This window comes from Cherax quadricarinatus, chromosome 5 (genome assembly GCF_038502225.1).
Source record: "Cherax quadricarinatus isolate ZL_2023a chromosome 5, ASM3850222v1, whole genome shotgun sequence".
NCBI classification, from domain to species: domain Eukaryota; kingdom Metazoa; phylum Arthropoda; class Malacostraca; order Decapoda; family Parastacidae; genus Cherax; species Cherax quadricarinatus.
Genome location: NC_091296.1, coordinates 34,622,784 through 34,766,962, shown reverse-complemented (window position 1 = coordinate 34,766,962; position 144,179 = coordinate 34,622,784).

Sequence of the window (144,179 nt, the reverse complement as noted above, 5' to 3'; positions counted from 1 at the left end):
AAGAATTGAGACACTTATGCAACATGTGATCCCGCCTCCTCCTGCTTCAACTCATCTCACCGCACTATATAAGCCACCTCTCTGGCCCTATGCTGCACTTCCTACAAGAGTGATGGACTGAACACATCGATTCCAGGTTGAGGGACTGATTACCTCAAACTTCTACTCTCCTTACCCATTTCTACTTTGTATTGGACTGATGAAGCCACTGTGTGGCGAAACGTTTCTTCAATAAAGATTCCCACATGTTGCTTAAGTGTCTCAATTCTTCAACACGAAGATGGTAGGATGGTATTAATGTTGGTAAAATTACCGACAATATGTTAGGCAAAAAGACACAAGTGCTTAGTTGCACTTGTGACATTTTATTGTGGCAACGTTTCGCTGTTCAGGAGCTTTATCAAGCTTCTGGAGAGCGGATTTAGACAAACTTAATTCGTGGTCAGAAAAGTGGAAGTTGCAGTTCAATGTAGATAAATGCAAAGCTTTGATGCTCGGGAATGTTTATAACCCTAGAGTTTATAAACTAAATAATGTAGAACTTAGTCATAGAGAAAGTGAAAAGGACCTGCGGGTTATGGTAAGCAGCAACCTTAAACCAAGACAGCAGTGCCTAATCATACGTAATAGGGTAAACAGATTACTGGGATTTATATCAAGAAGTATAAGCAACAGAAGTCCAGCGGTTATACTCCAGCTTTATACATCATTAGTAAGGCCTCGCCTAGATTACGCAGCTCAGTTCTGGTCTCCATATTACAGAATGGATATAAATTCTTTAGAAAACATTCAGCGAAGAATGGCAAAATTAATACATAGCATTAGAAATCTTCCGTTTGAAGAAAGATTGAAGTCCCTTAAACTACATTCACTTGTAAGACGAAGAATGAGGGGAGACATGATCGAAGTGTATAAGTGGAAGATGGGTATTAACAAAGGCGATATAAATACGGTCTTGAGGATATCCCTCCATGAAAGAACCCGCAATAATGGATTCAAATTAGAAAAGTTTAGATTTAAAAATGATATAGGAAAGTACTGGTTTGGAGATAGGGTAGTTGATGAGTCGAACAGTCTGCCTAGTAGGGTTATAGAAGCTAAAACGTTGGGTAGTTTCAAAATTAGGTTAGATAAATACATGAGTGAGAGGGGTTGGATTAGAGTGGGACTTGCACATGAGCAAATAGATTAATCAAGCTTATTGCTTGGGTAGCGTTGTAAATGATTGGGCAAATATTCTGTTAGTGGGATGGATTGTGAAGGACCTGCCCAGTATGGGGCAAGAGGACCACTACAGTGTTCACCCTTTTTTATGTTCTTATGTTGTGTTCTTTTATGTTTCAGAGAGGTGTTATGTTCTATTATCATATCCCTCACATTTTTTGTCAGATATACCTTTGATCATTGTTTCTAGTTTATAAAATTCCTCGCTCCATAAAAGTTATCTCCCCGTCAGTTTAAATCAATAATTTGTGGTGACTGTACTGGTCACAGTATTAGTGCAGCATTTTCATGTAATACGAATGGGAAAGCTCGTTTCAGCTCTAAATCATGTATAAATATATTCTCAATGATAATGGAACAGTCGGGTACGTACAGTTATTATTGTTGGAGTAGCTGCTGGAGTTGAAGGTGCTGTATGTATGTATTAGAGAGAGAGAGAGAGAGAGAGAGAGAGAGAGAGAGAGAGAGAGAGAGAGAGAGAGAGAAAGAGAGAGAAAGAGAGAGAGAGAGATTAAATCAGAGAGGAAGGAGAGAGAGGTGGCGAGGTTAGAGACCCACATAATGAGAACAAGTGCAGACTGGCTGGCTGAGGACATACAACTTTGCCAGGAAAATGTCACACTGAAGGTTACCGAGGGTGGAACACCATCCACGTCGACACCCACTAAGTACCTGCCACAATTTACCTCCTCGAGAAACGAGAAGCTTACACACAAACTTTAGTCTGCAAACAAGCTTTCGTCTACATTCACATTTTAGTCTACACTAATAAGCTTTCGCTTACACACAAACTTTTGTCTATATACAAGCTTGCATCTACATAAATGTTTTATTCTACTTGCATGATTTAATCTTCGCACAAACTTTAGTATACAAACTATCTATTGTCTACACAAATCTTAGTCTACACACAAGTCTGCATACAAGAGTCTACACATAAACTTTTAGTCTATACACAAACTTTAATCTTCACAAAGTCTTAGGTTACACACAGATCAATACGCACATGTCTTTAGACCTCATACGTTTTAGTGTACACAAAGTTTTAGTCTACACCAATTTTAACCTCTACACAAGAATCTCAATCTGGACAAGTCTTAGCATACAAATCTTAGTCCACACACGTCTTTGCGTGCACATATTCCACATACATCTTAGCGTGCACATCTTAGTCCACACACATCGTGCACATCTTATTCCACATACGTCTTAGCGTACACATTTTGGTCTGCTCAGGTCTTAAGTCTACAAGCACACTTCTTGGAATACACAACATGCTGCAGTGTTCACACTACCGAAACTAAACGTGTCTACCTCATGTGAAGAAAATATGCTGCCTGACAAATACTTGCCGCAAACCTCTGTTTTTGAAGGCCATCATACCGAGAGACTGAATCTTTCTCCTTAACTAATGAATAATTATTGTACTGCATTTTTATTATTATAATGCGTTATAATATTGCTATTATTTATTGATTTTCATTATATTGTATTTACTTATTACAATGAATTTTTATTTTTATTTTGTATTTGAACAATTATATTGTACTATCCTTATTATCATTCTTCTAGGTGAGACGTCAAAGTCAAACGTTCAGAAGTTATTCACTTCAGTTCTGTGAATAACTTTTTAATTTCCTGGACCGAGCTGACCTTCTATTGACTTATCTTTATAAGCTAATTAAATCCATTTACGCGAGGCACAGCCGTTAGAATAACAATCCTCTTATATTGTTTTATGTAACACGGAAACAGCCTGCGAACGTTGATAAGCTAGTCTGACCAAACATTTTTCCCTGAAATCATGAACAGAATGACGTAACTACGTTGCTAGGAGAGTGCATGTAAAGGTCATTTTTTTCTGTCATACTTATCTAATTCAAAGACCTGGTAGATAGTTTGGCGAAACTGTTTAATATAGTTACTGTTAAACTATACATACTGTAGAAATTCTTGCTCACAAAAGATGGAAATAATTGCATAAACTGCTTAAATGCGACACTGTTAGGGTGTACAGTCAGAAGAAGAAGAAGTAATACTTAATTTCACAGGAAGAAACATCATTTGGCCGATTCTGCAGCGGCGTTTTCCGCCAAACAAGCAGAATGAAAATTTGTTTTTTACCATAAATCTCAGAAAATCAGTCTGAACAAAGGGAAAAACATATCCTTTATTTTAAGTAATATTTAATAAATTTAGCATGAACTATGATATATATAGCACAGTTTAGAAAAACTAAATTACAAGGTTCGAGTCTCCTTCAGCCAGAGATCAGTGTTTATATATATATATATATATATATATATATATATATATATATATATATATATATATATATATATATATATCAATGAAATCACGAAACAAGTCATTTTAAATCATTTACCAAACTGCGGCAGGCCAGGACTCGACCCTACGAACCTTGTACTGCCTCCAGAGACAGCACAATGCACGCATCACCTTACCACTACGCCACTGATCAGTGGCGTAGTGGTAAGGTGGCATTTGGTAAATGATTTTATATACATATATAAACACTGATCAGTGTTTGTGTATATTTCGCCTGCTCTCGCGAATTCCTTGCATATATATATATATATTAAATGTAAATTATAGGGAGGTACCACCTCTAGAACTTTATTGGGGACCCTCATCCTCAGAATAGACAACAAACGTACCTCAGGGAAAACTCAAGGTTCTCCCCAGAGCTGTTTGAATATTTTCTTCTCCTACCACCCCCTATAATTTATATTATATATGTAATTTATTAATAGATAGAATACGTTGATAGAAAACACAGACATGAATACATTGGTACAATATATCAAAAGGTTATTAATCACCTCCAGCTCCTCCGAAGCCAGACGCGAGCCCAGTATGCAGCATGCATTTCCCCTCTGGATGGCCACGCTAAGGCACTGGAACATGAAAGTGGCTGCCCTTGGGTCCCTGGTGGTGTCGAGACGTCTGGAACCCAGTTCTTTAAGGAAACATGTGGCATGTTTTCCCCATGATTCCTAGGTGTCTGATCGCACTGGTACAAACTGATACTGTTGACTTATGTCCCTGTACTTGCCGATCTTGTACTCCTCCCTGTGGTCAGCAGCTCCTCCCTGTCGCCCAACACTGTGATGGATATAGGTGCCGGCCAGTGTGGACACACAGGTATAGTCCCATGCTAAGAACTTGCCATTCTTCCAAGGATAGATGGTGATCCCGTTGGGGCAGTTTGCTGGGTTGTGGGTATTGTTGGCTGCTAGTGATCGGGGCTCCCTCTCGGCTGGACATACAGCTGTAGCAAGGGTTCTCTTTATGATGTTGACCTCATTGTGTCTTGCATGCCAGCCCTTAGTTTTGGAGCAGTTAAGATCATGCAGACCATTTTGGTCGGCTTGCACATCGCCGCAAATATGCGTATATTCCATGTGAATTGGGACAGCAAGGCGCAGAGCCACTGCAATACAGAGGGTCTTAGGATTGAAGCGCGTTCCCATTGCCGATGTGGGAACTGTTTGGAGGAAGTCCCCAGAGTGATGTGCATTCACAGCTTGGAGATGGGCAGTCATATATATATATATATATATATATATATATATATATATATATATATATATATATATATATATATATATATATATATATATATGTTTTACCAAAGTATTAACCTTACTTTAGAAGATGAGCAGTGGGACCAGCCTACACTTCCAGTCAAACTAGAAGGCATTGGTGTCCGCAAGTCATTACAGATTGGGCAAACTGTTTTCCTGTCCTTATGCGTTGCATCTAGTGGACTTGTAGCAGCAGTTCTCCCTGAACATCTTAGGGACAAGACTAGAGTCCATGACCGAAAGTTCGTTCACGGAGCCATGATCTGGGATAATCTAATGGGCTCTGAAACTGCACCTGCTTCCCTCAACAACTACAAACAGTCACACTGGGATGGCCCAATAGTGGAGAACATAGCCTCAATAATGCTTCAGAGTGTGTCGGAAAAGATAGAGCCCGCTTCCTGGCAGCGAGAGCTCCTCATGCAGGAGACTTTTTGTTGGCTGTTCCCAGCATTGGTGTTGCCCTTCGACTTGGCGCCCCTTGCAGCCAGGTGTATTTGTGGCAGTGAAGCAACAGACCGATTCGGGTACCATGGTCTTGTGTGCCGTAAATCCGAAGGAAAGAATGCAAGACATGAAGAGGTTAATAACATTATCAAGAGGAGCCTCACAACAACTGGATGCCCAGCAATAAGAGAACCACCCCAACTATGCAGATCTGATGGCAGCCAACAGCGTCCAGAGGGTATCAATCTTCAAGCCTGGACAGACGGCAAGCAGGTGGTGTGGTACTACACATGTGCATCTAACTTGGCTGATACCTACCTGCAATACACCCGGGAGGAAGAAGGAGCAGCTGCCAGCTTCATGGAGTCCTAAAAGTCTAGAAAATACGGAGAACTTGCTCATCATTATATGTTTGTGCCCATAGGCTCGAAGACCCTTGGCTCATGGAGAAAGAGTGCATCAAAGTTCCTTAAGGAGCTAGGCAGCTAGTTTTCTGTTCCAGCGACTCAGCGCTGCTGTTCAGAGGGGTAATGCATGTTGCATCTTGGGCACATGCTCCAGCTCTGAGGAGCTGGATAAGATTTTCGCATTATAATCAGTGACAAACACGTAACAATAAGTACTAGACATGTATCTCTCACACTTCATGTGCTGTATATGCCATCTTTATATCAACGTATCTCTTATACCTTTTGCACCATAATTTATATATATAATATATATATATGTGTATATATATATATATATATGTATATATATATGTATATATATATATGTATATATATATATATATGTATATATAGGTTGGTAGACAGCAACCACCCAGGGAAGTACTACCGTCCTGCCAGATGACTGTGAAACAAAAACCTGTAACTGTTTTGCATGATGGTAGGATTGCTGGTTTCTTTTTCTGTCTCATAAACACGCTAAGATAACAGGGATATCTTGCTACTCCTACTTACACTTTGGTCACACTTCACAGACACGCACATGCATATATATATATATATACATACATCTAGGTTTTTCTCCTTTTTCTAAATAGCTCTTGTTCTTTTTTATTTCTTCTATTGTCCATGGGGAAGTGGAAAAGAATCTTTCCTCCGTAAGCCATGCGTGTCGTATGAGGCGACTAAAATGCCGGGAGCAATGGGCTAGTAACCCCTTCTCCTGTATACAATTACTAAAAAAGAGAAGAAGAAAAACTTTATAAAACTGGGTTGCTTAAATGTGCGTGGATGTAGTGCGGATGACAAGAAACAGATGATTGCTGATGTTATGAATGAAAAGAAGTTGGATGTCCTGGCCCTAAGCGAAACAAAGCTGAAGGGGGTAGGAGAGATTCAGTGGGGGGAAACAAATGGGATTAAATCTGGAGTATCTGAGAGAGTTAGAGCAAAGGAAGGGGTAGCAGTAATGTTAAATGATCAGTTATGGAAGGAGAAAAGAGAATATGAATGTGTAAATTCAAGAATTATGTGGATTAAAGTAAAGGTTGGATGCGAGAAGTGGGTCATAATAAGCGTGTATGCACCTGGAGAAGAGAGGAATGCAGAGGAGAGAGATTTTGGGAGATGTTAAGTGAATGTATAGGAGCCTTTGAACCAAGTGAGAGAGTAATTGTGGTAGGGGACTTGAATGCTAAAGTAGGAGAAACTTTTAGAGAGGGTGTGGTAGGTAAGTTTGGGGTGCCAGGTGTAAATGATAATGGGAGCCCTTTGATTGAACTTTGTATAGAAAGGGGTTTAGTTATAGGTAATACATATTTTAAGAAAAAGAGGATAAATAAGTATACACGATATGATGTAGGGCGAAATGACAGTAGTTTGTTGGATTATGTATTGGTAGATAAAAGACTGTTGAGTAGACTTCAGGATGTACATGTTTATAGAGGGGCCACAGATATATCAGATCACTTTCTAGTTGTAGCGACACTGAGAGTAAAAGGTAGATGGGATACAAGGAGAATAGAAGCATCAGGGAAGAGAGAGGTGAAGGTTTATAAACTAAAAGAGGAGGCAGTTAGGGTAAGATATAAACAGCTATTGGAGGATAGATGGGCTAATGAGAGCATAGGCAATGGGGTCGAAGAGGTATGGGGTAGGTTTAAAAATGTAGTGTTAGAGTGTTCAGCAGAAGTTTGTGGTTACAGGAAAGTGGGTGCAGGAGGGAAGAGGAGCGATTGGTGGAATGATGATGTAAAGAGAGTAGTAAGGGAGAAAAAGTTAGCATATGAGAAGTTTTTACAAAGTAGAAGTGATGCAAGGAGGGAAGAGTATATGGAGAAAAAGAGAGAAGTTAAGAGAGTGGTGAAGCAATGTAAAAAGAGAGCAAATGAGAGAGTGGGTGAGATGTTATCAACAAATTTTGTTGAAAATAAGAAAAAGTTTTGGAGTGAGATTAACAAGTTAAGAAAGCCTAGAGAACAAATGGATTTGTCAGTTAAAAATAGGAGAGGAGAGTTATTAAATGGAGAGTTAGAGGTATTGGGAAGATGGAAGGAATATGTTGAGGAATTGTTAAATGTTGATGAAGATAGGGAAGCTGTGATTTCGTGTATAGGGCAAGGAGGAATAACATCTTGTAGGAGTGAGGAAGAGCCAGTTGTGAGTGTGGGGGAAGTTCGTGAGGCAGTAGGTAAAATGAAAGGGGGTAAGGCAGCCGGGATTGATGGGATAAAGATAGAAATGTTAAAAGCAGGTGGGGATATAGTTTTGGAGTGGTTGGTGCAATTATTTAATAAATGTATGGAAGAGGGTAAGGTACCTAGGGATTGGCAGAGAGCATGCATAGTTCCTTTGTATAAAGGCAAAGGGGATAAAAGAGAGTGCAAAAATTATAGGGGGATAAGTCTGTTGAGTGTACCTGGTAAAGTGTATGGTAGAGTTATAATTGAAAGAATTAAGAGTAAGACGGAGAATAGGATAGCAGATGAACAAGGAGGCTTTAGGAAAGGTAGGGGGTGTGTGGACCAGGTGTTTACAGTGAAACATATAAGTGAACAGTATTTAGATAAGGCTAAAGAGGTCTTTGTGGCATTTATGGATTTGGAAAAGGCGTATGACAGGGTGGATAGGGGAGCAATGTGGCAGATGTTGCAAGTGTATGGTGTAGGAGGTAGGTTACTGAAAGCAGTGAAGAGTTTTTACGAGGATAGTGAGGCTCAAGTTAGAGTATGTAGGAAAGAGGGAAATTTTTTCCCAGTAAAAGTAGGCCTTAGACAAGGATGTGTGATGTCACCGTGGTTGTTTAATATATTTATAGATGGGGTTGTAAGAGAAGTAAATGCGAGGGTCTTGGCAAGAGGCGTGGAGTTAAAAGATAAAGAATCACACACAAAGTGGGAGTTGTCACAGCTGCTCTTTGCTGATGACACTGTGCTCTTGGGAGATTCTGAAGAGAAGTTGCAGAGATTGGTGGATGAATTTGGTAGGGTGTGCAAAAGAAGAAAATTAAAGGTGAATACAGGAAAGAGTAAGGTTATGAGGATAACAAAAAGATTAGGTGATGAAAGATTGAATATCAGATTGGAGGGAGAGAGTATGGAGGAGGTGAACGTATTCAGATATTTGGGAGTGGACGTGTCAGCGGATGGGTCTATGAAAGATGAGGTGAATCATAGAATTGATGAGGGAAAAAGAGTGAGTGGTGCACTTAGGAGTCTGTGGAGACAAAGAACTTTGTCCTTGGAGGCAAAGAGGGGAATGTATGAGAGTATAGTTTTACCAACGCTCTTATATGGGTGTGAAGCGTGGGTGATGAATGTTGCAGCGAGGAGAAGGCTGGAGGCAGTGGAGATGTCATGTCTGAGGGCAATGTGTGGTGTGAATATAATGCAGAGAATTCGTAGTTTGGAAGTTAGGAGGAGGTGCGGGATTACCAAAACTGTTGTCCAGAGGGCTGAGGAAGGGTTGTTGAGGTGGTTCGGACATGTAGAGAGAATGGAGCGAAACAGAATGACTTCAAGAGTGTATCAGTCTGTAGTGGAAGGAAGGCGGGGTAGGGGTCGGCCTAGGAAGGGTTGGAGGGAGGGGGTAAAGGAGGTTTTGTGTGCGAGGGGCTTGGACTTCCAGCAGGCATGCGTGAGCGTGTTTGATAGGAGTGAATGGAGACAAATGGTTTTTAATACTTGACGTGCTGTTGGAGTGTGAGCAAAGTAACATTTATGAAGGGATTCAGGGAAACCGGCAGGCCGGACTTGAGTCCTGGAGATGGGAAGTACAGTGCCTGCACTCTGAAGGAGGGGTGTTAATGTTGCAGTTTAAAAACTGTAGTGTAAAGCACCCTTCTGGCAAGACAGTGATGGAGTGAATGATGGTGAAAGTTTTTCTTTTTCGGGCCACCCTGCCTTGGTGGGAATCGGCCGGTGTGATAATAAAATATATATATATATATATATATATATATATATATATATATATATATATATATATAAACATTTGGAAGATGGAGGGAATATTTTGAGGAATTGTTAAATGTTGATGAAGATAGGGAAGCTGTGATTTCGTGTATAGGGCAAGGAGAAATAACATCTTTTAGGATTGCCAGTTGTGAGTGTAGGGGAAGTTCGTGAGGCAGTGGGTAGAATGAAACCGGGTAAGGCAGCTGAAATTGATGGGATAAAAATAGAAATGTTAAAAGCAGGTGGAAATATAATTTTGGAGTGGTTGGTGCTTTTAAAAATTTAAATAAATGTATGTACCTAGGGAATGGCAAAGAGCATGCATACTTCCCTTGTATAAAGACAAAGGAGACAAAAGAGAGTGCAAAAATTTTAAGGGAATAAGTCTGTTGAGTATGCCTGGTACAGTGCATGGTCGAGTTATTATTGAAAGAATTAAGAGTAAGATGAAGAGTAGGATAGCAGATGAACAAGGAGTCTCTAGGAAAGGTAGGGTGTGTGTAGACCAAGTGTTTACAGTGAAACATATGAGTGAACAGTATTTAGATAAGGGTAAAGAGGTTTTTGTGGCAATTATGGATCTGGAAAAGGCATATGACAAGGTTGATAGGGGAGGCAATGTGGCCAATCTTGCCAGTGTATGGAATAGGAGGTAGGCTTCTGAAAGCAGTGAAGAGTTTTATCGAGGATAGTGTGGCTCAGGTTAGTGTACGTATGTAGGAGAGAGAGGGAGATTATATCAGAGTAAAGAGTAGGCCTTAGACAAGGCCTTGTGATGTCATCATGGTTGATCAATATATTTATAGATGGGGTTGTCAGAGAAGTGAATGCTCGGGTGCTGGCAAGAGGTTTGGAGTTAAAAGATAAGAATCTAACACAAAGTGGGAGTTATCACAGTTGCTCTTTGTCTATGACACTGTGCTTTTGGGAGATTCTGGAGAGAAGTAGCAGAACTTGGTTGATGAGTTTGGTAGGGTATGTAAAAGAAGAAAATTAAAAGTGAATATATGAAAGAGTAAGGTTGAGGATAACAAAAAAAATTAGGTGACGAAAAATTGAATATCAGATTCGAGGGAGAAAGTATCGAGGAGGTGAATGTATTCAGATATTTAGGAGTGGACGTGTCAGCAGATGGGTCTATTAAAGATGAGATGCATCATGGAATTTATGAGAGGGAAAAAGGTCAGTGGTGCACTTAGTAGTCTGTGGAGATAAAAAACTTTGTCCTTAGAAGCAAAGAGCGGAATGTATGAGATTATAGTTATAACAACGCTCTTATATGGGTATGAAGGATGGGTGGTGAATGTTGCAGCAAGGAGAAGGCTGGGGGCAGTGGACATATTGTGTCTGAGAACAATGTGTAGTGTGCAGAGAATTCGTAGTTTGGAAATTAGGAGGATGTGCGGGATAACCAAAAATATTATCCAGAGGGTTGACGAGGGATTGTTGGGGTGGTATGGACATGTAGAGAGGAGGAAACAAAATAGAATGACTTCGAGAGTGTAAATCTGTTGTGGAGGGAAGGTGGGGTAGGGTCGGCCTAGGATAGGTTGGAGGTAAGGTGTAAAGGAGGTTTTGTATGCAAGGGGGCTTTGGCCTCCAGCAGTCATGCATGTGTTAGATAAGAGCGAATGGAGACAAATGGCTTTTAGGACTTGACGTGCTGTTAGAGTGTGAACCGGAAGGCCGGACTTGAGTCCTGGAGATGGGTAGTATAATGTCTGTAGTAATGTTGCAGTTTTATAACTGTAGTGCAAGCGCGCCCCTGGCAAGACAGTGATGGAGTGAATGATGGTGAAAATTATTCTTTCTCGGACCACCCTGTTGTGGTGGGAGACGGATGTGTTAATAATATATATATATATATATATATATATATATATATATATATATATATATATATATATATATATATATGTCGTGCCGAATATGTAAAACTGGTCAATTAGCAAAAACTCATTTAAAATTAAGTCCTTTCTGAAATTTTCTTTTATACGTTTAAAGATATATTTTTTTCATTAATGTTAATGTAAAAAATTTTAATTTTGCACCAAAAGAATCTTAGAAAACTTACCTAACCTTATTATAACAAGATCAATTTATTTTAGCCTAACCCAACTAAATATATTTTAAATACGTTTACAATAATTTAATATTAAACAAACACAGTGAAATATGTTTTTTTCGTTAGGTTCAGAATGATTTTGGCGAAATTATTGCATACACAAATTTTCACTTGTCCTATATGGCAAGATGAGCGTTGCTATTTAAGCCAAGATAGCAAGTTCTGCCTATTCGGCACGACATATATATATATATATATATATATATATATATATATATATATATATATATATATATATATATATATATATATATATATATATATATATATATGTATATATGTCCTGCCGAATAGGCAGAACTTGCGATCTTGGCTTAAATAGCAACGCTCATCTTGCCATATATGACAAGTGAAAATTTGTGTATGCAATAATTTCGCCAAAATTATTCTGAGCCTAACGAAAAAAACATATTTCACTGTTTGTTTAGTATTAAATTACTGTAAACAAATCTAAAATATATTTAGTTGGGTTAGGCTAAAATAAATTGCGCTTGTTATAATAAGGTTAGGTAAGTTTTCTAAGTTCCTTTTGTTGCAAAATTATAAATTTTTACATCAGTATTAATGGAAAAAAATATATCCTTAAACGTATAAGAGAAAATTTTAGGAAGGACTTAATTTTAAATGAGTTCTTGCTAACTGACCAGTTTTACATATTCGGCACGACATATATATATATATATATATATATATATATATATATATATATATATATATATATATATATATATATATATATATATATATATATATATAATATATAATATAATATAATATAATATAAAATCGTGTGTGTGTGTGTGTGTTCATAGTCGAAAGATTTTCGTTTTCATTTCCATGCCGCGGTTTCTCTCCCCTGTACTCCGCTAATTTTTCAACAACTTGCTTTAATCCTTCCTTGTTCTCGTCCCTTCTCCCCTCCACTCCTATTTATTACTTACGTCATGACTCCTGAAAGTCCCCACCGTTAATCCGCTCAAAAATCACTTGCAAGCGCAGTCCGTGGTCGTCTTAGTTCTGCTGTGAATCACCAGTTTTCCTTAAGTAATTGCCATTCTCCTCTGGTCATATTGATTTTCCCCCCACCACTACTGTCTTCGTCCCTGCTGCACCTTCCTACACTCAAGTGTCTTTTTGTTCATGCATATTTTTTTAATCCCTCTAGTATTGTTATTATTATTATTTTCTCTTTCGGCAAGGGAGACACCTTATAATATTGCCACATTGATTTGAAAACTTATCTTTAGCAGTTCGACAAAGCTTTCACTTGAAATTTCACAGTATTTACTAAACTACATTTACTACATCTTATGTATATACGAGTCTCGTCTGATGCTGGACAGTTTTCTTTTTTATTTCTTTGAACACTACGGCATAATGTAATATTGTTAAGTTTGTGAATCAGTCCGTGGGATCGACTTTTATAATGCATAAGATATAAGCTTTTTAGTCACTCAAGTGCCATGTGTTGTATCCAGTGGATTTATAGTAGCGATTCTCCCTGAACATCTTAGGAACAAGATGGTAGTCCATGACCCAAAGTTCGTTGATGGAGCCATGATCTGGGATAATCTAACGGGCTCTGAAATTAGACCTGCAACCCCCCAACAACTACAAACAGTCACACTGGGATAGCCCAGTAGTGGAAAATAGAGCCTCAACAATGCTTCAGAGGGTGTTGGGGAAGGACAGAGCCTGGCTCCTGGCAGTGAGAGCTTTTCATGCAAGGGACTCTTTGTTGGCTGTTCCCAAGTCCAGCCTTCGCCCATGCCTCGACCCACAGACCATCTGAATCGGTGTTGCCCTTCGACTTGTCGCCCATATTCTCGCCGAACACAGTTGTATTTCTGGCAGTAAAGCAGCAGACCAATTCGGGTACCATGGTCTTGTTTGCCGTAAATTCGAGGGAAAGATTGCAAGACATGAAAAGATTAATAACATTATCAATAGGAGTCTCACAACAGCCGGATGCCCAGCAATATGGGAGCCACCCCAACTATGCAGATTTGATGGCAGCCAAAAGCGTCCAGATGGTATCACCCTTCAAGCCTGGACAGACGGCAAGCAGGTGGTGTAGGACTACACATGTGCATCTACCTTGGATGATGCCTATCTCCAATACACCAGGGAGGAAGGAGGAGCAGCTGCCAGCATCAGGGAGTCCCAAAAGTCTAGAAAGTACGGAGAACTTGCTCATCATTATACGTATGTTTCCATAGGCCCAGACACCCTTGGCCCGTAGGGAAAGAGTACATCTAAGTTCCTGAAGGAGCTAGGCAAAAGATTTATCAGGGAAACTAGGGCTCCCAGGGCGGCTAGTTTTCCGTTCCAGCGACTCAGCGCTGCTGTTCAGAGAGGTAATGCCTGTTGTATCTTGGGTACCCACCCCAGCTCTGAGGAGCTTTATGGGATTTTCGTATTATAATCAGTGACTAACACGTAGCAATATGTACTAGAAATGTATCTCGCGGACCTCATGTACTGTATATGCCATATTTATATCAACAATGTATCTCTTAAATCTTTTGTACCATATTATGTAATAAAATATACCTATTGGTAAAAAATGAACAGATGGGGTTGTAGGGGAAGTGGAATATTCACATGGCTTCAGGAAGAAATCCAAATATTCTTTCTGGAAGCCTTTTTATCCACTTCTCCGAGGCTATGTGTCCCACAGTTTGCACCAGAGCACCAGAGATGGACACACACACACACACACACACACACACACACACACACACACACACACACACACACACACACACACACACACACACACACACACACACACACACATGTTTATATATATATATATATATATATATATATATATATATATATATAAATTTAGGTATGTTGGTAAACAGCAACCACTCAGGAAGGTACTGCCGTCCTGCCAAGTGAGTGTAAAACGAAAGCTTGTAATTGTTTTGCATGAAATTATGATTGCTGGTGTCCTTTTTTCTGTCTCATAAACATGCAAGATTTCAGGTACGTCTTGCTACTTCTGCTTACACTTAGGTCACACTACACATACATGTACAAGCACATATATATATACACACCCCTCTGGGTTTTCTTATATTTTCTTTCTAGTTCTTATTCTTGTTTATTTCCACTTATTTCACTTATTTCCATGGGGAAGTGGAACAGAATTCTTCCTCCGTAAGCCATGCGTGTTGTAAGAGGCGACTAAAATGCCGGGAGTAAGGGGCTAGTAACCTCTTCTCCTGTATATATTACTAAATGTAAAAGGAGAAACTTTCGTTTTTCATCTTGGACCACCCCACCTCGGTGGGATACGGCCGGCGTGTTGAAAGATATACTGTATATATATATATATATATATATATATATATATATATATATATATATATATATATATATATATATATATATATATATATATATATATATATGTCGTGCCGAATTTGTAAAACTGGTCAATTAGCAAGAACTCATTTAAAATTAAGTCCTATCTAAAATTTTCTCTTATACGTTTAAAGATATATTTTTTTCATTAATGTTAATGTAAAAAATTATAATTTTGCACCAAAAGAATCTTAGAAAACTTACCTAACCTTATTATAACAGCAACAATTTATTTTAGCCTAATCCAACTAAATATATTTTAGATTTGTTTACAATAATTTAATACTAAACAAACACAGTGAAATATATTTTTTTCGTTAGGTTCAGAATGTTTTTGGCGAAATTATTGCATACACAAATTTTCGCTTGTCCTATATGGCAAGATGAGCGTTGCTATTTAAGCCAAGATCGCAAGTTCTGCCTATTCGGCACGACATATATATATATATATATATATATATATATATATATATATATATATATATATATATATATATATATATATATATATATATATATATACACATCATTGGTCAACTTAAATATATTAATATTTCATTAAATCTATGATATAAATGTTCTCGTTATGCTCAGATCGATTTCCGATGATTTATGGCAAAAACAAGTTTTCATTCGGCTTAATTGGCAATCCGAAACTTTGCCAAATAGACCAAACCGGACAATACGGCATATTAGGGACTATATATATATATATATATATATATATATATATATATATATATATATATATATATATATATATATATATATATATATATATATATGTCGTGCCGAATATGTAAAACTGGTCAGTTAGCAAGAACTCATTTAAAATTAAGTCCTTTCCAAAATTTTCTGTTATACGTTTAAAGATATATTTTTTTCATTAATGTTAATGTAAAAATTTATAATTTTGCACCAAAAGAAACTTAGAAAACTTACCTAACCTTCTTATAACAAGAGCAATTTATTTTAGCCTAACCCAACTAAATATATTTTATATTTGTTTACAGTAATTTAATACTAAGCAAACACAATGAAATATATTTTTTTTCGTTAGGTTCAGAATGATTTTGGCGAAATTATTGCATACACAAATTTTCGCTTGTCCTATATGGCAAGATAACCGTTGCTATTTAAGCCAAGATCGCAAGTTCTGCCTATTCGGCATGACATATATATATATATATATATATATATATATATATATATATATATATATATATATATATATATATATATATATATATATATATGCAAAACAACCACTCTGAAAGAATAGAGAAATTCCAAGCGCTTTCGTGACTACTCCTTGATAATGTGAGTAGTCACGAAAGCGCTTGGAATTTCTCTATTCTTTCAGAGTGGTTGTTTTGCATATTCTGAAATCACCTGTTTACTGTGATCTTATTGCATATATATATATATAAATATATATATATATATATAGATATATATATATATATATATATATATATATATATATATATATATATATATATATGTGTGTGTGTGTGTGTGTGTGTGTGTGCGTGCAAAACAACCACTGTGAAAGAATAGAGAAATTCCAAGCGCTTTCGTGACTACTCGCATTATATATTTATATGTTTATAAATACACACACACACACACACACATGGGGACATGACCCAGGTGGCAAATTTTCGGAGAATCGGGTGGTTCACAAAGAAAAGGAATCGGCCTCTCAAAGTAATTTTCAAGGCAGAATCAACCCGAACCATGATCCTGCAGGAGAAAGGACGGCTGAGAGGCAAGCAGGAGTTCCGGAGTGTGTACCTCGATCGAGACAGAACACAGGACGAAAGGAAGGCGATGAAAGAGAGAGTTCAAAAACGAAAGGAGAAATGGGAGGAAATGAAAAAGGAGAGCAGAATAACCCAGGATCAAATGGAAGGACAAGCACACCCCCCAGAAGCACCTGCAGAAGGACTCCAGCCACGACACCCCCAAGGCAACTGAACAATCCAAACCAACCATCACACACCGATCCCTCTTTTTCCACCCCCCGCACCACAGTTACAGTATTAGAACAGAAGTTGAAGGTTTGGTACACAAATGCAGATGGATTAACGAATAAACATGAGGAATGGCAAGAAAGAATCAATGAGAAGTCCCCAGACATCATAGCAGTTACAGTAACAAAACTCACGGAGACAATAACAGATGCAATCTTCTCACCAGGATACCAGATCATGAGGAAAGATAGAAGAGGCAGGGGGGAAAGTGGGGTTGCTCTGCTCGTAAAAAAACAGATGGAAATTCGAGAAAATGGAAGGCATAGATGAGACGGGAGAAAGAGACTACATAGCAGGTACACTTCAGTCTGGGGAACACAAAGTGGTCATTGCAGTGATGTATAATCCACCACAGAACTGCAGGAGGCCAAGGGAGGAATATGAAGAGAGCAACAGAGCAATGGTGGACATACTTGCTGAGGTGGCAAGAAGAGCTCATTCCAGCAGAGCAAAGTTGCTGGTTATGGGGGATTTCAACCACAGGGAGATCGACTGGGAAAACCTGGAGCCACATGGGGGTCCCGAAACATGGAGAGCCAGGATGTTGGACGTGGTGCTGGAAAACCTCATGCACCAACATGTTAAGGACACTATCAGAGTGAGAGGGGAGGATGAACCAGCAAGATTGGACCTTGTGTTCACCCTGGGCAGCTCAGACATTGAGGACATCAAGTATGAAAGTCCCCTAGGAGCTAGCGACCACGTGGTTCTGTGCTTTGAATACATAGTAGAGCTGCAAGTGGAGAGAATAACAGGAGTTGAATGGGAAAAGCCTGACTATAAAAGAGGGGACTACAAAGGGTTGAAGAACTTCCTGCGGGAGGTCCAGTGGGACAGAGAACTGGCAGGAAAGCCAGTAAATGAAATGATAGAATATGTAACAACAAAATGCAAGGAGGCAGTGGAAAAGTTTATTCCCAAGGGCAACAGTAACAACGGGAAGACCAGAAGGAGCCCCTGGTTTACCCGACGGTGTAAGGAGGCAAAAACAAAGTGCAATAGAGAATGGAAAAAGTACAGAAGGCAGAAAACACACGTAAATAGGGAGATCAGTCGCAGAGCCAGGAATGAGTATGCACAGGTAAGGAGGGAGGCCCAGCGACAGTATGAAAATGACATAGCATCGAGAATCAAGACTGACCCGAAACTGTTGTATAGCCACATCAGGAGGAAGACAACAGTCAAAGACCAGGTGATCAGATTAAGGACAGAAGGTGGAGAACTCACAAGAAATGATCAGGAGGTATGTGAGGAGCTGAACAGGAGATTTAAGGAGGTTTTTACAGTAGAGACAGGAAGGGCTGTGGGAAGACAGCACAGAAGGGAACATCAAGAGGGAATATACCAACAAGTGTTGGATGACATACGAACAACTGAGGAGGAGGTGAAGAACCTCTTAAGCGACCTTGACACCTCAAAGGCGATGGGACCGGACAACATCTCCCCATGGGTCCTTAGAGAAGGAGCAGAGATGCTGTGCGTGCCTCTAACCACAATCTTCAACACATCCCTTGAAACTGGGCAACTACCTGAGAAATGGAAGACAGCTAATGTAGTCCCCATATTTAAGAAAGGAAACAGAAACGAGGCACTAAACTACAGACCTGTGTCTCTGACATGTATTGTGTGCAAAGTCATGGAGAAGATTATCAGGAGGAGAGTGGTCGAACACCTGGAAAGGAACAAGATTATAAATGAAAACCAGCATGGGTTCATGGAAGGCAAATCCTGTATCACAAACCTCCTGGAGTTTTATGACAAGGTAACAGAAGTAAGACACGAGAGAGAGGGGTGGGTAGATTGCGTTTTCCTAGACTGCAGGAAGGCCTTTGACACAGTTCCCCACAAGAGATTAGTGCAGAAGCTGGAGGATCAGGCGCATGTAAAAGGGAGGGCACTGCAATGGATAAGGGAATACCTGACAGGGAGGCAGCAACGAGTCATGGTACGTGAAGAGGTATCACAGTGGGCGCCTGTTACGAGTGGGGTCCCACAGGGGTCAGTTCTAGGACCAGCGCTATTTTTGATATATGTGAACGACATGATGGAAGGAATAGACTCTGAAGTGTCCCTGTTCGCAGATGACGTGAAGTTGGTGAGAAGAATTAAATCGGACGAGGATGAGGCAGGACTGCAAAGAGACCTGGAGAGGCTGGACATGTGGTCCAGTAACTGGCTTCTCGAATTCAATCCAGCCAAATGCAAAGTCATGAAGATTGGGGAGGGGCAAAGAAGACCGCAGACAGAGTATAGGCTAGGTGGACAAAGACTACAGACCTCACTCAGGGAGAAAGACCTTGGGGTGACCATAACACCGAGCACATCACCGGAGGCACACATCAACCAAATAACTGCTGCAGCATACGGGCGCCTGGCAAACCTGAGAATAGCGTTCCGATACCTTAATAAGGAATCGTTCAAGACACTGTATACTGTGTATGTTAGATTACCCCTTGTTAAGTTTCATTTGCGTGCAAGAAAATTTGTTGCACTAAACACTTGCAATCGTTGGAATCCGTGCTATAACTTGAGAATGATTCATCTGATCGACTTCAAATCTTCTTCGCTGGTGTGTTTTCTTAAACACAAGACTCACGCTGCCATTGGGTGACCTTAGTCCCGATTTGCTAATTTGAGTGAATAATTAATTATATTAATTTTTATTCAAAACCTAAAGACTGCTTCTCTTGAATTACTTCAAAATATTATTAAATATTATTATTATTGGCCGAGCAAGCCAATGTTTAAAATAAATAGAAATAAAATTATTTTTCTTACAGAATTGTAGAAAATCTTAAATATAATGCAAATCAGAAAAATGAACTTGAAAAAAAGAGTATTTTAAGTTTAGCGAGGGAACTTTCCTTTTTCTCGGAAGCTTCTCAGGAACATTTTATTTGCTTTCTGAAATTTTTGTTTATTACTCGAGATTGCCTTATTCAGTAGGTTTCAAATTTTGAACGCTTGTGCAATTTATCTTGGGCAAGATTCATGGGACTATTTGCATGTGTCTGTGCCCTCTGCACCATGTTATATAGGCTTTACCCAGATGTTTTTTTGTGTGTGTGATAGGCGGAGACAGGCTCCTCTGAAAAGTTTTTAAATTTCAACATTCATGTATCCTACTCAGAAGATGATTGGTTTATTTAATGGTTAATGTAGATGCTACTTGTAAAACTTTTAATCTTATTTTTTGCCTTTCTATTTTATTACATTGAGATTGAAAAACTCTTGATCCAAGAAACTGGACTTATTTATCCTTGCTTGGATCAAATTGGGATGCCTCTCATTGTACATGCGCTGTTTGACACCCCTAGGGTGTCAAACAGCGATTAAAACGTAGCTGCATGGTATGAAATGGATGGAACGTTTCATGGGTTTAGGCTGTGTAGGCACAATTTTTTTTTGATTATGGGCAGTAACAGGAAATTGTATCTTCTCTTCATCTTTAAACTTTTAATGCTGATGTGTCTTCCTCAAAGTAAAGAATCTCTTGATGTTAGGCTATGTAAATTATAATGAGCCAGTTTTATTAATCATTTTGGTTTGTGAAAAAATTTTAAAATTTAACTCTTGATCAGAAATAAGTTAGTGTTTGACTTTTGGCTATCCTAGATTAAATCCACTTTTATGTGCCTTTAACACTTGTTGATCCTCAAGACCATTGTTAAGCATTTGTATGTTGTACACAAAGTTTACATAAAACTTACGTTCTTAAAAGTTGGTCAGCCTTGGAGAAAAGTTTAGATTGATTTTAGCATGTGTAGGTTCCAGTTTTTCTTCCGTTAAATTGGAAGCAATTAAAATATTGTTTTTCATGCAATAATTTCTGAGTGTCTCGTCTAAATAACTTGGTTATGCCGATTATATGACAGCGCAATATTTGAGCGGTTTAAATACAGGATATTGATCTCCTTGGTCGTTTTGAAAGATATGAATTATATTTGGACTGTGTCCTAAGTTACCATTTTTATTGAAGAAATTTTGATACTGGTTTTCCTATGATGACTTGTGAATGCCTCTTCTGAATCTCTTCAAATTCCAAAGATGATATTTAATGACATTATCAACTTATCAGTCTATTCCTGTCGCGTGTATTTGAGGCACAGGGAACTGAGGTTATGAAATACGGACCGCGCAATGACCGAAATATGTATATATAGCAGGAATTGCAGTTGTTGGTTGATGGATATACGAAAGACGAGAAGAATCATATTAATGACGAGAGAGGAAAAAAATATGCGTACTGAGCTGAGGTATCTGAGGAGACAAACACCTTTATCCATGGAGGCAAAAAGGGAATGTATCCGAGTTTAATGTTAGGGACACTGTTATACTAGTGTTAATCATGAGTTTTGAATTTTGCAGCGAGGAGGAGGTTGAAGACAGTGGAGATGTGTGGTGTGGCTATTATGCAGAGCTTGGAGACTAGGTTTTTAAAAACAGTATTCGGAGAATTAAGTAGAAATAAGACACTGATATATATGTGGAGACGAAGAAATATATCCAGGGAGTCAAAAATGTAAATGTACTACGAAACAGTAGTACTAACATTGTTATAAAGGTGTGAAGCATATTTCAACCTCCAGCTGAAGGCCTTTTATTAAAGAACTTAATGCTTGACAAGCGCTTGGAAGTCATACAACGTTTCGTATTCATTTACAGTTTAATATATATAATAATAATCCTTATATCTACAAGTACATGTACAAGCTATCCAGTCCTAGCTGACATCAGCGACATACTACTATATAGATAGTCCCTTGTTATGCACAGCATTTCTGGCAACTTAGTTCAGTTTTGTCCCCAGGATGCGACCAACACCAGTCGACTAACACCCAGGTACGTATTTTACTGACAGGTGAACAGGGACAGCAGTTGTGTTAAGGAAACACGTCCTAATGTTTCCACCCATACCAGGGATCGAACCAGGGACCTCAGTTTGTGTATTTAGTTCGCAAGCAGTCGAGCTACGGGACACCCAAGTGTGATGCGTGCACCATTTCTAATAGCTTGAAATGAATATTTTGTATAATATCTAGATATTAAAATTGCTAGCTCAGGCTTAATTAAAATTATCTGGAACTTATTCGTACTTTCATAGGATTAATTTAACTACATCCGCTTCTTGAAGCTCGATGAAGAACGTACAATTAGAACACGTGTAACACGTTGTGTAACAGTCCTGAACTCTCCAGCCTCAACTGTTATTAATCTCTTTTCATCCCGTTTGTCCACTTTTATCATGTCTGTCTTTCAGACAACTCTCTCATACATCTCTCTGTCTCTTGTCTCTCCATCACACCTCCCCCTCTTGCCTTCGCTGTCTTCTTTTTCCTTTACCCACCGCTTTCTCTACCAGCTTCACCATTCTTTACTTCCACCTCTATTCCTTCACCATCTCTCTCTCTTTTCCCACCTCCAAAACTCTTACTCTCCACCTACACCTCTCTTCTCTCCTCTATCTTCCCTTCCCTTCCTACCTTTCTTTTTCTTATCTACAAATCTTTTCTTCCATCTCTATTTTCATCAACCATTTTTATGCCAACCACTTCTCTTTTCCCCCACCAGTCTTTCCTTCCCATATCTTTATCTCCGCCACCATCATTCTCTCCACCATCATTCTTTCACGACTACGGTGCTCTTGACACCAACTCCAAGGCTGAGGAACTCATTACCTCATCTTTTGTATATAGTTATTCTGTCGTCCATTCATGCCCTTGATTGTGTATTGATAAAGCCACTGGATGGCGAAACGTCTACAATAAAATTACCCAGATGTTGCACATGTATCTAATTTTCATCTTGTCGGTATTTTATACCATTCATATACATCATTCTTTCTCTTCACCACCTCTCTTTCTTTCTACTATCTCTCATTCCCCTCTCACTGCTGTCTTCCGCTTCACTCCTATTCTTTACAGCCCCTCTTAATTCTACTATTCTTTCATTCTTTTGAAATATTCTGAAAGTTATTCATGTTCTTGAATGTTAAATTACTTATATGTCTCAGATATCCAGTTATCTGTTATTAGTTATAATAATATTAATGCATACAAGCAAATCTACGGAGCTCATTGTAAAGCAAGAAAATTGATACATATATAATGTAGTTGCCAGGTTTAGTCATGGATGCAAATACATTTTATTATTTAGCGTATATGTAGATGCTTATCATACTGAACGTTAGTTATGCAGTCAGATATGTAGTCACTTTCTTTGAGCACTGGACACACCTGTGACACACTGAAGACACATTGATATGTGACCTAATACACTATACAAATAATTCGCACTTATGAGACTTAAGACGACTTTTAGGAACGAGCTGGACCATTAGCCAGTCACATTGGTCCAGGTTGGACCGAAACGTCGTCATAAGTTTGTCTCTTAATTGCAGGTTATTCGTGAATTGTTCCAGCCACGGTATTGTGGCTATCTATTCTTTACCGCATATGACACATTGTGTATTTCCGTAATATCTTCCTCAGTATCAGTGTGTCATAATGATAAAAATATTCTTGAAAATCTGAGCAAGTATTCAGAGTCAACTTACAGCAGATAAAGAATGTGTGAACAGTTGACAGTTTTATTAATGTGGTCTCTCTTGTCCAGTTCTTAGGCCATAGTGTACTATAACTACATGTTCTCGTGTTTACTTCTACACAAAGGATTTGAAGTGCACAGTAAACTAGATGATTGAACAGAAAACAAAATAACATGAAAAAACCGACTTCTCCCAATCTGTCTGTCGTCACATGTATTTTTACCCCTCCCCCCTTTCTTCTTCTCTCTCTCTCTCTCTCTCTGTCTCTCTCCCTCCCTCCGTCCCTCCCTCCCTCCCTCGTCCTCCCTCCCTCCCTCCCCCCGTCTTTTCAAAGGAATTAATTATTTTTTCAATTTCAAATTCAAATGCACGTGCTCACTTATTGCCACAAGTATAACTAGCCGTGACTGTTAAGTAAATTCATTAATATTCACTTTAAATGATTGATTGTGTATTAATGGAATAATACACAAACTTGAGGCCTGGATCAGTGACTGGTTCACCCAGGCCTGGATCAGTGACTGGTTCACCAAGGCCTGGATCAGTGACTTGTTCACCCAGGCCTGGATCAGTGACTTGTTCACCCAGGCCTGGATCAGTGACTGGTTCACCAGGCCTGGATCAGTGACTGGTTCACCCAGGCCTGGATCAGTGACTGGTTCACCCAGGCCTGGATCAGTGACTGGTTCACCCAGGCCTGGATCAGTGACTGGTTCACCCAGGCCTGGATCAGTGACTGGTTCACCCAGGCCTGGATCAGTGACTTGTTCACCCAGGCCTGGATCAGTGACTTGTTCACCCAGGCCTGGATCAGTGACTTGTTCACCCAGGCCTGGATCAGTGACTGGTTCACCCAGGCCTGGATCAGTGACTGGTTCACCCAGGCCTGGATCAGTGACTGGTTCACCCAGGCCTGGATCTGTGACTTGTTCACCCAGGCCTGGATCAGTGATTGGTTCACCCAGGCCTAGATCAGTGATTGGTTCACCCAGGCCTGGATCAGTGACTGGTTCACCCAGGCCTGGATCAGTGACTGGTTCACCCACTTCTGGATCAGTGACTAGTTCACCCAGGCCTGGATCACTACCTGGTTCACCCAGTTCTGGATCAACGACTAGTTCACCCAGGCCTGGATCACTAACTGGATCACTACCTGGTTCACCCAGTTCTGGATCAACGACTAGTTCACCCAGGCCTGGATCACTAACTGGATCACTACCTGGTTCACCCAGTTCTGGATCAACGACTAGTTCACCCAGGCCTGGATCACTAACTGGTTCACCCAGTTCTGGATCAATGACTAGTTCACCCAGGCCTGGATCACTAACTGGTTCACCCAGTTCTGGATCAACGATTAGTTCACCCAGGCCTGGATCACTAACTGGTTCACCCAGTTCTGGATCAATGACTAGTTCACACAGGCCTGGATCACTAACTGGTTCACCCAGTTCTGGATCAATGACTAGTTCACACAGGCCTGGATCACTAACTGGTTCACCCAGTTCTGGATCAATGACTAGTTCACCCAGGCCTGGATCACTAACTGGTTCACCCAGTTCTAGATCAACGATTAGTTCACACAGGCCTGGATCACTAACTGGTTCACCCAGTTCTGGATCAATGACTAGTTCACCCAGGCCTGGATCACTAACTGGTTCACCCAGTTCTAGATCAACGATTAGTTCACACAGGCCTGGATCACTAACTGGTTCACCCAGTTCTAGATCAACGATTAGTTCACACAGGCCTGGATCAATGACTCGTTCACCTTAACGTGACAAGTGAAGTTCAAGTATGAGTGAACTTGACACGTGGAGTTAAGTATTTAAGTAAACGTAATGTCCGGCATTCGTCAAACGTCGCTCCTTGTGACTCTATCCTTTTCATTATTCACATGAAACGACCCTAGAAACTAGTTTTAACATAAAAGTATATCACACATATGACACAGGACGTGGTCCCTAATGCAACCTCTCTACCAGACTGTTGTAGTGCCTAAAGGGGGTCTCCACACTGTGGTATGGTAGAGACAGACGTGGAAGACGTTAAAAAAGGAGAAATGTAAAATTACGTATTTTGTATGAAGTCGTGCTAAACATGAATGTGAAATGGTTGAATAAACGGGTTTTCCTAGATAGAAGAATGCGCTAGAGGTGACCTGAGTTCACAAATCAATGCTTAGCCGCTATCAATATTATAATAACTAGCTGGAAGCTACAGAGCCATGCTTAGCAGCGAGTAACAAAGTAATGCCTAGCGACGAAGAACAGTTACGCCTAGCAACGAACAACAAAGTAATGCCTAGCGACGAAGAACAGTCACGCCTAGCAACGAGCAACAAAGTAATGCCTAGCGACGAAGAACAGTCATGCCTAGCAACGTGCAACAAAGTAATGCCCAACAACGAGCAACAGTATAAACCTAATCCAATGGTAGGTTTCATAGCGAAAAATTTCTATTACAAAATCCTAGGAATAATACTGACGCTGTACAAGATGAGGGTCTCCAGACCGCATCCTCGGTGTCCTGCTCAGTTTTGGTCAGTAATTGCATGAAAGACCAAGACACTGCAGAGTGCGTGCAGAGAAGGGCGAGAAAGCTTGTACTTTTATTACTAATGAACCCAATGGAGGAAGATTTAGAGCACTAGACTGGTTTTTTCTTGGGAAGTTGAGTCAACGTGATCTCATTCAGACTTCAAAGAAAATTGAGATAAAAAATAAGGGTCATTTAAAAGATGCAAGTTGATTCAGTGAAGCGAAATAACGGAGTAAAACTCAGGGAACACGTGCGTATTACAATCAGTAGTAAGAGATTATTTGATAACATTGTTTGGAACACTGGAACATATTCATGTTCAGTGTTGTAAGCAGATAAACACAGTGCTTTTTTAGATACGACTGAATAATCACTTTACAAATATCGTATTTAATTAAACACTCATAGACCTACCACCCTTCTTCCCAGCCGTGACTGTGTGCGGGGGAGAAAATGAAATTGCGTAGAAAATCTGACATTCGTCACTAGAGCCGTGAAGTCCGTCATTAGACATCTGAAAGCAGAGGGTTGAAAAGAAATCTTTTTTTACAAGCGTTTGAAAGTAACAGTAGCAGTAACAGTGTTTTGCCCATTGTTTACTTTCTCCTTTCCAATTACATCTCTTAAATTTTCGTCCATATGACATAGTAATCCTCTTAGCTTACTGCATGGTAATACTCTTAGCTCATTGAATGGTAATCCTCTTAGCTCACTGCATGGTAATACTCTTAGCTCATTGAATGGTAATCCTCTTAGCTCACTGCATGGTAATACTCTTAGCTCATTGAATGGTAATCCTCTTAGCTCACTGCATGGTAATCTTCTTAGCTCACTGCATGATATTCTTCTTAGCTCACTGCATGGTAATCCTCTTAGCTCATTGAATGGTAATCCTCTTAGCTCACTGCATGGTAATCTTCTTAGCTCACTGCATGGTAATCCTCTTAGCTCATTGAATGGTAATCCTCTTAGCTCACTGCATGGTAATCCTCTTAGCTCATTGAATGGTAATCCTCTTAGCTCACTGCATGGTAATCTTCTTAGCTCACTGCATGGTATTCTTCTTAGCTCACTGCATGGTAATCTTCTTAGCTCACTGCATGGTATTCTTCTTAGCTCACTGCATGGTAATCCTCTTAGCTTACTGCATGGTAATACTCTTACCTCATTGAATGGTAATCCTCTTAGCTCACTGCATGATAATCCTCTTAACTCACTGCATGGTAATCCTCTTAGCTTACTGCATGGTAATCCTCTTAGCCCACTGCATGGTAATACTCTTAGCTCACTGCATGGTAATCCTCTTAGCCCACTGCATGGTAATCCTCTTAGCTCACTGCATGATAATCCTCTTAACCCACTGCATGGTAATCCTCTTAGCTTACTGCATGGTAATACTCTTAGCTCACTGCATTGTAATCCTCTTAGCTCACTGCATGGTAATCCTCTTAGCTCACTGCATGGTAATCCTCTTAGCTTACTGCATGGTAATCCTCTTAGCTCACTGCATGGTAATCTTCTTAGCCCACTGCATAGTAATCCTCTTAGCTCATTGAATGGTAATCCTCTTAGCTTACTGCATGGTAATACTCTTAGCTCATTGAATGGTAATCCTCTTAGCTCACTGCATGGTAATCTTCTTAGCCCACTGCATGGTAATCCTCTTAGGCCACTGCATGGTAATCCTCTTAGCTCACTGCATGGTAATCCTCTTAGCTCACTGCATGATAATCCTCTTAACCCACTGCATGGTAATCCTCTTAGCTTACTGCATGGTAATACTCTTAGCTCACTGCATTGTAATCCTCTTAGCTCACTGCATGGTAATCCTCTTAGCTCACTGCATGGTAATCCTCTTAGCTTACTGCATGGTAATCCTCTTAGCTCACTGCATGGTAATCTTCTTAGCCCACTGCATAGTAATCCTCTTAGCTCATTGAATGGTAATCCTCTTAGCTTACTGCATGGTAATACTCTTAGCTCATTGAATGGTAATCCTCTTAGCTCACTGCATGGTAATCTTCTTAGCCCACTGCATGGTAATCCTCTTAGCCCATTGAATGGCAATCCTCTTAGCTCACTGCATGTTAATCTTCTTAGCTCACTGCATGGTAATCCTCTTAGGCCACTGCATGGTAATCCTCTTAGCTCACTGCATGGTAATCCTCTTAGCTCACTGCATGGTAATCCTCTTAGGCCACTGCATGGTAATCCTCTTAGGCCACTGCATGGTAATCCTCTTAGCTCACTGCATGGTAATCCTCTTAACTCACTGCATGGTAATCCTCTTAGGCCACTGCATGGTAATCCTCTTAGCTCATTGAATGGTAATCCTCTTAGCTCACTGCATGGTAATCCTCTTAGGCCACTGCATGGTAATCATCTTAGCTCATTGAATGGTAATCTTCTTAGCCCACTGCGTGGTAATCATCTTAGCTCACTGTATGGTAATCATCTTAGGTCACTGTATGGTAATCCTCTTAGGTCACTGCATGGTAATCTTCTTAGCTCACTGCATGGTAATCCTCTTAGGCCACTGCATGGTTATCCTCTTAGCCCACTGCATGGTAATCCTCTTAGGCCACTGCATGATAATCCTCTTAGCTCACTACATGATAATCCTCTTAGACCAATGCATGGTAATCCTCTTACGCCACTGCATGGTAATCCTCTTAGGCCACTGCATGGTAATCCTCTTAGGCCACTGCATGATAATCTTCTTAGCCCACTGCATGGTAATCCTCTTAGCTCACTGCATGATAATCCTCTTAGGCCACTGCATGGTAATCCTCTTAGCTCACTGCATGATAATCCTCTTAGACCAATGCATGGTAATCCTCTTAGGCCACTGCATGGTAATCCTCTTAACTCACTGCATGATAATCCTCTTAGCTCACTGCATGGGAATCCTCTTAGGCCAGTGCATGGTAATCTTCTTAGCCCAATGCATGGTAATCCTTTTAGATCACTGCATGGTAAACCTCTTAGCTCACTGCATGGTAATCCTCTTAGGACACTGCATGGTAATCCTCTTAGCTCACTGCATGGGAATCCTCTTAGGCCAGTGCATGGTAATCTTCTTAGCCCAATGCATGGTAATCCTTTTAGATCACTGCATGGTAATCCTCTTAGGTCACTGCATGGTAAACCTCTTAGCTCACTGCATGGTAATCCTCTTAGGTCACTGCATGGTAATCCTCTTAGGTCACTGCATGGTAAACCTCTTAGCTCACTGCATGGTAATCCTCTTAGGACACTGCATGGTAATTCTCTTAGGTCACTGCATGGTAATCCTCTTAGGTCACTGCATGGTAATCTTCTTAGCTCACTGCATGGTAATCCTCTTAGGCCACTGCATGGTAATCCTTTTAGGCCACTGCATGGTAATCCTCTTACGTCACTGCATGGTAATCCTCTTAGGCCACTGCATGGTAATCCTCTTCGCTCACTGCATGGTAATCCTCTTCGCTCACTGCATGGTAATCCTCTTCGCTCCCTGCATGGTAATCCTCTTCGCTCACTGCATGGTAATCCTCTTCGCTCACTGCATGGTAATCCTCTTAGGTCACAGCATGGTAATCCTCTTAGATCACTGCATGGTAATCCTCTTACGTCACTGCATGGTAATCCTCTTAGCTCACTGCATGGTAATCCTCTTACGTCACTGCATGGTAATCCTCTTAGCTCACTGCATGGTAATCCTCTTAGCTCACTTCATGGTAATCCTCTTAGGTCACAGCATGGTAATCCTCTTATCTCGCTGCATGGTAATCCTCTTAGGTCACAGCATGCTAATCCTCTTAGCTCACTGCATGGTGATCCTCTTAGGTCGCTGCATGGTAATCCTCTTAGCTCACGGCATGGTAATCCTCTTAGGTCACTGCATGGTAATCCTCTTAGGTCACTGCATGGTAATCCTCTTAGGTCACTGCATGGTAATCCTCTTAGGTCACTGCATGGTAATCCTCTTAGCTCACTGCATGGTAATCCTCTTAGGTCGCTGTATGGTAATCCTCTTAGCTCACTGCATGGTAATCCTCTTAGGTCACTGCATGGTAATCCTCTTAGCTCACTGCATGGTAATCCTCTTAGCTCACTGCATGGTAATCCTCTTAGGTCATAGCGTGGTAATCCTCTTAGGTCACAGCATGGTAATCTTATTAGCGCACTGAACAGTAATCCTCTTGTATTAATGTTGGTAGAATTACCAACAATATGTTAAGTCAGAGGACACAAGTACAGCTAATGCGACATATTATTGTGGCAACGTTTCGCTCTCCAGGAGCTTAGTCAAGTTGTAACGGCTTGACAAATCTCCTGGAGAGCGAAACGTTGCCACAATAAAATGTCCCATTAGTTGTACTCGTGTCCTTTTACTTAGGTAATCATTTTAACTCACTACTTGGTAATCCTCTTAGCTCACTGAATGGTAATTTTCTTAACTCTCTGTATGGTAATTCTCTTAACTCATGGCATGGTAATTCTCTTAACTCACGGCATTGTAATTCTTTTAACTCACGGCATGGTAACTCACGGCATGGTAATTCTCTTAACTCACGGCATTGTAATTCTTTTAACTCACGGCATGGTAACTCACGGCATGGTAATTCTCTTAACTCACGGCATGGTAATTCTCTTAATTTATAGCATGGTAATTATCGTAACTCAGTGCGAAGTATTTCTCTTAACTCAGTTTTACATGCAGGGAGTGCGACAGGAGGGAGTGCGACAGGTGGGAGTGCGACAGGTGGGAGTGCGACAGGTGGGAGTGCGAGAGGAGGGAGTGCGACAGGAGGGAGTGCGACAGGTGGGAGTGCGACAGGTGGGAGTGCGACAGGTGGGAGTGCGAGAGGAGGGAGTGCGACAGGAGGGAGTGCGACAGGTGGGAGTGCGACAGGAGGGAGTGCGACAGGAGGGAGTGCGACAGGAGAGAGTGCGAGAGGAGGGAGTGCGACAGGAGGGAGTGTGACAGGAGGGAGTGCGACAGGAGGGAGTGCGACAGGAGGGAGTGCGACAGGAGGGACTGCGACAGGAGGGAGTGCGACAGGAGGGACTGCGACAGGAGGGAGTGCGACAGGTGGGAGTGGAAAGCAGTTTTGCATCATTTTCTTTTTATACTTTCTCGAACTTCTCTGTTTGAGGAAGAAGTTACGTGAAGTAGAGCGTTGATTAGTTTTTCTCAGCAGATAGTCTGTTTTTCTCATTTATAAGTATGTTCTCTCTCTCTCTCTCTCTCTCTCTCTCTGTTCTTATACAGGTTCATCTACGTCTTTCATCAACACTTTATTTATCTTTCACTGTTTCTGTCGTTTTCGTTTCATCTTACAACTAAAAATACCTCATATTATTATTTCCTCGTAAGTGGATGACAAGAATCAAGGCCGAGTAGTATATACTGTATGTACCTTGATGCTTCACTCATTTACAATAACCTACGACAACACAAACATTACATCTTACACTCACGTCACTATTAAGGTACGGAATACAATACCGCCACACAGTGACATCCATACTCTCCTACTTTCGATATCTCGCCTTGAGAATCACTTTCCAGAAGGGCTTATGAATTTAATTTAATGCTTCGTCTGGATGTTAACGCAGCATCCTACGCTTAATAACGCATTCAGGATACGTTCTCCATAGTGTTTACTATAAAACAGAGACGAAGAAATCCTTAGGCAAACCTTGCGCCCATTGGCTTACATTTCTAGTCATTGTCACAGCGTACTTAGAATGACTGATTAATCAAAAACTACCTCAGTCCGATAGTTGTACGCACAATACCTACATAAGGTAACTGCTCGTCCTGCTATGTCTTGTCAGAAGGAAACAATGCTTGTGACAAATAACAGTTATTTGTACACTAAATTACTCATCCTGCAAGCAGACGCAGAATGTATACGTCAAGTTGCGGAGCTTGAAGCAAAAGTGCAAAAATTATGCGCTAAGTTACACGTCTTAAGATATACGACCTAGTAACTACCTTGTCTTCGTAGATTTGCCATCCACTATGAAAATAAGGAGGTAGATTAGTACGCTTGTGGAGAAACGTACAATGTGAACGGTGAGGTTGTAGTAGCCAGGCTTAGGCTTGGTTACAAAATTTTCTATTAGTTTGGAAGACACAGAGATGATGATTAAACTAAATGCAAAGTATGTGGCCAACACTATAGTCACTTTCTTGAACACTATTTGCTAATTATTGTCTAATTATTGTCTGATTACTGGGGAATATAAAGATAGACACTACAATAACCTATGAGATAAGACATCTTAATGAAAATAATATAGACGTATTAAGCAAATCTCCTGAAATTGCTTGCAACAGATAAGGAAGCCATAGATATAAATCTATATGTACTCTTGTTAACCCTTTTGGGTTTAGTTCCTAGGCCTCTTATGTATCCATATTATTTTGCGCTACCCTCCACTGGACGAATATGGGATTCACAATAAGCCAGCCGCTTCGGCGGCAAAAATCTATATCTAACTACCTGAAAAAAATATAAATAGGATAATACTGAATAATATATTTTTAACCTTGGTGTGTCTGAAATAACTTCAGACTTAGGAGGTAAGAAGACTTCTGGAGAGACGCACAAAATCCATGCGCCAGAAAATAAACTCTTAAGTATGCATTATCAGGAAGCACTCCAAACTGTCTGGAGAACATAAGCGGAAAATCACTACGCCAGAGAAGGTATCCTTTCCCCATGCGTGACCTGAAGTACTTACTAAATTACTAGGAGATAAATTACGAGATCTTAGCAGTCTTTCTGCTAGGTCGAGAAAGGCCAAGCTTTCGCTTTACAGCATTCGATTTTCTTTAAAAGGTTCATGTCGGTGCGCCGAATTAAGGGATAATTCTAATAATGGGAGGGAGAGGGGAAAAGAGAGAGAGGGAATTATATATATATATATATATATATATATATATATATATATATATATATATATGTCGTGCCGAATATGTAAAACTGGTCAATTAGCAAGAACTCATTTAAAATTAAGTCCTTTCTGAAATTTTCTCTTATAGGTTTAAAGATATATTTTTTTCATTAATGTTAATGTAAAAAATTTTAATTTTGCGCCAAAAGAATCTTAGAAAACTTACCTAACCTTATCATGACAAGACCAATATATTTTAGCCTAACCCCACTAAATATATTTTAAATACGTTTACAGTAATTTAGTACTAAACAGTCACAATCAAATATATTTTTTTCGTTAGGTTCAGAATGATTTTGGCGAAATTATTGCATACACAAATTTTCACTTGTCCTATATGGCAAGATGAACGTTGCTATTTAAGCCAAGATCGCAAGTTCTGCCTATTCGGCACGACATATATATATATATGTGTGTGTGTGTGTGTGTGTGTGTGTGTGTGTGTGTGTGTGTGTGTGTGTGTGTGTGTGTGTGTGTGTGTGTGTGTGTGTGTGTGTGTGTGTGTGTGTGTATACATGTATGTGTGTATGTGTGTGTGTGTAATGTTGTGCCAGATAGGTAAAACTTGCGATTTTGGCTTAAATAGCAACGCTCTTGCCGAATAAGGCAAGTGGAAATTTATTTATGCAATAATTTCGCAAAAAAATAATTTTGAACCTAACGAAAAAAGAATATATTTCATTGTGTTTGTTTATTATTAATTTATTGTAAACTGTCTAAAATATATTTAGTTGAAGAAGGCTAAATTAAATTGAGCTCTTTATAATAAGGTTAGGTAAGTTTTCTAAGGTTCTTTTGGTTCAAAATTATTGTTTTTTACATTAGCATCAATGAAAAAAAACATATTTAAGCGTATAAGAGAAAATTTTAGAATGGACTTAATTTTAAATGTGTTCTTCGTAACTGACCAGTTTTACCTATTCGGCACTACATATATATATATATATATATATATATATATATATATATATATATATATATATATATATATATATATATATATATATATATATATATATATATATATATATATATATATATATATAGAGGAAGGACAGCCACATCTGACAGTTGTAAAGAAAGAAATGTTATTCAAGATTTCAATATTCGTAGTGGTTGTCACATTCACATTTTATCATTTCAGCGCTACGCTATTCCTGTTTTTTTTTTTAATAATATTGTTGTCTGGAATGTGTTGTACATGCGTCTCCGTGTAGAAGAAAGGTAAGCGTCTTTATATAATCTTAATTCTTCCCACATGAACATGGTAAAAGTCCTTTGAGTTCATAATCACACAATACATTCGCTCCTCAAATTGGAAAGAATTTAATCCATTGTCTTAAATACTCGTAGAATTAGAAAGAATTTAATCCATTGTCTTAAATACTCGTAGAATTAGAAAGAATTTAATCCATTGTCTTAAATACTCGTAGAGTTAGAAAGAATTTAATCCATTGTCTTAAATACTCGTAGAGTTAGAAAGAATTTAATCCATTGTCTTAAATACTCGTAGAGTTAGAAAGAATTTAATGCATTGTCTTAAATACTCGTAGAGTTAGAAAGAATTTAATCCATTGTCTTAAATACTCGTAGAGTTAGAAAGAATTTAATCCATTGTCTTAAATACTCGTAGAGTTAGAAAGAATTTAATCCATTGTCTTAAATACTCGTAGAATTAGAAAGAATTTAATCCATTGTCTTAAATACTCGTAGAATTAGAAAGAATTTAATCCATTGTCTTAAATACTCGTAGAATTAGAAAGAATTTAATCCATTGTCTTAAATACTCGTAGAATTAGAAAGAATTTAATCCATTGTCTTAAATACTCGTAGAATTAGAAAGAATTTAATCCATTGTCTTAAATACTCGTAGAATTAGAAAGAATTTAATCCATTGTCTTAAATACTCGTAGAATTAGAAAGAATTTAATCCATTGTCTTAAATACTCGTAGAATTAGAAAGAATTTAATCCATTGTCTTAAATACTCGTAGAATTAGAAAGAATTTAATCCATTGTCTTAAATACTCGTAGAATTAGAAAGAATTTAATCCATTGTCTTAAATACTCGTAGAATTAGAAAGAATTTAATCCATTGTCTTAAATACTCGTAGAATTAGAAAGAATTTAATCCATTGTCTTAAATACTCGTAGAATTAGAAAGAATTTAATCCATTGTCTTAAATACTCGTAGAATTAGAAAGAATTTAATCCATTGTCTTAAATACTCGTAGAATTAGAAAGAATTTAATCCATTGTCTTAAATACTCGTAGAATTAGAAAGAATTTAATCCATTGTCTTAAATACTCGTAGAATTAGAAAGAATTTAATCCATTGTCTTAAATACTCGTAGAATTAGAAAGAATTTAATCCATTGTCTTAAATACTCGTAGAATTAGAAAGAATTTAATCCATTGTCTTAAATACTCGTAGAATTAGAAAGAATTTAATCCATTGTCTTAAATACTCGTAGAATTAGAAAGAATTTAATTCATTGTCTTAAATACTCGTAGAATTAGAAAGAATTTAATCCATTGTATTAAATACTCGTAGAATTGGAAAGAATTTAGTCTATTGTCGTAAATACTTGTAGAACTGGAAAGAGTGTAATCCAGTGTTTTAAATACATGATTTGGAAAGAATGTAATCCATAGTCTTAGATTTTAACATTCAAACTCAAAGATTTTGTGGAACTGGTATCATGTTACTGGTATTTTTTTTTTGTATACGACACGTATGCCCTCGTAGTGAGACGTTTCCATCGTACATGTCTTGATCAATGTCTACGTGTCTTACATAGGAGAGAAAGAGTGCAAGGAATGTACATCCATAGTCTTCATCACTCTAACATTCTCGAATTTAAAGTGTAGTCCATAGACTTTAACATTCATAGAATTAGAATGTGTGTTGTGCAGAGAGTTAAATACTAACAGTTAGAGGAAGTGAAGTTCATAATCTTAAACACTGACAAAATTAGAAGAAATGTGCACTCGCAGAATTTAATTTGTGTTTCTGTTTAGTCCATTGACTTGTATGCTTTTTCAAATCTCTTGGAAAAGCAAATAAATAAGTCGAAGAGCTGTCTAAATACAAATCATAAATGTTTAAGAAGAGCTTTTTCACGTATTAATCAATGCACATTTTTCCTAAAAGACAAAAAAAATCCCTGTAATGCCCTCGGAAATACTGAAAAAAAGCCTAAAGAAATATCGGAAATAGATAACCGGAAATAAAAAAAAAGATGGATTTTGACCTGGAGTTCTGCGAATAAGGTTTCATTGTTCCAAATTTAAAAGTGTTTCCGCGGGCAGATATGACATTTTTTTAAATATATGAAAGTAAAATATTCAAAAGTCGACTTCAGATATTTTATATATTCCAGGAAGACCCTTCTCTTCCTCTCTGTTTTTTTTATTATCTTACTACTCTGCTGATAGATGTTGTCTGCTGCTCTCTTGATAGATTTTCTCCTTTGTTCTACTCATACATGTGCTCTGCTACCCTTCTGATTGATGTGTTATGCTATTATCCTGATAGATTTTTTTACTAGCATGATAGATGTACGCTGTTACTATCCTGCTACTCTCCTAATAACTGTACTGTTACTGTTGTAATAGATGTGCTTGCTTACTATATTGAAAGATGCGTTGTTGCTATCCTGATGTATGTGCTTATACTACTCTCCTGTTAGATGTGCTGGTACTACCCTGTTAGATGTGCTGTTACTACTCTGCTAGATGTGCTGTTACTACCCTGTTATATGTACCGTTACTATCCTGATATATGTGTTAGTAATATTCTGATAGATGCTATAGTACCATTGTGATAGCAGTACTCTGTTACTGTTCTGATGTGCTCTGTTAGCCTAATTACTATTATAATTACTATTGTGCCTAATTACTATTATGACAGATGTGCTTTATTACTCTCATGATAGATGATCTTTGTTATCACGATAGATGTTCTCTATCCTGACAGAAATACTGTTATCGCGATGTATTCCGACTAAAAAATAAGATAAAGTTCAATGATATACGACAAGTATAACAAAAGACTCATTAACCAGTGCACATTTGCTAGTGTTGAAGTGTTGAATATTACTGACGCTGGATTACAGCAGATTATGTGGATTCGCTGTGTCCCAACTGTTTCATATTAGGCACGTATTATTGTGGTGATCACGGCAGGTATTAATGAACATATTATAATCTGTATATGGACTGAAAGTGACATATTTTCCCATTTCTGCACAAAAAAATCAAAAATGGATGATCAGAAGCTGAGTGATTGAGCGCTCTCCTGTTCGATTCTGGGTTTTGGACATATGAGCAAGTTTCATTACACCTGCTGGCTCTGTTTACCTAGCAGTTAAAAGGGGTACTTGGCTGGTGAATGTTGTGGGTGGCGTCTTGGGAAGTGCTACTATACCTTAGATTAAACCAAGCTTTGATATAAGCTGAGTTAGGATTGCAGTTCTTACCCTGTAAACTGGACTGTGTAAGAGAATTCACTCAACACTTGCTACACTTAAACAAGTTGCCATCAACTTGTCTTACATTTATACGTTAACGTCAACGTCAGCTTATCTTACACTTATGCAAGTTAACATCAACATGCCCTACTCCTATTTAAATTACTATTTGCATGCCTCACATGTAAACAAATTACTATTTGCATACTTTACACTTACACAAGATACCAGTGGCATGTCTTACAATTTAATATTCTCTCATTACTTTAAAGTATTTTATACTCCATCAAGCCTTACAATTTTATGTACGTTTAAATTTAAGATTATCAGATAATGGGCCTTGGATAGGATACATTACATGCTCACCTAATTCAGCATATTACAACCTGTCAATACATATAATTACACCATTTTCTAAATATAGCCTTAACTTAACTATTATTGAACCTTTTACGATTTTTATTTATAATTCGGGTGTCATACTTAGCTCGTGGAACTGTGCTCCAGATTGCCCATAAGCCAATCTATAATTTGTAGGTAATTCTGGTTGACTTAGCTTCCAGTATTGACAAGATTATTAATTAACTTTTTTCAGGTATTGTTCCTGAGTAAAAGAATCATCTAGACTTCCTTCACATTGATTCCAGTGCTGTCCAGCTCCCATAATTTACACACCAGCTCAACATCGCCCTCAATTAAGGAATATTTAGAGTGAGGCACTCTTTCATTATTAAGACACACAGTGACTACATATCCAGACTCCTCTAGTCATTCACTAATAGTACGAGGAAGTGTGGCATACAATAAATGGCCTCCTGCTGCTTTTAAGAGAGTAACACCACATTTCTTTCACCATACCCTCTACAAATGAGCTATAATAATCACTCCCTATTAAAAGATTTATTAGCCCCACAGAGTCATTTTCTACATAGGAGTGTGCCAATTCTACACCATTTTGTGAAATCCCTTTAGTAGCTTCAATAAGCCCAATTGTAGAAATTTTCTGTTGGAGCCTATCTACTATGACTCCATTAATCTGTTTCCTCTCATTGCCTAGGCCGACATTTACATACACAGTGCCATACAACTGGGCCTTTTTGACTGACAAAAATCCAATTTTAAATTTGTAGGATCCCTTTTTTGCACTTTCATACCATTAAGGCAACTACTACGTTTCATGAATGTACGTTGGGAACCTTGATCCAACAGTGCAGTTACATTTTTTTTTTATTTATGCCTTTTATCCCGAACAATTACAATCACTATGGGTAAGGCTACTTCAGTTGTGCCATCATCATTTACATTTGCTGCTATTTTGACATTAGTAACAGCTGTGCCGGGGTTATCATCATTATTATTATCACTTTTATTATTATTATTATTATGTAAACCCTTACACATCACAATATGATGCCTTCCCTGATGGCACTGATAACAATTATTTTATTTAGCATAGCAGTCCTTCACATTATGACTGCCTAAGCATCAGATACATCTGTTAAGTTCTTTCAGTTTTTCTTCTCTAACATCCCAAAAATCATAAGCATTACAATTTTTTTGAGAAACGAGTACCTTTGCAAAAAAGACAATACCTTATAGGCTTCCCTTACCTATTATTAGCCGGGCCACTCTTTTTAAGGTAGTTATTCCTCTTAATTTGACGTTGAGAACCTTTATTCCTGGTGCTGCCACTTGATGTGATCCAGAACAACTTTTATTATGGGATGAATTATGATGATTATTAACATTAGGATATTTTTCCCCTTTATGAGACCTAAGAGATACATCAAGGTAATCATGTGGTACATTTTTAGAATTATTTGATTGACTAGTCTGTAGTTAGACAATTAATTCTTGAAGGCTTACTCTTATTTCCTCCAGAGAAAAATATGTGTAGTAATTATTAGATAACCACTCTATAGCCTTGCTTGTCAGTTTAATCTGCAAGGTAGCACTCAGTATCCATTTTGATTCACACAAATTAAACCTATTATTCAAGGATTTAAGGGTGCTTTCCAATTTGACCCTAAATTATTATAAATTTTTATAAGTGTGCTCTAGAGTTTTTAAATTAACCACAACATTTACTAGGTTTAATCTATTTTGCTTTAAATTACCATAGATGATCTCTAACAAATCAACTGCCTCTAGGTAACTACAATCAACATTTTTGAATCCTTGAATTAAATGGTGGGCGTCACCTTTTACCTGACCTTTCATGTAAAATAACATCTACAAGATCATTCCTATTATGTACAGTAGCTTTAAATATAGACCAAAATTCTCTTGGATTAAATATAGTAGACATAGATTCTGGAAGTTTGAGCACTGACTTTGTATTTACTGGGCTGGCTAATTGTATTATTTACATTCTTTAATTTATTTAGTGCCCTACTTTTACAAGATAGTATTTAATCTTCTAGGTCATACTCCTACCTGGAGGTTACCTGGAGGTTATTCCGGGGATCAACGCCCCCGCGGCCCGGTCCACGACCAGGCCTCCCGATGGATCAGGGCCTGATCAACTAGGCTGTTACTGCTGGCCGCACGCAGTCCGACGTACGAGCCACAGCCCGGCTGATCCGGCACTGACTTTAGGTATCTGTCCAGCTCTCTCTTGAAGGCAGCCAGGGGTTTATTGGCAATTCCCCTAATGCTTGATGGGAGGCTGTTGAACAGTTTTGGGCCCCGGACTCTTATGGTGTTTTCTCTTAGTGTACCAATGGCGCCCCTACTTTTTATTGGCGGCATTTTGCATCGCCTGCCCAGTCTTTTACTTTCGTAGGGAGTGATTTCTGTATGCAGATTTGGGACCATTCCTTCCAAGATTTTCCAAGTGTAGATTATGATATATCTCTCCCTCCTGCGTTCCAACGAGTACAAGTCAAGTGCTTTCAAGCGTTCCCAGTAGTTAAGGTGCTTGACAGAACTTATACGTGCAGTAAAGGATCTCTGTACACTCTCTAGATCTGCGATTTCACCTGCTTTGTATGGAGATGTTAATGTACAGCAGTATTCCAGCCTAGAGAGAACAAGTGATTTGAAAAGGATCATCATGGGCTTGGCATCTCTCGTTTTGAAAGTTCTCATTATCCATCCTATCATTTTCTTTGCACGTGCGATCGTGGCACTGTTGTGATCCTTGAAAGTGAGATCCTCAGACATTACTACTCCCAGGTCCCTTACATTATTTTTCCGCTCTATTGTATGGCCGGAGTCAGTAGTATACTCTGTTCTAGTTATTATCTCCTCCAGTTTTCCATAACGGAGTAGTTGGAATTTGTCCTCATTGAACATCATATTGTTTACCGTCGCCCACTGGAAAACTTTGTTTATATCTTCTTGGAGGTTAACCGCGTCCTCAGCAGATGACAGCCTCATGCAGATCCTAGTATCATCCGCAAAGGATGATACGGTGCTGTGGTGTATATCTCTGTTTATGTCTGATATGAGGATAAGGAATAAGATGGGGGCGAGTACTGTGCCTTGTGGAACAGAGCTCTTCACTATGGCAGCCTCCGATTTAACTCTGTTGACCACTACTCTTTGTGTTCGATTTGTTAGGAAGTTGAAGATCCATCTCCCCACTTTCCCAGTTATTCCTTTAGCACGTATTTTATGGGCTATTACACCATGATCGCATTTGTCAAATGCTTTTGCAAAGTCTGTGTATATTACATCTGCATTCTGATTTTCTTCCAGTGCATCCAAGGCCATGTCATAGTGATCCAGTAGTTGTGAGAGGCAGGAGCGACCTGCCCTGAACCCATGTTGCCCTGGATTGTGCAGATTTTGGGAATCCAGGTGATTTGCAATCCTGCTTCTTAGCACTCTTTCAAAGATTTTTATGATGTGGGACGTCAGAGCTATTGGTCTATAGTTCTTAGCTAATGCTTTGCTGCCACCTTTATGGAGCGGGGCTATATCCGTTGTTTTAAGTGACTGTGGAATCTCACCCATGTCCAAGCTCCTCCTCCATAGTGTACTTAGGGCACGCGAGAGGGGTTTCTTGCAGTTCTTAATGAAAACAGAGTTCCACGAGTCTGGGCCCGGGGCTGAGTGCATAGGCATGTTGTCAATGGCTTTTTCGAAATCTATCGGAGTTAGGGTAATGTCGGAAATCTGGCATACATTTATGGAGTTTTGAGGCTCATTCATGAAGAAATCATTTGGGTCGTCGATCCTCAGACCGATTAGTGGTTCACTAAACACAGAGTCGTACTGGGATTTCAATATTTCACTCATTTCCTTGTTGTCGTCTGTGTAAGTCCCATCCTGTCTGAGTAAGGGCCCGATACTAGATGTGGTATTTGCCTTGTTTTTGGCATATGAAAAGAAATATTTTGAATTTCTTTCAATTTCACTAATAGCTTTAAGCTCCTCCTGCCTCTCCTGGTTCCTGTAAGAGTCATTTAGCTTAAGTTCGATAGTTTCCACTTCCCTGGTCAGCGCCTCCTTTCGTGTATCAGATATTCTAGCACTCCTGAGGAGCTCAGTGACTCTTCGTCGTCTTCTGTAGAGGGAGCGTCTTTTTCTCTCCAGTTTACTCCTGCTCTTCTTCTTTCTTAGGGGAATATGCCTAGAACATGCTTCGGCTACCAGGAAGTTGATCCTTTCAAGGCACTGGTTTGGGTCCATGTCATTTAAGACATCTTCCCAACATGTTTCGTTTAGGACATGGTTTACCTGGTCCCAGTTGATGTTCTTGTTGTTGAAATTGTATTTTGTGAAGACACCTTCACCGGTACATGCATTCTGCTGTTCAGGACCCCTATGCATGTACGTCTGGACTTCGATTAGATTGTGATCGGAATTAGTTGTTTTTGATATTCTTATGTCTCTTATCAGGTCCTCATTATTTGTGAAGATAAGGTCAAGTGTGTTTTCTAGTCTTGTTGGCTCCACTATCTGCTGGCTTAAGGAGTGTTTTTCGCAGAGACTTAGTAGCTCATGTGTGTGAGACCTTTCATCTGCGCTACCTCCGGGGATTGTTTCAGCTATAACATTATTTGCTACATTTTTCCATTTTGTATGCCTTAGGTTGAAATCACCAAGCAGTAAGATGTTTGGGGATGGAGCTGGAAGGTTTTTCCAAACAGTAATCGATTTTCAGTAGCTGTTCCTTGAACTGTTGGGAGGTTGTATCTGGTGGCTTGTATACAACCACAATGACTAGGTTTTGGTTCTCGATCTTTATTGATAGAACTTCAACTACCTCATTTGTGGTGTTCAGCAACTCCGTGCAGATAAGGGACTCTTTGACATACAGGCCAACCCCCCCTTGTTGCCTGTTTTTTCTGTCGCATCTAAAAAGGTTGTAACCACTTATCCATATTTCACTGTCAAAGTGATCTTTTGTGTGAGTCTCTGTGAAGGCTGCAAACATTGCATTAGACTCCACTAGAAGTCCACTGATAAAAGGTATTTTGTTGTTGGTGGATGGCTTAAGGCCCTGTATATTAGCAAATATGAACGAGGTTGTATTCTGTGTTTGTTGGGGGGATTTTGTTATTGGCATCAGTAGTTGTAATTCTGGAGGGCCATGGGTGGCCACTGGCTGCGCCTCCAGTCCAACAAGGCTCCAAGGTGGTGGACTATTTTTGTTATTTCCTTCCATTTTCTTTTTTCGTTTCCTGCCACTAAAAAATCACCTGGAGTTGGGTAGTCGTAGCTACTATTGTTTGTCCTGTGGGGTCTGTGCCTCCTGGTCCCTTTTAGATGGTATGCAGGGCACTCGATATTGTAACACTGCTTCTGGAGGACCGAGGAGTGGCACATTTTTGGGTGAAAGAAAGTACAGGAAGAAGAGCGACACACTCCTTTAGACAGGAGGTCGCTACATTTTTTGGGATGGTCAAAGTTGCATGTCCCCTGATCAATCATTAATTCCCTTTCTTTGCCATCTGCACAATTTACCAGCAGATCTCCTTCATATTCTTTATAAAACACTTTATAGCTTTTATATCCATGGATTTACTATTTGCATTAACGGGATTAGCTCCATCCATGGTTCCTTATGTATCAGACCAAATAATAAAACACTGGTTGCACAAATTATACAGTAACACACTCCATATAATTATTACGGTATACATTAAATATCCTAGGCAAATATTTCTGCCTTAGCAGATTAATTATTTATTATATAGTTTTAATTCCTAGCCATAACTGGACTTAGTAAATTAATTATTTATAGCAATTACAATCCTAGCCTCTATAGGCTTAGCAGTTTCACAGGTATGAATGGTAGTTACACAAGTACACATCAATATTAAAAATGTGTATGTCAATTGTAATTCTAGCCCCATCTGGGCTTAGTAAATACAAGATTATATTATAACCAGCTAACATTAACTACATTTATTAATTTCAGTTTATGCAGACCTAACCAACTACTTCTTTCAGTCAAGTCACAATTATTTATTTATCCAGTTTACATGATCTTCACTGACCATATCCAGTTCAAAAAGGACCAACAACTTATTATATGTGTATGAGTTTCACAGGCATTAAACCGAATTCTTACATGCATATATCACTGGTCAACAACCAAAATGCTTCCGAGACCAGAGTAGCAATTTCCAACTAATTTTAGGTAACTGATAATGAATATCATGGTTAAAATTGTTTGTTAGTTCTACTTTTCAATATACACCAACGTGTCACAACAGGTTCCAACAAGCTTGTGGCAGTGTGTTTCTTACCACACTCAGAGTCTCACTGACCTTCATTATTGTTCCAGCAATCATAGAAGGTGGTTGTGGTGTTCAAGTTTGCATTTTGAGGTGAAAGGCAGGTGATTTTCATAGCCAAACACTTTTTAAACTTACAATAAATATTCACTGAGGAAGCTATTGATATGCATGTGAGGCATATTATATTAATTTTATTTTTCTACTGAATGATATAAATACTTCTGCTTAGCTGTCATGCTCTGTATTATAATGATAAATTAATGAATAAATTTTCTGTTTATCTTCTAGCTGTTTGTTGTTTTCTTCCATACCACGGGCAGGGTTAGAACCCGCGATCAGAGAGTCTCAAAACTCCAGACCATCGCGTTACCCACTGGAGTTTTGAGACTGATCGCGGGTTCTAACCCCGCCCGTGGTATAGGTTATTTGTAATCGTGTTATGACGATTTCGTGAGCCATGCCTCATACTTGTGTGAATAGGGCAGACAACTTCTGCTACATTTGTGGTGAAGTGACCTTTGCATCACAGAAGCACCGTATAACTGCTATAGTTAGAAAGGCATATCACTTATATTTGGGATGCAAGATTGGTGACCAGGATAAGAACTGGGTTCCACACATATGCTGCAACAGTTGTGCTACTAACCTTCGCCATTGGTTGAACAGGAAGAGGAAAGGAATGTTTTTTGATGTGCCAATGACATGGCAGGAGCCAACAGACCATACCAACAATTGTTATTTCTGCATGGTACCTCCGGTACAAAAGGGCTTGTCAAAGAAAAAAAAGGGGATTCATTGAATAACCAAACATTCCATCAGCTATTCGCCCAGTTGGTGAATATGATGCACCAACTTCGGTATCCTTCGAGTCAGATGAACAAAGTGGTGAGGAGGAAGAAGAGAAGGATGACAGTGCTGGATTACAGAGTGACCGAAACTTTGATGAAGCACCTTCCTCTAGGCCACATCTCATAACGAAAGAGGAACTCCATGACCTTATCAAGAATCTGCTACTACCCAAAAATAGGGCAGAGATGCGAGGCTATCCTCTTCAACAGTGGAATCTCCTAGCAGCTAATGTGAGGATTTCAAAATTTCGTGACCGTCAGCAGCAATTCAACGATTTCTTAGTAATGGAAGGTTATTTAGTGGCCTGCAACAATATTAATGATCTCATGGAAACACTTGGCATCAATTACAAACCCAGTCACTGGAGGCTGTTCATAGATTCATCAAAAACGAGTCTGTAAGGTGTACTGCTGTATAACTACAGTAGTGAACCATCAGTTCCTGTGGGCTATGCACCACATATGAAAGAAACATATGAGAATATAAAGCATATGTTGCAATGCATGAAGTATGGTGAACATCAATGGCAACTCTGTTGTGACTTAAAGGTTGTCGCTCTTGTGATGGTCTTCCAGGGTGGATACACCAAGTACTGCTGGTTTCTATGTTAATGGGACATCCGTTCAAGAGTTCCTATTACATCAGGAGAGACTGGCCACCTCATCAGTCATTGGAGCCGGGGATGAAAAATGTTCAACATCCACCTCTCATTGAACCAAACAAAATTTTGCTACCACCACTACACATAAAACTGAGGCTCATGAAAGACTTTGTGCAGGCTATGGACAAATTCGGTCAGGGATTCAAGTAGTATTTAACATCAAAATTCTCCTCACTGAGTGATATTCAAGATATTGGCCTTACCAGCTACGTGTAATTTATATATATAAATATAGGAAACACTTAGCTGATAAATGACAGCAAATCGTCTACACAGCCGCCCCTGCAGACGAGGTCTAGAAGCTGTCGAAACCATCTCAACATGGGCTGTCAAGAAAATATAATTTGTAAGTTATAAATTACCCCTAGGGGGTGTTATGTCAGCATATTTCATACACTGGTGGCTGACGATGTACGTACTTGTTTGGACTCAAAAGTCCACACCTTACTGCCGACTATAGGTTGATTACAAACTCCTTGCGACTCAAGCACTGCGCAGTCCCCCGATCTACAAGAAATTCGTAACATACCTTGCTCTTGTAGCGTGAGCTATGGTGTTCTCAACACCTTCGACAGGTATCGGTGACTTGATAGAAGCTGAAGTGTCCTTGGATGTCCACGTCTTCCATTGTCTAGGAAACGCACACTGGTACACTATGTTCCACAAAATTTGTCTTTATTGTTCACAATGTATCACAAGAGAAGCTGATCACACTTCTCTTATGTTTATTGTGTTTGAGACACTTTGTTCACACTAACGCACAGATCAGTGTTCTTTGCTAGTTATCCTGGCGTCAGTGTCACTCTCCCTAGAGTCAAAGATAGTCTGAAGACGCCACAGCGCCCCTTGCCGTCACTGCCCTGGTACACAAAAAAAAAAAACGCTGACCTAGTACCTTGCATCCTTGTCACCTCCTCGATGAAGCAAAGCAGAATGTTTGTTTCTTGCTGTCTTAAGCATAGACAACAATGTACACTATCTTTACTATGGTAATAAAGTGGGAGCAGGATTTTCCTTAATTGTCCTGCTAAAGTAAGAATGTACTGTCTCTTATAAAAATACACTTTGTAACACCGCTGCAAGGAGCAGAGGTCACTTGACTACGTGGCATAGCATCTGTGATCAATTACTCACTCTAGCAGTAAACAAGACGCTCGCCCCTTCTGAGAGGGCTTGGCCCCTCAGGGCTGAAAGGGCTGAAGGGGGCTGATACCCCCCTCCTGGAGAAAATTTCTCCACACTGGGAGGCGGCGGAGGTTCGCTGCAGGTGAACTATTCATCACTTAACATTAATTTAATTTTCTCACTCGCCACCACTGCTGCTTGTCTTTTCTGAACAGCTTTAGTCTGTGTGGTTTCTGGAGAATCACTAATTTTGTTTTCAACACTGTGTAATTCTAACGGCACTAGTTTATTTATTGTCCGCTTATTCACTACACCTTTGTTTAAAACATCAACTGTCCTGATGATTCCATTTGCATCAGGATATATGGTCACAATTTTTCCAAGTGGCCATTGAGACCTCGGACCATCATTGTCGATAATCACTATGTCACCAGGTCTTAAGGACATGATTTTCAGGAACACCAGCTCCATAGAAGTGTTCTCTCAATGAGGTGAGATAGTCTTCTCGCCAAATTTTCTCCCAACATTCAATCACTTTATTAAGGTGTTTGAATTTACGTCTGAGTTGCTCAGGTTCGAAATAAGTAGGATCCTCTATGATTTCTTTATCATTCATGGGAGGAACAGGTCCGAGCCTTCTGCCATGGAGTAAATGAGATGGACTTAACACTTCTAAATTGTCCAGATCATCGGTAACATAAGTTAGAGGTCTGTTGTTGACTCTATTTTCTATTTCAGTCACAACTGTACGGAATTCTTCTAAGTCGATTCTCTGACGATGAAGAGTCTTCCTTAAACAACGTTTTACAATGCCGATCATTCTTTCATAAAATCCGCCGTGCCATGGAGATTTAGGAGGAATGTATCTCCAACGACAACTGCGTTGATTCAGCATCTGTTGTACCTCTGGTTGATCAAAGATCTTGCTTATATAAGCAGCACCAGCAACAAAGTTCGTTGCATTATCTGAAATCATCAGTCTGGGACATGCCCTTCTGGCTGCAAACCTTCTGAATAATTTGATAAAAGTTTCAGCAGACATGTCAGTGGCTACTTCTAGATGTACTGCTCTAGTTGTAGCACAAGTGAACAAACAGATGTACACCTTGATGGGAACTTTGTCAACTGTTTTGGTTAAAATTATTGGTCCAGTGTAATCTACACCTGTCACCTCAAATGGAGTGATATGACAAACTCTTTCAGAGGGATATGGAGGTGGACCTGGATACTGACATACTCGCATATCGTAGTGACGACAAGTAATACAGTCCTTTATTTGTTTTTTCACACTTTGTCGACCTTGAGGTATCCAGTAGGATTGTCGTATATGACAAAGTGTGTCAGCTACCCCACCATGTAACACGTTACTGTGGGCGTTTTGCACAATCAGTTTTGTTAGCCAATGATTCTTGGGGATCAATATTGGATGTATGGCTTCTTTAGGTAGTGAAGAATTATGAATTCTTCCTCGACATCTTATAATCTTTTATGAGTCGAGATAAAGTCCTAAAGAATTAATCATGACAGGTTTCTTTGGGGATTTATCTTGTGCTTCTAGAAATTTATATTCTGTAGAGAAAACATCTTTCTGTATTAGTTTCACCCAGCATTTAATGGGTTCAAGACATTCATAATCAGGTTTTATTCCTTTAATGAATTTAAAGACAAGAGCTGTAACTCTTAAGAGTTTACCCAAAGATGAGTATTTAGATCCATCAATGACTATTTCTGTTGTGTCTGCAGTATTTACACAACTTACTTCTGCTGTGTTCAAGCAGACTGTTTCTTCTGGCATAATGTGAGCCTTTTGCTGAGGCCAGTTATTTTCATCAGAGAGCCAGTTCGGTCCGTGGAGCCATAATTTATTATCCACAAATTTCTTGAGTGGGACACCACGTGACAACATGTCAGCTGGATTCTCTTGGGTAGAGACGTGAAGAAAGAGATAATCTCTCTGCATCTCTTTTATTTCTGCTACTCTGTTCTGTACATAGACCAGCTTACTCTTATTATTTCCTAACCACTGGAGAACTGCTTCATTATCACTCCAGATCACGGTTTTCTCAATAGTGAGATGATCAAGTACTTTGTTGAGATAGACAGCTAATTTTGTACCTACATAGAGTGCTGTCAGTTCCAATTGTGGTACTGTTCTGACCTTCAAGGGTGCTACCCTGGCCTTTGAAGTAATTAGTGTACTTCCTTCAGCATTACTCATGTAAGCTACAGCGCCATAACCTCTGGTTGACGCATCACAGAACACATGTAATGTGTACTTGTTTCCCTCTTGACCTATTTGTCTGGGAAATGTAATTTGATGAAGTTGCTTAAACTCCCTGGATATTTCATCCCATGCTTGACTCATTTCTAGAGGCAAGTTCTCATCCCATCCAATTTTGAGTTTCCATGCATCTTGGATAAGCATTTTACCCTTTATGGTAATTGGTGAGACGAGTCCTAGAGGATCAAAACATTGTGATACCTCTGACAGTAAACTACGTTTAGTGAGTGTACTGCATGATTTATTGTTTATCTTTTTGAGACTCAAAGTATCTTCCTGTGTGTTCCAATTAAGTCCCAGCATATTGTTGCAATCAGGAATTTCAGTTTCAGGGAAATCTTTGATAAGTTCCCTTAATTGCTTTGAATTTGTATTCCACATCCTTAGAGGCATATTTGCTTCTTTCATCTCCTTGTTAGCTTCTCTGTATAAGGATTTCAAATCCTCCTCTTTATTCACAGTACCTTGAAGATTGTCCACATAGAAACTTTTCTTTAAGATTTCTTTGAAGGGACTTTCAGATTTCTTCAAATGTGTATTTAGAGTAGCTTCTAGTAAGAATGGAGAGGATGTTGCACCAAACAATACTGATTTGAAACGATAAGTTTTCACATGACTTTGAGGATCATGTGGATTTTCAGGCCACAAGAATCGAGTATAATCTCTATCTATTTCTTGTAGTCCTACTCTTAAGAAAGCTTTGGAAATATCAGCCGTGTAGGCATATGGGTTTGTGCGAAATTTCATAAGCACGTCTCCAAGCTTCTCAGTTAGTGAGGGTCCGGTCATCAGACAGTCATTAAGACTTGCTACATCTTTATTTGCACGTGCGCTGCAATTATATACAACACGTAGTGGAGTGGTTTCAGAATCCTTTCTGACTCCATGGTGCGGGAGATAATGAGCTTCTGTCTTCAACTTATCTTCGACTATTTCCTCAATGAATTTATTGTCCAACTGTTCTTGTATGATATTATCATAGACAGTAGCTCTGGATTCTTCCGGAGCTCATGTATTTGTGCTTTCATCTGTCCGAAAGCCATGCGATAATTGCTAGGCAGATGTGGTGGATTTAATTTCCATGGTAACCTAACCCAATACTCTCCATCTTTATATTTGACAGTGTCCAAATATTGGTTATAAGTCTGAGACTCTTGTGGGCTTGGTTTATTTACATCAATACCTATCGCATCTAAATCCCACAACTTATCAACTGGTTCATTCATTTCTTCCAGTAATAATAATTTTTGCTGTGGTACATGATCAGCGGTTATTCTCGTAACTAGTACATTTTCCACTGAATCAATATCAGCTTCTTTCCCACTTTGAGAGGGAATGGGACCACATATCATGTGGCCTCCTGCTGTTTTCAGCAAGTGAACATCATGTTTACTTACTATATTTTGCACAAAACAGTGATAATAATTACTTCCAATGATTAAATCAATTGGACTAATTGTGTCCGTCTGTATGTCAGGACAGGCTAACTTGACCTTAGCTGCTTTCAGTGCTGCAACTGTTTCTTTTAATCCCTGGATCTGCACAGACTTAGGCAAATCATCTACTACCACAGCTTCTACTGTCTTTTTCCTGTTTCCTAGACCAACAGTGATTCTGGCTAGGTCATATGTCTGTTTACCAGAATTGTGGAAAAAACCAGCTATATCTAACTGTATTTTGGCATAGGGTTGTTTATTCAGTTTCTGCAACACTGTTCTTCTTATGAAGGACCTTTGTGAGCCTTGATCAAATAGTGTTAGCACATTGGTTTTGTGTAATTTATTAGATAACTCAACTCGAGCTATCGGGAGAGCAGTTGCTTTAAACTTATCTCTCACATTTAATGCTGTTGTTTGTTGACTTCCTGATTCTGTGGAAGTCTTCTGCTGTTCAGCAAAAGTATTTGGGCATAATGCTGTATGATGCATACCCTTGCATTTAAAACACTTCTTCAGTGAGCATTTTCCTCCCTTGTGTTCACCTAAACACTTGATGCATCTTTTCAGCTGATGAACACGTTGTTTACGTGCCTCCATTGATGTGTATTGAATACAATACTGTGTCCAATGTGTTCCATCACAAAGTACACATTTTGGAGTACGTTTATGTATGACAGTCTGTTTACTGTCTATTGTATTCACAGCTTGATAAATGCCTATATGGGATTTCCCATTATGTGGTTTAATGGGAGTAGGTATACTCTTTTTATACTGAGTTGAAGGTTTGTTATCCACTGGATTTGTGGATTTTTCATCTTGTCTCGTTGCTTGCATGCATGAAACTATTGTTTGTAAACCATTGCTAATTTCTTCACAAGTGAAATAGCGTTTATTGAACATAATATTTAATCGTTCAATAGTTTGTGGTGACAGCTTATCTTGTACAATACCACTGATAAACCAATCACATTGCCTTAGGTCATATTTAGCACCTAGAGATCTGAGACTATTGTCTAATGTGATTCTAAATGCCTGTAAGTCTGAAAAACAATGTTTGGGTGGCTTCAAGCTTGATATTAAGACTGCATGTCTAACTCTAGCCTTGTCATCATCAAAGTAATTGTCTGCTAAGACACGTAAGGCTATTTGATATTTGCCTTTGACCACCGGAAATGACTTAATCAGTTCATAGGATTCTCCCTTCACAAGACATTTAAGATAATTGAACTTAGCAATCTCATCTATGTCAGTTCGTGAATTTACTATCGATTGAAAACCACTAATGAATTCTTCATAATTATGACCTTGGAAAATAGGTAATGACAATGTAGGTAAGCTTAGTAATGGGACACTTGTTACAGGTGTAACAGGTGTTTGACCACTAGTAGTAGGTCTCTGTGACAGAGTTTTATGGCAGATAGCCTGTACTCTTGTCCACCTTAATTGTTGATCACTAAAAGTATCCAAAACATTTTTAATTTCATCCTCAGATGGATCTGATTCAAGAAATTTATTTTCATAATGTGTATAGTCTGAATTAATTATTTTCATGCGTTGTGTAAATAATTCAAACTTGACCTCAAGATTATCATTAAAATCTGAGTTTTCAAACAAGCCATTTTAATGGTATACTGAAAATTCTAGCACCACACTTAGAGTGTTTAAAAAACACTGTACTGCTATAGACAGCTGAGTTTTTGTTATGCTTAAGTCAGCAATAATCGAGTCAGACACTACTGACCCACTAAGCTTAACCTCAGGGTCAATGACCATGAAGGGTACACCAGTACATGTGTCTGGTGTTTATGGCTTGAGTTTGTTTGCTGTGTCAGCCTGACCACGATGATTAAACGTAAATAACGATATTATACACTTCATTCACTATACACTATAAATGTCACTGTATAACTGTAAATCACACGTGAATATTACTTACACATATATAAATTTCACTGTTAATATATATTTGAAAGCTTACACTTTATATATAAGTTCCTTTAGTATAACAGGTAGATCTATAAGAAAGAAACTTTAACACAATCTTGTCTCTTAATTTCTGTCTATAAACATTATAAACACTGTGTATATATATACACTCAGACAAACAACATCACTTGGGTTGTTGTCTTAATCAGCAATTTCTCGAGATTGGAGCAGTGGGTGCAGGATGTGGGTGAGTCACCCAGCTCCCGGTTTCTTTGGGTGTTCGCTGGGTGAGCGCCCGTTTTCTTTTGGCTGCCCATTCTCTGTGATTGAGTCTGGAGGGACTCATTTATACTGATTTATATTGTAAAACACTAGTTTTACAGCTTTTTTCGAAGGACCTTGGCTCATAGGTTATTTGTTCACTGTAGTACAACATATTTGGACCACAGTGTGGTCTTTATCCGGTTCGAGCACGACCAAATTCTGTTGAAGATATTGGCCTTACCAGCTATGTGTAATTTATATATATAAATATAGGAAACACTTAGCTGATAAATGACAGCAAATCGTCTACACAGCCGCCCCTGCAGACGAGGTCTAGAAGCTGTCGAAACCATCTCAACATGGGCTGTCAAGAAAATATAATTTGTAAGTTATAAATTACCCCTAGGGGGTGTTATGTCAGCATATTTCATACACTTGTGGCTGACGATGTACGTACTTGTTTGGACTCAGAAGTCGACACCTTACTGCCGACTATAGGTTGATTACAAACTCCTTGCGACTCAAGAACTGCGCAGTCCCCCGATCTACAAGAAATTCGTAACATACCTTGCTCTTGTAGCGTGAGCTATGGTGTTCTCAACACCTTCGACAGGTATCAGTGACTTGATAGAAGCTGAAGTGTCCTTGGATGTCCACGTCTTCCATTGTCTAGGAAACGCACACTGGTACACTATGTTCCACAAGATTTGTCTTTATTGTTCACAATGTATCACAAGAGAAGCTGATCACACTTCTCTTATGTTTATTGTGTTTGAGACACTTTGTTCACACTAACGCACAGATCAGTGTTCTTTGCTAGTTATCCTGGCGTCAGTGTCACTCTCCCTAGAGTCAAAGATAGTCTGAAGATGCCACAGCGCCCCTTGCCGTCACTGCCCTGGTACACAAAAAAAAAACGCTGACCTAGTACCTTGCATCCTTGTCACCTCCTCGATGAAGCAAAGCAGAATGTTTGTTTCTTGCTGTCTTAAGCATAGACAACAATGTACACTATCTTTACTATGGTAATAAAGTGGGAGCAGGATTTTCCTTAATTGTCCTGCTAAAGTAAGAATGTACTGTCTCTTATAAAAATACACTTTGCAACACCGCTGCAAGGAGCAGAGGTCACTTGACTACGTGGCATAGCATCTGTGATCAATTACTCACTCTAGCAGTAAACAAGACGCTCGCCCCTTCTGAGAGGGCTTGGCCCCTCAGGGCTGAAAGGGCTGAAGGGGGCTGATACCCCCCTCCTGGAGAAAATTTCTCCACAAGTGATGCTAAGATAAGACAGGGAGTTTTCAATGGTCCTCAGAGTCGAGAGCTTCTTAAAAATGGTGACTTTGAATCAGACCTTCACGGGGAGGAGAAAGCTGCTTGGGAAGCATTTAAGTCTCGGAAACAGTATTGAAGGCAACTATGAGGAATTGGTTGAAAACCTCATCAAAGCTTACAAGAACATGGGATGTAACATGTTACTTAAAATCCACTTTTTGGACTCACATTTAGACTTTTCCCAGCGAACTGTGGGGCAGTTAGTGACGAACAGGGGGAAAGGTTTCACCAAGATATTTCAACCATGGAAAAATGGTACCAGGGCAAATGGGGTACAAGAATGCTTGCAGACTATTGCTGGACATTGGCCAGAGATGATTCTTCAGCCCACTATAACCGTCAAGCAAAATGGCAGAGAGTAGGTAAGGGTTAGAGTTTAAAACATACTGACACATATTGTACGTTATAATAAAATAATCAAATATTACACGTCTCATATTTTTAAACCTATAGCCAATAAGCATTTGGTTTCAGTACAGGAAAATATATAAGAATTAACTAATCTCATTTAATAAGTAAACAACTTTTCAAAAATTGTTGGCCAGTGTAATTTGTGTCAGGTACAACTTAGATACTAATGGCACTCACTGACGTTAGTTGCACCTCAGAGCTAGGTGGGACTTCAGGTACAGAAGTTTACAACACTACACCTCCCTCGATGCCCACTCACTCCGAACCACACTCACACAAAGTTGGACCTATAAAAATTATTTGTCATTTAAAACCAGTAACACTGGAAAATTATGGTTGTGGACTGTATATAAATTTAAGGAATTTATAAGAAATTACTTGCATGAGATTTACATGGTATCACCTGAATTATTACATGCAAGTAATTTGGGTGAGGTAAGTTGGACTTAGTCACAGTAGGTCACAGAACTGTAACTCCCTCGATGCTCACTAATTCACTCTCACAGAAAGCTAGACCTAACATTAAATTAATAATTAACATTAACAACAACAACAATAACAACAACAAAACAGCTACTCTGGTAAATTAAAATTATGTGTACTGTATAAAATTCAAAAGAATTGATCTCCAGTAAGGATTATTAATGGGAACACTAATACCCAGACAAGATAAGAATTTCCTAATTAACTTTATACCTGTATATGGTAAAAAAAATTCATGTAATTATTAAAAAGGGAAATTTTGATAATACTCACCATCTATGTCACAGGTGAGACACACCCTAACGCCTACCTAACGAATAGTATCTAAATTGGCCAGTCAGTAATCTATTTGCTAGGTAAGAATGGCATACTTTCATGGGTGAGCTGTGATGATGCCGACTGGTTGACCTTCTATCACCACCAACCAGTGTTCACAGATTCAGTTTTCTTTATGGCCTTTTCCCTTGGGTCAAAACAAAAAAAAAGGGAGCTGAGACGACCAGCAAACAATCTTCCATCCTCGTGTCACAAGCACTACTAACTTGTCATCTGCACGATCATCCCCCTCCCAATCAGTTGGAAGCACTCACTTCCTCACAAGTAGTTTGGTAGTTTGTGACTACCATTAATATGCCATATGTACATTGTCACTTAACATTTATAGTACATATTAACAATTATAGGAAAATTATAAAAAAAAATTCGACAGACTTGATCTCCAGAAATGGTTAATTGGAATGCATTATTATAGACTATTGTATATAGAAACTGGGTAACATTTCTCATCACTTCGATCACACTAATACCAAATTTTGGACATAAACTTACCACAATTATTGCTGATAGATCACATATTAATGCCTTCCTAACAATTAGACCCTTCACTGGCCAGCGAGAAATCTAAATGAAAGGGCTAATGGCATACTTACCTGGGTGAGCTGCATCTACGATTCGCGTCTCCTTATTTTTCACCATGCAGCTATATTATAGCAGTTTCACACGATATTTGTCCATATTTCATTGCAGAGGATGTGAATGAAGTTTATGATCCTTGATTCTAGCCAATACCACCATTTTCGGCCTCGATGATGCCCGATTATTCACCCAATTGCACAACCAGTACTACATCGCCATATTTTCAGCGTCTCTCTTTGTGTATTCCTCCGTGACGCTGGTTCCTCCCCTTCCTTGAAATTTCTCGAAGGGTCAGATCAGCATCACAATTTTACACACATTATATTGTCTATTTACATTTATATTTCCACAATTACCATTCACACCCACTGACGTAAGTTACAAATCATGAGAGATTTCAGTATATAAACAGTTGAGGTACCTACAACCAGCTACTTATCATTAAAGAACCATGTTTCTGTACTGCCGTAGGTACAATTGCAGTATATTGCGTAACTTGTTATTACTAAGTATTTGTAGTGTAAGTGATTCGAATTGGTCTGACACTGCTTTTTTTGCTCCTCGTTGAAAACTAAAATACCTCTGCATGTTCTTATTGTTAAGCTTACTAGTGACTCTGGATTTGTCCTTATTTCTGAAGGCTGTCCATTAGCCGGACCGCCTTTTCCATCGGCTTGCATTTCTTTTATATTGGTTTGCTCTGCTTATTGATTAGTGGTACTATTGTTCTGATCTTTATTAGTGTCTTTTGAATGTTACTACTATTCACTTGTACTTTGTTGGATGTGTTCTACTTGTCCATTGACATGCATTACTCTTTTCTGAGAGTATCCTTGTCTAAAGTGTAAGGCTCTTAGGATGGGCAGTCATACTTACATACTCTTCTCTTACCTGTTGCTGCTCTTCTATTGATGGATACTCTTGTTTTTTCCTATTATTTTTGACTTGCACTATTTAGGGATGGGACGATATTAAATGTTTTTGTTGATATCGATACCCAATGTTAAGCCGATACGAATACTACAAAAAATTCCGATACCCACCGAGACCGATACTTTGGCACACCCATAGTTCTATATATTTATTGGCCACTCCTTGTCTGTTGACCAGCACCACTCATTTAAACATATAATTGGCTACACAGTGCATCTAGACTCAGCCTGTTGGATTAACAATAATGAAATAACTAACTTCTCATGAAGAGTATTACATTCCAAAAATTGAACAAGATCATGTCCTCTCTCTCTAAAGTCACATGAGAGCAACAAACAAGCTAAAAAAAAGCACATTGTAAAAAGTGATCAGTGTTAGTAGGTAAGTGGGCAGCCCGTCTCTATACAATACATAACGAGCCAAATATTTCCAACCAATTACTAGACTCCTGTGTATATCCCAGTTCCGTGTATGTCTTCTCACATGTGTTTTTATGCTGCGGCATTTGAGAAATGGATGAAACAAGGCTCTCGTTAATTATTAAGACCACAGACTTTTCAGATTTATTGACCAAAAGTTAAAAGAGGAAAAAAAAAGATTTTCGTTAAAAAATAATTATATTCATAAAATTGTTTTCTGCCCTAGGCCACATTATATTATTTTAAGCCTCATAAAATTTTATACTCATCTTTATAGTGTAACATGGCGTTCATTACAATTTATTGGGCGGGGCACTGAATAAAGTTTATTTTATAGTGGATATTATTGAAATATGTTAAAATTATACACAATTTCACAATTATTTATTTAGCACGTTTTTCGTATCATAAAATTTGAGACTGATGCTTTATAACGCTCATTTGTAAATATTGTGCAAATATCTTAACAAGGAAATAGGTTCAAAAAGCAAATATTCTGGAACGGAGATATACGCTGTTTCCAAAATGCGTTCCAGGCTGCCTGGTGTATGGACGCACCACTCTGTATCTATGTACTTCTCTTACTGTTATCCTTTAGTAAATCATATTTATCTAATAGATGTTACAAGCAAAACAAAGATTTCAAGGTAATAATAATGTTAAATATTCTTTTTATAGTAGATAAAGGACCTCAAAAAGTAATAAGTAACATGGCTAAACTTTCTTGGGCTGTCCTGGTTTATTACGTCTAGTGGGGATATAAACCCACTAAATTCGTCGCCTCGGCCATACACTAGGGAAGTTATCTGAGAATGCCACAGCTGCCTGGCACTGAACGATGTTGCGCCTAGGCATCATGCAGTGTTGCAGCTATCTGGCACTACACGATGTTGTGGCTACTGCTAGCACTATACAGTGTTGCAGGTAGCTGGCACTATAAAGTGTAAAAGCTAGCTAGCACTATACAGTGTAACAGCCAACTTGCACTATACAATATTTCCGTTAGTTGGTATTATGAAATATTTATTTATCCAGTGTTCATATTTAAGCTGAATTAAGTATTGGCTACTTTATACATAGTTTAGCAACTTTAAATTCAAGTTGCTGACGATGTATCTGGCAGTTGTAAAACTATTTATCAGCCAATCCGTCGACACAACAACTAACTACTCGTTATTTATCAAAAATTTGTTGCAGAAGCATAAGCGTTAAGCTTCTCCCAGAACAGGCGTATACATTATACACTGGGAAGGTAGATCTTTCGAAATTATGAGCCCGCAAACACTACTACCGGGATGACCCCAATAACTCTTCTGTGTAGCACAGCGCCTACTGTGAACACTTGATGATGTTAACTGAGGCCCGATTAGTATTTCTTGAAAATTATCAACAGAGGCCGAAAGTGACTGCTGCCAGGGCCACACTGCAGATATGAGGTGACTGCTGCCAGGGCCACACTGCAGATATGAGATGACTGCTGCCAGGGCCACACTGCAGATATGAGATGACTGCTGCCAGGGCCACACTGCAGATATGAGATGACTGCTGCCAGGGCCACACTGCAGATATGAGATGACTGCTGCCAGGGCCACACTGCAGATATGAGGTGACTGCTGCCAGGGCCACACTGCAGATATGAGATGACTGCTGCCAGGGCCACACTGCAGATATGAGGTGACTGCTGCCAGGGCCACACTGCAGATATGAGATGACTGCTGCCAGGGCCACACTGCAGATATGAGATGACTGCTGCCAGGGCCACACTGCAGATATGAGATGACTGCTGCCAGGGCCACACTGCAGATATGAGGTGACTGCTGCCAGGGCCACACTGCAGATATGAGATGACTGCTGCCAGAGCCACACTGCAGATATGAGATGACTGCTGCCAGAGCCACACTGCAGATATGAGATGACTGCTGCCAGGGCCACACTGCAGATATGAGATGACTACTGCCAGGGCCACACTGCAGGTATGAGTTGATTGCTGCTGGGGCCAAACTGCAGATATGAGGTGCCTGCTGGCAGGACCACACTGCAGGTATGAGGTCGCTGCTGCCAGGGTCACACTGCAGGTATGAGGTCGCTGCTGCCAGGGTCACACTGCACGCTGGAGAAATTGTGCTAATTTGGGTGAGCAGTGAGTCATGAACAGTCAGGTGTTCGTAGGTGGGTAAATGTTTATTATAATATTATAAATGTGTTTTCTAAATTGCACCTTTACTACATGTACTGTTTGTGCAAACTACTCTGTTTTATTGACATTGGCTAATACTTATATTCTCATATTGGATATTGAGTTGTAGGCGGACACTGTTCCATTTAAGAAGTTTAGCGATGTCTGACTTTTAGCCTCAGATGTTGTGGAAGCAGAATATATTGCGTTGGAATATAGTAATGTGTAAGGGAGACCACCTTTGTCCTCTTTATTTAAATAGAACAATGGTGGTGAGTTTCGGCAACACTAACAACAAGATAGCGACTGAATGAATGACTGATAAAACTACTCACGAAATCGTAATGACACGATTGCAAACAAACCATACCACGGGTGGGGATAGAACCCGCGATCAGAGAGTCTCAAAACTTCAGACCATCGCGTTGGCCACTGGACCAGCTAGCCACAATAAGATTCGTCCAACTAGGTATATTTCTACACCATAGGAAGATGTAGCTGGTCCAGTGGCTAACGCGACGGTCTGGAGTTTTGAGACTCTCTGATCGCGGGTTCTATCCCCGCCCGTGGTATGGTTTACTCCGATAAAGTTTGAGTTTTATCTTATCACGATGCGAATAGAAATGTTCTAAGTTGCCCATATTAAAACATCTTATACCCAAATCAACAAAGGGTTACATCGAAAAGGGAAAGTCTATATTCACACTCTTCTTCATGGTTGAATTTAACTGAGAGCTCAGCTGCACTGAGTCTGCTGTTTGTTAGTGACGATGGAACGTGGTACTCAATCAGGCAATCATCCATATACCGTGGACACGTTGCATTATTGGAATCGAAAGAGGTAAATTTTTCTGCCTCCTGGAATTTCATGCTCAAATTAAATAGTACTACACTAATGGAGGATCCCATTTGCCAGGCTAATGTTTTTCCTGTGTTAATAACTCCATTACAATATCAGTTATGACTGACATACACGATCAATAAAATGATTGGCAGGAACTGGAAGATCGAGGTCATGGGTACATTTTTAAAGTAACAAGTCACATCCAGGTTTATCAGTTTATTGTTTTATCACGTTGATGCACTAATCACAATTGTGGAAATCATTCCAGTATTTCAGGTACGCATTTCTCCTCTTCCCATCAGCTTCGATAATGTTTGTCCAGTGTACTGACTAAATTGTGAGGAACACTGTCCATGCCTGGTGTGATGGTCCTGTCACGTGAGTGGCCTATCACTGTCATTTTTCTTGGCAATACAATTGTAGAAAACCCTTGTAATTTAAGTATCTCCAGAATTTTTCATAAATTTACTTTAGGCCATCAGTTGACGTCTGTTACCATTTTAGAGCATTCCGACCACACTGAACGTGACCTTCAAACTACTACATATTTCTCATATTTTTCGTGTCTTCACTGTATTGATAAAGTCTCTAGTGAGCGAAATGTTTCCTTAATAAAGTTTCTAAATGTTGCACACGTGTCTCTTTCATACAGTTATACCTTGTTGGAAACATCTGCAAAGCTTGTTACTAGTCTGCAATGAACTCGCCGCTTTGCTTGAACGTGCCTTTGAAGAGGAACAAGAGTAATGCGTCATAAATCTATTACAAAGTGCACTTTACTGCCTACTCCCTCCTCTTGACTCCCATGCGTGCGTGTGAGCGTGGGTAATAAAATTTACAAAACACTCGTATCGGCCGAGCTTAAACTTGGCTCATAGTTTGAGTATTACCAAGTGAAGAATTTAATTTTGTCTCGTAACATTTATGTCAGAGGTCAAAAGTCAATAAAAGTTACCTTTGGTAAATTCAAAGTAAAGAATACAACGGCATAATGCCGTGACTAGAACAATATACAAATAACCCTTGTTACTTATACCACTACTTCTACAGTTATACAACTACTACTACTTAATTTTCTCAGAGAGAAGGCCAGTGAAGGGTTACGTCATCTCCCTATATTTACTGATGTCTTTCTTGATCTTATTCGTCTTTTTGTGGACTCAAATTCCTTTTCCTTCCGAGACAAATATTATTCTCAATCCTTCGGTGTCGCTATGGGCTCTCTTCTTGCTAACCTTTATATGCAGTACTTCGAAACTATTCATGTTCCTACTGTTGATATGCGACCTTCACTCTGGCTCAGCTATGTAGATGACATCTTTTCTGTTTGGCCTCATGACTCTAGTCTCTTCCAGCCATTTCTCGATGCACTTAATAATCTTGCCCCTTCCATTAAGTGTAAAGCTGAATGGGAGTCTAATTATTTGCTTCCTTTCCTTAATGTACATGTCCACTGCTCGGATACAGGTTTTGCTTTTTCCCTGCATCACAAGTCTCTGCACAGTGGCATGCATTCACAACCTTTCTTATCATGCTTTCTCTGTCAAGAAAAGTGTTCTTATTTCTCTCTTTCTCCGTGCTCTCCGCATTTGTGACCCTCAGTTCCTTGAATCGGAAATTTCCACTCTTCGTAATTCATTCTCTCGTCTTGGCTACCCTTTCCATTTCATAAAATGTGCCTTCTCACGTGCTAAACGGACTTTCTTCTCTCCCAAACTTTCTACTTTTGGGAAATCTCCTGTTCTCTACCTTCACCACATTTCCAGTCTTACTACTCTCAACTACTCTCTCCGTTCCTTAGACATCGAACTTTTCGCCTGATTAACATCCTTCGCACCATTCTAGTTCGTACCTCTCCTCCCGCTATAGATGCCTACTCTGTTACCTGTTCCTCTTGTCCTCTTCAATAGTTTGGAAAAACTGGCTGCTCTCTTTCTGACAGACTCAAGGAGCACAAAAGTAGTGTTAGGCTTGCCGACACCAACAATGCTCTTTTCTGTCATGTCAGAGATCACAGTCATTCTATTGATTAGTTTTCTGCTTAAACTGTCTACCCTACTTCTAACTTTCACAGTCGCCATCTGGTTGAATCCTTCCATATACGCCGCTTTCCTTATATGAATCTTATTCGTGGCTTTATCTCTATAGATGCCTTCCTCTCCCATTACCTTGCAAAATGCTCCAAACATTAAAACACCCTCTCTTTCTTCTTCTTCCCCTTTCCTTTTTTCCATTTTCTTGTTTTTTTCTGCATTGGGTGTTTGGTCCTTATCCTCCCCCCTCCCCCATCTGTGTTTATTATGGTCTTACCCCCTCATGGGCAATTAGCGCTCCTGCAGTGCTCTTCTTTCTTTGTCTCTGACTAACTCCACTAGTACTACCTTTCCTACTACTTCTCTTGTACCGTCTCTGTCAGCTGGCTTAATATATACTGCCTCCTCTCCTTTCTGCTAGTGTGAGTTTGTAAATGGTCCAAGTCTGACCGAAACATCGTCGTAAGCTTCTCTTTCTCTCTCTCCTATGTGTGGGTTATTTACGTATTGTTCCAGTCACGGCATTGTGCCTTTTTGTTCTTTATTACTACTCCCGGCCTCGTCTCTCTCTCGTATATATACTGTCTTCCTTCCCTTCACGCTTCTGTGTGACTAGTTAATGATCTAAGCCGGACCGAAACGTCGTCATAACTTGTATTTTCTTTCTATTTATTTTATGTATTCGTTAACTGCCTTTTAGTATCGTTAGAACGACTGTAACAACATTTTGTTTTGTCTGGATTTGGGATACAATTTTCTTTACAGTTGTTATATGACGAAAAATTTCATTAACACAAGTGATTGATTTTGACATTATAGGTTAAGAAGTATTTTCTTGATATCCTGGTGTGCATCTCGCTACATTAAAGCTATACATAATGATTTCATAAACATTTAATGCTTCAGTGTAATTAAAAACATTTTCTGGAAATGTATTTTTACATGCACAGACTATACAGCTATTTTCCCCACTCATTTTTATGTTAACATAATTACTGAAATTAGCAATCCATTTTTTATAGAGAATATTAGGGTTATGTTCTGCAGGGTTTGGCCATAACAGTATTTTTTTTAAAGCTATGTAATGTGTTCCACGCTAGTTAGCGAGAGTCTTTTAAGAATAAACTACCATATGGGTTCACTCGTCGATATTTTCCTGCCTACGCCAATTTTGGCACTTGGTAAAACTAGCAGCTCAGTCATAGAATGCTTGTGTCACAAGCGAACGAACCTGGGTTCAATTCATGACTCAGGAAGCCTATTAGAGACAGCTGGTTCAGTGGTTATCACGCAGACCTGTGAATTTTAGGACTCGCCTGCCATTGGTTCGATCCCCTCCCCCCTATCCCCGATTTGTTGTCAGGGTTGGATTCTCTGCTGGTCAAGTCATATAAGTAAGTCTACTAATACCTGCTGCCCTTATTAATCTTGCAGCAAATGGGTACCTAGCTGTTAGTCGACTCTTGTAAGTCGCATCCTAGGAACCGGTAGCACGAGCTTAGCAGTGAGCTAAGTACGGTAACACCTTTTAACCTCTAAACTGAACCGCATTAAAAAAGAAATATTGATGAATGAACATACATTGTGGTTTAGTTTTGAACCACGGGGAATCTCTCTCTTGATTAATATTTGCTCAAGCTTTCAGTCTGTGTGTTTGTATGAAGGAGAGAAGTATGCTGTACTTGCACATTATTATGTGAATACGGTGTACAGTCGGGGCAGGAAGTCTGTTTATGGGACCGTGGATCTTCCTAATAAGCTACAATAATAACCCTTAACCTCGTGGAATTTATTATGTTTACACTTGAACTCATGTACTGAGTTTGCCTCTTCTACTTTCTCATCTAGTGAGTTTCAAACATTTATGCTGAAGTTTTTTCTTTTATCTCAGCGACTTACATGAATATTCACCTTACAATTGTCTCTTCGTTTTGGTCCAAGTTTATGAGAGCAGAAAAACTGAGTATCTTTTATTCTGTGATCTGATCTTCTCTCAGTACCCGTTCTTCTTACTTGCAGTGCCATATTTAGTTATCAAAATCAGTTATCAGAGCTCAGCTTCTTATATCCGGCAATGTTAAAGTTGTTGTGTGATATTATACACTTGTTTTCTTATTAGTTTAGAATCATCTAATAACATCGGAATGACGGATGATATATATTTTTCATAAATATATATTATGAAGAACATGGTCCAAGCACTGATCCTTAGAAGGCTGTTTGTTTCATCATTCCATCTTGACATCGTCCTAGTTGTAACTTTTCTGCATTTTGTTCATTATTCTGTTATCCACTGTATCAGTCTACTAAATTTACCAACTGCTTTTTTCTGTTTTGCAAACCAGGCACTTGTATGATACTGTTTAAAGACCTGGCTGTCTAGGAATGTGCAGTCCGTCTAGTATTTCCTCTCTTACTTAATCTATAAATGTATCATAAAATTCTGTTGGGTTGGTGAGACAGAATTTTCCATCTCTGAATCCATAATAACTGTCTGTATCTAATTCATAATAGCCTCTCCAGCACGCTAAAGGATGTTTGTTAGGAATAAGGAATAGTTTACACTTTAATGTTTTTTGTGTATCATTTATCTTGAGTGTTGGTACTATATTAACCATATTCTGGCTCCGGTGATATAAACGTGAGCCAGTGGTTTTAATACATACACCTCATCCTTCAGTACTAGGGGCGAGATTCTGTTTGGACATATCTCCGTCGTGTCGCACTCACTTTGATTTCTTCACACCTCTCCTCTTCACACAAATAGCCCACACATAGAAGAGAGGAGCCTACGACGGCGTTTCGGTCCGACTTGGACTATTTACAAAGTCCAAGTCGGACGAAACGTCGTCGTAAGCTCCTTTCTACGTGCGGGTTATTTGTGTATTGTTCCAGTCATGGCATGGTGCCTGTTTTTTGTTACCTCTCCTCTTATTAATAATCTCCTGAGCCGCATGTGTTCTGGCGTTCCTTCTCAAAGCCATAGTATTTCTCCCTAGTCTCTTGAAATGACTTCGTGCATAGTTTCGTGTCATTATTCGCGAGCTGCCCGTAGGCCATTTTATCCTGTTAATTTACCCCATTTTGTCTCGTCTTTACTTCTTCGAGCTTCTAGTAAGAGGTGTTATTGTCTGGAAGTTTAACATGTATTATTGTGACATCTCTCTGGCTTTGCTTGTAGATTAAAAATGCTCGTTCTTTACTTCTTGCTATGTTTTTATCATATACTACAACTAAAGTATAAATTTCCCCTTTTAAAATGCATATTACATGACATTTATCAGGTTTTTATTATAGATATTTAATTTCCCTTTACATGTAGTAACTTTTTTACGTAACTAGGCATCCCCAGAAGCGGATACCTATAGTTATTCACTGAACCTCCTCCTTTTTCTTCTTCCTCCTTCCCCCTTCCCTCTTCTCCGTCTTCTCTCCCTGTTATTTACATTCAGTAAGTTTACTTTACAAGTACCACATACTCGCAATTCTGCATCCGATGGCTTAACAGAGTAAATTTTTTACCGCATTTTAAAAACACAGCATCACAACATACCGGAACAAACTTTCCACATCATTAAAGTGATCATGTTATATTTCCTTTGTTGAAGCGCTGAGTTTACTTAAGTGCGCCTGGTATACTTGACGGCGTGACGGATTTCACTCGTAAAACTCTGTGTATACACTGTGCCAGCTGCAGTACTGGTTCACCTCCAGAAATACCCTGCGCCACAGCTATCAAGTCCAGCACCAAGTTAAGCCGCTCAACTCCCACACACTTTCACATTCACCCGCGCTCATCATACTCCTTACTTACCGACCTTTGCCCAGCCATACGCTTTTCCTTTCATAACTCCTGAAAAATAGATCATCTTATTCTTTTCTTAAGGCATTTTACCTCCTGACATCATTAAAAGATTCTTTTCATAGTCTTCGTCAGTAATGAGCAGATTATTAACATACCTCCAACTTTGTTTGAGGCAGCCTTACTAAAGACCTACCTCCACTTCCACCTATATACAGTATGTTCGAGGATAACGTCACTAATATTTGCAGTGCTTTATCGCAAAAAAAATTATTGTTGAATTAAAATGATTGAGGAGTTTTTTATTTTCGTTTTGGTTTTTATATTATTGACAAAAGGATAGCATGAGATGCAGTTGGAAGTTCAATATATGAAATAAAAAAAATCCAGACGTGTATTGCTAAGCGTCAGCTCTTGAGGCTCTCGTCATATATATTTTTCAGCTAGTAGCAATCTCAGCTTAGACTCTACCACCCCAAAGACTTCCAATAAGACGGGATGTTTGGCTCAGTGGTGTTACTGAGCGTCTGCTGCACGCCTTCCCCAGGTGGTGTGTGTTCGCAGCCTTCCCTAGGTGGTGTGTGTTCGCAGCCTTCCCCAGGTGGTGTGTGTTCGCAGCCTTCCCCAGGTGGTGTGTGTTCGCAGCCTTCCCCAGGTGGTGTGTGTTCGCAGCCTTCCCCAGGTGGTGTGTGTTCGCAGCCTTCCCCAGGTGGTGTGTGTTCGCAGCCTTCCCCAGGTGGTGTGTGTTCGCAGCCTTCCCCAGGTGGTGTGTGTTCGCAGCCTTCCCCAGGTGGTGTGTGTTCGCAGCCTTCCCCAGGTGGTGTGTTCGCAGCCTTCCCCAGGTGGTGTGTGTTCGCAGTCTTCCCCAGGTGGTGTGTGTTCGCAGCCTTCCCCAGGTGGTGTGTGTTCGCAGCCTTCACCAGGTGGTGTGTTCGCAGCTTTCTTCAGGTGGTGTGTGTTCGCAGCCTTCTCCAGGTGGTGTGTGTTCGCAGCCTTCCCCAGGTGGTGTGTGTTCGCAGTCTTCCCCAGGTGGTGTGTGTTCGCAGCCTTCCCCAGGTGGTGTGTGTTCGCAGTCTTCCCCAGGTGGTGTGTGTTCGCAGCCTTCCCCAGGTGGTGTGTGTTCACAGTCTTCCCCACGTGGTGTGTGTTCGCAGTCTTCCCCAGGTGGTGTGTATTCGCAGCCTTCCCCAGGTGATGTGTGTTCGCAACCTTCCTAGGTGGTGTGTGTTCGCAGCCTTCACCAGGTGGTGTGTGTTCGCAGCCTTCCCCAGGTGGTGTGTGTTCGCAGCCTTCCCCAGGTGGTGTGTGTTCGCAGTCTTCCCCAGGTGGTGTGTGTTCGCAGCCTTCCTCAGGTGGTGTGTGTTCGCAGCCTTCCCCAGGTGGTGTGTGTTCGTAGCCTTCCCCAGGTGGTGTGTGTTCGCAGCCTTCCCCAGGTGGTGTGTGTTCGCAGCCTTCCCCAGGTGGTGTGTGTTCGCAGCCTTCCCAAGGTGGTGTGTGTTCGCAGCCTTGCCCAGGTGGTGTGTGTTCGCAGCCTTCCCCATTTGGTGTGTGTTTGCAGTCTTCCCCAGGTGGTGTGTGTTCGCAGTCTTCCCCAGGTGGTATGTATTCGCAGCCTTCCCCAGGTGGTGTGTGTTCGCAACCTTCCCCAGGTGGTGTGTGTTCGCAGCCTTCACCAGGTGGTGTGTGTTCGCAGCCTTCCCCAGGTGGTGTGTGTTCGCAATCTTCCCCAGGTGGTGTGTTCGCAGCCTTCCCCAGGTGGTGTATGTTCGCAGCCTTCCCCAGGTGGTGTGTGTTCGCAGTCTTCCCCAGGTGGTGTGTGTTCGCAGCCTTCCCCAGGTGGTGTGTGTTCGCAGCCTTCCCCAGGTGGTGTGTGTTCGCAGCCTTCCCCAGGTGGTGTGTGTTCACAGCCTTCTCCAGGTGGTGTGTGTTCACAACCTTCCCCAGGTGGTGTGTGTTCTCAAGCTTCCCCAGGTGGTGTGTGTTCTTAACCTTCCCCAGGCGGTGTGTGTTCTCAACATTCCCCAGGTGGTGTGTGTGTTCTCAACATTCCCCAGGTGGTGTGTGTCTTCAACATTCCCAAGGTGGTGTGTGTCTCCAACATTCCCTAGATGGTGTGTGTGCGTGTCCCCAACATTCTCCAGGTGGTGTGTGTGTGTCTCCAACATTTCCCAGGTAGCGTGTGTCTCCAACATTCCCCAGGTGGTGTGTGTGTCTCCAACATTCCCCAGGTGGTGTGTGTGTCTCCAGCATTGCCCAGGTGGTGTGTGTGTCTCCAACGTTCCTCAGTTGGTGTGTGTGTCCCCAACATTTCCCAGGTAGCGTGTCTCCAACATTTCCCACGTGGTGTGTGTCTCCAGCATTCCTTAGGTGGTGTCTCTCCAACATTCCCCAAGTGGTGTGTGTCTCCAACATCCCCCAACTGGTGTCTGTGTCTTCGACATTTCCCAGGTGGTGTGTGTCTACAACATTCCCCAGGTGGTGTGTGTCCCCAACATTTCCCAAGTGGTGTGTGTCTCCAACATTCCCCAGGTTGTGTGTTTCTCCAAAACTCCACAGGTGGTGTGTCTCCAACATTCCCCAGGTGGTGTGTGTGTCCAACATTCCCCAGGTGGTGTGTCTCCAACATTCCCCAGGTGGTGTGTGTCTGCAACATTCCTTAGGTGGTGTGTCTCCAACATTCCCCAGGTGGTGTGTGTCCCCAACATTTTCCAAGTGGTGTGTGTCTCCAACATTCCCCAGGTGGTGTGTGTGTCTCCAACATTCCTCAGGTGGTTTGTGTTTCCAACATTCCCCAGGTGGTGTGTGTGTCCAACATTCCCCAGGTGGTGTGTGTGTGTCCAACATTCCCCAGGTGGTGTGTGTGTCCAACATTCCCCAGGTGGTGTGTGTCCAACATTCCCCAGGTGGTATGTGTGTCCAACATTCCCCAGGTGGTGTGTGTCCAACATTCCCCAGGTGGTGTGTGTGTCCAACATTCCCCAGGTGGTGTGTGTGTACAACATTCTCCAGGTGGTGTGTGTGTGTGTGTCTCCAACATTCCCCAGGTGGTGTGTGTGTCCAACATTCCCCAGGTGGTGTGTGTGTGTCCAACATTCCCCATATGGTGTGTGTGTGTCCAACATTCCCCAGGTGGTGTGTGTGTACAACATTCTCCAGGTGGTGTGTGTGTGTGTGTCTCCAACATTCCCCAGGTGGTGTGTGTCTCCAACATTCCCCAGGTGGTGTGTGTCTCCAACATTCCACAGGTTGTGTGTGTGTGTCCAACATTCCCCAGGTGATGTGTGTGTCCAACATTCCCCAGGTGGTGTGTGTGTCCAACATTCCCCAGGTGGTGTGTGCCCAACATTCCCCAGGTGGTGTGTGTGTGTCTCCAACATTCCCCAGGTGGTGTGTGTGTCCAACATTCCCCAGGTGGTGTTTGTCTCCAACATTCCCCAGGTGGTGTGGGTGTCCAACATTCCCCAGGTGGTGTGTGTGTTCTACATTCCCCAGTTGGTGTGTGTGTCCAACATTCCCCAGATGGTGTGTGTCTCCAACATTCCCCAGGTGGTGTGTGTGTCTCCAACATTCCCCAGGTGTTGTTTGTGTCCAACATTCCCCAGGTGGTGTGTGTCTCCAACATTCCCCAGGTGGTGTGTGTGTCCAACATTCCCCAGGTGGTGTGTGTCTCCAACATTCCCCAGGTGGTGTGTGTCTCCAACATTCCCCAGGTGGTGTGTGTGTCCAACATTCCCCAGGTGGTGTGTGTCTCCAACATTCCCCAGGTGGTGTGTGTGTCCAACATTCCCCAGGTGGTGTGTGTCTCCAACATTCCCCAGGTGGTGTGTGTGTCCAACATTCCCCAGGTGGTGTGTGTCTCCAACATTCCCCAGGTGGTGTGTGTGTCTAACATTCCCCAGGTGGTGTGTGTGTCCAACATTCCCCAGGTGGTGTGTGTCTCCAACATTCCCCAGGTGGTGTGTGTCTCCAACATTCCCCAGGTGGTGTGTGTCTCCAACATTCCCCAGGTGGTGTGTGTGTCCAACATTCCCCAGGTGGTGTGTGTGTCCAACATTCCCCAGGTGGTGTGTGTCTCCAACATTCCCCAGGTGGTGTGTGTGTCCAACATTCCCCAGGTGGTGTGTGTGTCCAACATTCCCCAGGTGGTGTGTGTGTCCAACATTCCCCAGGTGGTGTGTGTCTCCAACATTCCCCAGGTGGTGTGTGTCTCCAACATTCCCCAGGTGGTGTGTGTCTCCAACATTCCCCAGGTGGTGTGTGTCTCCAACATTCCCCAGGTGGTGTGTGTCTCCAACATTCCCCAGGTGGTGTGTATCTAGATAAACAAATGTCGATTATTATTAGGGACAAGATAGTTATTTTTATTAAGAAAGATAATGTATTAGCCGGAAACCAAGATGAGTTTCTCGTCCAATAAGTATGCTTAATTAATTTGTTATTTTTTAGTTACGTATATAATAACTGGGAATAAAAAAGTTCCAACATAAGTTGTAAAAGTCGATTTAAAAAACTGATATTGTACCTCATTGAAGATTAAGATACAGAACAAAAGCGCATGTTACTGGACATCAACTTTATACCTGGAGTAATTACTGGCTGACGTATAGTAAATACGGTGCTGTACTAAACGGGGAAGTTTCCGAGTATCATTATATTAATGATATCGAGCACCTAAAAGTTGATGACTGAGACACACATACAACACCTGTGTATCTTTACTGACTACATATAAGTATCGCCTGCGCAGCACGATTTCTGACTCTAATATAGAGGCAACTTGAGAATGTGGGAAAAAATGCATTAGATTACAGAAAGCCCGCGCGGTTGGAATATCTCATCAGTGAAGACACGCAGGTGTTGCACGTGTGTTTTATTCATCAGGTGTCTGAGTGGATAGACATTCCTCAGGCATCGGTTCTTGGTTCAACCTTTTTCACAATGTACGTAAATATAGCCAAATTCGCGGACGATACAAAATTGAGGAAAATGTACCAGATTGTTTGAATATTCAGAGTGATCTTAATAGCGTGGCGCTCTGGGCGGAGACGTGGAGTTTGTGTCGACAAGTGCAAAGAAATGCACTTGCAGGTTACCGGTATCATAAAGTTTACTGTGAACCTGCTCAGGATATCCGGCTGTTTGCGCCCACGCCACAGTTCCCAGAAGTAGAATTACTGGAATCTAGAGTATAATTACTAATACAGCCCTGTGGGTTGCAAGTGAGTAATATGAGGAGTTGTGGTGGAAACAGCACAAAAAGTTGAGTGTGTAGCATATACGTTCCACCCATGTCTGTCACTTCCTTAGATTCTTTTTTCACTTTGGTATAATATGGTAGGTGTTCCCCCGTGTTTCATTCCGAAAGTGACTGAAGGGTGTGGAGAATGCGGAGAGAGCCTTCTGCTCTACTATTCTTGCCTCAACCAAGTAGATAATAGATGACTGTCGATGATGGAGGTAGTAGACAGTTCTCAGCAGATTGCCTTGATGTGGACCTCAGTCTATCTATTATCTGTTTGTCTCATACTCTCATGTATTCAACCCTCAGACACGCGTCACGATAATCACCTTCCTTGTTGTCTTCACTTCGTCTACCCTTGCATGACCCTCGTGTTTTTCATTATCTGACTAGCACAGAAAACGTTTGCTAATTAGTCTTGCAACATTTTTTCTTACATATTTTCATAACGCTCTCCCATTTTCTCGCCTGATTTTTAGTTTTCCGTATTTTTCAACTTTTTCAGTAAGCTTTTTTGACCGCATTGCTTATATTCTATTGCTATCAAAATAATTAGAGAAAAACTGCCATGAAGGTGAGTTGACGTTTCCACAGTGCAAAAGATCGAGACAGTTTGAGCACCTATTAAGTGTTATGCTGTACCACTTGACTATAAAAGTTAATGTATATTATATTATATTAAAAACATATTTATACTTCTGTGACTCTAATTTTGGAAAGTATCAATTAGAAAATTACTGTTTTAACTCTGTACATTGGAAAATATTATTCCTTAAATATTTCAATAAATTTCATAAATTTAAATATTAATACAAAGATTCCTTCAGAAGATGTCATCAAATATTACGACATATTTATTAGAAAAGATTTTGATACTGGGACCTTCATCTCTTCTAACATACAAAGGTCGTCGACACCGTGGAAGATACAGAATTTAAAAAAATACTTTCATACATAATACTCAGACTAAGCCCAAATCTTCCTCATATCATTGGAATCACTTGACCTCGTGGACTACCTGACACCATCTCAAAAAAAAAAAAACATAACACTGCCATTTTCATCAGGTCACTATATGTCACACTTCATTTCCAGCCTATATATAGTGTAATTTTCGACCTTTTTTAAAGATGATCACGGTCCCAGGATAGAAACGTTTTCTAATTAATGTATCATAGTGCTTGCTCACATGTTGTTATAAAGATACGTTATTAAGACATATACATCAGTACACAGATTCGTTATTTAGTTGCGTACTTTAATAAACATTTACATTAGTAAATGGCAAAATTCACCACTACTAGGCACTGTAATCTAAATGTTCGTAAATGTTTTCTTAACTATACGCCCTAAGCTGGTTACAGAATTTTGGAAAATTAATGAAATGTTACGCAAACCTCTTAACAGTTGCTACGTTGTCTCTGGTTGCCATTCCATTTGAAACACTGCATTTTCTGTGGTTAATTTCCATCATCCATTTGCTTGATCATTCCTGCAATTCTCTAAGGTAGTATCTTCTCTCAGTATTCTTGGGTGATCAGGAAAAAGTGTCATGTAGGAATCAGTACCTCATTTTAGATCATTTGCAAATATAACTATCAGTGTGGATCCTAGGAATGACACTTGTTACACAACCTGACGCTTCGTCCCTCATCATGACTTCTTCATCTTTAGTTTGTCTCAGTCCCTTGCGAAGCACAATATCAAAGTACTTCATGCAGTCAAGGATAATATAGTGTGTCTATACTGCCTGATCTCTGTCAGACTGTCGAAGTCGTCTGTTAGCTCGGAAGGCAGGATTTCCGATTTATAAGTTCATGCTTGCGTTCTATGACAAATCCATACTAACATGGAATGTTTATCAGGAATACTGGTGTGTTACTGGGAGGCATCATACAGTTTCATTCCTGCCTAAAAATACGGAAATAAAAGTTTAAAATAGCTATGATCTCAACAGCTAGCGTTGGAGGGTCGTCCTATCACTAATATTTTACCTGTTACAGTACCTTGGCTACAGTATGATCCTAGATGTTGCGACCTGAAGAACCATGCAGATTTGTAGAACCAACAGTATGAACCAGGGATATGGGTTCTAAAATAAAGCTCCATGAATTTGTGAAAAATGACTGCAAGTGTTAATTAAGGAACCAGATGAAACGAAATGATATTGTAGAAGTGACAGCAATTCAAAGATCCAAAGTTATGAAGTCACAGAGAAGAGCAAGAGATTTTTTGACTTGCATCATCTGTGAGCTCACTTGTGTTGAGAAAGATTATACACACTTGTTCTCGAGAATTGACGCCATCTGATACAAGCTAGCTAATGTAATCTCCTCTCCACCATTCTTTGTTTTACCCATGCTCGACTGGACATAAATATACTCATGTCAATTTTTTGTCGACAGCGGAAAGATCATTGTCTGCCAATTATTACCTACCCTACACTGTGTTATATTTACATACTCACACTTAGTACTACTGAACATCTTTCATGTTACTCTATGCAACTTTTCCAGTTTATATATCAGTCTTGCAGTTACATTGGATGCTTGTCAGGTATCATGATTCCACTGTGTTTCCAGTTTCATGTCTAGAATATATGCATTCACGTGTTTGTGATTTGATACTGTTTCTGTCGTATAAGCAGTAAAAATTTGCAAGAGAAAGTAGACTAAACTTTAAGTTGTTTTATTTATCATTTTTTTTTTCAGTTCTTTATTATACTTTTTTCTTTTTTGGCTTTGATTGAAATTGCATAATTTTCTTATGTAAATACTTAATATCTTAAAAATAATTGTTTTCTTGGCTGTCTAATAACATGATATTACTCGAAAAATGACAAGAGAGACTTAAATTTCAGTCTGATCAGATAATTTGATACATATCATTGAAAACATCACTCGCTAAATAAAGATTCATCCGGATTTCCGGTCATTATAATCTATGAATCTAAATTCATTAAAGAAAGATAAGGAAATATTATTTGTGTAAATAAACAGAAGAATGTCACGAGTGTGACCTGAGTTTTTTTATGTTGTGTCAGAGACCTACATGAAAGCAATAAATTCCCCAGAGTTTGTTTTTCCTTTCCAGCTAGTCGTTATTTATTCTTAATATCTGGACAAATAACTTCAGTCCTACTGAATAAACATTAAAATGCCGTAGTTGGAATAATTCACTATTAATCCATTATTTCGAGAGAAAATTTAGGTCCGAAATATCATCTAAAACTTCCTCTAATAATTGTGAATAAATAACAAAACTTCATTCAAGTATTTTACGCGATGCCCTTTAATATTAGACTTTTATAGTCTACAAATAAATTCACATTCTTCATTTTCCAACTGTTTTTACTTCTTCCTATACTGTAAATTTACACAATTATTCCCTGCAGTTTACGGTAGTCTTCTCTCATCACGTCCAGGATTACAGGCACACGTTTGAATGTATGTTTTTGTGCTTAACCCGAGTGTTAGCGAGCACCTTCATCCTCCGTGCCTGCTACCGTCTGGCGCTCCTTGGTGTTCACGCCTTTAGGTGTCCCCTTTAAGTGTCCCCTTTAAGCCTCAGTGCCCACAGCTGACACCCTTCACACACCTGGCACCCTCCACACACCTGGCACCCTTCACATATCTGACACCCTCAACACATCTGAAACCCCTCAGCAAACCTGGAACACTCCACATACCTGACACCCTCAAAACAACTGACATTATCAACACACCTGGAACCCTCTACACATCTGGTAACCACCACACATCTGCTCCCCTCCACATACTTGGTACCCTCCACACACCTGGCACCCTTCACACCCCTGGCACACTCCACACACCTGGCACACTCCATACACCTGGCCGCCTCCTCAAACCTGCCACGCCACACACCTTCACCTTTCACACATCAGGGCCCCTAAACACACCTGGCACACTGCACACACCTTCACCTTTCACACATCTGTGCCCCTAAACAAACTTGGCACAAAGCACACACCTGGCACACTGCATACACCTGGCACACTGCACACACCTGGCACACTGCACACACCTGGCACACTCCACCCACCTGGCACACTCCACACACCTGGCACACTCCACCTACCTGGCACACTGCATACACCTGGCACACTCCACACACCTGGCACACTACATACACCTGGCGCACTCCACCCACCTGGTACACTGCACACACCTGGCACACTGCACACACCTGGCACACTGCACACACCTGGCACACTGCATACACCTGGCACACTGCACACACCTGGCACACTGCACACACCTGGCACACTGCACACACCTGGCACACTCCACCCACCTGGCACACTGCATACACCTGGCACACTGCATACACCTGGCACACTCCACCCACCTGGCACACTGCATACACCTGGCACACTGCACACACCTGGCACACTGCACACACCTGGCACACTGCACACACCTGGCACACTCTACCCACCTGCCACACTGCATACACCTGGCACACTGCACACACCTGGCACACTGCACACACCTGGCACACTCCACCCACCTGGCACACTGCATACACCTGTCACACTGCATACACCTGGCACACTGCATACACCTGGCACACTCCACCCACCTGGCGCACTGCACACAAATGGCACACTGCACACACCTGGCACACTCCACCCACCTGGCACTGCACACACCTGGCACAATGCACACGCCTGGCACACTCCACCCACCTGGCAAACTGCATACACCTGGCACACTGCACACAACTGCCACACAGCACACACCTGGCACACTGCAAACACCTGGCACACTACACACACCTGGCACACTGCACACAACTGGTACACTGCACACACCTGGCACACTGCACACACCTGGCACACTGCATACACCTGGCACACTCCACCCACCTGGCACACTGCACACACCTGGGATACTCCACCCACCTAGCACACTGCACACACCTGGCAAACTGCACACACCTGGCACACTGCACACACCTGGCACACTGAGCACACATGGCACACTGCACACACCCGGCACACTGCACACACCTGGTACACTGCACACACCTGGCACACTGCACACACCTGGCACACTGCACACACCTGGCACACTGCACACATTTGGTACACTGCACACACCTGGTACACTGCACACACCTAGCACACTGCACACACCTGGCACACTGCACACACCTGGTACACTGAACACACCTGGCACACTGCACATACCCGGCACACTGCACACACCTGGTACACTGCACACACCTGGCACACTGCACACACTTGGCACAATGCACACACCTGGCACACTGCACACACCTGGCACACTGCACACACCTGGCACACTGCACACACCTGGTACACTGCACACACCTGGCACACTGCACACACCTGGCACACTGCACACACCTGGCACACTGCACACACCTGGCACACTGCACACATTTGGTACACTGCACACACCTGGTACACTGCACACAATGGCACACTGCACACACCTGGAACACTGCACACACCTGGCACACTAAACACACCTGGCACACTGTACACTGCACACACCTGGACCACTGCACACATTTGGTACACTGCTCACACTGGTACACTTAGCCACACTGCACACACCTGTACACTGCACACACCTGCACACTGAACATACCTGGCACACTGCACACACCCGGCACACTGCACACACCTGGTACACTCCACACACCGGCCACACTGCACACACCTGGCACACTGCACACACCTGGCACACACCACACACCTAGCACACGGCACACACCTGGTACACGGCACACACCTGGCACACTGCACACACCTGGCACACTGCACACACCTGGCACACTGCACACAGCACACCCACCTAGGCACACACCTGGCACTGCACACACCTGGCACACTGAACACACCTAGCACACTGCACACACCTGGTACACTGCACACACCTGGCACACTGCACACACCTAGCACACTGCACACACCTGGCACACTGCACACATTTCGTACACTGCACACACCTGGTACCTGGCACACTGCACACACCTGGCACACTGCACACACCTGGTACACTGAACACACCTGGCACACTGCACACACCCGGCACACTGCACACACCTGGCACACACCTGGCACACTGCACACACCTGGCACACTGCACACACTGCACACTGCTCACACCTGGCACACTGCACACACCTGGTACACTGCACACACCTGGCACACTGCACACACCTGGCACACTGCACACACCTGGCACACTGCACACACCTGGCACACTGCACACATTTGGTACACTGCACACACCTGGTACACTGCACACAATGGCACACTGCACACCCCTTTTACACTGCACACACCTGGCACACTAAACACACCTGGCACACTGCACACACCTGGCACACTGCACACACCTGGCACACTGCACACATTTGGTACAGTGCTCACACCTGGTACACTTCACACACCTGCCACACTGCACACACCTGGTACACTGCACACACCTGGCACACTGAACATACCTGGCACACTGCACACACCCGGCACACTGCACACACCTGGTACACTGCACACACCTGGCACACTGCACACACCTGGCACACTGCACACACCTGGCACACTGAACACACCTAGCACACTGCACACACCTGGTACACTGCACACACCTGGCACACTGCACACACCTGGCACACTGCACACACCTGGCACACTGCACACAGCTGGCACACTGCACATATTTGGTACACTGCACACACCTGGTACACTGCACACAATGGCACACTGCACACACCTGGCACACTAAACACACCTGGAACACTGCACACACCTGGCACACTGCACACACCTGGTACACTGCACACACCAGGCACACTAAACACACCTGGCACACTAAACACACCTGGCACACTGCACACACCTGGCACACTGCACACATTTGGTACACTGCTCACACCTGGTACACTGCACACACCTTGCACACTGCACACACCTGGCACACTGCACACACCTGGCACACTGCACACACCTGGCACACTGCACACACCTGGCACACTGCACACACCTGGCACACTGCACACACCTGGTACACTGCACACACCTGGCACACTGCACACACCTGGCACACTGCACACACCTGGCACACTGCACACACCTGGCACACTGCACACATTTGGTACACTGCACACACCTGGTACACTGCACACAATGGCACACTGCACACACCTGGCACACTGCACACACCTGGCACACTAAACACACCTGGCACACTGCACACACCTGGCACACTAAACACACCTGGTACACTGCACACACCTGGCACACTAAACACACCTGGCACACTGCACACACCTGGCACACTGCACACATTTGGTACACTGCTCACACCTGGTACACTTCACACACCTGGCACACTGCACACACCTGGTACACTGCACACACCTGGCACACTGAACACACCTGGGACACTGCACACACCCGGCACACACCTGGTACACTGCACACACCTGGCACACTGCACACACCTGGCACACTGCACACACCTGGCACACTGCACACACCTGGCACACTGCACACACCTGGTACACTGCACACACCTGGCACACTGCACACACCTGGCACACTGCACACACCTGGCACACTGCACACATTTGGTACACTGCACACACCTGGTACACTGCACACAATGGCACACTGTACACACCTGGCACACTGCACACACCTGGCACACTGCACACACCTGGCACACTGCACACACCTGGCACACTGCACACACCTGGTACACTGCACACACCTGGCACACTAAACACACCTGGCACACTAAACACACCTGGCACACTGCACACACCTGGCACACTGCACACATTTGGTACACTGCTCACACCTGGCACACTGCACACACCTGGCACACTGCACACATTTGGTACACTGCGCACACCAGGCACACTGCACACACCTGGCACACTGCACACACCTGGCACACTGCACACATTTGGTACACTGCACACACCTGGCACACTGCACACACCTGGTACACTGCACACACCTGGCACACTAAACACACCTGGCACACTAAACACACCTGGCACACTGCACACACCTGGCACACTGCACACATTTGGTACACTGCTCACACCTGGCACACTGCACACACCTGGCACACTGCACACATTTGGTACACTGCGCACACCTGGCACACTGCACACACCTGGCACACTGCACACACCTGGCACACTGCACACACCTGGCACACTGCACACATTTGGTACACTGCACACACCTGGTACACTGCACACACCTGGCACACTGCACACACCTGGCACGCTGCACACATTTCGTACACTGCTCACACCTGGCACACTGCACACACCTGGCACACTGCACACATTTGGTACACTGCGCACACCTGGCACACTGCACACACCTGGCACACTGCACACACCTGGCACACTGCACACACCTGGCACACTGCACACATTTGGTACACTGCTCACACCTGGAACACTGCACACACCTGGCACACTGCACACACCTGGCACACTGCACACACCTGGCACACTGCACACACCTGGCACACTGCACACACCTGGCACACTGCACACACCTGGCACACTGCACACACCTGGTACACTGCACACACCTGGGACACTGCACACACCTGGTACACTGCACACACCTGGTACACTGCACACACCTGGCACACTGCACACACCTGGCACACTGCACACACCTGTCACACTGAAACAGAGCAAAAGCGAACATAAAAAAGATATATAAATAATAAAATTAAATTTCTTTTTTAAATTCAAATAAAATACAAATATCAATATTCTGTGTTTGTGTTCTAATTTATAAATACATGTGACTGACGCTCCATCCTGCCTTCCACACATGTGACTGACGCTCCATCCTGCCTTCCATACATGTGACTGACGCTCCATCCTGCCTTCCACACATGTGACTGACGCTCCATCCTGCCTTCCATACATGTGACTGACTCTCCATCCTGCCTTCCATACATGTGACTGACGCTCCATCCTGCCTTCCATACATGTGACTGACGCTCCATCCTGCCTTCCATACATGTGACTGACGCTCCATCCTGCCTTCCATACATGTGACTTACGCTCCATCCTGCCTTCCACACATGTGACTGACGCTCCATCCTGCCTTCCATACATGTGACTGACGCTCCATCCTGCCTTCCACACATGTGACTGACGCTCCATCCTGCCTTCCATACATGTGACTGACGTTCCATCCTGCCTTCCACACATGTGACTGACGCTCCATCCTGCCTTCCATACATGTGAATGATGCTCCATCCTGCCTTCCATACATGTGACTGAAGCTCCATCCTGCCTTCCATACATGTGACTGACGCTCCATCCTGCCTTCCATACATGTGACTGACGCTCCATCCTGCCTTCCACACATGTGACTGACGCTCCATCCTGCCTTCCATACATGTGACTGACGCTCCATCCTGCCTTCCACACATGTGACTGACGCTCCATCCTGCCTTCCATACATGTGACTGACGCTCCATCCTGCCTTCCATACATGTGACTGACGCTCCATCCTGCCTTCCACACATGTGACTGACGCTCCATCCTGCCTTCCATACATGTGACTGACGCTCCATCCTGCCTTCCACACATGTGACTGACGCTCCATCCTGCCTTCCATACATGTGACTGACGCTCCATCCTGCCTTCCATACATGTGACTGACGCTCCATCCTGCCTTCCATACATGTGACTGACGCTCCATCCTGCCTTCCATACATGTGACTGACGCTCCATCCTGCCTTCCATACATGTGACTGACGCTCCATCCTGCCTTCCATACATGTGACTGACGCTCCATCCTGCCTTCCATACATGTGACTGACGCTCCATCCTGCCTTCCATACATGTGACTGACGCTCCATCCTGCCTTCCATACATGTGACTGACGCTCCATCCTGCCTTCCATACATGTGACTGACGCTCCATCCTGCCTTCCATACATGTGACTGACGCTCCATCCTGCCTTCCATACATGTGACTGACGCTCCATCCTGCCTTCCATACATGTGACTGACGCTCCATCCTGCCTTCCATACATGTGACTGACGCTCCATCCTGCCTTCCATACATGTGACTGACGCTCCATCCTGCCTTCCATACATGTGACTGACGCTCCATCCTGCCTTCCATACATGTGACTGACGCTCCATCCTGCCTTCCATACATGTGACTGACGCTCCATCCTGCCTTCCATACATGTGACTGACGCTCCATCCTGCCTTCCATACATGTGACTGACGCTCCATCCTGCCTTCCATACATGTGACTGACGCTCCATCCTGCCTTCCATACATGTGACTGACGCTCCATCCTGCCTTCCATACATGTGACTGACGCTCCATCCTGCCTTCCACACATGTGACTGACGCTCCATCCTGCCTTCCATACATGTGACTGACGCTCCATCCTGCCTTCCACACATGTGACTGACGCTCCATCCTGCCTTCCATACATGTGACTGACGCTCCATCCTGCCTTCCATACATGTGACTGACGCTCCATCCTGCCTTCCACACATGTGACTGACGCTCCATCCTGCCTTCCACACATGTGACTGACGCTCCATCCTGCCTTCCATACATGTGACTGACGCTCCATCCTGCCTTCCATACATGTGACTGACGCTCCATCCTGCCTTCCATACATGTGACTGACGCTCCATCCTGCCTTCCATACATGTGACTGACGCTCCATCCTGCCTTCCATACATGTGACTGACGCTCCATCCTGCCTTCCATACATGTGACTGACGCTCCATCCTGCCTTCCATACATGTGACTGACGCTCCATCCTGCCTTCCATACATGTGACTGACGCTCCATCCTGCCTTCCATACATGTGACTGACGCTCCATCCTGCCTTCCATACATGTGACTGACGCTCCATCCTGCCTTCCATACATGTGACTGACGCTCCATCCTGCCTTCCATACATGTGACTGACGCTGCATCCTGCCTTCCACACATGTGATTGACGCTCCATCCTGCCTTCCATACATGTGACTGACGCTCCATCCTGCCTTCCATACATGTGACTGACGCTCCATCCTGACATGTTGACGCTCCATCCTGCCTTCCACACATGTGACTGACGCTCCATCCTGCCTTCCATACATGTGACTGACGCTCCATCCTGCCTTCCATACATGTGACTGACGCTCCATCCTGCCGTCCATACATGTGACTGCTCCTTCCATACATGTGACTGACGCTCCATCCTGCCTTCCATACATGTGACTGACGCTCCATCCTGCCTTCCATACATGTGACTGACGCTCCATCCTGCCTTCCATACATGTGACTGACGCTCCATCCTGCCTTCATCCTGCCTTCTATACATGTGACTGACGCTCCATCCTGATTGACGCTCCATCCTGTCTTCCATACATGTGACTGACGCTCCATCCTGCCTTCCATACATGTGACTGACGCTCCATCCTGCCTTCCATACATGTGACTGACGCTCCATCCTGCCTTCCATACATGTGACTGACGCTCCATCCTGCCTTCCATACATGTGACTGACGCTCCATCCTGCCTTCCATACATGTGACTGACGCTCCATCCTGCCTTCCATACATGTGACTGACGCTCCATCCTGCCTTCCATACATGTGACTGACGCTCCATCCTGCCTTCCATACATGTGACTGACGCTCCATCCTGCCTTCCATACATGTGACTGACGCTCCATCCTGCCTTCCATACATGTGACTGACGCTCCATCCTGCCTTCCATACATGTGACTGACGCTCCATCCTGCCTTCCATACATGTGACTGACGCTCCATCCTGCCTTCCATACATGTGACTGACGCTCCATCCTGCCTTCCATACATGTGACTGACGCTCCATCCTGCCTTCCATACATGTGACTGACGCTCCATCCTGCCTTCCATACATGTGACTGACGCTCCATCCTGCCTTCCATACATGTGACTGACGCTCCATCCTGCCTTCCATACATGTGACTGACGCTCCATCCTGCCTTCCATACATGTGACTGACGCTCCATCCTGCCTTCCATACTTCCATCCTGCCTTCCATACATGTGACTGACGCTCCATCCTGCCTTCCATACATGTGACTGACGCTCCATCCTGCCTTCCATACATGTGACTGACGCTCCATCCTGCCTTCCATACATGTGACTGACGCTCCATCCTGCCTTCCATACATGTGACTGACGCTCCATCCTGCCTTCCATACATGTGACTGACGCTCCATCCTGCCTTCCATACATGTGACTGACGCTCCATCCTGCCTTCCATACATGTGACTGACGCTCCATCCTGCCTTCCATACATGTGACTGACGCTCCATCCTGCCTTCCATACATGTGACTGACGCTCCATCCTGCCTTCCATACATGTGACTGACGCTCCATCCTGCCTTCCATACATGTGACTGACGCTCCATCCTGCCTTCCATACATGTGACTGACGCTCCATCCTGCCTTCCATACATGTGACTGACGCTCCATCCTGCCTTCCATACATGTGACTGACGCTCCATCCTGCCTTCCATACATGTGACTGACGCTCCATCCTGCCTTCCATACATGTGACTGACGCTCCATCCTGCCTTCCATACATGTGACTGACGCTCCATCCTGCCTTCCATACATGTGACTGACGCTCCATCCTGCCTTCCATACATGTGACTGACGCTCCATCCTGCCTTCCATACATGTGACTGACGCTCCATCCTGCCTTCCATACATGTGACTGACGCTCCATCCTGCCTTCCATACATGTGACTGACGCTCCACACATGTGACTGACGCTCCACACATGTGACTGACGCTCCATCCTGCCTTCCACACATGTGACTGACGCTCCATACATGTGTCTGACGCTCCATCCTGCCTTCCATACATGTGACTGACGCTCCATCCTGCCTTCCATACATGTGACTGACGCTCCATCCTGCCTTCCATACATGTGACTGACGCTCCATCCTGCCTTCCATACATGTGACTGACGCTCCATCCTGCCTTCCACACATGTGACTGACGCTCCATCCTGCCTTCCATACATGTGACTGACGCTCCATCCTGCCTTCCATACATGTGACTGACGCTCCATCCTGCCTTCCACACATGTGACTGACGCTCCATCCTGCCTTCCATACATGTGACTGACGCTCCATCCTGCCTTCCACACATGTGACTGACGCTCCATCCTGCCTTCCATACATGTGACTGACGCTCCATCCTGCCTTCCATACATGTGACTGACGCTCCATCCTGCCTTCCATACATGTGACTGACGCTCCATCCTGCCTTCCATACATGTGACTGACGCTCCATCCTGCCTTCCATACATGTGACTGACGCTCCATCCTGCCTTCCACACATGTGACTGACGCTCCATCCTGCCTTCCATACATGTGACTGACGCTCCATCCTGCCTTCCATACATGTGACTGACGCTCCATCCTGCCTTCCATACATGTGACTGACGCTCCATCCTGCCTTCCATACATGTGACTGACGCTCCATCCTGCCTTCCATACATGTGACTGACGCTCCATCCTGCCTTCCATACATGTGACTGACGCTCCATCCTGCCTTCCATACATGTGACTGACGCTCCATCCTGCCTTCCATACATGTGACTGACGCTCCATCCTGCCTTCCATACATGTGACTGACGCTCCATCCTGCCTTCCATACATGTGACTGACGCTCCATCCTGCCTTCCATACATGTGACTGACGCTCCATCCTGCCTTCCATACATGTGACTGACGCTCCATCCTGCCTTCCATACATGTGACTGACGCTCCATCCTGCCTTCCATACATGTGACTGACGCTCCATCCTGCCTTCCATACATGTGACTGACGCTCCATCCTGCCTTCCATACATGTGACTGACGCTCCATCCTGCCTTCCACACATGTGACTGACGCTCCATCCTGCCTTCCATACATGTGACTGACGCTCCATCCTGCCTTCCATACATGTGACTGACGCTCCATCCTGCCTTCCACACATGTGACTGACGCTCCATCCTGCCTTCCATACATGTGACTGACGCTCCATCCTGCCTTCCATACATGTGACTGACGCTCCATCCTGCCTTCCATACATGTGACTGACGCTCCATCCTGCCTTCCATACATGTGACTGACGCTCCATCCTGCCTTCCATACATGTGACTGACGCTCCATCCTGCCTTCCATACATGTGACTGACGCTCCATCCTGCCTTCCATACATGTGACTGACGCTCCATCCTGCCTTCCATACATGTGACTGACGCTCCATCCTGCCTTCCATACATGTGACTGACGCTCCATCCTGCCTTCCATACATGTGACTGACGCTCCATCCTGCCTTCCACACATGTGACTGACGCTCCATCCTGCCTTCCATACATGTGACTGACGCTCCATCCTGCCTTCCATACATGTGACTGACGCTCCATCCTGCCTTCCATACATGTGACTGACGCTCCATCCTGCCTTCCATACATGTGACTGACGCTCCATCCTGCCTTCCATACATGTGACTGACGCTCCATCCTGCCTTCCACACATGTGACTGACGCTCCATCCTGCCTTCCATACATGTGACTGACGCTCCATCCTGCCTTCCATACATGTGACTGACGCTCCATCCTGCCTTCCATACATGTGACTGACGCTCCATCCTGCCTTACATACATGTGACTGACGCTCCATCCTGCCTTCCATCCTGCCTTACATGTGACTGACGCTCCATCCTGCCTTCCATACATGTGACTGACGCTCCATCCTGCCTTCCATACATGTGACTGACGCTCCATCCTGCCTTCCATACATGTGACTGACGCTCCATCCTGCCTTCCATACATGTGACTGACGCTCCATCCTGCCTTCCATACATGTGACTGACGCTCCATCCTGCCTTCCACACATGTGACTGACGCTCCATCCTGCCTTCCATACATGTGACTGACGCTCCATCCTGCCTTCCATACATGTGACTGACGCTCCATCCTGCCTTCCACACATGTGACTGACGCTCCATCCTGCCTTCCATACATGTGACTGACGCTCCATCCTGCCTTCCATACATGTGACTGACGCTCCATCCTGCCTTCCATACATGTGACTGACGCTCCATCCTGCCTTCCATACATGTGACTGACGCTCCATCCTGCCTTCCATACATGTGACTGACGCTCCATCCTGCCTTCCATACATGTGACTGACCCTCCATCCTGCCTTCCGTACATGTGACTGACGCTCCATCCTGACATGTGACTGACTCCATCCTGCCTTCCATACATGTTACTGACGCTCCATCCTGCCTTCCATACATGTGACTGACGCTCCATCCTGCCTTCCATACATGTGACTGACGCTCCATCCTGCCTTCCATACATGTGACTGACGCTCCATCCTGCCTTCCATACATGTGACTGACGCTCCATCCTGCCTTCCATACATGTGACTGACGCTCCATCCTGCCTTCCATACATGTGACTGACGCTCCATCCTGCCTTCCATACATGTGACTGACGCTCCATCCTGCCTTCCATACATGTGACTGACGCTCCATCCTGCCTTCCATACATGTGACTGACGCTCCATCCTGCCTTCCATACATGTGACTGACGCTCCATCCTGCCTTCCATACATGTGACTGACGCTCCATCCTGCCTTCCATACATGTGACTGACGCTCCATCCTGCCTTCCATACATGTGACTGACGCTCCATCCTGCCTTCCATACATGTGACTGACGCTCCATCCTGCCTTCCATACATGTGACTGACGCTCCATCCTGCCTTCCATACATGTGACTGACGCTCCATCCTGCCTTCCATACATGTGACTGACGCTCCATCCTGCCTTCCATACATGTGACTGACGCTCCATCCTGCCTTCCATACATGTGACTGACGCTCCATCCTGCCTTCCATACATGTGACTGACGCTCCATCCTGCCTTCCATACATGTGACTGACGCTCCATCCTGCCTTCCATACATGTGACTGACGCTCCATCCTGCCTTCCATACATGTGACTGACGCTCCATCCTGCCTTCCACACATGTGACTGACGCTCCATCCTGCCTTCCATACATGTGACTGACGCTCCATCCTGCCTTCCATACATGTGACTGACGCTCCATCCTGCCTTCCATACATGTGACTGACGCTCCATCCTGCCTTCCATACATGTGACTGACGCTCCATCCTGCCTTCATACATGTGACTGACGCTCCATCCTGCCTTCCATACATGTGACTGACGCTCCATCCTGCCTTCCATACATGTGACTGACGCTCCATCCTGCCTTCCACACATGTGACTGACGCTCCATCCTGCCTTCCATACATGTGACTGACGCTCCATCCTGCCTTCCATACATGTGACTGACGCTCCATCCTGCCTTCCATACATGTGACTGACGCTCCATCCTGCCTTCCATACATGTGACTGACGCTCCATCCTGCCTTCCACACATGTGACTGACGCTCCATCCTGCCTTCCATACATGTGACTGACGCTCCATTCTGCCTTCCATCCTGCCTTACATGTGACTGACGCTCCATCCTGCCTTCCATACATGTGACTGACGCTCCATCCTGCCTTCCATACATGTGACTGACGCTCCATCCTGCCTTCCACACATGTGACTGACGCTCCATCCTGCCTTCCATACATGTGACTGACGCTCCATCCTGCCTTCCATACATGTGACTGACGCTCCATCCTGCCTTCCACACATGTGACTGACGCTCCATCCTGCCTTCCATACATGTGACTGACGCTCCATCCTGCCTTCCATACATGTGACTGACGCTCCATCCTGCCTTCCATACATGTGACTGACGCTCCATCCTGCCTTCCACACATGTGACTGACGCTCCATCCTGCCTTCCATACATGTGACTGACGCTCCATCCTGCCTTCCATACATGTGACTGACGCTCCATCCTGCCTTCCATACATGTGACTGACGCTCCATCCTGCCTTCCATACATGTGACTGACGCTCCATCCTGCCTTCCATACATGTGACTGACGCTCCATCCTGCCTTCCATACATGTGACTGACGCTCCATCCTGCCTTCCATACATGTGACTGACGCTCCATCCTGCCTTCCATACATGTGACTGACGCTCCATCCTGCCTTCCATCCTGCCTTCCATACATGTGACTGACGCTCCATCCTGCCTTCCATACATGTGACTGACGCTCCATCCTGCCTTCCATACATGTGACTGACGCTCCATCCTGCCTTCCATACATGTGACTGACGCTCCATCCTGCCTTCCACACATGTGACTGACGCTCCATCCTGCCTTCCATACATGTGACTGACGCTCCATCCTGCCTTCCATACATGTGACTGACGCTCCATCCTGCCTTCCACACATGTGACTGACGCTCCATCCTGCCTTCCATACATGTGACTGACGCTCCATCCTGCCTTCCATACATGTGACTGACGCTCCATCCTGCCTTCCATACATGTGACTGACGCTCCATCCTGCCTTCCATACATGTGACTGACGCTCCATCCTGCCTTCCATACATGTGACTGACGCACCATCCTGCCTTCCATACATGTGACTGACGCTCCATCCTGCCTTCCATACATGCCTTCCAAACATGTGACTGACGCTCCATCCTGCCTTCCATACATGTGACTGACGCTCCATCCTGCCTTCCATACATGTGACTGACGCTCCATCCTGCCTTCCATACATGTGACTGACGCTCCATCCTGCCTTCCATACATGTGACTGACGCTCCATCCTGCTACCCATACCTGTGACTGACGCTCCATCCTGCCTTCCATACATGTGACTGACGCTCCATCCTGCCTTCCATACATGTGACTGACGCTCCATCCTGCCTTCCATACATGTGACTGACGCTCCATCCTGCCTTCCATACATGTGACTGACGCTCCATCCTGCCTTCCATACATGTGACTGACGCTCCATCCTGCCTTCCATACATGTGACTGACGCTCCATCCTGCCTTCCATACATGTGACTGACGCTCCATCCTGCCTTCCATACATGTGACTGACGCTCCATCCTGCCTTCCATACATGTGACTGACGCTCCATCCTGCCTTCCATACATGTGACTGACGCTCCATCCTGCCTTCCATACATGTGACTGACGCTCCATCCTGCCTTCCATACATGTGACTGACGCTCCATCCTGCCTTCCATACATGTGACTGACGCTCCATCCTGCCTTCCATACATGTGACTGACGCTCCATCCTGCCTTCCATACATGTGACTGACGCTCCATCCTGCCTTCCATACATGTGACTGACGCTCCATCCTGCCTTCCATACATGTGACTGACGCTCCATCCTGCCTTCCATACATGTGACTGACGCTCCATCCTGCCTTCCATACATGTGACTGACGCTCCATCCTGCCTTCCATACATGTGACTGACGCTCCATCCTGCCTTCCATACATGTGACTGACGCTCCATCCTGCCTTCCATACATGTGACTGACGCTCCATCCTGCCTTCCATACATGTGACTGACGCTCCATCCTGCCTTCCATACATGTGACTGACGCTCCATCCTGCCTTCCACACATGTGACTGACGCTCCATCCTGCCTTCCATACATGTGACTGACGCTCCATCCTGCCTTCCATACATGTGACTGACGCTCCATCCTGCCTTCCACACATGTGACTGACGCTCCATCCTGCCTTCCACACATGTGACTGACGCTCCATCCTGCCTTCCATACATGTGACTGACGCTCCATCCTGCCTTCCATACATGTGACTGACGCTCCATCCTGCCTTCCATACATGTGACTGACGCTCCATCCTGCCTTCCATACATGTGACTGACGCTCCATCCTGCCTTCCATACATGTGACTGACGCTCCATCCTGCCTTCCATACATGTGACTGACGCTCCATCCTGCCTTCCATACATGTGACTGACGCTCCATCCTGCCTTCCATACATGTGACTGACGCTCCATCCTGCCTTCCATACATGTGACTGACGCTCCATCCTGCCTTCCATACATGTGACTGACGCTCCATCCTGCCTTCCATACATGTAACTGACGTTCCATCCTGCCTTTCATGTGACTGACGCTCCATCCTGCCTTCCATACATGTGACTGACGCTCCATCCTGCCTTCCATACATGTGACTGACGCTCCATCCTGCCTTCCATACATGTGACTGACGCTCCATCCTGCCTTCCACACATGTGACTGACGCTCCATCCTGCCTTCCATACATGTGACTGACGCTCCATCCTGCCTTCCATACATGTGACTGACGCTCCATCCTGCCTTCCATACATGTGACTGACGCTCCATCCTGCCTTCCATACATGTGACTGACGCTCCATCCTGCCTTCCATACATGTGACTGACGCTCCATCCTGCCTTCCATACATGTGACTGACGCTCCATCCTGCCTTCCATACATGTGACTGACGCTCCATCCTGCCTTCCATACATGTGACTGACGCTCCATCCTGCCTTCCACACATGTGACTGACGCTCCATCCTGCCTTCCATACATGTGACTGACGCTCCATCCTGCCTTCCATACATGTGACTGACGCTCCATCCTGCCTTCCATACATGTGACTGACGCTCCATCCTGCCTTCCATACATGTGACTGACGCTCCATCCTGCCTTCCATACATGTGACTGACGCTCCATCCTGCCTTCCACACATGTGACTGACGCTCCATCCTGCCTTCCATACATGTGACTGACGCTCCATCCTGCCTTCCATACATGTGACTGACGCTCCATCCTGCCTTCCACACATGTGACTGACGCTCCATCCTGCCTTCCATACATGTGACTGACGCTCCATCCTGCCTTCCATACATGTGACTGACGCTCCATCCTGCCTTCCATACATGTGACTGACGCTCCATCCTGCCTTCCATACATGTGACTGACGCTCCATCCTGCCTTCCACACATGTGACTGACGCTCCATCCTGCCTTCCATACATGTGACTGACGCTCCATCCTGCCTTCCATACATGTGACTGACGCTCCATCCTGCCTTCCATACATGTGACTGACGCTCCATCCTGCCTTCCATACATGTGACTGACGCTCCATCCTGCCTTCCATACATGTGACTGACGCTCCATCCTGCCTTCCATACATGTGACTGACGCTCCATCCTGCCTTCCATACATGTGACTGACGCTCCATCCTGCCTTCCATACATGTGACTGACGCTCCATCCTGCCTTCCATACATGTGACTGACGCTCCATCCTGCCTTCCATACATGTGACTGACGCTCCATCCTGCCTTACATACATGTGACTGACGCTCCATCCTGCCTTCCATACATGTGACTGACGCTCCATCCTGCCTTCCATACATGTGACTGACGCTCCATCCTGCCTTCCATACATGTGACTGACGCTCCATCCTGCCTTCCATACATGTGACTGACGCTCCATCCTGCCTTCCATACATGTGACTGACGCTCCATCCTGCCTTCCATACATGTGACTGACGCTCCATCCTGCCTTCCACACATGTGACTGACGCTCCATCCTGCCTTCCATACATGTGACTGACGCTCCATCCTGCCTTCCATACATGTGACTGACGCTCCATCCTGCCTTCCATACATGTGACTGACGCTCCATCCTGCCTTCCATACATGTGACTGACGCTCCATCCTGCCTTCCATACATGTGACTGACGCTCCATCCTGCCTTCCACACATGTGACTGACGCTCCATCCTGCCTTCCACACATGTGACTGACGCTCCACATGTGACTGACGCTCCATCCTGCCTTCCATACATGTGACTGACGCTCCATCCTGCCTTCCATACATGTGACTGACGCTCCATCCTGCCTTCCACACATGTGACTGACGCTCCATCCTGCCTTCCATACATGTGACTGACGCTCCATCCTGCCTTCCATACATGTGACTGACGCTCCATCCTGCCTTCCATACATGTGACTGACGCTCCATCCTGCCTTCCATACATGTGACTGACGCTCCATCCTGCCTTCCACACATGTGACTGACGCTCCATCCTGCCTTCCATACATGTGACTGACGCTCCATCCTGCCTTCCACACATGTGACTGACGCTCCATCCTGCCTTCCATACATGTGACTGACGCTCCATCCTGCCTTCCATACATGTGACTGACGCTCCATCCTGCCTTCCATACATGTGACTGACGCTCCATCCTGCCTTCCACACATGTGACTGACGCTCCATCCTGCCTTCCATACATGTGACTGACGCTCCATCCTGCCTTCCACACATGTGACTGACGCTCCATCCTGCCTTCCATACATGTGACTGACGCTCCATCCTGCCTTCCATACATGTGACTGACGCTCCATCCTGCCTTCCATACATGTGACTGACGCTCCATCCTGCCTTCCATACATGTGACTGACGCTCCATCCTGCCTTCCATACATGTGACTGACGCTCCATCCTGCCTTCCATACATGTGACTGACGCTCCATCCTGCCTTCCATACATGTGACTGACGCTCCATCCTGCCTTCCATACATGTGACTGACGCTCCATCCTGCCTTCCATACATGTGACTGACGCTCCATCCTGCCTTCCATACATGTGACTGACGCTCCATCCTGCCTTCCACACATGTGACTGACGCTCCATCCTGCCTTCCATACATGTGACTGACGCTCCATCCTGCCTTCCATACATGTGACTGACGCTCCATCCTGCCTTCCATACATGTGACTGACGCTCCATCCTGCCTTCCATACATGTGACTGACGCTCCATCCTGCCTTCCATACATGTGACTGACGCTCCATCCTGCCTTCCACACATGTGACTGACGCTCCATCCTGCCTTCCATACATGTGACTGACGCTCCATCCTGCCTTCCATACATGTGACTGACGCTCCATCCTGCCTTCCACACATGTGACTGACGCTCCATCCTGCCTTCCATACATGTGACTGACGCTCCATCCTGCCTTCCATACATGTGACTGACGCTCCATCCTGCCTTCCATACATGTGACTGACGCTCCATCCTGCCTTCCATACATGTGACTGACGCTCCATCCTGCCTTCCACACATGTGACTGACGCTCCATCCTGCCTTCCATACATGTGACTGACGCTCCATCCTGCCTTCCACACATGTGACTGACGCTCCATCCTGCCTTCCATACATGTGACTGACGCTCCATCCTGCCTTCCATACATGTGACTGACGCTCCATCCTGCCTTCCATACATGTGACTGACGCTCCATCCTGCCTTTCATACATGTGACTGACGCTCCATCCTGCCTTCCATACATGTGACTGACGCTCCATCCTGCCTTCCATACATGTGACTGACGCTCCATCCTGCCTTCCATACATGTGACTGACGCTCCATCCTGCCTTCCATACATGTGACTGACGCTCCATCCTGCCTTCCATACATGTGACTGACGCTCCATCCTGCCTTCCATACATGTGACTGACGCTCCATCCTGCCTTCCATACATGTGACTGACGCTCCATCCTGCCTTCCATACATGTGACTGACGCTCCATCCTGCCTTCCATACATGTGACTGACGCTCCATCCTGCCTTCCATACATGTGACTGACGCTCCATCCTGCCTTCCATACATGTGACTGACGCTCCATCCTGCCTTCCACACATGTGACTGACGCTCCATCCTGCCTTCCATACATGTGACTGACGCTCCATCCTGCCTTCCATACATGTGACTGACGCTCCATCCTGCCTTCCATACATGTGACTGACGCTCCATCCTGCCTTCCATACATGTGACTGACGCTCCATCCTGCCTTCCATACATGTGACTGACGCTCCATCCTGCCTTCCACACATGTGACTGACGCTCCATCCTGCCTTCCACACATGTGACTGACGCTCCATCCTGCCTTCCATACATGTGACTGACGCTCCATCCTGCCTTCCACACATGTGACTGACGCTCCATCCTGCCTTCCATACATGTGACTGACGCTCCATCCTGCCTTCCATACATGTGACTGACGCTCCATCCTGCCTTCCATACATGTGACTGACGCTCCATCCTGCCTTCCATACATGTGACTGACGCTCCATCCTGCCTTCCACACATGTGACTGACGCTCCATCCTGCCTTCCATACATGTGACTGACGCTCCATCCTGCCTTCCATACATGTGACTGACGCTCCATCCTGCCTTCCATACATGTGACTGACGCTCCATCCTGCCTTCCATACATGTGACTGACGCTCCATCCTGCCTTCCACACATGTGACTGACGCTCCATCCTGCCTTCCCACATGTGACTGACGCTCCATACATGTGACTGACGCTCCATCCTGCCTTCCAAACATGTGACTGACGCTCCATCCTGCCTTCCATACATGTGACTGACGCTCCATCCTGCCTTCCATACATGTGACTGACGCTCCATCCTGCCTTCCAGACATGTGACTGACGCTCCATCCTGCCTTCCATACATGTGACTGACGCTCCATCCTGCCTTCCATACATGTGACTGACGCTCCATCCTGCCTTCCACACATGTGACTGACGCTCCATCCTGCCTTCCATACATGTGACTGACGCTCCATCCTGCCTTCCATACATGTGACTGACGCTCCATCCTGCCTTCCACACATGTGACTGACGCTCCATCCTGCCTTCCATACATGTGACTGACGCTCCATCCTGCCTTCCATACATGTGACTGACGCTCCATCCTGCCTTCCATACATGTGACTGACGCTCCATCCTGCCTTCCATACATGTGACTGACGCTCCATCCTGCCTTCCATACATGTGACTGACGCTCCATCCTGCCTTCCATACATGTGACTGACGCTCCATCCTGCCTTCCATACATGTGACTGACGCTCCATCCTGCCTTCCATACATGTGACTGACGCTCCATCCTGCCTTCCATACATGTGACTGACGCTCCATCCTGCCTTCCATACATGTGACTGACGCTCCATCCTGCCTTCCATACATGTGACTGACGCTCCATCCTGCCTTCCATACATGTGACTGACGCTCCATCCTGCCTTCCATACATGTGACTGACGCTCCATCCTGCCTTCCATACATGTGACTGACGCTCCATCCTGCCTTCCATACATGTGACTGACGCTCCATCCTGCCTTCCATACATGTGACTGACGCTCCATCCTGCCTGCCTTCCATACATGTGACTGACGCTCCATCCTGCCTTCCATACATGTGACTGACGCTCCATCCTGCCTTCCATACATGTGACTGACGCTCCATCCTGCCTTCCATACATGTGACTGACGCTCCATCCTGCCTTCCATCCTGCCTTCCATACATGTGACTGACGCTCCATCCTGCCTTCCATACATGTGACTGACGCTCCATCCTGCCTTCCATACATGTGACTGACGCTCCATCCTGCCTTCCATACATGTGACTGACGCTCCATCCTGCCTTCCATACATGTGACTGACGCTCCATCCTGCCTTCCATACATGTGACTGACGCTCCATCCTGCCTTCCATACATGTGACTGACGCTCCATCCTGCCTTCCATACATGTGACTGACGCTCCATCCTGCCTTCCATACATGTGACTGACGCTCCATCCTGCCTTCCATACATGTGACTGACGCTCCATCCTGCCTTCCATACATGTGACTGACGCTCCATCCTGCCTTCCATACATGTGACTGACGCTCCATCCTGCCTTCCATACATGTGACTGACGCTCCATCCTGCCTTCCATACATGTGACTGACGCTCCATCCTGCCTTCCACACATGTGACTGACGCTCCATCCTGCCTTCCATACATGTGACTGACGCTCCATCCTGCCTTCCATACATGTGACTGACGCTCCATCCTGCCTTCCACACATGTGACTGACGCTCCATCCTGCCTTCCATACATGTGACTGACGCTCCATCCTGCCTTCCACACATGTGACTGACGCTCCATCCTGCCTTCCATACATGTGACTGACGCTCCATCCTGCCTTCCATACATGTGACTGACGCTCCATCCTGCCTTCCATACATGTGACTGACGCTCCATCCTGCCTTCCATACATGTGACTGACGCTCCATCCTGCCTTCCACACATGTGACTGACGCTCCATCCTGCCTTCCATACATGTGACTGACGCTCCATCCTGCCTTCCATACATGTGACTGACGCTCCATCCTGCCTTCCATACATGTGACTGACGCTCCATCCTGCCTTCCATACATGTGACTGACGCTCCATCCTGCCTTCCATACATGTGACTGACGCTCCATCCTGCCTTCCATACATGTGACTGACGCTCCATCCTGCCTTCCACACATGTGACTGACGCTCCATCCTGCCTTCCATACATGTGACTGACGCTCCATCCTGCCTTCCACACATGTGACTGACGCTCCATCCTGCCTTCCATACATGTGACTGACGCTCCATCCTGGCTTCCATCCTGCCTTCCATACATGTGACTGACGCTCCATCCTGCCTTCCATACATGTGACTGACGCTCCATCCTGCCTTCCACACATGTGACTGACGCTCCATCCTGCCTTCCATACATGTGACTGACGCTCCATCCTGCCTTCCATACATGTGACTGACATACATGTGACTGACGCTCCATCCTGCCTTCCATACATGTGACTGACGCTCCATCCTGCCTTGACGCTCCATACATGTGACTGACGCTCCATCCTGCCTTCCATACATGTGACTGACGCTCCATCCTGCCTTCCATACATGTGACTGACGCTCCATCCTGCCTTCCATACATGTGACTGACGCTCCATCCTGCCTTCCATACATGTGACTGACGCTCCATCCTGCCTTCCACACATGTGACTGACGCTCCATCCTGCCTTCCATCCTGCCTTCCATACATGTGACTGACGCTCCATCCTGCCTTCCGTACATGTGACTGACGCTCCATCCTGCCTTCCATACATGTGACTGACGCTCCATCCTGCCTTCCATGTGACTGACGCTCCACATACATGTGACTGACGCTCCATCCTGCCTTCCATACATGTGACTGACGCTCCATCCTGCCTTCCATACATGTGACTGACGCTCCATCCTGCCTTCCATACATGTGACTGACGCTCCATCCTGCCTTCCATACATGTGACTGACGCTCCATCCTGCCTTCCATACATGTGACTGACGCTCCATCCTGCCTTCCATACATGTGACTGACGCTCCATCCTGCCTTCCATACATGTGACTGACGCTCCATCCTGCCTTCCATACATGTGACTGACGCTCCATCCTGCCTTCCATACATGTGACTGACGCTCCATCCTGCCTTCCACACATGTGACTGACGCTCCATCCTGCCTTCCATACATGTGACTGACGCTCCATCCTGCCTTCCATACATGTGACTGACGCTCCATCCTGCCTTCCATACATGTGACTGACGCTCCATCCTGCCTTCCATACATGTGACTGACGCTCCATCCTGCCTTCCATACATGTGACTGACGCTCCATCCTGCCTTCCATACATGTGACTGACGCTCCATCCTGCCTTCCATACATGTGACTGACGCTCCATCCTGCCTTCCATACATGTGACTGACGCTCCATCCTGCCTTCCATACATGTGACTGACGCTCCATCCTGCCTTCCATACATGTGACTGACGCTCCATCCTGCCTTCCATACATGTGACTGACGCTCCATCCTGCCTTCCACACATGTGACTGACGCTCCATCCTGCCTTCCATACATGTGACTGACGCTCCATCCTGCCTTCCATACATGTGACTGACGCTCCATCCTGCCTTCCACACATGTGACTGACGCTCCATCCTGCCTTCCATACATGTGACTGACGCTCCATCCTGCCTTCCATACATGTGACTGACGCTCCATCCTGCCTTCCATACATGTGACTGACGCTCCATCCTGCCTTCCATACATGTGACTGACGCTCCATCCTGCCTTCCATACATGTGACTGACGCTCCATCCTGCCTTCCATACATGTGACTGACGCTCCATCCTGCCTTCCATACATGTGACTGACGCTCCATCCTGCCTTCCATACATGTGACTGACGCTCCATCCTGCCTTCCATACATGTGACTGACGCTCCATCCTGCCTTCCACACATGTGACTGACGCTCCATCCTGCCTTCCACACATGTGACTGACGCTCCATCCTGCCTTCCATACATGTGACTGACGCTCCATCCTGCCTTCCATACATGTGACTGACGCTCCATCCTGCCTTCCACACATGTGACTGACGCTCCATCCTGCCTTCCACACATGTGACTGACGCTCCATCCTGCCTTCCACACATGTGACTGACGCTCCATCCTGCCTTCCACACATGTGACTGACGCTCCATCCTGCCTTCCATACATGTGACTGACGCTCCATCCTGCCTTCCATACATGTGACTGACGCTCCATCCTGCCTTCCATACATGTGACTGACGCTCCATCCTGCCTTCCATACATGTGACTGACGCTCCATCCTGCCTTCCATACATGTGACTGACGCTCCATCCTGCCTTCCATACATGTGACTGACGCTCCATCCTGCCTTCCATACATGTGACTGACGCTCCATCCTGCCTTCCATACATGTGACTGACGCTCCATCCTGCCTTCCATACATGTGACTGACGCTCCATCCTGCCTTCCATACATGTGACTGACGCTCCATCCTGCCTTCCATACATGTGACTGACGCTCCATCCTGCCTTCCATACATGTGACTGACGCTCCATCCTGCCTTCCATACATGTGACTGACGCTCCATCCTGACTTCCAAACATTTGACTGACGCTGACGCCATCCTGCCTTCCATACATGTGACTGACGCTCCATCCTGCCTTCCATACATGTGACTGACGCTCCATCCTGCCTTCCATACATGTGACTGACGCTCCATCCTGCCTTCCATACATGTGACTGACGCTCCATCCTGCCTTCCACACATGTGACTGACGCTCCATCCTGCCTTCCATACATGTGACTGACGCTCCATCCTGCCTTCCATACATGTGACTGACGCTCCATCCTGCCTTCCATACATGTGACTGACGCTCCATCCTGCCTTCCATACATGTGACTGACGCCTTCCATACATATGACTGACGCTCCATCCTGCCTTCCATACATGTGACTGACGCTCCATCCTGCCTTCCATACATGTGACTGACGCTCCATCCTGCCTTCCATACATGTGACTGACGCTCCATCCTGCCTTCCATACATGTGACTGACGCTCCATCCTGCCTTCCATACATGTGACTGACGCTCCATCCTGCCTTCCATACATGTGACTGACGCTCCATCCTGCCTTCCATACATGTGACTGACGCTCCATCCTGCCTTCCATACATGTGACTGACGCTCCATCCTGCCTTCCATACATGTGACTGACGCTCCATCCTGCCTTCCATACATGTGACTGACGCTCCATCCTGCCTTCCATACATGTGACTGACGCTCCATCCTGCCTTCCATACATGTGACTGACGCTCCATCCTGCCTTCCATACATGTGACTGACGCTCCATCCTGCCTTCCATACATGTGACTGACGCTCCATCCTGCCTTCCATACATGTGACTGACGCTCCATCCTGCCTTCCATACATGTGACTGACGCTCCATCCTGCCTTCCACACATGTGACTGACGCTCCATCCTGCCTTCCATACATGTGACTGACGCTCCATCCTGCCTTCCATACATGTGACTGACGCTCCATCCTGCCTTCCACACATGTGACTGACGCTCCATCCTGCCTTCCATACATGTGACTGACGCTCCATCCTGCCTTCCATACATGTGACTGACGCTCCATCCTGCCTTCCACACATGTGACTGACGCTCCATCCTGCCTTCCACACATGTGACTGACGCTCCATCCTGCCTTCCATACATGTGACTGACGCTCCATCCTGCCTTCCATACATGTGACTGACGCTCCATCCTGCCTTCCATACATGTGACTGACGCTCCATCCTGCCTTCCACGCTCCACAAGTGACTGACGCTCCATCCTGCCTTCCATACATGTGACTGACGCTCCATCCTGCCTTCCACACATGTGACTGACGCTCCATCCTGCCTTCCATACATGTGACTGACGCTCCATCCTGCCTTCCATACATGTGACTGACGCTCCATCCTGCCTTCCATACATGTGACTGACGCTCCATCCTGCCTTCCATACATGTGACTGACGCTCCATCCTGCCTTCCATACATGTGACTGACGCTCCATCCTGCCTTCCATACATGTGACTGACGCTCCATCCTGCCTTCCATACATGTGACTGACGCTCCATCCTGCCTTCCATACATGTGACTGACGCTCCATCCTGCCTTCCATACATGTGACTGACGCTCCATCCTGCCTTCCATACATGTGACTGACGCTCCATCCTGCCTTCCATACATGTGACTGACGCTCCATCCTGCCTTCCATACATGTGACTGACGCTCCATCCTGCCTTCCATACATGTGACTGACGCTCCATCCTGCCTTCCATACATGTGACTGACGCTCCATCCTGCCTTCCATACATGTGACTGACGCTCCATCCTGCCTTCCATACATGTGACTGACGCTCCATCCTGCCTTCCATACATGTGACTGACGCTCCATCCTGCCTTCCATACATGTGACTGACGCTCCATCCTGCCTTCCATACATGTGACTGACGCTCCATCCTGCCGTCCATCCATGTGACTGACGCTCCATCCTGCCTTCTGACGCTCCATCCTGCCTGCCACACATGTGACTGACGATCCATCCTGCCTTCCATACATGTGACTGACGCTCCATCCTGCCTCCATCCTCCCTTCCATACATGTGACTGACGCTCCATCCTGCCTTCCATACATGTGACTGACGCTCCATCCTGCCTTCCATACATGTGACTGACGCTCCATCCTGCCTTCCATACATGTGACTGACGCTCCATCCTGCCTTCCATACATGTGACTGACGCTCCATCCTGCCTTCCATACATGTGACTGACGCTCCATCCTGCCTTCCATACATGTGACTGACGCTCCATCCTGCCTTCCATACATGTGACTGACGCTCCATCCTGCCTTCCATACATGTGACTGACGCTCCATCCTGCCTTCCATACATGTGACTGACGCTCCATCCTGCCTTCCATACATGTGACTGACGCTCCATCCTGCCTTCCATACATGTGACTGACGCTCCATCCTGCCTTCCACACATGTGACTGACGCTCCATCCTGCCTTCCATACATGTGACTGACGCTCCATCCTGCCTTCCATACATGTGACTGACGCTCCATCCTGCCTTCCATACATGTGACTGACGCTCCATCCTGCCTTCCATACATGTGACTGACGCTCCATCCTGCCTTCCATACATGTGACTGACGCTCCATCCTGCCTTCCATACATGTGACTGACGCTCCATCCTGCCTTCCATACATGTGACTGACGCTCCATCCTGCCTTCCATACATGTGACTGACGCTCCATCCTGCCTTCCATACATGTGACTGACGCTCCATCCTGCCTTCCATACATGTGACTGACGCTCCATCCTGCCTTCCATACATGTGACTGACGCTCCATCCTGCCTTCCATACATGTGACTGACGCTCCATCCTGCCTTCCATACATGTGACTGACGCTCCATCCTGCCTTCCATACATGTGACTGACGCTCCATCCTGCCTTCCATACATGTGACTGACGCTCCATCCTGCCTTCCATACATGTGACTGACGCTCCATCCTGCCTTCCACACATGTGACTGACGCTCCATCCTGCCTTCCATACATGTGACTGACGCTCCATCCTGCCTTCCATACATGTGACTGACGCTCCATCCTGCCTTCCACACATGTGACTGACGCTCCATCCTGCCTTCCATACATGTGACTGACGCTCCATCCTGCCTTCCATACATGTGACTGACGCTCCATCCTGCCTTCCACACATGTGACTGACGCTCCATCCTGCCTTCCATACATGTGACTGACGCTCCATCCTGCCTTCCACACATGTGACTGACGCTCCATCCTGCCTTCCACACATGTGACTGACGCTCCATCCTGCCTTCCATACATGTGACTGACGCTCCATCCTGCCTTCCATACATGTGACTGACGCTCCATCCTGCCTTCCATACATGTGACTGACGCTCCATCCTGCCTTCCATACATGTGACTGACGCTCCATCCTGCCTTCCATACATGTGACTGACGCTCCATCCTGCCTTCCACACATGTGACTGACGCTCCATCCTGCCTTCCACACATGTGACTGACGCTCCATCCTGCCTTCCATACATGTGACTGACGCTCCATCCTGCCTTCCATACATGTGACTGACGCTCCATCCTGCCTTCCATACATGTGACTGACGCTCCATCCTGCCTTCCATACATGTGACTGACGCTCCATCCTGCCTTCCATACATGTGACTGACGCTCCATCCTGCCTTCCATACATGTGACTGACGCTCCATCCTGCCTTCCATACATGTGACTGACGCTCCATCCTGCCTTCCATACATGTGACTGACGCTCCATCCTGCCTTCCATACATGTGACTGACGCTCCATCCTGCCTTCCATACATGTGACTGACGCTCCATCCTGCCTTCCATACATGTGACTGACGCTCCATCCTGCCTTCCATACATGTGACTGACGCTCCATCCTGCCTTCCATACATGTGACTGACGCTCCATCCTGCCTTCCATACATGTGACTGACGCTCCATCCTGCCTTCCATACATGTGACTGACGCTCCATCCTGCCTTCCATACATGTGACTGACGCTCCATCCTGCCTTCCATACATGTGACTGACGCTCCATCCTGCCTTCCATACATGTGACTGACGCTCCATCCTGCCTTCCACACATGTGACTGACGCTCCATCCTGCCTTCCATACATGTGACTGACGCTCCATCCTGCCTTCCATACATGTGACTGACGCTCCATCCTGCCTTCCATACATGTGACTGACGCTCCATCCTGCCTTCCATACATGTGACTGACGCTCCATCCTGCCTTCCATACATGTGACTGACGCTCCATCCTGCCTTCCATACATGTGACTGACGCTCCATCCTGCCTTCCATACATGTGACTGACGCTCCATCCTGCCTTCCATACATGTGACTGACGCTCCATCCTGCCTTCCATACATGTGACTGACGCTCCATCCTGCCTTCCATACATGTGACTGACGCTCCATCCTGCCTTCCATACATGTGACTGACGCTCCATCCTGCCTTCCATACATGTGACTGACGCTCCATCCTGCCTTCCACACATGTGACTGACGCTCCATCCTGCCTTCCATACATGTGACTGACGCTCCATCCTGCCTTCCATACATGTGACTGACGCTCCATCCTGCCTTCCACACATGTGACTGACGCTCCATCCTGCCTTCCATACATGTGACTGACGCTCCATCCTGCCTTCCACACATGTGACTGACGCTCCATCCTGCCTTCCACACATGTGACTGACGCTCCATCCTGCCTTCCACACATGTGACTGACGCTCCATCCTGCCTTCCATACATGTGACTGACGCTCCATCCTGCCTTCCATACATGTGACTGACGCTCCATCCTGCCTTCCACACATGTGACTGACGCTCCATCCTGCCTTCCATACATGTGACTGACGCTCCATCCTGCCTTCCATACATGTGACTGACGCTCCATCCTGCCTTCCATACATGTGACTGACGCTCCATCCTGCCTTCCATACATGTGACTGACGCTCCATCCTGCCTTCCATACATGTGACTGACGCTCCATCCTGCCTTCCATACATGTGACTGACGCTCCATCCTGCCTTCCACACATGTGACTGACGCTCCATCCTGCCTTCCATACATGTGACTGACGCTCCATCCTGCCTTCCATACATGTGACTGACGCTCCATCCTGCCTTCCATACATGTGACTGACGCTCCATCCTGCCTTCCACACATGTGACTGACGCTCCATCCTGCCTTCCACACATGTGACTGACGCTCCATCCTGCCTTCCATACATGTGACTGACGCTCCATCCTGCCTTCCATACATGTGACTGACGCTCCATCCTGCCTTCCATACATGTGACTGACGCTCCATCCTGCCTTCCATACATGTGACTGACGCTCCATCCTGCCTTCCACACATGTGACTGACGCTCCATCCTGCCTTCCACACATGTGACTGACGCTCCATCCTGCCTTCCACACATGTGACTGACGCTCCATCCTGCCTTCCACACATGTGACTGACGCTCCATCCTGCCTTCCACACATGTGACTGACGCTCCATCCTGCCTTCCATACATGTGACTGACGCTCCATCCTGCCTTCCATACATGTGACTGACGCTCCATCCTGCCTTCCATACATGTGACTGACGCTCCATCCTGCCTTCCACACATGTGACTGACGCTCCATCCTGCCTTCCACACATGTGACTGACGCTCCATCCTGCCTTCCACACATGTGACTGACGCTCCATCCTGCCTTCCACACATGTGACTGACGCTCCATCCTGCCTTCCACACATGTGACTGACGCTCCATCCTGCCTTCCACACATGTGACTGACGCTCCATCCTGCCTTCCATACATGTGACTGACGCTCCATCCTGCCTTCCATACATGTGACTGACGCTCCATCCTGCCTTCCACACATGTGACTGACGCTCCATCCTGCCTTCCACACATGTGACTGACGCTCCATCCTGCCTTCCACACATGTGACTGACGCTCCATCCTGCCTTCCACACATGTGACTGACGCTCCATCCTGCCTTTCTAGAGAAAGCAAAATAATTTGTTTCGGCACAGTATAACTTCAGAACTTTTGCTGAGCTGGAGTTTGGGCATTTAGAGAGTATGAAGCAGAATCGGATGACATAGTGGGTGTTTAAATGCGAGGTGGAAAGAAAGAGGGATAGGGATCATTATATTAAGGGTTGGAGGGAGGATGTGAAGGGGTGCGTTCGTTGTAGTGGCTTGAACATCTAACAGGCGTGCGTGAATATGTTAGATCGGAGTGAGTAAAGAAAAGAGGTTTTAGGGATATGACATACTGTTGGAGTGTGAGCAAGGTAGCATGAAGGAATTCAGGGAAACAGATTAATTACATTTGAGTCTTAGCGATGAAATGGGAATGAACTTTGAGGGACCGCTATTGAATGAATGAGGTTGAATGTTTCCGATTTTGAGTTGCCCTTTCTTGATGGGAGAGGTAAAAAAAAAGGCAATGGGCGGCTACCATATTCTATTAGTTACATGGAGGAACACTTACAATGTGCAACTGTTTCATGCATTCTGCTTGAAAGAAAAGTGATGATACTCGAAGTGTTCGGCTACCACATTTTACATGACAGTTTAATGGTAGGAAGTAAAGCTAATTGTGATTTCCTGCCATATTTCATGGCACAACATTGATTTCATTCATGAGATAGTGAGCTCTGCCTGAGCTGAGGATCTGCAGTATTATGAGGATAACATCAAACATTCCTAAATCTATGATTCCAGTAACGACGGCAGATGTGAAGGTCTCGTTGCAGGAGTCACTCTTTAGAGGACTTGACCATCTCTCAGGTTAGTTTTTTTTTTAACATACAAGACAGCAGAATGAATGGCGATATGATTGCCATAGTGGGGCGTGAGGTGGCAGAGGAATAAAAGTTGAGTGGGGCAGCTGGTAGTAGGGGTATTCAGGGGCATTGAATGGATTGATGGGTAGAACAGCAGGGGCAGAGGCTCTCAGTGGGTTGGTGGAGCAGCAATTGGCAGAGGTACTAGGTTGGTGGGTGAGACGCCATGTGGCAGCAGAGCACATATTCAGGGGCACTGAATGGATTGATGGGTAGAACAGCAGGGGCAGAGGCTCTCAGTGGGTTGGTGGCGCAGCAAGTGGCAGAGGTACTAGGTTGGTGGGTGAAACGCCATGTGGCAGCAGAGACAATGTGTGTTGGTGGGGCAACAGGTACCGCAAGTTCTAAGTTTGTTAGCGGGGCAGCAGGTAACAGAGGCAGTGAGTGCTGTGGTGGGGCAGCAGGTTAGTGACACTGAAGGTATATTCATGACAGTGATGCTAGGTTAATGACAGTGTGGTAGTGAGAGTGACGATGGGTTAGTAACGCTAACGGTGAGTTAGTGACACTGACGGTATGTTACTGACTGTGACGATGCGTTAATGAGAATGCCGTGGGTAAGCAGCTGTGAAAGTGCTTGACTGTCATCAGAACTTGTCATAGACGAGACACTGTCCTTGCCATGCCAACACACACCAAGAAAACTTCACAGATTCCTCAAGGTAGTCTAACGTATGCATCAGTCGGGTTCTGATGCATACGTTAGACTACGTGAGTCTAGCAGCAACAGCCTGGTTGGTCAGACCATTAGTCGTACGGGGGAGGGGGCGCTATACCCCACGGAAATGTCTTCATATAACCTTCCTAGCATCGATTTCTTATGGTTTCCTTCTATTCTACGACTAATATGCGCATTATTTTGTATCAGGTTAGGTTACACGAACCTGTGAAAGTTTATTTAATCACATATAACAAATTAAAAAAGGGAGAATGCAAGACGTCATGCAGACTGATGAAAGTAGCAATGAAACGTAGCAATCTGCACGAGTGTCACTGGTGATACTGGATTGTTTGACCTGTGTGTACCCACCCCAGGTAGGCTTCGCTGAGAATTTAATGTATGTACTCAGAGTAGCATTATAAGTGAGTAATATACGAACAGCTGAGATAACTGATGACTTGATGTTGCAGAGATACTGTATATCAGCATTGATCACACATATGTTGCAAGATAAATAAAACTAATAATAAAAATAATAATGTATTATTTATGCTACGACTACTACTACTACTGTTCATAATAATAATAATAATAATAATAATAATAATAATAATAATAATTAGAAGAAGAAGAAGAAGAAGAAGGAGGAGAAGAAGAATAGGAAGAAAACTAAGGAGAAGGCGAAGGATAAGAATAAGAAGAAAAATAAGGGGAACGAAGAGGAGAAAAGGGACTAGAAGTAGGATAAGAATAAGAATAAAAAGAGGAGGAAGGGAGAGGAGAATGAGTAGAGAAAAAAATCTCCCCAGTGACCTGCACTTCAATGCCCGTCGCTGATATAATGCAGATATAGCTCGTCATTAGTTTGTCATGTGGTTAAATATCAACACTGTAGATCTGAAGACAAAAAATGTATTCACTAGTCATTATTTGGAAATAATGTCAATATTTATTTAATGAAAGGCAGTTTACACATCCCAGTTCTAATTCAAAGCTTCCGTTAAGAAACTCCAGCCTTGAAGCTAAACTGAAGAGGCATTCTCGTCTTATTTCAGTGAGACCAACACATCCTGAAAATAGAAAAAAAAACGATTATTTCAGCTTTTCAAAATTTCTTTATCCTGTAAGAAAAAATATTTTCTTTTTCATTTTTAAGGAAAATCCAATTTGATAACATTGATTTAAAAAATAACAGTTTGGCACGCACACAGCCTAAAATCATGGCAAAAAAATACTTCCAATTAAGATAAACCATCGTTTAGAGTTTGAAGACGATAAGAAAAGTCATTCTCTATTTACTACATGTTAATAATTTAGTGAATGAAATTGGCAAATTGAAATTTACGTAGCTCATAGTGAACGCCAAGTTTTCTATTTAATAAAAAAGTTATTCTCCAATAATTGATCCCATTCTGTCAATTCCAGTTTTTTAACAATTTCAGTAAAATTTCAAATTTTTAACTACTCAGACAAATTATGGAGTATCATCCTTCATACAAAATGAAATATCATCATTAATATTTTAAAATCGATTATGAAAAGTATTAACTATTGAATATAAATATCACTGTTTATTCAATAAAATTTGCTAATGGGGATTTAAGCAAGGTAATAACAGGATGGACCTTGTGTTCAGGGAACCACACAAGTGGTGAAAAGTTGAAGCCGATCAGATGAATTATTCGCTAGTTATGGCACAGATTCCAGCAGTTACAAATCTTATTTAACTAATTTACTATAATGAAAAATTTGCTCAGACACAAACAATACTTCATGGGTACTATCCTGTCCGTAATAATCATCGGCTATTTACATGTAAACTGAAATTTATTTCGCTGTGAGTAAACATGTCACAGTATTTTACACATAAAATCATTAAATCTGCATCTACTAACTTGAATTTCACTCTCCGCCGTTATCGTATTAGGCGGCACCTTTTTTGAATGTTTTGAGTTACGTTGCTGATAGTTTTGAAAGTAACTGGCACCATTTCAGGATGGTGTGAATGGGTTCAGCAACTTTTGTCATAAGACAGTTGCACATGACAAATGTTCCAAGAATTTAACCCTAGTTACCGAGCACTACAGTCGAAATTTTGAAGCCAAATGGATGAGACTTCCTTGAGTTATTAGTAAATTAAAATGGAAAAGTTCGACAAAGAAAAAAAGTTCAGGCAACCTTTAAAGGTCCCTTTTTTAGGGGTACCTAATAAGAATGAAAATTAGCAGGTGACTGTTGGGTTGTTCTCTATTTATTTGGTCAATGTCAACATCACCGTCACTTGCCCATATATAACTATTAGTTACCAGTGACCTCACTAACATCCAGCAACGACAACACGCCCCTCATGCATGTTTTGCTTTTATTTTTTTAGTAAAAGGCAATAAACGTATCGTTGCAGAAAGGCTGATCTCTACGTAAAACGTGTCGACCCAAATCGCCCATAAGTGAATTGCCACGTCTGTTACAAAAAATAGTAGCTTGTCATATTTTTACCTCCGCCTCATCCTAACTAATCGCCTGGCCCATAGATAATATCCGGTCCATAATGAACCTCGATGTTTTATCGCCACGTTCTGGAAAAATGGCTGAAAAGTTTTGGAACGCCGGGAGTATTGGAGTTTTTTTTTTTTTGTGGGTGAATCCTTATTGGATTTATGTTTTGGGAGGGTGACGCTGAGAGGAAAAATAAGAATGTTTTGTGTTTATGGAAAACTAAATTATTTTTTTCTTAAATAAAAGCAGCTTGCTAGTGTGCGCTATACCTATTTGTAGTTAAAGGAACAGAGCAATGCTTACTGTCTCGTCATAATTATATTTATTTCAATTTTCCTCTTTTTCCCTTCCTCATTATGCGGGGTGTTAAACCCCTGTGAACAGCTATAGCATGTGTAAGGAGACTCGCCATCGCGTCTCTCCTTGTCCGGGAATCAAACTCTTGCTCTTTTGTTTGTTCGCCTGCTACAAAAACCACTAGTCGACAGGATACATATGTGAAAAAGTGATTAGCTATTATTAAGTATTTTCCTTGTTTCAGAAATTTAATATAATGCCATCATGTTTGTAAATGAGACACATATGCTATATTAAGATAATTTTACTATGAGACATTTAGTGAAGGCTTGGTACATGCACGTTATCTTCGAGGTACTTAGAGCTTCATAACCAGTTTGTTCTCGGAAACATGTTATAACGCCGTCTTTAGTCTCAGTATCGTCGCTGGAGTAGAAGCGCATCAAGTTATCTTTATTGGTGGGCTTGTCATACACTTTGAAAGTCAATTTCTCACCGTGTTAGCACTCCAGTACATTGAGGAAGGGAAGTTTTTCCTCACATTCTTCTTCCAGTGTAAATGAGCTTCTCTTGTATTCTGGCAACAATGAACCTCCTAGGTACAATAACCAGGATATCTTCTCGCAGCGCTGTATGACCCTTTCGGGTTTAGCGCTTGGCTTTGGTTTGGATTATAATAAATAACATGATATCTTCTGGTATAAACCTTGGTAATAAATACCGACAAGTTGGTTTAAAAAGAAACGTAAGAAAACACTATGACATATTTATTACAAAACGTTTCGGTCCTGGGACCTTGATCACTTCTAACATACAGAGGTAGAAAGACATTATATATATATAGGCGGAGATTGAGGTGTGAGTGACGCACGGTGACCTGAAGAATGTCATGTTGAGATGAGGACGGGTAGACGATGAAATCATGTGACTCCTGTGTTGTTGGGTTGGTGGTGCTTAAGTATCATGTATGACAATGTTTTTGAAATTTTGTAGTTTCCAATGTTACGTTCTATAGTGTCGGTGACGGCGATTAGTGAGGCTTCTAGGCACCGTTGGCGTCTGAGGCTTGGTTCGGTGAGAACGAGTTGTGCCTCATTCCAATTCATCAGATGCCCTGTGGAGTCTCTGTGGAGGACACAGGCGTACCTTACATCGTCTCTGTTAGAGGCATTTCGATGCTCATTCAGGCGGACTGTAAGATCTCTGCCTGTCTCGCCTACATATTTATTGGGACAGAATCCACAGGGGATAGTGTAGACGCCTGCTGTAGAAGTTAGAGGTGTGGGGCTGCGTTTCGTAGTGAGGTCTTTGATAGATGATGTGTTTATGGTGGAAACGTTGATGTTACTCATAGCATGTGCCCGGCGAGTATTCGTGGCAGCATCATCACATGGAAGCACTATGAACTGCTTAGGGGGCTGTTCCATGGGCTGTTTGTTGAGGATAGCTTGTGCCTTGAGTCTGCAATCTCGGATGAAGAAAGATGGGAACTGAAGACGTGTAAAGGCTTGTGTTATATAAGTGCATTCTTCTTCAAGAAAACAACGGCTGGCGATGCGAAGAGCTCTCAAGAAGAAGCCAATGAGGTCTCCTCTTTTAGTGCGGGTGTGTTGGTGTGAATAAAAGTGTATAAGATCGTCCTTGTTGGTAGGCTTTCTATACACTTTGAAGAGAAGTTTGTCACTGTCGGGAGATCTGCACAGGAGAACGTCGAGGAAAGGAAGTTTGCCATCGTTTTCGAGTTCAAGTGTAAACTTTATTGGTTCGGCTGCATTGATCTTGTTGAGAAGGGCCTGGATATTGAGACTTCTCGGATAGAAAACCAATATATCATCAACGTATCTTAGCCAGGTAACAGTGTTGGGAATAAGGCTGCTGAATTTCTCTGTCTCTAGGTCTTCCATGAAGAGGTTGGCAAGCACAGCACTGAGCGGGCTGCCCATTGCCATCCCAAAGCACTGTTTGTAACAGTTGTCCTGATACTTGAAGAAGTTGAAATTAACACAAAGATCCACTAGACTGATGAAATCTAGAAGAAGTAAAGGGAGGTCGTGGTTTTCAGTGAGCCTCTGTCTCAGAATGTTGATTGCAGCATTGCAACGTTCCTACTGACGCTGCAATCAACATTCTGAGACAGAGGCTCACTGAAAACCACGACCTCCCTTTACTTCTAGATTTCATCAGTCTAGTGGATCTTTGTGTTAATTTCAACTTCTTCAAGTATCAGGACAACTGTTACAAGCAGTGCTTTGGGATGGCAATGGGCAGCCCGCTCAGTGCTGTGCTTGCCAACCTCTTCATGGAAGACCTAGAGACAGAGAAATTCAGCAGCCTCATTCCCAACACCGTTACCTGGCTAAGATACGTTGATGATATATTGGTTTTCTATCCTTGACCTTAAATCCGCTTTCGATGTAGCCAACCGACATGTAATAATTAGTGAACTTGCCAGAATGGATGTTGGAGGATGGCTTCTCCGCTGGATTAAAGGCTACCTGTCCAACAGAAAATCGTCTGTGTTGTTCCAGGGACATAGAAGTGTAACTAAAGACTTTGAATTAGGAACCCCACAGGGAGGTGTGCTCAGTCCCACACTGTTCAATATTCTAATTAATGCATTACTTAATGCTATGCCTAGTCAGCCCCATAATTATGTGATTAGTTTTGCTGATGATATAATGATTCACACCACCGGATTCTCCAACACCCAAAACATTCTTAATCATGTACTAGCCTCGTGTCAGGACCTGGAGTTGATAATCTCTACTGATAAAACAAAGATACTCAATAGGCGTCCTCCTCGACAGAGAGGCACAGTTCGTCAGATCCAATTGCATGATGGGTCTCTTCTAGAATATGTAAGCAGATACAGGTATCTAGGCTTTGAGGTTCCACTACTTGGACCTGTTGTAACAAGACTTTGTCGCCAATACAAAGAACGACTAAGAGCACTTAGAGTTGTGGCAGGGCTTCACCCCAGGTATGGTGCTAATGTTAAAATTGTGAAAATGATGTATCTTGCTTATATTAGATCATTGGTTGATTATGCTGCGCCACTACTTGCTCTTGTGTCTGACTGGAAGCTTGGAGGGCTGGAAAAACTGCAGAACGAAGCAATGAGGATCATCCTAGGATGCCCTCGTACTGCCAAAATTTTAAATATGCAAAAAGAACTTGATATTCCAAGCATCAGAGATCGTGTTACTGAAAGAAATATCCTAATTGGGGTTAATATGCTCAGGCAAGCTCATTCAAACCCCTGCACAGAAGCCCTCCAAACTTTCCTCAGCACTGGTGAACACTCCTCCAGATGGATCGAAAAGACTGGAACCGACCTCCGCATGAATCAGATACATGATCTATGTCAAGTAAGGCAACAGCGGCACTTCTCCGCTCCATGGAATATTACCCCATTCCAAACTACCATTCCTCCATTTCCCCCCAAACTACTTCTTAAATCACAACCAAACATGAGGCCTTAAGCTGTATTGATAACTTAGTCACACAGCACACACTCTCGCAAATTATTTACGTTGATGGTTCTGTTCACCAATCCACTGGTGCAGCTGGTAGTGCTGCTGTTGTCGTACAGAATGATGGCTCTCTTAAAGAAATTGGAGCACGCATCAATAATTGGGCCTCTACCCTTCAGACAGAACTGTTTGCCATACTCCTTGCACTGAAATGCATCTATGTATCAAAGATTGACAGTTTAATTGTAACTGATTCTCTGTCATCCATAAATGCTCTCAACTCATTAAGCATAAATTGTGGCATGCTTGTGTCAGAAGCCAGACACAGGTATGGTAGGATTGTGGACAGTGGAGTCAGAGTGCACATGCTGTGGATTCCATCTCACATTGGTCTTCAGATGCATGATAGAACTGATAAATTGGCTAAGCTGTATGCTTTCAAAGAGGGAGTAGATTACAATCTTGGCTTGTCAGGTCGTAGTTTGAGAACAATAATAAGAAAAGAACTTCAGCTGAATTTTATGGACTTAAGGCTCAGGGAGATTGACACCAGTGAGTCCATCTATCATCATTCTATCATGCAGGAGGAGCCACATGTCTATGGTGCATCCAACAAAATAAGCAGACTCTTGGATGTCACTACCGCCCGGCTCCGGCTGGGTTACAAGTATCTTTGGCAGGTTAAATCACCACCACCAGATGTAGACCAAACGAAATGTAAACTTTGCCAGATGGATTATTGTCACACCCTGCGTCATTATGTACTGGAGTGCGATAAAATTAATGAATTTAGAAACAACTCACTCAGAAGTGTTCAAGAAATGGCTAAGTATTTTATCCACAGTGGTATATTACAGACCATTCTGGAGAAATACCCTGACTTTGCTAGCTGTAAATAAAGCATTACCACGTGTGTGTGTGTGTGTGTGTGTGTGTGTGTGTGTGTGTGTGTGTGTGTGTGTGTGTGTGTGTGTGTGTGTTTGTGTGTATGTGTATGAGTGTGTGAGTGTGTGTGTGTGTGTGTGTGTGTGTGTGTGTGTGTGTGTGTGTGTGTGTGTGTGTGTATGAGTGTGTGTGTGTGTATGAGTGTGTGTGTGTGTATGAGTGTGTGTGCGTGTGTGTGTATGAGTTTGTGTATGTGTGTGTGTGTGTGTGTGTGTGTTTATGTGTGTGTGTGTATGAATTTGTATGTGTGTGTGTGTGTGTGTGTGTGTGTGTGTGTGTGAGAGAGAGAGACTCAGCAATCAACATTTGCACCAATAACTCACTACAGTTGTGACCGGGTGTGGAAGTGTGAATGCTCATTACTCTAAAATTTGTTCATGACTGCAGCCATGTATAAACGTAAGTAACCATTCTTACAGTATTCATTACCTTTGTAACTTGTGAGTTCATTACCTTGTACCTAGTTCAGCCATCAAAACTTTGGAACCCGGTCCCTGGACCCATTGTGTACCTCTGTAATCTGTAAATACCTTTGTAACTTGTCATGATTGTGACTAGACCTACCTGGAGTTCATTACCTTTGTAAATTGTGAGTTCATTACCTTTGTAAATCGTGAATTCATTACCTCTGTAACTTGCTCAGCTATCAAAACTTTGAGGCCCAGTCCCTGGACCCATTATGTACCTCTGTAATCTTTTGACTACCGCCCACAGGATGGGTATGGGGTGCATAATAAACATATTAAACTAAAAACTAAACTATCCAAGATAAAAACTGACCTCTCCCTTTCCTCCTTCCACTGAGTCTCCATTTGCATCCTCCGAGGTGTTTTATTTCCTTCCATTGAAATGTTCTTGCCTTCAGTCCCTGTCCTATCTGAAACTTCTATTCTCAGGGAACTGTCTTTCATGATCAGCTGTTCCTTGCTACTGCAGTTGGCTGTTAGAGTCTCTGCATATACCATACCTTCATTGTCTTTGGACCTGTCATTTAATCTTAGTATGCTCCTCGTCTTTTCCCTGGCCCCACATGGGTCTGATAGGGCCTTCGCATACGGCATATCTCCTTTGTTTCTTAGCGTCCCCTTGTCTGTGCCTGACATAGAATTGTCATTTGTCTCTCTAATCTGTTTTAGGTTTTTCAGTTTCTCTTCTAAGCACTGTATCCTAGTTTCTGCTGCTAAGACCTGTAGCTCCCACTTCCTGCACTCTTCAGCTATCTGCTCCTCCATTATCTTGCCAAGTTCTTCTATCTTCCTTCCCCACTCTTCCTCCCTTTTTTGGAGCTCTAACTCCCAATCTTTCCTCCCTGGTTCGTCCACCAGATCTCTGGTTTTCCGCCCTCTAGGGACACCCATTTTTTTTTATTACCACAGAAAGAAGCTTATGTATTTTACCACAGACAGAAGTTTGTGTGTTTTCAGGGTGTGTGTGGGGGGGGACAAGGCTAGAGGAGAGAGAGAAAATAAGACGGGGAAGGCTAGAGGAGGGAGAGAAAGAGTAAGAGGGGGAGAGTGAAAGGCTAGAAAGAGGGAGAGAGAGAAGGGAGGATGGGGGTGAGGGATAAGACTAGGCTGGGAGAGAGAGAAACAAGAGGGGGAGAGAAAGGGTAGAGAGAGGGAGAGAGAAAGAGAGAGATAGAGAGGGAGAGGGAAAAGGCTATGAGAGAAATGCGAGGGAGGGGGAGAAAAATAGAAAGAGGGAGGGGGAGAGAAGGCTAAAGAGGAGGGTGGGAGAGATAGGGGGAGAGGGGGGTGGGGGAACGCTGTCAAATTCCAAGGGTCAGCTGTGTGAATGAGTGAGTGTGTGTGTGTGTGTACTCACCTAGTTGTGGTTTCAGGGGTCGAGACTCAGCTCCTGGCCCTGAGTGTGTGTGTGTGTGTGTGTATGTGTACATCAGTTGTTTATGTGTCCCAGAAATACACCTCACCTCTATGTATCCATAATACTAATAAAATACCATTAATACTGAGAGTAATTCTAATAATTATAATACTAGTGTTATGTACCCAATACTTGCTTTTCAGATTGCACTGTCTTTGTGTCTTAAAACCTTATCTCTTAAAAACTGTTGCCAGGGCTGTAGCCCTATTGGCCCCAACTTACTCCTCCTGCCTATTCCTTGCTCCTACAAATTTTATCTTCTTACTACTGCTAGGTGTTGTGTGTATGATAATCGCTCTGGAGCAGGGTATGTGACAGCCAGCTACCAGTGATCATAGGGCCGGCTCTACCACCCAAACTACCCCCAACCACAAACAAGTGATTTGTACGTTACAACTCAGAGGGGACGTCCATTTAGATGCCTGCTGTACGATGCTCGCTGTACGATGCTCGCTGTACGATGCTCGCTGTACGATGCTCGCTGTACGATGATTCTCGTGCTCCTGGCCCTTCTGCCTCCAACCTCTTCAATTATTCTATTCTCATTGCCCGTTTGAGTCCTCATTTACCACACTTAGCACTTGTATATTGCTACTTTTATAATTTAAACTTCACTTTTGGTAAGTACACTTCTTATTTGTGATGACACCCAACCTGTTATGGCGGCTCTACTTCCTCAGGCCTACTGCTGCCACCTTCTCTGGTTATATATATTTATATATATATATATATATATATATATATATATATATATATATATATATATATATATATATATATATATATATATATATATATATATATATATTTCCCCTTTCTGGCTAGCTTGTTCACACTCGCTGTATGCTACCTCACAGTTTCTCGTTAACCATCCTCTCTTAATTCTTTTCTGATTTTTTGTCTTTAGTCACTCGCTTTGTACTTTGTATATTTATAACTGTGGCAACAAGTGCCAACTAGGCCTCTAACGAGCTGGCACTTTGAAATTTTGTTGTATAATTTCAGGCTTTCTCTCGCCTTTTCTTTATTTTTTTTAACTAATAACTTTGGTTATCACTTGTAGGGTTGTTCACTGACGTTGTCACTAACAATGGTTGCTTCTAGCTGCTAAAGCACGCCCTAAAAACACTAAGATTCTCGGAGCCTGGCGCTTGTGACCCACTACACTGTGTGTGTGTGTGTGTGTGAGTGTGTGTGTGTGTGTGTGTGTGTGTGTGTGTGTGTGTGTGTGTGTTTGTTTTAGGGGCGATGGTTTCATAAATCGCAAGTCAGATAACGCAACTGTTAAAGAAAATATTATTGCCATGTGTTATGGGGAACAATGTGAAGTGCTTTATGTAAAAAGGCACAAGATGCCACTTAAGTAGTGGCCAAGTGGAGTATTAGTTTCACAGGTCTTATGAGTCAGTCAGTCTTCTATATTCAAATAAACAAGTTGGATACCTTTGGGATCACAGTTTTTGCTTCTCCCGCTCTGCCTCCCTAAAGTCACTCCAGCCATAAGGAATAACAAGGAAATAAGGAAAAGAGGAAGGCAACCTCAACTCTTTCAATGCGGCTTTAAAACAGCCTTGGAGTAGCAGGCTTGCAGATAGACGAGCAGGTCAAAGGAGAAACCAACCATGGGTTTCTTGATATAACTCCGTGATGGGGATGGTATTGAACGAGAAAGATGAAAGGCAGGGTTGCCCAGAGTGAACTCCTCAGGCTGAGGACAGACAAATTCCTAAAGATTTAGACTTGACATGAACATGAAATCCTTGGCGTTTTTTTTTTTATGATACATGGGATCGTCTTGATCGTATCTCTTGAAATGTTTGCTTTAAAAATCTTACGTTTAGTATATTAAGTTTAGGACATCAACACTCTTCTCCAACCTCCTTCCAACCGCATAATCCATGACAATGACTTTTCCGGCTAAAGGTAGTAATCCTCCTATTTATTGCATTTCGTTATTATTAATGATAAATTATAAGTAAATAGAGGTTACTTAACTTAGTATACCTAATATTTACCTGGAGAGAGTTCCGGGGGTCAACGCCCCCGCGGCCCGGTCTGTGACTAGGCCTCATATTATAGTTTTGGCTTATATTTTTGCAGAGATTGACGCACTCGAAACTAGCAAAACGAACTTCATATTTGGATGACACGTTGAGGATATATATATATATATATATATATATATATATATATATATATATATATATATATATATATATATATATATATATATATATCCTTGATAATGTGAGAAATCACGAATGCGCTTGGAATATCGCAATTTTTTCACAGTGGTTGTTTTGCGTATATATATATATATATATATATATATATATATATATATATATATATATATATATATGTGTGTGTGTGTGTGTGTGTGTGTGTGTGTGTGTCAAATAAGATAGGATATTGAACTTTATCCTAATTACATCACAGAAACTAGACAAGCTAGAGTTTCACACACTCGGGGTTTAAACAATATGAGGAAGGAGAAATAATGTTGGTGCCAATCTGCTATCTCCCATTACTTACCCCAGTCGTGCGGCTCTCATGCTAACACACAACACAAGCATTAATAGAACCCCACCAGCAGCTATACTGAGTCCAACATTCATGATTGATGTCACTGCGGCCCATAAATAAAATTTTATAAAATATACAATGCCATCGTAGATGTCTAGATGAGTGCAAGCAAACTTCTTTTCATTAATAATATGAAAACAATTAGCTGAATCAAGGGGATTTACGAATGACCAAATTGTCATTAAAGATGTACTCGAGCAGCAGTCGAAGAAGACTACGTGTATTCCAGAGCCATCATTGTTTAAGTAAATTGTCAACATACAGTACGAGAACAGCAGGCTTAAAATCAGGAAAGTTTCACTGCCGGGCGTATTGATCCTTCAAGTTTGGTATAGAGAGAGAGAGAGAGAGAGAGAGAGAGAGAGAGTATGCAAAGTAAAGTCTTTACTCATTCATGACTTGATAAAACTCGACGCTGAGCGAAACCTAGACTAAAGCTTAGGTTTGCAAACTTTCTGTACCAGATTTAAAACTGCTAACAAGCTTCAGGCAATCTGTGCATCAACAAACCTTGTTTTGATTGACCCTTCAATAACAGTGTTATAAAAAGTATTTGGAAATTCAAATTAGTTTTGCTAATTATCTGCCAATTTTCCTTTTCAGGAAATGGACAACAACAGTCACAGGTGAGCTGAACTCCAAGCGTGTCCACACACCCCACACTCACAACATTATGTAAGTATTGAACACCCCTGCCCACTCATCCCAACCCACTACACTGTGTGACCGCTGAATATCACTACCCACATTCTCTCACCCACTGCACTATGTAAGAATTTAAAACCCCTACCTGCACCTCTACACCCACTACGATATCTTGAGTAGCGTTTCCATATAGAGTGAAGGTATTTGCGTTTACTGTTCATTGTAGGTTTTGTATATATATATATATATATATATATATATATATATATATATATATATATATATATATATATAGATATATATATATATATATATATATATTTATATATGTATAAATATATATGTCGTGCCGAATATGTAAAACTGGTCAATTAGCAAGAACTCATTTAAAATTAAGTCCTTTCTCAAATTTTCTCTTATACGTTTAAAGATATATATTTTTTCATTAATGTTAATGTAAAAATTTTTAATTTTGCACCAAAAGGATCTTAGAAAACTTACCTAACCTTATTATAACAAGAGCAATTTATTATAGCCTAACCCAACTAAATATATTTTATATACGTTTACAATAATTTAGTACTAAACAAACGCAATCAAATATATTTTTTTCGTTAGATTCAGAATGATTTTGGCGAAATTATTGCATACACAAATTTTCACTTGTCCTATATGGCAAGATGAGCGTTGCTATTTAAGCCAAGATCGCAAGTTCTGCCTATTCGGCACGACATATATATATATATATATATATATATATATATATATATATATATATATATATATATATATATATATATATATATATATATATATATATATATATATATATATATATATATTCAATACCCCTCGAACCCAGATCGTCAGCTCTCCACGAGTATGGTTAGCTGCCAACTTGACGCCTTAAACTGCTCAGCTACAGATACAGTATAACATTAGGAAGATTGCTGGACTGCAAACCATGTTTCTCAAGCATGGCCTCCAGCTATTTCATTCTCCTGTATGTTCTGGCCTCACGAGCGATACTGTACTCAATGCCTGACACAGAAACAACAGCATGTACTTTTGCTGATGTTAATCTTGTGTAAACAGGCTCACAATAAATGATTTTTTTACAACTTTACTCTCCGTAGTATATACAGGTACACAACATTAAGCAACACTATTACCTTTGTGAAAAAATTTCCGCGTGAGTTGTAAACTATTTGGCGACCGGCGCCCAGATACTTGGTTGATGCAGCGGCACGGATGGTGAGGAAAAAATTACGCAGACCGGAAATTATTTATAGATTTTTAAAAGGCTCATTTTCATCCAGACTGAAAGAGAACCTTAAGTGAAAATGTATATATATATATTGGGTATTTTTTGAGACGTTAGAAGTGGCGCTGATAGGTACTCGTTGCATTTCTAGTATATTATTCAAGTGTGGTAAAAGAACGTTTTGTGTGTATGTGGGTGTTCGCGCACCCGTATGTACGCGTGTATTGTGTGCGCGCGTGTTTGTTCGTTTGTGTGCATATGTGTGCGTGCCTGTATATACGTGTATGCTTATGTTCGAAGCAGTTTTTTAACATCTGTGCAGCTCATCTGTGTTTTAGCTTTCCTCTAAACTCCCTCGCCTCCGTGCCTTGAATAGTGAACACTATATTAATTTTAGATGAAATGTGTGGATGACTATTGCGCAAGTTTACTTGTTTAATTCGATTGTCTGGTAAAATATGATTACTTCTGTGTCATTTGTCGGCCACCCCAAGAAGTACCTTGGTGGCTATTAGATTAGAAAGACACAAATGTAGTATAATGTAATTCTTTATTGACAACATTGTCAATAAAGAGTCGGTTTCCCACAGAAACAAAGTGGAGCAAAAACTGTAGGTATTCTGGCCCATGCTAAGAGGGTCCTTTTCAGATTCATCACAAGAATTCATCTTAAACACACATAACCTGACTCAGCTTCACTCATTACGCTTCCTACATGAATGCTCATTACGTTTTTCTCTTCGTGACTTGAAAAAGCCAACTAACTGGGTAAAACATTGTCACTAAAGTATCACATTAAAAGGACCTGCAGATAATTGGTCAGTAGGGTATTGAAGATTAAACTTCAGGCTGCTTAAGAAGTTGGACAATGTTTTGAGTGGGGGAAGGAGTATATATTTTAGAACGACCTACCAAATATGAGCCAATAGGCCCATTGCAGTGTACCTCCTTTCGTATGTTCTTATATCCTTATGTAGTACAATCCTCCTACTCACCGCCCCGAGATTGAGACAGCACTTCCCAAGATAAATGTTCTCATCTACGTCTCCAGCTGTCATCCATGCCCCCATGACTCTCCCTCTTAGCATCACAAACAACTTGTCCTTATCCACTTTATCTACTCGCCTGAAGACTGTGTCAGGACCATGTTTTCCATTTTCCGCTTCTTTTCTAATGTTTTTAGCTTGAATTCCTTAGGCCTCTTGACGTAGTCATAATTCATCTACCTGCGCGTGTGTGTGTGTGTGTGTGTGTGTGTGTGTGTGTGTGTGTGTGTGTGTGTGTGTGTGTGTGTGTGTATGTATGTTTGTGTCTGTGAGTGTGTGCGCTTGTATTTATCTTTCTGTGCTTGTAGGGACCGAGTCTAAGCTGCAGACCTAACTTCTCAACTTGCCGCTTGCAAGATTCACTTTCCCCTATCCTCATGGGCCCTATCGTACCTAATCTTAAAGGTTGAAGAAGTACTACCTGACATCTGTGTGATACATTCGAGTCTTTAACTTTTAATTGTACCCCTATGTTCCTCTTTCCTCTCAAACAGTCTATTCCCGTCTACCCTATTAGTTACCGTGACAGTTTTGTATGTTATGAAGTCTCTCCTTTCCTGTAATGTCAACAGGTTCATATCTTTTAGCTTCTCCTTATACCCCTTAATTCTGGGTCTAGTCTCATTGTGTACTTCCGCACTTTCTTCAGTACCTTAACATGCTTTGTATGATGTGGGTTCTATAATGCTGCTGCGTACCCCAATATGGGCCTGACATGTGCTGACTAGAGGGCCTGGAATGATTCTTCATTGAGATTCCTGTCTGTCATAAGTAGATTTGCCAGATTGGCTGTAGAGGATATTTGGTTGATTTTTCTTCTGTAATATCCTTGGCACTGTTCTCACCTCTAGGTCTTTTCCTTTAGATGAGGTCTGCAGTCCCTGTTCCCCTAGCCTGTACTCTTTGTCCAGTCTTCTTGCCCTTCCCCAATCTTCATAACCGTACATTTGCTGGTGAGGAATTTGCAGTTTGTCTAGATTCATTTGTAGCCTTTCCTTGTCCTCATGGTTTTTTATTTTCATTTATTTTATATTCATAAATGAGAAACAGTACTGCTCCTAATACCGATCCTTGGGAACCCCGCTTACCATTCTGTCAACTCACGGACAATAATTCTTATTTCCCCTTAGATACTATTTGCTCCACCTGTGTACATTCATTATTACTCCTGCCGGTACCTCAAGTGTTTGCCTTAGTCTCTTGTGAGATATAGTATCAAATACCTTTTAGCGATGCAAGAATATGAAAATCATTCCTTTCTCTCCTGTCTCACTTCTGTCACTTTGTCTCTGAAACTACTTTCATCCTCCTAATCTACCATTCTCCTTCTGATTATCTTCTTGACTTTACCACTACCACGAGTGTCCTTGGATCATGAACAACACCTAGCTCTGCTGGGTGCAAGATTCTTGTAGGATTGCTAGTTAAATGGTTAAGGCAATGTGAACATTGTTCTGTCTATTGAGGCAGGAGAATGTGTCACACGATGTTATGTTGACCACGATAAAGAATTTGATATTATTTACTTAGATTTTAGTAAGGCATTTGATAGAGTTCCGCACCAAAGACTGTTGAAGAAAGTAGCAGCTCATGGCATTGGGGGAAGAGTGCTCTCGTGGATCGAATCATGGCTCACAGACAGGAAGCAGAGAGTGTCCATAAATGGGGTTAAATCCGAGTGGGGATCAGTAACAAGTGGCGTTCCACAGGGATCAGTCTTGGGCCCGTTGTTGTTTATAATATATATCAATGATCTTGATGAAGGAATTACTAGTGATATGAGCAAATTCGCCGATGACACGAAGATAGGTAGGATAATTTATTCAAACGTAGATGTTAGGGAACTTCAGGAGGATTTAGACAAATTCTACTCTTGGTCAGAAAAGTGGCAGATGCAGTTCAATGTAGATAAATGCAAGGTTCTGAAGCTCGGGAGTGTCCATAACCCTAGCACCTATAAGTTAAATAATATAGAACTTAGCCATACAGATTGCGAAAAGGACTTGGGGGTTATGGTAAGTAGCAACCTTAAACCAAGACAGCAATGCCTAAGCATACGTAATAAGGCAAATAGATTACTGGGATTTATATCAAGAAGTGTAAGCAACAGAAGTCCAGAGGTCATACTGCAGCTTTATACATCATTAGTAAGGCCTCACCTAGATTATGCAGCTCAATTCTGGTCTCCATATTACAGAATGGACATAAATTCGTTAGAAAACATTCAGCGTAGGATGACTAAATTAATACATAGCATTAGAAATCTTCCTTATGAAGAAAGATTGAAGACTCTTAAGTTACATTCACTTGTCAGACGAAGAATGAGGGGAGACCTGATCGAAGTGTATAAGTGGAAGATAGGTATTAATAAAGGGGATATTAACAAGGTCTTAAGGATATCTCTCCAAGAGAGAACCCGCAGTAATGGATTTAAATTAGATAAGTTTAGGTTTAGAAAGGACATAGGAAAGTATTGGTTTGGAAATAGGGTAGTTGATGAGTGGAACTGTCTACCTAGTTGGGTTATTGAGGCTAGGACTTTGGGTAGTTTCAAATTTAGGTTGGATAAGTACATGAGTGGGAGGGGTTGGATTTAAATGGGACTTGCACATCGGAGCTTGTTTCTTGGGTGGCATTGAAAGTTGGGTTGGTCAGATGTTTGTTAGTGGGATGAATTGTAAAGGACCTGCCTAGTATGGGCCAACAGGCCTGCTGCAGTGTTCCTCCTTTCTTATGTTCTTATGTTCTTATGTAATCCTGGCTGGCCGCAGTTTGGTAAATGATTCAATACACTTGTTTCGTGGTTTCATTGCTCTCTCTCTCTCTCTCTCTCTCTCTCTCTCTCTCTCTCTATATATATATATATATATATATATATATATATATATATATATATATATATATATATATATATATATATATATATATATATGCCGTGCCGAATATGTAAAACTGTTCAATTAGCAAAAACTCTTTTAAAATTAAGTCCTTTCTAAAATTTTCTCTTATATGTTTAAAGATATATTTTTTTCATTAATGTTAAAGTAAAAATTTTTAATTTTGCACCAAAAGAATCTTAGAAAACTTACCTAACCTTATTATAACAAGAACAATTTATTTTAAACCTAACCCAACTAAATATATTTTAGATTTGTTTACAATAATTTAATACTAAATATATTTTAGATTTGTTTACAATAATTTAATACTAAACAAACACAGTGAAATATATTTTTTTCGTTAGGTTCAGAATGATTTTGGCGAAATTATTGCATACACAAATTTTCGCTTGTCTTATATGGCAAGATGAGCGTTGCTATTTAAGCCAAGATCGCAAGTTCCGCCTATTCGGCACGACATATATATATATATATATATAGATATATATATATATATATATATATATATTATTGTGACCACAAACGAGTGGTGTTGATCAATAACGACACTGCACTGGCCAAGATCTCGAACCCATGCTGCTTTGGCCTGCCTCATGGTGAGCGAAAACACATGACGCCCTTATCCACTGCAGTGTTGTTATTGATCAATAACACTCGTTCGTGGTCACAATAATATAAAATACTGCTCCTTGAACTAGTACACCAAACAGGGACTAGAATGAAATTAGCCTAGAGTCATCCACACCATCGTGTGTCCTTGGGTAGGGAGTACCACATCCAGTTCCGCTGGATGCCCTACTCATAAGGATCGTATGATTCAGTGGATAAGTTCGTCATGTGTTTTCGCCCACCATGAGGCAGGCCAAAGCAGCATGGGTTCGAATCCTTGGCTAGTGCAGTGTTGTTATATATATATATATATATATATATATATATATATATATATATATATATATATATATATATATGTGTGTGTGTGTGTGTGTGTGTGTGTGTGTGTGTGTGTGTGTGTGTGTGTGTGTGTGTGTGTGTGTGTGCCGAATATGCAAAACTGGTCAATTAGCAAGAGCTCATTTAAAATTAAGTCCTTTCTGAAATTTTCTCTTATACGTTTAAGATATAATTTTTTCATTAATGTTAATGTTGATAAATTAGACACATGTGCAACTCTTGGGTATCTTTATTGAGGAAACGTTTCGCCACACAGTGGCTTCATCAGTCCATACAAAGGAGAATCTTGAAGAACAGGAGGAGAATGAGGTAATCAGTCCCTCAACCTTGAGTCGATGTGGTCAGTCCATCAATCTTGATGGACTGACCACATCGACTCAAGGTTGAGGGACTGATTACCTCATTCTCCTCCTGTTCTTCAAGATTCTCCTTTGTATGGACTGATGAAGCCACTGTGTGGCGAAACGTTTCCTCAATAAAGATACCCAAGAGTTGCACATGTGTCTAATTTATCAACATGTCGGTTCTCTGAACCATTCATCTACAATGTTAATGTAAAAAAATTTAATTTTGCACCAAAAGAATCTTAGAAAACTTACCTAACCTTATTATAACAAGAACAATTTATTTTAGCCTAACCCAACTAAATATATTTTAGATTTGTTTCCAGTAATTTAATACTAAACAAACACAGTGAAATATATTTTTTTTCGTTAGTTTCAGAATGATTTTAGCGAAATTATTGCATACACAAATTTTCGCTTGTCTTATATGGCAAGATGAGCGTTGCTGTTTAAGCCAAGATCGCAAGTTCTGCCTATTCGGCATGACACACACACACACACACACACACACACACACACACATATATATATATATATATATATATATATATATATATATATATATATATATATATATATATATATATATATATATATATATATATATATATATATATATATATATATATATATATATATATATATATATATATATATATATATATATATGCAATAAGATCACAGTAAACAGGTGGTATCACAATATGCAGGACAACCACTGAAAAGTTAGTGAAATTCCAAGGGCTTTCGTTACTTCACATTATAGTTCCTTGATAATGTGAGAAGTCACGAAAGTGCTTGGAATTTGAAACTTTTTTCACAGTGGTTGTTCTGTATATATATATATATATATATATATATATATATATATATATATATATATATATATATATATATATATATATATATATATATATATATATATATATATATATATATGCATTGATATACAGTTGAACCTCGGCCGTAATCCGTTCCAGAAGGTTGGCCTAAATCCGACAAGGCCGAAAACCAAAGTAATATTTCCCATAAGAATTAATATAAATACAGTTAATCCGTTCCAGACACCCAAAAATACATAATTTAAAGATTAACTTTAGTTTTCATACAGAAAACAGTGAGAAATTAATATAAAGCACAAATTTTAATGATAAATAAACATTACATACCTTGAAGATTCTTGTTGGCGTATTGAAGAAGGTGAGGAAGGGAGAGGGAGTTGGGGTTATTGTTTGGAATTTGAATCCCTCTTCATAAAGACTTCAGGTATCAAGTCCCTCTCTGGGGTTACTTCCCTTCTTTGTTTTTTTACTGGCACTAGGACCACCTTGAGAGTCACTGCACCTCTGTCGCATAAAAAAAAAAAAAATGTCCAGAGAGGTCTGTTTCTGGCGTCTCTTTAAGATTTGCCTGAAGTGGGACGAGGTTTTGTCACTGAATTCTATCGTGTTTCTCACTTTCTTAACCTGGAGTTTACCTGGAGAGAGTTCCGGGGGTCAACGCCCCCACGGCCTGGTCTGTGACCAAAGAGCTGGCACTTGGAACTTTCTTTGGGCCCATGGTGGCTTATTCCGCAGTCGCACTCAGTAAATAACCACAAAAAAACAATGGATTATAACGAAATGTTTGGATAAATGCGCGAAGTGTTTCTCATTCACCCAGAGACACAGCCAGACTCACGAATGTGGAAGAGTGGCGGGCGGACACGTCCAATACAGCCAATTTCCGAGTTGCTAACTGAAATCCAGGACAGAATTTGGCCGATATCTGCACCGGCCGATATCCCGGATTCCACTAGATATATGTATATATATAGCAATGAGATCAGGAAACTAAGTGATTTTAATTCATTTACCAAACTGCGGCAGGCCAGGACTCGACCCTACGAACGTTGTACCTCCTCGTGAGATAACACAACATATGCATCACCTTTACCACCCAGCCACCGATTCTACAAGAACCAAGCACACAGCACAAAGCTATGGGTAAAGAGGTTTTTCTGGCATTTATGGATTTGGAAAAGGCATATGGTAGGGTGGATAGGGGATCAATGTGGCAGATGTTGCAGATGCATGGAATAGGAGGTAGGTTACTGAAAGCAGTGAAAAGTTTTTACGAGGATAGTGAGGATCCGATTAGAGTATGTTAGAGAGAGGGAGATTATTGCCCAGTAAAACTCGGCCTTAGACAGGGATGTGTGATGGCACCATGGTTGTTCAATATGTTTATAGATGGAGTTGTAGAGAAGTGAATGCTAGGGTGTTGGTACGAGGTGTAGGGTTAAAAGATAAAGAATCTGACACAAAGTGGAAGTTGTCACAGTTGCTCTTTGTTGATAACACTTTCCTTTTGGGAGACTCTGGTGAGAAGTTGCAGTGGTTGGTGGATGAGTTTGGTAGGGTATGTAAAAGAAGAAAATTAAAAATGAATATGGGAAAGAGTAGGATGATGAGAATAAAAAAATAGGAAACTAAAGATTGGATATTAGATTGGAGGGAGAGAGTATGGAGAAGGTGAATGTATTCAGATATTTGAGAGTAGACATGTCAGCAGATAGGTCTATGAAAGATGAGGTGAATCATAAAATTGACGAGGGGAAAAAAGGTAAGTGGTGCACTGAGGAGTCTGTGAAGTCAGAGAACTTTATCCATGGAAACAAAGACGGAAATGTATGAGAATATAGTTATACCACACTCTTCTGTGGATGTGAAGCATAGGTAGTGAATGTTGCAACAAGAAGAAGGCTGGAGGCAGTGGAGATGTCAAGTCTGAGGGCAACGTGTGGTGTGAATATAATGCAGAGAATCCGTAGTTTGGACATTAGGAGATGTGGGATTACCAAAACTATTATCCAGAGGGCTGAGGAGAGGTTGTTGAGGTGGTTCGGTCATGTAAAGAGGATGGAACGAAATAGAATGACTTCAAGAGTGTATAAATCTGTAGTGGAGGGAAGGCGGGGTAAAGGTCGGCCTAGGAAAGGTTGAAGGGAGGGGGTAAAAGAAGATTTGAGTGAGGGGCTTGGACTTCAGTAAGCATGTGTGAGCATGTTGGATAGAAACGAATGGAGACAGATGGTTTTTAGGCCCTGGCGTGCTGTTGGAGTGTGAGGAAGGTAACATGAAGGGATTCAGGGAAACCGGCAGGCCGGACTTGAGCTCTGGAGATGGGAAGTACAGTGCCTGCACTGAGAAGGAGGAGTGTTAATGTTGCAGTTTTATAACTGTAGCATAAGCACGCCTTTGGCAATACAGTGATGAAGTGAATGATTAAAATTTTTCTTTTTCGGACCACCTTTCCTTGGTGGGAAGCGGGCAATGTGTTATATATATATATATATATATATATATATATATATATATATATATATATATATATATATATATATATATATATATATATATATATATATAATCATTATATATATATATATATATATATATGTATATATATATATATATATATATATCATTATATATATATATATATATATATATATATATATATATATATATATATATATATATATATATATATATATATATATATATATATCATTATATATAAACATAGAGATTTGAAATGCTTAACAATGCGAAATTATTTACAAATACTGTCTCTACGTCCACAGCAGGACTCGAACCTGCAAACTCTGTATCAGAGTCTAAAGTACTTTACCACGGAGCCAGACCTCAGATAAGTATGGGGGCCTAGCCGTAGCTAGACGATGTTACCCTATACCCTGAGACACCAGGCTTGCTTTCAAAGTTATTACATCAAATCCTGCCACATGCAGTGGACACCGAAAGAGATTTGAAGTGCTTATATATATCAATAAGAACACTGCCACTAGCCAAGGACTCGAATCCATGTCATTTTGTCCTGCCTCAGGGTGAGCGAAAATCACATGATGCTCTAACCCACAGGACCACCGATTACTTATATTAGCAATGTTAACCGGACTGAACTGTTAGGAATACTGTAGAAATAATGTGGAACGATTTCAAACGTTAATTTCTATCTTTCGGAAAAGATAATACCCAAAATAAAATACATATGTTACTATATTTTTCACAATATACATAAACGTCATAGATTAGCAGACAATTAGCGACATAGGCAAGGTTGCTGATGAAACTAAAATAGGCCATCAAATTTTGTTGAGAACACTAGATAGGTTGATACTGTGGTTGAAGTGACAGATGCAGCTCGTTGTGGAAAATTGTAAGTTTCTAATTCTGGAAAAAGAAGATAACCCTGGCACTAATGAACTAAATGTAGATCTCTGTTAATTTGAATGAGAAAAAAAATATAGGTGTTGTAGATCTCAGTCAGTTTGAATGAGAAAAAACTTTGGTGTTGAAGTTAGCAGGAATCTAAAACCAAGACAAAGTGGATTAGTGTATATCACTCTTTGTTTGTATTCACTAATAACGACAGAACATGTGCACACGGAGGGGTGTATGTCTCAGTATGTATGTACTTAAATTTTATTTTAATTATTATAGTGGGTTTTAAAATATAATTGATTGGTAGTATTCAAGTGACATGCACCCTAAATTTTAGATCCATTGTGTATTAGACTCACTTTAACCTTAATAAATCATGACTAATTGTCAAGTATTACTCTGACTTATGTTACCATGTGACTAGTAACTGTGTGTGAAACATTGGTAGTTTAATCATTCTTCCGAGAAATGAACCCCCACCATTACTGACGCTAGCCGTGATTGTTATCATCGACTGCGTCGAGAGCTAGAGAGTTGAAAAAAAAAAAACTTGCTGATATATCTTTACAAAGTTTACTAAGCAATCTCCTGAAACCTAAACACAGTGCAAATTTTCGAATCGCTTTACACTGCGTTTCACTCAGTTTTAGCAGAATGGCAAAATTACGACATATTTATGTGAAGAGTTAAATCTATGTGGGTCATTCATCACTATGAGCGCTGGTAGTTCGATCCTCCGCCCACTAATTTGTCCACTAATGATAAAATAGACACTCTAATTAACCTTCCATAACCGTGAATCTCGAAAAATTATAATGAACTGATAAATGCTCGTGCTTTATTTCTGGCAGACATCACTGCGGAAGAGGTGATCACTGGAATAATCTCATATAGATTCAAGGTAGGTATACTAAACCCGTTGTGAAATATTCCTGAAAATAGTTAAGTTGTAGATTCAAGATAAGTAGCCATACTTGTCTCGTAATACTGTACAAAAGCCATTAACTTGGGTCACACCATCTATGTAGCACCATAATTTACACACTAAAGGAGAACTCTCAGCGCACACATTCTCTACAGTACAAAAGAGCCATGCTTGTTAAGCAGATTTGCTTGCTTGCTCAGCATAGTACGGTATCCGGCTCATGTTCTTGCGAAAATATATCAGATCTTGTTCCTATTCACGCAGTGAAGATGTAATTGTTAAATACAAAATTATAATGATGAGCTTTTACTAATAAAATTTCTTCCATAAATTAAAAAAAATAACAATTGTTTTAGGGACCAATGAATAATTTCCAGTTCAAGATGTGAAAATTAATAACGTACGTACTTTCATTAGCTGCCCTGAAGGTTATCTTTTGGGATCCTTAAAACAGGGTTTCCCAGATAAGCGCAGATGATCCCATTGTCTGTTAAGTCTTTTAATCAGTATCTGGTTACAGGTATCCCCAAGCATCGATTTTTCGATTTCGTAACAGAGGTAACTTAAGGGTTAAAGCTGCCTTCGTGGGAGTACACCTTAGGTGTTCACAAGCATATAATTTATATGTCTAAGAAAAAAATTATGAGCCCACATTCCTGTGAGAATTTAAATATTTGTTTTTATTAGTTCTGAATGTTTTTCACGACAAAAGTGACCCATGACCCTGTTGGGCGAGAAGAGAAAAACCCACATTCCTTGCAGCCAGCAGTGCTCATAATCCTGCTAACCGCTCTGATAAAATTACCAATATCCGTCAGCGTTCGGCAACAGGGAGGTTTTGCTGACCACGGAAGAACATGAACTCAGCAAATATAGAGACTTAGGCCATTGGTACCACTTCATTTCAGTAGGATAAGAGACCCCTCGGACCATGGGGAAATGTGCAATAGTAGGTTTGCCTACTACACTAGGGACCCAAGGGCGGTATCTTTCATGTTCCAGCGACTCAATATGGTCATCCAGAGAGGAAATGTTTGTTGCGGTCTCGGCTTCTGTTGAGTTTCGGAGGAGCTGAAGGAGATTCATAATCTCATTTAAAATGTTATTCTATCCAATACACCAGGGAGGAAGGAGGGGCAGCCGCCAGCTTTAGAGAGTCCCAAAAGTCTAGAAAATGCGGAGAACTTGCCCATCATTATATGTTCGTTCCCATAGGCTCAGAGACCCTTTGTTCATGAGGAAAGAGTGCATCTAAGTTCATTAGGAGCTAGGCAAAAGGCTCGTCAGGGTAACTAGGGATTCCAGGGCAGCTAGTTTTCTGTTCCAGCAACTCAGCGTTGCTGTTCAGAGGGGTAATTCCTGCTGTATTTTGAACACGTGCCCCAGCTCTGAAGAGCTGGATGTGAATTTCGCATTATAATCAGTGACAAACACGTAACAATATGTACTAGACATGTATCTCTCACACCTCATGTACTGTATATGGCATCTTTATATCAACAATGTATGTCTTAAATCTTTTGTACCATATTATGTAATAAAATATACCTATTGGTAAAAAAAGAATGAAAACATTGGGTGGTAGGGGAAGTGGAATATTCAAATGGCTTCAAAATGAAATCCAAATACTCTTCCTTGAAGCCTTTTTATCCACTTCTCCGAGGCTATGGGTCCCACAATTTACACCAAAGGTGGACCCCATATATATATATATATATATATATATATATATATATATATATATATATATATATATATATATATATATATATATATATATATATATATAAAGAGAAAGAGAGAGAAATTCCAAGCGATTTCGTGGTTTTGCATATTCTGAAATCACCTGTTTACTGTGATCTTATTGTATATATATATATATATATATATATATATATATATATATATATATATATATATATATATATATATATATATATATATATATATATATAGTGTTGTGCCGAATGGGTAAAGTTGGTCAATTAGCAATTTAATTTAGCCTTATCCAACTAAATATATTTTAGATAAGTTTACAATAGTTTAATAAGAAACAAACACTATAAAATATATTTTTCGTTAGGTTCAGAATTATTTTTGCGAAATTTTTGCATACACAAATTTTAGCTTTCCTTATTCGGCAAGAAGTGCGTTACTGTTTAATCCAAAATTGCAAGTTTTACCTATTTGGCACGACATAAATATATATAAAGTACTGTGTACTCTGATAGTGTTTTCAGGTTTGCTGTGGGCGTAGAGACAGTCTTTGTAAATAATTTCGCCTGTCTATGAATTATTGAGCATTTCAAATCTTTCGTTGTCCACTGCTTGTGGCAGGATTTGATGAAATAACTTTGAAAAACAAGCCTGGTGCCCCGGGGTATGGGGAAACATCGTCTAGCTCCGGCTAGGCACCAATACTTATCTGGGGTTTGACTCCGTGGTAAAGTACTGTGTACTCTGATGCAGAGTTTGCAGATTCGAATCCTGCTGTGGACGTAGAGAAAATGTTTGTAAATAATTTCGCCTGTCTGTGAATTGTTAAGCATTTCAAATAATATATATATATATATATATATATATATATATATATATATATATATATATATATATATATATATATATATATTATTGTAACCACGAACGAGTGGTATTGATCAATAACAACACTGCGCTAGCCAAGGATTCGAACCCATGTTCTACTGGCCTGCCTCATGGTAAGCGAGAACACTGCGCTAGCCAAGGATTCGAACCCAAGTTGTACTAGTACGGCCTGCCTAATGGTAAGCGAGAACCACATGACACTTTAAACCACAGGATCACCCAACCCTGGGTTGGGTGGTCCTGTGGTTTAAAGCGTCATGTGGTTCTCGCTTACCATGAGGCAGGCCATACTAGTACAACTTGGGTTCGAATCCTTGGCTAGCGCAGTGTTGATATATATATATATATATATATATATATATATATATATATATATATATATATATATATATATATATATATATATATATATATATATATATATATATATATATATATATATATATATATAAATATATATATATATATATATATATATATATATATATATATATATATATATATATATAAAGAGATGATTGTGGATGTTATGAATGAGAAGAAACTGGATGTCCTGGCTTTAAGTGAAACAAAGCTGAAGGGGGTGGGAGAGTTTCAATGGAGAGGAATAAATGGGATTAGGTCAGGGGTTTCAAATAGAGTTAGCGCTAAAGAAGGAGTAGCAATAATGTTGAAGGATAAGCTATGGCAGGAAAAGAGGGACTACAAATGTATAAATTCAAGGATTATGTGGAGTAAAGTAAAGATTGGATGTGAAAAGTGGGTTATAGTAAGCGTGTATGCACCTGGAGAAGAGAGAAGTGTAGAGGAGAGAGAGAGATTCTGGGAAATGTTGAGTGAATGCGTGGGGAGTTTTGAATCAAGTGTGAGAGTAATGGTGGTTGGGGATTTCAATGCTAAAGTGGGTAAAAATGTTATGGAGGGAGTAGTAGGTAATTTTGGGGTGCCAGGGGTAAATGTAAATAGGGAGCCTTTAATTGAGCTATGTGTAGAAAGAAATTTGGTAATAAGTAATACATATTTTATGAAAAAGAGGATAAATAAATATACAAGGTATGATGTAGCACGTAATGAAAGTAGTTTGTTAGATTATGTATTGGTGGATAAAAGGTTGATGGGTAGGCTCCAGGATGTACATGTTTATAGAGGGGCAACTGATATATCGGATCATTATTTAGTTGTAGCTACAGTTAGAGTAAGAGGTAGATGGGAAAAGAGGAAGGTGGAAACAACAAGTAAGAGGGAGGTGAAAGTGTATAAACTAAGGGAGGAGGAAGTTCGGGCGAGATATAAGCGACTATTGGCAGAAAGGTGGGCTAGTGCAAAGATGAGTAGTGGGGGGGTTGAAGAGGGTTGGAATAGTTTTAAAAATGCAGTATTAGAATGTGGGGCAGAAGTTTGTGGTTATAGGAGGGTGGGGGCAGGAGGAAAGAGTAGTGATTGGTGGAATGATGAAGTAAAGGGTGTGATAAAAGAGAAAAAGGTAGCTTACGAGAGGTTTTTACAAAGCAGAAGTGTTATAAGAAGAGCAGAGTATATGGAGAGTAAAAGAAAGGTGAAGAGAGTGGTCAGAGAGTGCAAAAGGAGAGCAGATGAAAGAGTGGGAGAGGCACTGTCAAGAAATTTTAATGAAAATAAGAAAAAATTTTGGAGTGAGTTAAACAAGTTAAGAAAGCCTAGGGAAAGTATGGATTTGTCAGTTAAAAACAGAGTAGGGGAGTTAGTAGATGGGGAGAGGGAGGTATTAGGTAGATGGCGAGAATATTTTGAGGAACTTTTAAATGTTAAGGAAGAAAGGGAGGCGGTAATTTCATGCATTGGCCAAGGAGGTATACCATCTTTTAGGAGTGAAGAAGAGCGGAATGTAAGTGTGGTGGAGGTACGTGAGGCATTACGTAGAATGAAAGGGGGTAAAGCAGCTGGAACTGATGGGATCATGACAGAAATGTTAAAAGCAGGGGGGGATATAGTGTTGGAGTGGTTGGTACTTTTGTTTAATAAATGTATGAAAGAGGGGAAGGTACCTAGGGATTGGCGGAGAGCATGTATAGTCCCTTTATATAAAGGGAAAGGGGACAAAAGAGATTGTAAAAATTATAGAGGAATAAGTTTACTGAGTATACCAGGAAAAGTATACGGTAGGGTTATAATTGAAAGAATTAGAGGTAAGACAGAATGTAGAATTGCGGACGAGCAAGGAGGCTTCAGAGTGGGTAGGGGATGTGTAGATCAAGTGTTTACATTGAAGCATATATGTGAACAGTATTTAGATAAAGGTAGGGAAGTTTTTATTGCATTTATGGATTTAGAAAAGGCATATGATAGAGTGGATAGAGGGGCAATGTGGCAGATGTTGCAAGTATATGGAATAGGTGGTAAGTTACTAAATGCTGTAAAGAGCTTTTATGAGGATAGTGAGGCTCAGGTTAGGGTGTGTAGAAGAGAGGGAGAATACTTCCCAGTAAAAGTAGGTCTTAGACAGGGATGTGTAATGTCACCATGGTTGTTTAATATATTTATAGATGGGGTTGTAAAAGAAGTAAATGCTAGGGTGTTCGGGAGAGGGGTGGGATTAAATTATGGGGAATCAAATTCAAAATGGGAATTGACACAGTTACTTTTTGCTGATGATACTGTTCTTATGGGAGATTCTAAAGAAAAATTACAAAGGTTAGTGGATGAGTTTGAGAATGTGTGTAAAGGTAGAAAGTTGAAAGTGAACATAGAAAAGAGTAAGGTGATGAGGGTATCAAATGATTTAGATAAAGAAAAATTGGATATCAAATTGGGGAGGAGGAGTATGGAAGAAGTGAATGTTTTCAGATACTTGGGAGTTGACGTGTCGGCGGATGGATTTATGAAGGATGAGGTTAATCATAGAATTGATGAGGGAAAAAAGGTGAGTGGTGCGTTGAGGTATATGTGGAGTCAAAAAACGTTATCTATGGAGGCAAAGAAGGGAATGTATGAAAGTATAGTAGTACCAACACTCTTATATGGATGTGAAGCTTGGGTGGTAAATGCAGCAGCGAGGAGACGGTTGGAGGCAGTGGAGATGTCCTGTCTAAGGGCAATGTGTGGTGTAAATATTATGCAGAAAATTCGGAGTGTGGAAATTAGGAGAAGGTGTGGAGTTAATAAAAGCATTAGTCAGAGGGCAGAAGAGGGGTTGTTGAGGTGGTTTGGTCATTTAGAGAGAATGGATCAAAGTAGAATGACATGGAAAGCATATAAATCTATAGGGGAAGGAAAGAGGGGTAGGGGTCGTCCTCGAAAGGGTTGGAAAGAGGGGGTAAAGGAGGTTTTGTGGGTGAGGGGCTTGGACTTCCAGCAAGCGTGCATGAGCGTGTTAGATAGGAGTGAATGGAGACGAATGATACTTGGGACCTGACGATCTGTTGGAGTGTGAGCAGGGTAATATTTAGTGAAGGGATTCAGGGAAACCGGTTATTTTCATATAGTCGGACTTGAGTCCTGGAAATGGGAAGTACAATGCCTGCACTTTAAAGGAGGGGTTTGGGATATCGGCAGTTTGGAGGGATATTTTGTGTATCTCTATACGTATATGCTTCTAAACTGTTGTATTCTGAGCACCTCTGCAAAAGCAGTGATAATGTGTGAGTGTGGTGAAAGTGTTGAATGATGATGAAAGTATTTTCTTTTTGGGGATTTTCTTTCTTTTTTTTTTTGGGTCACCCTGCCTCGGTGGGAGACGGCCGACTTGTTGAAAAAAAAAAAAAAAAAATATATATATGTCGTGCCGAATAGGCAGAACTTGCGATCTTGGCTTAAATAGCAACGCTTATCTTGCCATATAGGACAAGCGAAAATTTGTGTATGCAATAATTTCGCCAAAATCATTCTGAACCTAACGAAAAAAATATATTTCACTGTGTTTGTTTAGTATTAAATTATTGTAAACAAATCTAAAATATATTTAGTTTGGTTAGGCTAAAATAAATTGCTCTTGTTATAATAAGGTTAGGTAAGTTTTCTAAGGTTCTTTTGGTGCAAAATTAAAATTTTTTACATTAACATTAATGAAAAAATATATCTTTAAACGTATAAGAGAAAATTTCAGAAAGGACTTAATTTTAAATGAGTTCTTGCTAATTGACCAGTTTTACATATTCGGCAAGACATATATATATTTACAAATTATATATATATATATATATATATATATATATATATATATATATATATATATATATATATATATATATATCGTGCCGAATAGGCAGAACTTGCGATCTTGGCTTAAATAGCAACGTTCATCTTGCCATATAGGACAAGTGAAAATTTGTGTATGCAATAATTTCGCCAAAATCAGTCTGAACCTAACGAAAAAAATATATTTCACTGTGTTTGTTTAGTATTAAATTACTCTAAACAAATCAAAAATATATTTAGTTGGGTTAGGCTAAAATAAATTGCTCTTGTTATAATAAGGTTAGGTAAGTTTTCTAAGATTCTTTTGGTGCAAAATTAAAATTTTTTACATTAACATTAATGAAATATGTATCTTTAAACGTATAAGAGAAAATTTTAGAAAGGACTTAATTTTAAATGAGTTCTTGCTAATTGACCAGTTTTACATATTCGGCACGACATATATATATATATATATATATATATATATATATATATATATATATATATATATATATATATATATATATATATATATATATATATATATATAATGTCGTGCCGAATAGGCAGAACTTGCGATCTTGGCTTAAATAGCAACGCTCATCTTGCCATATAAGACAAACGAAGAATTGTGTATGCAATAATTTCGCCAAAATTATTCTGAACCTATCGAAAAAAATATATTTCACTGTGTTTATTTAGTAGTAAGTTATTGTAAACAAATCTAAAATATATTTAGTTGGGTTAGGCTAAAATAAATTCTTGTTATAATAAGGTTAGGTAAGTTTTCTAAGATTCTTTTGATGCAAAATTATAAATTTTTATATTAATATTAATGAAAAAAATATATCTTTAAACGTATAAGAGAAAATTTTAGAAAGGACTTAATTTTAAATGAGCTGTTGCTAATTGACCAGTTTTATCTATTCGGCACGACATATATATATATATATATATATAAATATATATATATATATATATATATATATATATATATATATATATATATATATATATATATATATAATTATATATATATATATATATATATATATATATATATATATAAATATGATATATATATACACACATTTGTGTGTGTTTTCCTTTCAAATGTTGGGAAGTTTTTAAACAGGTTACATGTCAGATAAAATTTTGGAATGACATGTCAAGTATAGGGTAATTTTGTCATCACTACTTATGATTTTCGAAAATGTATTATTGTTATAATCGAAAAGAAGCGTTAAACCTACTAGGGTCATACAAGGCAGATAATACTCGAAAATTTTATTCATTATAAATTAACATATTTTATGCATTCTTAGACTTACATTCATATAGTAATCATTACTAAATTTTGTACAGCTCATTTCTAACAAAGATTTGCTTGATACAATTTTCTCGGCCTTTTGAAAATCAGTTGGGTGGTTTAAACCTCCCACATGAATAAAGAGAGCATTAGACTTTTGTCCAGTTCTGATAGTATATTTATGTTGTTGTAGTTTTATTCAAACCTTTCCCAAACTAAAATTTATTGTGGTTTGTACACAAAATCTTATAGACACATCCTTCAGCATTTTGGGAGAAGTAAGGAGGCGGTGAATGTATTCAGATATTTAGGAGTCTCTAGAGACAAAGAACTTTGTCCATGGAAGCAAAGAGGGGAATGTATGAGAGTTTAGTTATACCAACGCTCTTATATGAGTGTGAAGCATGGGTGGTGAATATTGCAACAAGGAGAAGGCTGGAGGCAGTGGAGATGTCGTGTCTGAGGGCAATCTGTAGTGTGAATATTATGCAAAGAATTCGTGGTTTGGAAATTAGGAGGAGGTGCGGGATTACCAAAACTATTATTGAAAGGGCTGAGGAGGGGTTGTTGAGGTGGTTTGGACATGTAGAGAGGCTGGAGCAAAATAAAATGACTTCGAGAGTGTACAAATCTGTAGTGGAAGGAAGGCTTGGTAGGGAGTCGGCCTAGGAAAGATTGGAGGGAGGGGGTAATTGAGGTTTTGTTTATGAGGGCTTGAACTTCCAGTAAGCATGCATGAGCGTGTTTGATAGGGGTGAATGGAGAGTAATGGTTTTTTAGGACTTTACCTGCTGTTGGAGTGTGAGGAAGGTAACATATATGAAGGGATTCAAGGAAACCGGCAGGCGGGACTTAAGTCCTGGGGATGGGAAGTACAGTGTGTTCACTCTGAAGGAGGGGTGTTAATGTTGCAGTTTTATAACTGTAGTGTAAGCACGCCTCTGGCAAGACAGTGATGGAGTGAATGATGAAAGTTTTTCTTTTTCGGGCCACCCTGCCTTGGTGGGAGACGGCCTGTGTGTTAAAAAAAATAAAAAAAATTCTAACTGCAACTTGAATTTTTAAGCTCTTAAGGAGAGAAGGACTGTCAAGAATATTTTCATGATATGGCAGAACCAACATATTCTTGGTTTCAGATGGTTCTTTGCTCTTTTTACGATTGTAAAAGGTATGTTGGGCAAATTTAGAAGATATGTCAATTAAAATTTTTGGATAATTAGGTCATATCCTGTAGTCCTCAGGTTGTTCTTCAACTCTATATATCCTTGATTAGGCCTCATTTAGGTTATGCTGCTCAGTGCTGGTCATCGTATTACAGAATAGATATAAATGCACTGGAAAACGTACAGAGGAAGATGACAAAATTTATCCCATGTATCAAAAATCTTCCCTATGAGGATAGACTGAGGGTCCTGAATCTGCACTCTCTAGAAAGGCGTAGAATTAGGGGGGATATTATTGAGGTGAATAAATGGAAAACAGGAATAAATAAAGGGGATGTAAATAGCGTGCTGAAAATTTCCAGCCAAGACAGGACTCGCAGCAATGGTTTCAATTTGGAAAAATTCAGATTCAGGAAGGATATAGGAAAGCACTGGTTTGGTAATAGAGTTGTTGATGAGTGGAAAAAACTCCCCAGTACAGTTATAGAGGCTAAAACGTTGTGTAGTTTTAAAAATAGGTTAGACAAATACATGAGTGGGTGTGGGTGGGTGTGAGTTGACCTGACTAACTTGTGCTACTACGTTTGATGCCGTGCTCCTTCCTTAAGTGGAAGTGACCTGACTAGGTGGGTCATTGAGCTAAGCCGGAAGGTGGCATGGAACTGCTTCGCAAGGGTCATTAGGCCTGTTGCAGTGTTCCTTCTTTCTTTTGTTCTCATGTTCTTGTAATATGATGTATAATAGTGTACACAAGAACAGATACTTGTTGGTTTTTCTGTATAGTTTGAATTTAAATTCTTGTTTCTTTTAACACTTAAAATGTCTAAAAATGGCAATGAATTATTCGGTTCGAGTTGAACAGTAAACATAATGGCTGGAGCTAGACTCTAATTGAAGCAGGAATTGATTTATATTCGTGGAAATTGGACGTCATATACATATCATTTAGCTTTGTCGGAAAGAATTCTGTTAATTCTAGTAATCAAGATTCTTTATTAGCCGATTCCTGACCAAATTTGAGTGATGCTTGTTAATACGAAGTCAACTTTGTAGACCTTGAAGGTGACATCTAACCGATTTCTACCAAAGGGCTGGAAATATTGCAAACAGATACATACTGTTATTAACAAGTAGCGATAAATCTGAATGGCAGAAATGACCGATATGTCTGAAAGACTCACATGACCTATAGGTATGAAGGACAGATATTACCTATAGTTATGAAGAATTATCATGATAAATAGGTCTGAAGGATAAACATGACCTATAGGGGGTGAAGGAGACATAAACCATAGGTTTGTTGGACGGCCATGACCTGTAGATCTGAAGGGCAGACATAACTGTAGGTCTGAACGATAGATATGACAAACAGCCAATAGATGTGTTTGGCAGTTATAATCGATATATTTGTATAGCAGATATGCTCGATAGATATATGTGAGAGACTTGATCGATTGATGTATATACCTGTGCAACAGAGGGAGGCGGGTGTAATCAATACATATTCCGTGTGATCTGTAGGGGAAGAACACCTTACCCTGAGAGCTGCAGCACCAGCAGCTGCAGAAGTAGCACTAGCAGCAGCAAGACCAGCAGCTGCAGCACCAACAGCTGCAGAAGTAGCACTAGCAGCAGCAAGACCAGCAGCTGCAGCACCAGCAGCTGCAGAAGTAGCACTAGCAGCAGCAAGACCAGCAGCTGCAGCACCAGCAGCTGCAGAAGTAGCACTAGCAGCAGCAAGACCAGCAGCTGCAGCACCAGCAGCTGCAGCGTGTACAGCGGGTGATGCAGGCTTATCTTTCACGAGGGATGCCTTGGTCCTGGAAAAGTGACTTATCATCCAGTGAATAGATGTTACCTTCTTGGATAAGTTTGATAATCTCTCATTCTCTAGATGAGGTATGACCCCCAGCGGGTTTACCGCTTTCCCCTAAAATATGAAAATAATCTTAGAGGTTACCTTCAAAAAAGATTATTTTTTATTGCGTTGTAGCCATCTACTAGATAAAGAACATGAATTTGTTAGAATTAGAATTAGCCTCAAGGGGTCAAAGGTCGGGCCGCGTTTAAAGGACGGAAGGTTTAGTGTTCATCACACTCCATGCACAGACTGACGCGCATAGTTTTAAGACGAGGTATCATAAAGCGAGGTATCATAAAGATACCTAACTGTTGCATATGTGTCTTACCTAACAATCTGTCGGTATTTTATACCATTTTAATGTTCATTCTGTCAGACACTGCAACACAAGGGTATCTTGGTACAGACCATCTACTTCGACAACCTCTACTAGTGAGAACGGCTGGGTTTGAGAAGGACCTGCCCTCCCAAATCAACCTACGTCTCACCTCCTGGCACTATATAAGGCCCGATTCTGTCACTTCAACTTCATATTGTTTCAGACAACGGAACAATGCTCTTCTCCAGACTGAGGGACTGACCACCTCAAAACTTTAAGGGTGATGGACTGATTACATCGTCTTCAAGTATCTTCTGCTTCTATCAACTTTTCTGTACTCGACTGAAGAAGCCTACTGTGTAGGCGAAACGTTTCGAAATAAAGATACCTAACTGTTGCATATGTGTCTTACCTAACAATCTGTCGGTATTTTATACCATTTTAATGTTCATTCGTATCATAAAGCTCATGGAGCAGGGGGAGAGAGGACCTTGTAGTGGTCGGTGAAGAAGCGTGGCCAGGAGCTGAGTCTCGACCTCTGCAACCACAATTAGGTGAGTACAGGCTTAGTGTTTCATACAAAAATATAATAGTTATTTGACAAAACAATGTAAGGAATCAGTATGACTGTTCAACAGGATTAACACTGCTCTTCTAAACTAGCAGGAAATGACTAACACTAAGCTACTGCTTAAAGAGGCTGCCTTAATGCCGAAGGGCTCTTGATCCGAGGAAATGGAGTTACCTTCTTGGAGCAAATCAGTCAGAGGTCCCCGACTTTTAAACGCTCTTTGTGCATAAGCCGAATTATCAACAAGCCTCTCGCTGCCCTCAAGAGAGAAACGATTTGTTTCTTAAATGTGTTCCTGATTAACCGGGCTGTGGTTCATACGTTAGACTCCATGCAGCCAGCAAGCAGTAACAGCCTGGTTTATTAAACCTTGATCCACCTGGCAGCCTGGTCTGGGGCAGTACCTCGGAGGTGGGGGTTACGGCCGCAAGCATTCTTCTGGTACCCCAGGTGCTATATAAGTTCTACCAATTTATGTCAGTGAAGCACGCTTGATTCAGGGAGCTGCGCCTGACCTCTCCTGTTTTGGACCGAACCTGACTGCCTTCCAGATGCTGAAAATAAAAAAAAAAATAATAATAGTAATCTGCGGATTTAGCTCTTCCTCGGGTTTATATAATAAAAGCTACCTGATACACAGGATGCAGTATGAGACTGTGACCATAAGAATAAAGTTTACTGGCTTAATGGCGAGAAGACTGGATATTACACCAGAATACAAGGCAAAGTAGGTTATTGAGAATCTCGATACACCCGCCTCATAAAGCCTAGAAGAGCCGTGGCATGTCTCCGCCATCCAATCTGCATGCCATATTGCTGGTTGATGGCGGAAGCGGCGGTGAAGGTGGTAGTTATGTTGGAAGTGGTGGTAATAATGATGGTGGTAGTAATTTTGGTGGGGGTGATTGTGATGATGGCGGCTATAGTGATGAGGGTGGTGATATTGTCGATGATGATAGGGAAAGTAGCGATGATGATGGTGAAGGGCAAACATGCCGAAAGCAAAGAAATATATATAGAACATAGTTCAATTCCAAGAAAAAAAATGCATTTCTTTCGAAGTGTTTTTGTGAAAAAAAGGCTTAGGTGAAATGATAACCTATTAATGCATAATTTTGTCTCTTTGGTAAGATATAACAGTACACTTAAATAAATTACATCATTCCCCTAACATATTAAAATTTATTTTTGTTCCCTATTAAAAGCCGTTCGAACAAAGACACAATTCAGGTTACTAAATCAGCTTTAATTAATTTTGGGTGAGATTGATCAAACGATTTATACTGAATTGGTGAGGTCAGGGGGAAAATTACTGCTAGCAAA